The sequence below is a fragment of the Filicampus tigris genome, chromosome 2, assembly GCF_054856515.1.
Source record: "Filicampus tigris isolate MCC_2025a chromosome 2, RoL_Ftig_1.0, whole genome shotgun sequence".
NCBI lineage: Eukaryota > Metazoa > Chordata > Actinopteri > Syngnathiformes > Syngnathidae > Filicampus > Filicampus tigris.
Window position 1 is genome coordinate 31,756,279 of NC_141218.1, and position 144,179 is coordinate 31,900,457.

General features: G+C 43.2%; 2 protein-coding genes across 4 annotated transcripts in view; both read left to right on the forward strand.

Annotated features, from left to right (window-relative positions):
* stag2b (STAG2 cohesin complex component b) overlaps positions 1 to 16,571 on the forward strand; it is a 32,784-nt gene extending 16,213 nt beyond the window's left edge. For both annotated transcript variants that reach the window (XM_086023556.1, XM_086023555.1), the window contains exons 19-34: positions 278 to 481; positions 2,541 to 2,611; positions 2,715 to 2,802; positions 2,919 to 2,999; positions 3,079 to 3,171; positions 3,284 to 3,458; positions 7,255 to 7,394; positions 7,768 to 7,869; positions 7,977 to 8,125; positions 8,368 to 8,496; positions 8,675 to 8,901; positions 9,388 to 9,610; positions 10,342 to 10,449; positions 10,557 to 10,683; positions 13,421 to 13,498; positions 14,728 to 16,571. In XM_086023556.1, coding sequence (XP_085879682.1) covers positions 278 to 481; positions 2,541 to 2,611; positions 2,715 to 2,802; positions 2,919 to 2,999; positions 3,079 to 3,171; positions 3,284 to 3,458; positions 7,255 to 7,394; positions 7,768 to 7,869; positions 7,977 to 8,125; positions 8,368 to 8,496; positions 8,675 to 8,901; positions 9,388 to 9,610; positions 10,342 to 10,449; positions 10,557 to 10,683; positions 13,421 to 13,498; positions 14,728 to 14,751 — 2,019 coding nt within the window. In that variant the 3' untranslated portion in view covers positions 14,752 to 16,571. The remainder of the gene's footprint in view (positions 1 to 277; positions 482 to 2,540; positions 2,612 to 2,714; positions 2,803 to 2,918; positions 3,000 to 3,078; positions 3,172 to 3,283; positions 3,459 to 7,254; positions 7,395 to 7,767; positions 7,870 to 7,976; positions 8,126 to 8,367; positions 8,497 to 8,674; positions 8,902 to 9,387; positions 9,611 to 10,341; positions 10,450 to 10,556; positions 10,684 to 13,420; positions 13,499 to 14,727) is intronic.
* A 21,045-nt stretch (positions 16,572 to 37,616) lies between these two features.
* efnb1 (ephrin-B1) lies at positions 37,617 to 114,187 on the forward strand. 2 transcript variants are annotated; one of them, XM_086023570.1, is made up of 5 exons: positions 37,617 to 38,506; positions 69,590 to 69,867; positions 101,501 to 101,593; positions 107,122 to 107,238; positions 110,722 to 114,187. In XM_086023570.1, exons 1-5 carry the CDS (start codon positions 38,391 to 38,393, stop codon positions 111,114 to 111,116), a joined length of 999 nt encoding a protein of 332 aa, XP_085879696.1. In that variant the 5' UTR covers positions 37,617 to 38,390; the 3' UTR covers positions 111,117 to 114,187. The 2 variants fall into 2 exon arrangements, with proteins under 2 accessions (XP_085879696.1, XP_085879697.1); XM_086023571.1 differs by having other exon boundaries at positions 107,122 to 107,235.
* Positions 114,188 to 144,179: the final 29,992 nt, after the last annotated feature.

Sequence of the window (144,179 nt, forward strand, 5' to 3'; positions counted from 1 at the left end):
TCCCACCCCTGGTCTCCACCTGTCCCTTAAAAAAAATCATCTTATTTGATCAACATTCTCCACCTTTTGCAGTTCTTTTTTTTGTGGGATTCCTACTTGCATTTATTTTTATTATTGTGCTGTAAGATGACCTTGAACATTTGACGAACAAAAAGGTGTCTGCGAATAAAATGTGTGTTGTCGCACAGTGTGGATATTGCCAATTAATCAGTACAAATTTGTCAATCCCACCTGTTGGACTTTGTTGACCACGATATCTGTTTACTGTTAACTGCAGCACCTTGAAGCCCTGCTCCGCCAAATCAAGGAAATTGTGGAAAAGCACACAGACACTGAAGTTTTGGAGACATGCTCCAAGACCTACCATGCACTCTGCAATGAAGAGTTCACAATATTTAACAAGGTGGACATTGCCCGCTCCCAGCTGCTGGATGAGCTGGTGGACAAGTTCAACAGGCTACTGGAGGATTTTCTACAAGAGGTAAGAGTCAAAGTTGCCTTTTTGTAACCCTTCCGCTTGACAACCGTTCTTGATTACGCCCTCTATCTGTCTTTTTTTTTTTTAAAGAAAGGTTGTTTTCTTTTAATCTTGTCACTGTGCATGCTCACCTTGATAATTGAATGGTAATTAATGGGTTAATTGTCTCATGTCACCAAAAGCTACTTCAGTTCATGCAGAATTTGGATGTGCCTATACCACTTTTTTGAGTCTGAATACAAGTAGAAATACTTACATTTGAGTACTAATCAATCCAGCGTACAAATATATGATTCTTTGTAATAGGGCTGCAGCTATCGAAAAATGTAATATTCGTATATCCTACTTAATATTCTTTTGAATAGTTAGGGATTTGGATAAAAAAAAAAAAATCTTGGTTATATAGGGCTCCAGACTGCCCCCAAATGGTCGCAGTTTGCCCCTAAAATATGAGACAGCACAAGTATTTTTTTTCAGCTACTCATTTATTTATTTATTATTTATTTAATTGTTTTATGAAATTATTTTATTTAATTTATGAAATATTTTTGGCGCTGACACACTTCTGCTCCACACTTGGGCTCAAAAGACGTTCATTGCCCAAAAAATGCCGGCATGAACAGCACGTCCACAGACGTGCGCACGTCTTGTGGCAAGGTTCAAATGGCCGTTAACCTCATACTGCTAGCTTTGGCTAACTCATTCGCTGCTCAATTCATACACGCGGCAGCAGGACCACAAAATACAACAAGGCCAGCAATGCAAAGTGATGCTTCGTCGCCAGTTTACAACACAACAGCAATACGTGCTAATGATTACTTTATTCATCATCGATGTTTTAGGACACCACCAATGTGTAGATTAAATTATGCATATTAGAGACGCAAAACAAAACGTTTTGGGTTAAGGTTAAATAAAAAACAGTGTGTTCAGTTTAGTTTTATTTAGCACAGTGCTTTCCCCTAATTTTACTCATTTGATTTTACGCTCCTTTACATAAAAAAAAAGATTTATGCCCAAAAAAGTAAAATATTTACAAGTTTTTTTTGTTGTAATTCTAGGTGGTGATTAGTCGACTAGCAAAATAATAGTTTGCGACAGCCCTACTTGACACGCTTGCGCCATATTGCGTTTGCGAATGGCTTCACCACCACACTAGCGCACAGAGATAAGCATGGTAGCGATTACAAAAAACAAAACAAAAATCGCATCGAAGCGAAAATCGAGAACTGAAAATCGAAATCAAATCGGGGCTTGAGTAAGTCGTTACATTCCTATTAAATATTAAATAAACGGTTCAGATAATGGATAGCTGGGTGGATTACAGTCAATAAATAAACATCTTTTCTATGCAAACCTTTCTGTTTGGCAAAACATACGGTAATAAGATTCTGAATTGCCTGATCCAATGCATGGAAGCTATTAGCCTATTAAAACAATAATATAATTTTATGTATTCTTTATTAATAAAGGCACCATGAGGAAGTTGTAAAATGTCTGTTCACCTGTGTTTATTCTAAACGTATTTGTAAATTATTTTCCATGCCTTGCGCTTCGCATCAGCATCAAATATATTCTTTTACAAATGTGGCCTTCATTTACCATTCAGAAAACAAAATGAATCATTTAAACTATTTTGGTATTTTGAAATGGATTTGAACTCTGATAGATCAAGCCGAAACTGAGAGGAACAGGATGAAACAAGGAAATGAACACGAGTCTTATTTGCTGATGTGAGATCAAAACATGGTGGAATCCTTTTTCTTTCTTTCGGGCTTCCTATCACAGCGGCTTGCAGGGAAGAATTTTGCTTCAAAGGATGCATGATTGTTTTATCAGAGACGCAACCCGTTGACAGATGCGGGCTTCTTGACATCGTTTGGAGCCCCAGTGACGGGTAGTGAAGAGCGATACAGCAGCTGAATCGGCCATGTGACTTTTTCTTAAAACCGTGCACGTACAGACACGAGGCCTCACTCTTAAGAACACGACACGTGCCGGCGCATCGGTTTTGCCGAACCCATGGCAAGTATTGTTAATTGAACAAAATTTCTCTTTCCAGGGTGAAGATACTGATGAAGATGACGCTTATCAGGTTTTGTCAACTCTAAAGCGGATCACAGCTTTTCACAAGTAGGATTTTTTTCTTCTGTTCCGTAATCTGCTCTTTGTCATGTTTGCCGACGATGATGAGATGATGGTCTTCTTTTGACTGTCTTAATTGTGTGTCCTGCAGTGCACACGATCTCTCCGGATGGGACTTGTTCACCAGCAACTTTAAGTTGCTCAACACAGGCATAGAGAACGGAGATATGCCCGAGCAGGTTATTTAAAAAAACACTTTCAGATAAATGGATTGAAAGCATTGATGAGCATGACTTCAGAATGAGTCTCCCTCTGAGCATTTACAAATTGAATGTTCATTTTCTTTTCGGAGCAGATAGTCATCCATTCGCTGCAGTGCACCCACTACGTGGTCCTGTGGCAGCTGGCCAAGTTATCTGAAGGCAGCTCCCGAAAGGTGAGGTTCCGGCTCACCCAACTTCAGCCTACTTCTGTGAAGCCTGGCTGTGCCGCTAATCACCTGTCTGACCTTTCAGGAGGACATGGTTACCTTGAGGAAACAGATGAGGGCCTTCTGTATGATGTGTCAACGGTACCTCACAAATGTCAATACAGCTGTTAAAGAACAGGTCAGATTTTTACTCTACGAATTGACTGATGCGGTGTTGTATTTAACACGGACTCCTCCTGCATTGCTATGTATGAGAGTGTAACTACTTTTTTCTTTACCTTCCACAACAGGCATTCACCATCCTTTGTGACCTCCTGCTCATCTTCAGCCACCAGATGGTGGCTGGAGGCAGGGAACACCTTGAGCCCTTGGTTTATTCCCCAGAGGACTCGCTTCAGTCCGAACTGCTCTCCTTCATCCTAAATCATGTCTTCATAGACCAGGATGACGACACCAATAGCACAGGTACAAGCCAATGTGCACCCACTGCCCCGATCGGCGTGTCGAGACCAATCAGCTTGTATGACTAGCAATGCCTTGTCCACTTTAAGCCGTCAGTCTGCTCGAGGGTGTGCCGACGTGAAAGTGTAGAATGTTTGCAAACCTGGTGTGCCTTAGGATAACATTGAAGCAATATTGATTGGCACCTTTGTTAATCGACTTAAGAGTCCGAGAGCGTCTATTTGAAAACAATGCCGGACACCTTCATAGACATTTTTCACTAATCGCATTTCACACTAATCGGTCCTTAGTTTAGTGGGGGAATTGCTGTATGTCAAAATCACAACAGTATAATAACATATTTTTTCCGACCATGAAGCACACTTAAAAGCCTTTACATTTTCTCCAAAATTGGCAGTGCGCCTTGTAATCCAGAGTGCCTTATGTATAGATGGATGTCGGCTTTTCAGCAATCTTTAATTCCAATTTCTATTATGTTTGCATTTTCATTCTCACCCGCATGTAATCGCTAGCAGGCGTCTGTTTTCGTCGTACCCGAACTAGAACTACGTCCTGCTTTCGTGTTTAAGAATCAACTTTTTTTTTATTTTATTTTTTTTTTTTTTTACGCCAGTGTGTGTGGTTAAAAATAGATTTAATGCAATATAGAAACAATTAAAAACACACACTATAATAAAGAAACAAAACACTTAAAAACATTATTTATTGCTTATTAACTTTACAAGAGGAGGAGAAAAAGGTGAAGAGGACTACAGCACCTAATTTAAGTTTTCTTCCATAAATCTGTTTCTTTTCTAATTCGTTAGTTGATTTTAGCATACCAATTTAGGGAAGCTTGTCATTTAAAAAAAAAAAAAAAATCTTTAAGTGGAATGTCGCATTGTCATTTCAAGGATTGATTGTTTACAAATGTCTTTTGATCCTAGTTATAGTTCTATCACCTGCGATTGCTTTGGCATTTGTCTGTCTAATAGGGATGTAATGATTTATCAAAAATCGATATAAAATCTATATAATTGCTTAAAATATGCATCGATATAATAGAAAATAAGAATCGATTCGCAGCGCCATGTTAACTGTAGCTACTCTCGATATGTCATGCCTGTCTGCAATGCACATGCGCAGTATTGGTAGTCCGTGATGTAAACAGAAGCATTGTGGGTAATGGTGTCATGGCTACCCGTGCGAACGTTAACAACGGAATCCAAAAGTCCGGGCGCATTTCACAAAATTAAGTATGATGTAAAATCTCCCTTTTCTAGCAGAACGGCGGTGATAAACGAGCATCCAAAATAGAAGCACGTTGTGGCTGATGCCTGATTTCATTTATGAAATCGCACGCACGCCCTGTTGTGGCACTCTGTTTTTGTAACGTCTACTACGGACTATGGAGTCAGCAAACTCACGTTTATTAAAAACCTAAACACAGTTTTTGTATACACGCATTCCGGCTGTTGACATCAAACAGTACGAGAGGACTTGCGCTCACAGCGCATCGTTGTGGAATTATCAACCACAACAATACGCCATACCCTTCCATCGACTGTTTGTGTTTGAGGCTTCCCGGATGTCGTACTTACTGCTGTAAAATGCGATTGGATAGTAAACAGCCAATCAGAATTAGCCCTACTGTCCGACTCCTGATTGGTTAAGAATTGTGACACAATTATAACGCCTGCATCGCAAGCGTGAATCAGCGAATTGTAACGCATTGTAGAGAGAAGGAGCAAGCGTAAAAAACAATCTTGTGCGTGCGGGTGGATGCCTTTGTACACGCAAAACACATTTTTGAACGCACAAAACATGCTTTTTTACATGCTACTATGCAGTATTTCACATTATATACACGCAAAACACATTTTTTACGCGGTATTTGACATTACGCTGACCTAATTGTGGCATCAATCTAACGGCATACTTATCCTCACCAAGGTCATTCGTGGAACAACAGACACGTTGACACAGTACAATTATTTTAAAATTTTCCTGACTTTGTTAATGTTGATGGCTGTCAGTAAGTTCTAATAAAAAAAAAAACCACTTTCCACATCCTTTTGGATTGATATTGTTTTTCCTTTAAACACATGCTTAGTTTTCACAGAACCCATAGTAATATCATTATTGTATTGTTATTGAGATATCTGGCAAAATTTGGGCCATATCGCAGTCCTAACAATTACACACTCAGTCACAGCCCTGAATGCAATTGTAGTAATAATTGACTTATATACTCTGGCAACTGTCCCATGGTAATATTGTTGACGTAATTTTGAAAATTCGGAAATTCAGATAAATTGCTCTGGAAATAAATTTCTGTAGGTTGGCAGCTCTGAGTATGGTCCACAAAATACGGTATATGAATTTGTAATATTTGACACAACAAATCATATTACAATGAAAGTACCCCTTTTTTTTTACACTTCCTATGTAGCAGTAAATGTCTATACAATGTTAGGAATTTCTGAATTTTACTCAATAAAAAAAACAACAGAAAATTCTACCTTGGAAACATGTTATACGTAACGTCAAGTTTTTATTTCAGATTTTACAAGGGTTCAAAATGGCCACCACATCAAGTTGATGTGAGAATTCCTTCCCAATGCTCCTCACCGTATTGATTGCAGCTGTTATTTGTCATGGATATTTGCTGGAAGTGGTTGAACATAAAAAAGTCACACACAGTGGGGTGCGGGCACCTGACAGGCCAAGCGCAGAGAGCAAGGTCTGGAGCACCTCTCCTACAAATCACTGCTGAGGCATGTCTCAGATCATCACCCAGATAACATTTTAAGAAGATTTTTCTTTTTCTTTTGGAGGTATGTTAAAGACAAAGTTTATGTTCAACCACATCCAGCACATATCGATGACACAAATGATCGAGTAACAGCTGCCATCAACACAGAAGACCGTCACGCCCTGACGGAGGAATTCTCAACATCTTCCTGTTGTTATTCGTGCTGCCGGTGGCGCCACATTGAGTGGTTGTAAAAAATGAAAGAAATACTTGAAGGGATGTTCAATACATGTCCAAGATAGAGTTTTCTATTGTTTACACTGAATTTTGACTTCATATTATGGTACTATACATGTGTCGGTAAATAGTCGATAGATGTCTATGTTCAGTCTAAGTTGTTGTTTGTTGTCTCTGAATCGGAAACGGCACTTTTGACTTGAACACCGTGTCTCTTACAACCCATTCCCGCATTGAAAATGCTTGCAAAACCTTTGGGCTGTTTTTAGGCCAGTCTTGTCAACAGTTTAAACAGGCCTTTAGCAAAGGTCTTAGCCGTAGTTTTTCCATTCCTTTTCACTCGCGGGCCACAGCCATGGCCAGAGGCATTTTGTTTTCATTTCTGTTTACATCCTATTCTTGTGAAAGTGATATGTACGACTGCCTTCAAGGAATTTCTCCAAAGGATCAGGGGAGACCTGATTAGATTTTGAAAAGACCAAGGTCACTCTGACCTCCCTCACTTTCATCTTTTTGCCATTCATTTCTGGAACGCCTGAAGGAAAGGTCATGACATCTGGAACAAGCGTAAACTCAAAGGAAAATAAATTATTTGGCTGTAACAGAAGAACGAACCGTCCAAATAAATCTACTTATAATTTCAATGAAATTTTTCGTGGTAATGGACATTGTTATGATTTTACTTGACTCTTTGACCTCTATAGATGATCATAATTGACGGAAAGACGGGATTACTTTGCGGCGTGTTAACTAGGTAGGGAGCTTTGCTGAGAAAAAAAAGGGTATCGTGAAGACTAATTTACTGTATGTGTTGATGTCAATCTTTAGATGGCCAACAAGACGACGAGGCAGTGAAAATTGAAGCATTACACAAGAGGAGAAATCTCCTGGCTGGCTATTGTAAACTGATCATCTACTGTGTGGTTGAAATGAAAACCGGAGCGGACATTTTCAAACAGTACATGCGGGTAAGTTTGTTTTTTCTAATGATCATTTCTTTCACCATGATTTTCTCGACCGTGTTCTTTGAAGCAGGAGCACCACACCCAAAAAAGTGCCTCTATTATTTGGCCTTTTAAGCTCCTTTCCCATTGAGAGGCGAACATTTGCAAATGTTGCGCTCTCGTCGGGGTCTGTTCGAGGTCGCCAGACGCTCGCCAGTACCTTTCTTGCTGCGACAAGAACAAACACTAAAACTGTCGTGAAACCTTTGCATCCTTGAATGAACCCTGACATGAACGCGCATTTTGCTACCTTCGCCAACGTCGCAAATGTTTGCCCTTCAGAGCGATAGGGGCTTTATGTATGTAAAGTTGTTCCCCCCCGTATTTGTTTCTACAGTATTACAATGATTACGGTGACATCATCAAGGAAACAATGAGTAAGACCCGGCAAATTGACAAGATTCAATGTGCCAAAACCCTCATCCTCAGCCTTCAGCAGGTCAGTCTTCAGTTTTGCTCACTTTCTTGTAAGCATTCAAGAGCTTCCGGTTTATTTGAGCCATATTGCAATTTTTAATGCAAATGTTTCCTCTGTCTCTCTGTTAGCTTTTCAATGAAATGCTGTCAGAACTGGGCCATGGGTTTGACCGCTCCTCCTCTGCTTTCTGTGGAATCAAAGAGTTGGCCCGTCGATTTTCTCTTACCTTTGGCCTTGACCAAGTCAAAACCAGAGATGCCATTGCCATGCTACACAAGTACGACTTTTTACGAGTTTGTTCCCCTTGCACTTTTCAACTTGCAAACACCACATCCATAGAAGCAGCAAAATGTAAACCTTAATGTAAGATTTCGTGTAATACTGCCACGTGGTTGATGGTTACAGTCAAGTCTTCCTGACCAATGCGTCCATTTGTTGCAACAATGTCCTATTTTAAAGTCAACGTTCGAAACGTTCCTCCTTCCCACCTCATTTTTTTCCCCTTTGCTTGTTTCCTAGGGATGGAATAGAATTTTCTTTTAAGGATCCGAGTCCCCAGGGAGAAGGAGGCCCTCCCCTCAACCTGGCTTTCTTAGACATCCTCAGCGAATTCTCCTCTAAGCTGATGAGACAAGACAAGAGGACTGTGTAAGTTTGATTTCTGTTGGGCTGCGGGGTGGGAGGGTCCGGTCCGGGCAGCAGGTGTTTGAGACAATATTAAAATATAGAATCTCCATACAAAATGCGGCTTTTGGTTTTGGCCTTTATTTTGTGGCAGCGTGTATTTGTTTGTCTAATCCCTCTCACTTTTGCATTTCTTCCACAGCCACATGTACTTGGAGCGTTTCATGACGTTCCAGATGGCACTGCAAAGAGAGGACTGCTGGCTCCCCCTCATTTCATACAGGAATTCCCTACAGGCCGGTGGTGACGACGACACTATGTCCGTGATGAGCGGCTACTCCAGCAGAGGCTCCTCCGTTCGTTCGAAAAAGACCAAGGCCCCTGCCGCTACAACTGGAACTTCTGCAGCAAAGCGGAAGCTGCCCGAAGGTAGCAAGCGTTCGGGAATCGGATTTCCCTGCATTGTTTCACGCTCAGAACAAGTGCCACTTTTCTGTTACTCTACCATCTATAAACAATCCAGTTAGTCATGAGAGTGGCCTGGATTAATACGTGGCTGCGCTAGTACAGTTGAAGCCCAGAAAAGCAAAAATGTCTTCCAACTTTTTCAATGCGTTCCAAGCATCTTGGCTCTCGCTGTCGAGTTGATGGGCAAAGAGATAAAACAGCAGATGGCGGAAGCCTTCTAATTATCACAATTTCCACATCATTTCATCAACACAAAGAAAATGAAATTCAGTACTGGATCACCCAAGGTGCTGACTGTCGTGCAGTTTGGATCAAGTTTCTGTCATCACAGGAATTTTGATTGAATTGTTCACAAAAACCGAAAGCCATCTGTGCAAAGTGAAAATCTGTGCAACGCGGATGGAACGGGTGTTCGCCTTTCATTTGTGTATTTCTCTTCCCTTCCAGAGGAAAGCAGTAGCAGTGAGGTGTGGCAGCAGGGCATTCAAACCCCGGTCATGTTGCCATCCCCCCACCTCACCTCCACTGCCATGCGAGACCCCAAAAGGGGTCGTGATGACAGCTACATGAGTGTCTACGCCCTCCCTCACGACCAGCCGCAGCCCCACCATCACCCACAGCAACACCACCAACAGCCAGCTCAGCACCACCAGACCCCCATGGATTACAAGTATGGATATCTACAGATAGACTTTACCCTCTCATTGAAATTGCAAAAATCATTGACTATTAATTCCGCTCGGATTTAAGTCAGCCTGTCTTTCTTTTTAACTGTTGACGAGCCTATTGCAAAAGCGCAGACTCCTGGCATGTAAGCGCTTGTGATGTGAAGTTAGCCATGTATTTGAATTAATGGAATTCAAGCTTCCCTACATATGTTGACCCTTAGTTTTGTGCTATAATTGACATTTGTCATTTGTAACATCGTATTGCTAATTTGCAGTTTCAACACTTGCATGGTTTTCCTTGAATCCCAATGCTTCCGGTCTCATGACTTGAATCGGCTTGCGAGACTCATTCTTCAATTGTGTGGAGTGCCTGTAGTGTGAGACTGAGTTTATAATTTGAGTGTGAATCTCAACAGCATGCCAAGTGATCTTATTGTGGCAGTCACTGATGTTGATGTTTTTTTGATACCCGGCCAGCAAGAGAGAGACAGCAAAATGGTATTCACGTCAAGTTTATTTATATTGCCCTTAATCACAGAAAAGTCTCAAATGGCTTCACACGCTCGTGAATAAATAAACTAGGAAAACTTTATTTGGGTGGGGGAAAAAAAACATCTGGGTAAAAATGAGAAACCCTGAGAAGGGCCGCAAATGGGAGAATCCCCCTTGCAGGATAACCAGTATTTCTAGCTAGTTGGTGAACAGTCACGGCTAATTAATGCCATCTGTTTAGTTCCCAGGTGACGTGGATGCTGGCCCAGAGACAGCAAGAAGAGGCTCGTCAGCAGCAGGAAAGAGCCATGAACTACGCCAAGCTCAGGACCAATCTGCAGCATGCTATGTAAGATATCCACCCAAGTGGGACGGGGATGTGGAGGTGATATAATGTCTCGGAAATAAAAGGCAAACAAAATGTTTTTAATCGTGCATATTGATTCATTCATGCAGCCGTCGCGGCACCGGCCTCATGGAGGAAGATGAAGAGCCAATTGTGGAAGATGTGATGATGTCGTCTGAGGGTCGTATGGATGACCTCAATGAAGGCATGGACTTTGATACAATGGACATTGACCTGGTGAGAACCATTTACCATTAATAATTTATTCCCAACTCCTTATCGAAGCGCAACAAAGACCATGTACAGCTATAAATGTAGTTTTTACATTCTGCTCTTGTGTGAAGGTTAGCAGTCGAGCCTGATCTACAAGATGATGTAACAAATGTAAATTTTTACGCTTTTATTTAATCGCCTTCAGTCTCATGTAGGCCTCTGGTAATGGCATATACGCAGAGCTACATAACCTCGCATCAGGTTTCTCTACCATAGCAACAACTATCACCGCTATCGGTGTTCTGTTTCATTTGCTCTCAAGACACTTTCACCGATGATGATTAGCAATTTTCTAATAGTGATGTAACGATAACAGCAATATCGCGATATTATAATTGCCCCGATATCGTCGTCATACTACGATATTAATCGCAGCACATCGCCGTCCAAAACATGACTTTTCGCCCGCTGCAGTCGAACACAGCATTGTGAACTACAATGACCATGATACTTTGTGCAACTGAGCCAATAGAAACACCTGACAATTAAAGGACCGGTCAAGCCCACAATACAATATTGTGTTTTTTATTTTGTCCGTTATCATGAGCTTTGTTTTGTTTTTTAACAATATTGGGTGTTTTGATTTGGGGTGTAACGGTACGCTAAATTTCGGTTCGGTTCGCTTTTTGGGAAACTTCGGTTCGGTATATTTTCGGTACAAAAAATGTTTGTTTTTTTTAAAATATGTTTACTTTGAAAAGATGACAAGTAAATGGTACATTTTTTTTAGAAAAAATAAATAAAAGCGAACAATTCGGGTGATGGTCAAAGAAATTACACCAGAATAAAAAATACACTAACAATAAAGATCTCTTAGTTTAGTAAATTATTAAGACACTGAAATCTTTAAATACTCAGCAGCAACAGCCTATGATTATGACACATCTTAATTATTCAAGTTAAAGACAAGTTGTCATTACAGTACATATATACACTTTTTGTGATGGAAAAAATACATACAGTAACAGTTACAATTATTGCTAACTATATTAAAACTCTTTTTACAATGAAAAAAATTTTAAAAGTCTTTATGGAACTGTATAAACTTTTTAGGCATTGAAATCTTTGAATGTTCAACAGCATAGCGAATTGGCTTATCTGTGTTGTGGTCGGATTTGTGTGTTGCTGATTTGTGACGTTTCCGAGGTTCATGAATGCATCGGAATGTAAGCAAGAGGAGCAGCGGAGAAAGAAGAGCGTGAGCAGTTGTACTTGGATTAATAAAAACATGATAATTAAACTACGTCTGACGGCATGTTCCTGGAAGACGCTACTATATGATAAATCTCGCGCTTTGAGTTTGACGTTTTTGCTCCCTCGTCTAAGACACATTCACAGTCGGATGATGCCGTGCATGTTAGACATGCTAGCCGCAACATAGCCGCCCATCTCATGTAGCAATGTCGCCACACAACTTTGGGACTCCTCCACGTAGCTTTCCCCATCGGCGATTTTAACAGGACAGCCAGAATGTTCCCAAACAGGAGGCCGCAGTGTACGCGGGGACCTTCGAGGTCTGGCTCTCACTTGTGCCGCCACTCTCGTCTCCCGCACAAAACAGTCGGCGTCCGCGCGTAAGCTCGCGCTAATAAGTGGACCGACCCGAACGCAAGTGGACCGAACCGAACATGCCATTCCGAAACGTATTAATACACCCGAGTGTACCGTCACACCCCTAGTTTTGATACATCGTGAGCTTCTTTGTATCGCAAACCTCCCCACAATATCGTGATAACGATCGCATCGCGATATCACATCGTAACGTTTGTATACCATTGCACGTCTAATTTTTAATGCTAATTTTGAAAGGAGGTGGTAGGTAGAGAAAGTGATTGAATCAAGTAGTCACTCAAGATTCTCATGGACTTAATTGTTTTTATGTTTATAGTCTGCTGATGTGCAGCGCCATCACAAAAGGCTTGCAACAGGCCTTCGAGGTCACAGCTGTGGTGGTGATTGGGCAATATAAATACCGTTTTTTTCCCCATCATCTGGTTAAATTTATCGTCATGCGCTCTTAAATGTTAATGTCGCTTTTTAACACTCATAAATCTGAGCATCCCAAACAACAACCTACAGTTGCCCATTTTCCTTTGGCAGCCGTTTCCCCAAACATAACCATTCAATTTATTTCATCAGCGCTAGTTCCAACAGACATCTTGCTTTGACCCAGACGACACGAGAGCTTTACTCAAATCCTCAGAGCTCTTGTTGACTTTGAGGATCCAGTCAGTCAGAGAAGACTCATTTGTTGGGCCTGCGACAATTATGACAGAGCATCTTGTGTTGATTTTTCAACGTTGTTTCCAAATGCAGAAAGAAAGGAACTGTAATCATCAAAAGTTGGGTTTTGGCCGCATGTGAAAGGGCCTCTGTGTTTTGTTTAATGAAACATTGTGTTGACAGTGCGTTGCGACATCATGACCAATTTATTTGACAATTTACACCCGCTCCAAAAAAACAGGCATGATGAGTGTAAAACCAGAACTAAATGTAATCCGAAACATATGTCTCGACTGCATTCCAAACGTCAAGTTGATTTCACAAGAAAAGTACCTACAGTAAGTTTAAGTCATTCCGCCTATTTCCCATATTAAGATACTTGAGCGACCTGTCTGTAAAATGTTTGTTTGTTTGTTTATTTGTTTGTTCGTCTTGTTTCTAAAGTCACTTTTCAACACACTATCCTCCTCTCGTCTAGCCCCCATCTAAAAATCGTCGTGAGAGGTCCGAGCTCAAGCCGGACTACTTTGACCCTGCCTCTATCATGGATGAGTCGGTAAGACTTGAGTTTCTGCGTACACGTGTGACATTTTGCATGTTGACAAACAAGCGGCCACCCGCTCGAACGCAAAACGTGGCAGTGGCGGCCGTGGTTCATTGGAGTTGCTGACATCAGGCTTAAGAAATCCCTTTGTACGAGCGCAGTTATCTGAGCTGTGTGCACTGTAGCCAAATTCCTTTAACCTTGGCCTTGAAATTCAGGTCAGACGCTGAGCCCTGAACATTGTTCAGGAGTGCCTTGTGTCAACTCCAAATGATTCATCATTCTCATAAATGTGATTCATTTGATATTTCTTCATCTTAGAAACAGTTTGCCACCCATACCACCACTGTAGCTGTTTTCTGGAAAATGTAATGTTACATTTTGTGCAAAAAGTCGTTTGAGATAGTTTAGCTACTACTGTTTGTGTGTGTGTATATATGTACATACCATATGTATTTGTGCATGTGTGTATAAATATATGTAGATGCTCAAAATAACTCATTTTAAGGTGTAATATTTTTCCCCACGTTAATCCTAGGGACCTGAAGCAAGGTTTTTTTACTAAACAATAAAAACATGACGATATAAGAGGACGGTTGAATGTCGGATATTTTTACTTAATAAATTATATCTCACTTGATAGTGAAAAAACAATTGGTTTTTCCTTTTTGTATAATCAACGGATTTTATTTTTGAATTCCACACTTGACATTGCAGCAAACCGTAGTTTGTGTAGAAACATTTTCAGTGAGGCAATTTCAAACAAATACAAATTTGAATGTATCAAAAACATAAGGCATTAAATACAAAAAGGCTTTAAGAGCCAGTGTGTAATTTCACTTGAGCGGCTAGCATTTTAGCATGCAACATCCCATAATACAGTCGGTTCATGGGTTGGCGTTTATGATCTTAAACCAGCTAACTAGGAATAAGACAGATAATCCGTAGTACAAGTTTTGAAAATAGCGATGCGAAACCGCTTATTTTGAGCCATGTGTGTATTTATACAAATGAATTTTTTTGTCTTTTCGCACTATTATATGAGTGCATACATGTATATTTATCATGCATAAATAAATGAAACATTTGTAAAATATTGGCCAAATCCTCAGTTGAATTGCAGTATATGGTTTGCTTTTAGTGATATTTTCCTCTTCAAATAGTTCAGTGTGTCAGCCTTTCTTCCATTATTGTCGCGTCATCTCAGTGAAGATTTTTTTTTGTTTTCTTTTCTCTTCCAGGTCCTGGGAGTGTCTATGTTTTAAACTAATATCCAAATTACGGTGAAGCTGGGATACGAGAAGAGGAGCTTTGTATTTAAAGAGAATTTTAGATGCGAAAACAAGTGTGTTTTCTGTAAGAAAAAGCAAAAATGAAAAAAAAACAACAAGTTTTGGCTTGTACTCCATGTGGACCAATGATGACCCACACTCAGTGTTGCTTGCTCAGAGAGGACTTCAAATATATACTTTTATAATCTTGGTTAAGATCTTCCTGTTCCCAAATAGTGAAACAGGCCACTTCAAAACCTATTAAAGACGATACATGTCTGAAGAAAAAAATCCATGATAGCGTTTTCCCTCTTTTCTTTTTCTTTTCTTCTCCTTTCATTCATTTTCTTTCCCAGCGGGGATGGATTGGTGTGTTTTAACTTAAGAAACATTCATTTTTTTTTTGTTGTTTTTTTTTTGTTTTGTTGTTTTTTTGTTTTGTTTTGTCTAACCCTTTTTACATTTGTAGTAAGTTACCAGGTGTGATGTAGTAATTTATAAACAGACTGTAGTAGCTTGCCTGTACCGTGTTAGCCAAGTGGATGGAGGTCTTTTCTGTTCTTGTACTTTCTTTGCCCTCCTCTCTCTTAAGTTCATCTTCCCGCTTCGAGGTCCTGATAACCACTGGTGGTTAAGATTGTGAGATGTCATGTAGAATTAGTCTCAATCCTTGTTTATGCTGTGAAGAGTCCCACAGTCCAGTAGTACGTAAGTAAGTCTTGGAGCTTACCCCGAGCTTTGGACCGCCCCTTAACCGCCATCTGCTAATAGAATTGTTCCCTTGAACAACAAGTAGCCCGGTCCAATGAAAATCTTTTTTTTTTTTTTTTTTTTCTTTCATTTTGTTTGTTTTCCCTTCCCCACCCCCTTCTCTCTTTCTCAACCTAGCAGCATCATGTCAAAATGGGTATCTCTACATTTTAAATAAAAATTATATATGAATTGGTGCTGATTTTTATATATGTGCTTTGGTTTTCTTATTTTCAACCTTCAGTCACAAATGACAGAAATGTGTAAGAAACTGAAAAATGGAAAGCATGTAAATCCATGCAGCGAGAGATTTTTAGATTTGTATTTTTTACGTTTTGATTTTGTTTTCTTCCTTTTTGTCTTGATAATGTCTTCTGGTTTTTACCTTCTTTCCTAATGTGTAAATTAGTTTGGATAAAACGAATGAAATTCAGCTTTAAGAGTTTTTCAGCTCGAGTCCTGTCACGAAAATACTTAGACTTCAAATGTTCATAAACGGGAGGTCGTCTTTCAGAAATTACTGAACACAAGTTATTCAGCAGCGATGTGGCAGCTAGACAAAGCTTAGATTTTGACATATATTTGTCACACGTGACTTTTAATGAACTGTTTTGTCTACTGAGTTTGTTTTTTGTAGTCATTCCATGCTAAAGCCTTAAACATGCTTCTTCTCTCACGCTAATCTTCCATGTCAGCAGATTGGTCATGTTTAAAGGGTGGATAATTGGCTTCTTAGAACATGAAACATGAGGTGGTCAAATGTAATGTGATCAAGTAGATGAGCAGTCTATGTGTGTTTCGACTAATTATTTTATGTAAGTAAAAAGAAAATTCTTTTAAGGAAAAAGTACTGTTTATTATTTGTTGCTTACCACTACATTGGTATAAATCCTTATTAGATATCGTGTATATATTCAAATTTTAATTTCTTTTTGGCTATTTTGTGTTCTGCACTCTTTGCCTACACCCTGAGTTGTCTATTCTCCCACCCTCTCTCAGTCACTCTGTTTTCTGATTTGTACTTGTCTGGAGACAGTAACTTTTGAATAAAAATCAACACACAATTTCAAGTGTGATAAATATTTTACTCCATTTACTATCCTTTGCCTCAGGCTCCAAAACACAAATGTCCCAGTTTGGAGTTTAACTGGGTTTGTTTCAGTGGGTATCTTCCAGCTGGGAATGAAACGAAAGATTAAGAATTGATTCATTTGAGTTCCTGGCCAATCGTAACCTAGATTAGAGCATTCTAATCATAGAAGTTTAGACCATGGAATAAACCTGCATTAAAAAATTGTATTGATACTAGTGGCCATGTGACTGGAAACAATTAAGACAAATACTGAATTAGTACACTAACTTGTATGCCTTTCCTATTTTAATGTTTGATTTACAAGATATCCATTCGCCAAATTAAAAAAGGAAACCAAAAGAAGCAGCACAACATCAGAATTTGACCAGAGTGTGAAGTCATTTGGGCTTGGCAGTGCAGAATGCTTGATCCAGCCCTCACCCCGACGCTCCAGTGAGGTTCACTTTACAACCGCAAGGGGGCAATGTAGACTAAATTGTAGTCTAAAATGATGTGAATGAATGCTGTGCTTTTTTTTTTTTTTTTTTTTTTTTTTCTCCCTCTCTCCAAATGATGTCGCTTGGTTTCTTGAATTGTTCTCTTTGTTCCATCTAAGAGACAATGTTGCTCTGTTATGATAGATCGCGTTGTATTTATTTGACGCATACTGTGGTTGTCTTTTGTTGTGTTGTCTGTACCGTACTGAGAAGGGTTATATTTTGGTCGTCTTTTAAGATGAGAATTGAAAACAAAAACACATTAGGATGCTTTTTCGGTTTCAATACTATGACCAGCTGCAACCACAATTATAAAGAAAGAAGACATCAATACTACTAACGAAGTTTGAACAATATGTACATTATATACATATTTATATTTATGCGTGGATGGACAGAGTCGATAGATCATTGTAGCGCACAGTGTTGTTTGTTAAACTTAATTCACCTAAATAACATTAACCGAAGTGCTGCGCAACTGCTGCACTATTGACAATTAGGATGGCCAACAGTGTCTGATTATAACAGCGTCACTCCTCACATTCTACATGCAAAGTGCCTCTTGTCCCTATCTGCTATCAGAATCATGTGCAAAAAAAAAAAAAAAACCCTTATCTTATCACCCCTTTGTGATAAGCATTTTTGTAAAAGTGAAACCTGTTCTGCGTGTAGCTGAAACTGCCAAGCCAGTTTTCTTATAGCCAAAAGTCTACGCTTGTCCACATTGTTGTCGCGGTAAATCAAGTTTCACTTTCTCCTTTTTGATCCTACAACAGTTTATGTGCATGTGCTGGTTTGAGTTGTAACCTGGCTGTGCAGACCTAAATCTGAGTCTGTTGAGTGGCTTCTATTTACTCCAGATAACCTCCAACCCTCCACAGGCCTATCAGCGCAGACCATGTTAAGACCTCAAGAGGGTCAAGGAGGACTGGGATCCATGCTTCACACATATGAGTTCGCAGAGAAAAGTCATCTTATTGAAACAGTACTTTATGAAAATGTAAAATGCACATGGTGTATATGTTAAACACAACCTCTCCTTTCATGTACTGGAGGGCAAATCTCTGGGGCTTCTGAACACACAGGCTGAGACTTCCAAGAGTCTGCATGAAGATAAACTCAGAAAATGTTGAATTCAGTGAATAAATCATTAAATGAGCGCGCCGGTTGTAATCTGCTTGTAAAGGCAGAGCAGCTGATCCTGGAAAATCATTCACCATGCAGGACCTGATCCAGATTACAGCACAGAAACACACACACATGCAACTGATTGCACTTTAAAAGTGTGTCACACTGCAAGAAAGTATTTCTACACTCTATGAACAGGCTTCTATTTTTCCATGTGTCCTGATTGTTTTTACATGTATATTTGCACTGGCAGTTTAGTGGTACACGCAGACAGCGTTCAATTCCTGCCACTGCCAGACCCCAACATGGATAAAAATGGGTTTGGTTGCATCAGGTGTAAAAACTGCCAAAAATTCAAACATGCAAGTGACTCTTGGCAACCCGCTGAAAGTCTCTTTCTTGATTACATGTATTTTGGAGGAATGGCAGTAATTTAGACAGATAAAATCCTGCTATGCATAGAAACAAACGATGGAAACTGGGAACAAACTCCGTTTGCACTCGTGTGCAGTCGGCAGCCATGCTAACTGCCACTCAACCATGCTACCTAGATAGAAACAATGTGTAATCCTTTGTCCGGTGTGTCCTCTGTTTATAATGGTTCTGACACGTGCTATTGTGAGGTTGTGAACAACGTGCAATGAAAGCGTAGCTCAGTGGGGGACCCGCATGCCGACAATCGAGCCAAATTTCGGATGTTTGAAAGATTATCCCGAGGGGTTACCCCGTGGTCTGGGTCTGTGTTGACTTGATGTCTTTTTGCTCCACGATCTGCTAAGAAAACATTCGGGAAAATCGAAAAATGTTAAACCTGTTGATTATTGACAAAAGCAAACCTTGCGTCTGGTCAGTTTGGCCGAGCTATGAACTCCATGATTGTGACGTGGAACAGAGCAATAGGCAGTGAGGACGCGACCTGGAGCCCGACACAAATGAGGGAGCAACCGGTTGACTTGAGTGTTCGCATAGCACAGGGGTCTCCAAGTCCGGTCCTCGTAGAGCCGCTATCCAGCCTGTTTTATGTCCTCCCCTCCTCCAACACAGCTGATTCAAATGATCAGGATTGTTATCGGGCTTGTGCAAAGCTCGCTGATGAGCTGATCATTTGAATCAGGTGTGTTGGAACATTGGATGATATAAAACAGGCTGGATCTTGGCTCTCGAGGACCCGACTTGGAGGCCGCTGGTATAATGTGTCTAACAAGACGTTCGCCACGATAAAAATGACAAGGAGACGAGTTCTGTCGCAATCGGTTAGCTCACCGTTAGCCTAGCCTATTGCATTCCTTCTACTGTAGTACAAAGTTTTCTTCTTTTGGTTTACCAGCAGTCGGGATGCCCTGTGGCAGTCTTGGTATGACAACAGACTTCTGGTTTGGGGGTAGGAGGCACCCAACAGATCTTTGTGTGTGGTGCGCTGTCTCGGTTGGATCTCGCGCACGCCACAGACTATAAGTAAAGTAAGAACACACTCGGCGACATTGTTCTCGTCGTGCGTGGGGTCTCTCGCATTGAAAAAAACAAAACAATCTATCCCCGCTTTTAAGGGCATCTTAACAAGACAACCAGTTTCAATTCAGACAGCTTCAGGCACAGCTACCGTGGGCCCTTGACTGCAGCAATGCTGTAAAATATGTGTTGAGCAAATAAAGAGAAGGAATGTGTTTTGGATCAGGGGGAGGAAGCACTGTTAATGTGACTGTAAAGTGAGTAAAGGTTCATTGCCCTTCAATGACAAGGAGCAGCTTTCATGAGACAGGCCAGAACAGGTTAGAGATAATGAATAAGAGCGCCGTGGGAACTTCCAAACTGTGCCATTGGTTTGCTGTGCACTGACACACAGGCAGGCGTCAACGCAACTCAAGGTGTGATCGAGTGATAGGCCTGTTGACCTCAGAGGACGCGAGCAGTAGGATTAGCGCTGAGGCCCGAGATGGTCCAAGTGTGTGGAGGGAATCTGTCATCAGCAGAGCTGCAGGTGGTCCAAAGGTCCAAGCAGGCCGTTCAGCCCCGCCAGGCGAGAAAACAAGAGCACTTTTCAGCGGGGACTAGATGGATATTTACCCTGGAATCGGATTCTCTTCAGTTTCTCGCCTCGCGTCACATTATTGTTGCCGGGCCTCTTTCCCTGGTCCCACTGGGTCTGAGCTTGAGCGCCGAGGATTATAATGGCTTCTCATGCAGAAAGCAGAACCACTGTAGTCATTTGTGTGTGTGTGTGTGTGTGCGTGCCGCATGAGACCTGCACTTCTACGCTTCCCTCGTCCCTAATCCCACAAAGCTTATTCAAAGGTGACCCGCGGATGACTGAACGCATCGCTGGGCCAAGCTGCTCGGCTAAATCATGAGTCTCACTAAAGTTTGGATGAGTGTCTTATAAGGAGTGATGAGACAGATCCCATAAAGATGACGGAGAGCTCCGAGTGTCACTAAGCCCCCGCCAGGAAACGCCGTGATTAACGAGAGCCGGGACACCTCCACTAATAAGACTCGTCTCTTTAATTGGCTCTATGGTGAATGTGTGTAATGGCCCGGGTGCGGATGTGTGTTAATGCAACGTCTGTCTGTGCTGGCCACGCACGTGCCAGTGATTAGCTTTTCACTTGTGTGTGACTATGAGCCAGCGATGAGGTAGGCTTGCCTCATTAGAACGAGAGCCCTTCAATGGCTGGCCGAGATTTAATACCCCTGGCGCTACCGATTCATTCAATCTATTCTTAACTGTGGCGTGCACTAGTGGACAAGGGTTAGATGATGCAAGAAAGGCTGCTAGAGTACCTAGCTTGACTGTGATATGATGATGATTATAAATCCAAGGGAGGGGACAGATGGTGAGGTACTTGAAAGGTTCGAGCAGGTATAACTACTCTACGGAGGAGGAGGAGGAAGGGGCGGGGTCAAATTAGCCAGAGCCAAAGACAAGACGAGAGAGCGCAGGCACAGTAAAGGGAGAGCTGGTCCTTGTTAGCACACAATTCATCAGTCTTGTGAGGTCAGGGTTCACGCAGGCCCGAGGGGGCAGTGTGTGACCCCTCCCCTTTCACCCGTGACCCCGATCACAGCACCTGGAGCTGAGGTATTTCCTCATAACGTTTACTTGTAACATTTTGCCTCCAAAAGCACATTTGTGACCCAGGGGCATTTTTGGGCCTCATGTTCGCTTTGAACCGGTAAGTAACATTCTACAGTCTCATACTACGACATCATAGCGGGTTCTGGTTTTCGCTCAAGACTGGGTGGCATGGAGAGGAGGGAGGTAAAGGTAAAGCAGCTGGAGGAGTGGGGCCGCGATAAAGAGGTCGCAGTGAAAGATCTCGCTGGAGTGTGAGCGTGAGCAAAACAAACATCCCCCTAAAATAGTTTGGAGACCCGTTCATCCGTCACCTGCGTCGTCGCTGTCACGTGTGAGCAATGTGGCGCTTGATCACCGAGCAGGAAACGGCGAACGTCGACGATCTCGCAAACTGGGTTAACGATGTAGAAAATGTGTCCAGGGGCGCCGGTGGCAGTTAGGTGACACAACATCAAGTGACACAAGTATTTTCCTTTGTGTTATTTGTCTAACACAGCATGGGGGAGCATGGTTTGCACATCTGCCATACAGTTCTGACGTTTGGGGATCGAATCTCAACTCCTCAACGGCCTTCCTGTGTGGCGCTTGCATGTTCTCCTGTTGTCAAAATGATCACCGTTCACATGAACCTCTGAAGAGGGCTGGAAATGCTTTCAACGTGACATATCATGCTGTTTCTTTTTACAAGTTAAAACAGATCCCGGGTGTCTAAGCGTATCTTTGGCACTCTTTCATCAAAATGCCCCAAGGATCGAGAACGAAAGAGTTTAGCATATTTCTTGTCGAGCTTAAATGAGATTTTTTTTATGGGATATGCAGTGAGCCGGCCCTCATTCCGCCCCACATAACTGCTGGGCCAGTGGTGGCTCCTGATTTCATTAGGCTGACAACCACTGGTCTGCATCTCGCTGGTGCTTTCCTACTGGTGAATGGCCGCCTCTTCTTCCACTTTGCTCGGCAGCGAGTGTTACATTGGCCGGCTGCTTTCTTTGAGTGTACTCGCAGAGGCGGAGCCGCTCTCTTCTTTAAAACGTTCAAAATATTTGAACTCGTGGAGCCTGGCTGAAGTTCACTCAAGGACACATTGCCCAACGCAACTCCCCCGCTACCAGTACTTCTCTACCGAGCAATCTTTTTTATCGTTTATCAGAAGATAAAACCTCTTATCTAATGCTAACCTGTGAATCTGATTAGAACTTGCAGCTCTGCTTACCTTGCGTGAAGCTACCATTCACTAATTTAATATTACCCCGCCCTCATAAAGAGAGCTCCCTTCGAGATTTCGCTGCATTGTCATTCGTTGATGCAGCATTTAATCGCCACGCCGTGTGTGGCACATGACACCACCAAACACAATTATGGAAACAACTTGAACGAGCTGAATATTATCGTAACATTATTATTACAAGCTAATGCAGGTAACTCCATCAGGATTCAAAAACAAATCAGATCGCTAGAAAGCAAGACAACAATTTATTAAAAAACACAAGGGGGCACACAATACATTGCAGCGGAATAATGAGGAAACCAAAAACAATGACAGAAGAACATCACGGAGAAAAACCTACCTAAAAAAACTACAACTTGAGTTGGTTGGTCCTGGTGGAAAGGAGATGCCAACAACTAATAAATAAACATAAGAACACAACAGAAACAATCCTAAAACGGAACCAATAAATTCAGTGGGAATAGCAGAGGTACTTACTGGTAGCACATTGCAAGATAACACAATAAATTTGACCGAGATTAGCAGGAATGAGATTCACGTGAACCGAGGGAATGAAAATGTGGCTTTACTGGGAAGAAAGCACAGGAGATTGATAACCATCATGCCATCTTGAACGGTGACAGGGAAGTTGGGATGACCAGGAAGATGGATGCAATTAAGTGACAAACGCAGTGGAGAGCGGCTTCCGGGTCTTGGTAGGCTGCTTCTGTCTTGCCGTTGGTTTGGGGATGATATCCAAAAGACTTCTTGTAGACTTGGAAAATGAACTGGGGTCCCCTGTCAGAGACCAGGTTGGAAGGAATGCCATGAATCAGAAAAAATGTCTTTAAAATTTCCCCCTGGGAGGGCAACTTGGGGAGGGCAATGAAATGAGTTATATTTGAAAAACAATCAACTGCATTACGTATAACAGGATTGCCCCTAGACTGATTAAGTCCAGTGATAAAGTCCAGCATGCGGACGAAGCAGGTAATCCTATGCACAGACGCCTCATGGATTTCTTTCCAAACTCAAGGCCGCCAAAAACCTCTGTGCAATCAGAAGCAGAGTTTTGCGGACTCCTGGATGACAAGCTACCTTTGAAGTGTGCCCCACTGTAACGCCTTCAGAAGAACAAACAGTTTGCTGTCAGGACACCCCTCTGGAATCTGTGCATTTCCCACACCGCTGACCACCGTCTTCTCCATCGCCCAACAACTCGGGCCGCGGGTACAGTATGACTGTCTCTGGGGTTGTCTCATGAGTGGAGTCAGTTTGAGGCAGGGCTTGGTATTCTGAGATTCAGGATGATAATCATGGTAACGATGAAACCAAATTTAGTAAAAACAGTGCGCAACGTTCCTGACGGGATTTCAGCCCCTAGTTGGACCAAATACCGGCGAGGTTTTGGCGATCCATTTATCCCTGAAACGGCCCAGCTGTACCCTCCAGCTAGTGCCCTCATTTTTGTCGTGCCAGTATGATGGCCAAGTATGATGGCTAAGCAAAGGCAATGAGAGAAGAATACACAGGTGTTAAGCTTCTGATCAACTGGGGATCACTGAGAGAGAACGGCTCCCACTCCGGTAGCCGATGTGTCTACCTCTGCAACAAAACAAAGGTCAAAATCATGGGGAGTAAGGACTGGTGATCAAGTGAAGAGAAGACCAATAAAGGCGGCTTCAGCTTGTGTTCCAAAAAGTAGAGTTTAGGTTCTCCTGTAATAATGTAACTGTGGACGAAAGGCCTCCAGAAATTGCAGAAACCCCCCGAAAACTCTGCAACTCTTTCTGTCTGTGATATAGATGTTAGCCAATCGACCACAGCCTGCAACTGGATCTAAGTTGGCCCTTCTCCACGGGTAGGGTCGTATCCTTCTTGTTTATTAAAAATGAAACCAGCACCCACCGGTGAGGTAGAAGCATGATTTAACCCTGAAGCGAGACAGACATGTTCTTGTTCAGCCCTAGAAACCTTATACAATTTGGCATGATGTCACGGAGAATTTTGAATTAGGTCAGCGGCACAATCACAAGAACGATGCGGGGGAACGGACTCAACACAATCCTTACTAAAAAGCAACTGCAAAGCGTCATATTCCACCAGCCAATTAAACAAGGTAATCAACTGGATTTAACCACTGTAACTGCTGATTTAAGACAATGAGAATGACAAAATAAACTCACAACAATGGTTGGTGCATGTTGAAGCAATTTAACCCCAAAACATACAAAGCCGAATCAACCAAATCGTTTTAACGGAAGGGATTCTGTCGCATGGGTCGAGCACATCCTTAGGCTTTGTGAGCTTTATGAATTGGACATAGAAGAGTCCTCAGCACACACGTGACCACAAAACAATCATCGGCCCCAGAATCAAACAAATGAATCCACCAGTTTTCATCCATCTGAGGGTGCTACCATTTTGACATACCTAAAGTTTTCAGAGTGATTTTGTTAGTTTTTATTAGCTCTTGTTTTTCTAAAATGCAGTTTTTATTTAGTTCTGATAAATTGTAGTACTATTTTTTTTAATACGGTTTATTTATTGTGTGCAAGATTAAAAAAGGTAAGGGAATTATTTATAATTATTGTGTAGTAAAAACTCAACAAAACTATTTCAGAAAAGTTAAAAACAACCTTATACAAATCAAATACAGGTACTGTTTAACATTCAGCAAAATTTGAAGTACACTACAGTAAGTGTATACAATAAGTATTCTCTCGTAAGGAATCAATGATCATATTTGCATTATCCAATCTGTCCTTATGACAGAATTTCCTGATGCGGTAAACGACTACGGTACATGTCAGGGGCGGAGCCAGAACGTGGCTAATGGGTGGGCCTCGAAAAATCAGGGCGGGCCTGAATATTTCTCTCACTGAGCACAATCCTCCTGTCTCGACACATCGCACATGCAAATAAAACGATAAACTGAATAATATGAAGTTCAGATATTCCTTTGACAACCACAATTATGCCACTTTTAATATTCAATAAAATAAAAAACACACGGAAACACTAATTCAAAAATAATTCAATAATAATTTACTAACACTTTAAAAGTATTTATTTTTTCATGAATCCCACTGGGTGGGCAGTCTGTCAATCTGGGTGGGCCTGTGCACACCCAGGTCCACCCATGGCTCCGCCCCTGGTACATGTCCTCTATGAACGTGCAAGTAAATTAACAAAATACATGTGTAATAACACAAGCAATATAATGCAAACAAATAATTTTCCTAAATATTTTTACTAAACAAAAACTGCACCATAAAGTACAGTGCAGGTACAGTATATGAACAAAATAGATATACTGTTGAAAAAATATTTTATCGTTGATTTTTTTTTTCCCAGTCTTGGGAGAAAATGCTTCTAAAGTTAGATGCATCACAAGTCTGTCTTGAATAAAACTAGGATGATCTCACTTTCTATCCCTTGTTTGCCAAGTTGCCAACTCCTAAAGTGGATTTGTGGCTTGAATTCCTGTTGAGAAGTATTCCACACATAACACTACAAGCTACTTGGTCGCTTGCTTTTATCTATGACAGTCATAGTCAACTTGGACAGATGGAGAGATGGAGAAATGGATGGATAGATAGACAGATGAAAAATGCCTGTGGTTTATTTAGCTGAAACTCAAACCCAACTGAACTCTGTACTACAAGTAATACAAGTAAGTATTTTTTCATTTATGAACCCAAAAAAGAGAGCACTTGCGACCTAGCGTTTTGTTTTGGGCTGACCTAAAGGGGGGATTCATTCAAACCTTTTTTTTTCCAGAATATGTTCTATGCAGGCCCACTAGTCCAAACACGGCATTCTGATTAATATTGCGTATGTGGAATATGAGAAATCCACCCATTTTTAGCTAGTTGGAGGGCGGCCGTTTTGTCACTTCTGCCGACTGAAGATGACATCGAAGTTGCTCAGGGCTTGAATAACGACCAATCATGGCTCAGATTCAGAAAACAGGTCAGCCGCGGGCCTGTTGCCGAGGTGCAACGTCATCTGGTAATGCCTTTTCATTGACTGCAACCTGATGACATAGCTTCTAGGCAACAAACAGTAAAAGAAGTGCAACTCTCAGAAGACTGTACGACCTTCCTTTCAGTCATTGGCAGAACAGTAATACCGAAATAAATATTTTTAAAATGAACACCAAAAGCTTGCGTATTAAATTAATTGAAAAGATGAAAAAGGGCATTTTTCGCTATAGTTTTAGTTTTGTAAGCGTAAAATGTAATTTCAGTTATCTTTTTTTTCAAGAACATTTATTTTATTTATTTATTTTGTTTCCGTTATTATTTTTATTTTCGTTAAGTATAATAACCTTGCTTTAACGTCAATAACAGTCGACATCAGGGGGTGGCACAGTACAAAATGGATGATTTTCGACTCGCGGGGGCACACAAGATAATGTCTTTTTTTTTTTTTACTTGAGTTCCACTTTAAGGCTTTCACAAAATACTTTGAATTTCAAAATGTAAATGTATGCTCGCGCAGTGGCAAATGGTAATAAATGTACATTTTGTTGTGCAAATGTCATAACGCCAAACACTATGCTATTTTTTGTCTTACTGATCACTTTTCAACATGTGCGTAATTGTCGTTTGTTTTCACATTTGGTGTTTACATGGAAATAAGAACTGTGTTGTTGTCAAAAACCTTTAATCTTAGTCCCCCCCCCCCCCCCCCTTTTAAACATTTTTGGGTTCCAAAGTGCCATTGTTATACAAACAAATGGTCCAAAACAACTTTTTTTTTCATTTTCAGTTTAACACATTCTGTGGTCCTTTCGAAAGCAACTTCCCGGTTGAGTTTACAGATCAGATTCTCTTCCAGACAACTGTTAGCTCAACCCCTCTAATAAATATGACACAGTGGCCTTCACTTGCATGGCCTTCACCCACTAACTGTTCAACTCTGACCTTTTACCCCAACCAAGGTGGTTGACCTTTTCCTTCATACTCATCCTCATTTCCTGTGAAGACTTTATTCACATTTGCTGGCTGAGTCACACATAACAGTTGAGAAAAAAACAGCTATTAAAGTCTTTTTTCTTGCTGATTGACACATTGCAATATAAATGAGTCCAAATGCTCCAGGCTCATAAGACAAGCAGGGACACACCCTTATGCGTCCCTCTGCCTATCTTCTTTTTGTGTGCGCGTGCGTGCGCGCGCGTGTGTGTGTCTGCTCCTTCCGATGCTGCCTTCTCTTCTTTCCGCTGCCCCTCCCTCCTTTATTTATGCCTGCAGAACCACTTTGTTGTGCTTTTAGAGGCTGGGTTTGTAGTTGGAGCAGATGCTCAGGCTGATATTCCCAGATCCTGCAGCCAGCGGAGATAAGAGCAGATTTATGCCAGAGTGAAGGAGCATGGGAGTAATTGCTAATGCTTTGATGGTGAGGCTGAATGTGCTTGTGTACCCTCAGCTGCTTACTAACAAGGACACCTTTAGATTTACAAGTTTAAATGACCTTATTTGTGTCTCTGTCGCTAGATGCCAAAGGTGTGTTCATCGCCAAAATCTTCTACCTCTAAAACAACATACAACACCCCATTTCACTGTTTAAAATACAATCAGCAGATTTGGGAGGAAAAAACAAACACAGGACCGTTTAATCCGTCACCTAGTTGGGTAATTAGGTGATCAAGGGCTGGGCAAGACCCAAGAACTTGTGGATAGTCTGCAGAGAAAAGTGGAAGTTGTTATAGCTGCAATAGAGGGAACATCCACTGTGGTTCCTCTTATGATAAATACTGTCCATTCCAGAACGCTGGTTGTTATTGCTATATGTGTCAAGTGTAAAAATAATTTAACCCCTGTAAAATGTAGTACTTCAAACTGTCATATTTAATGACAAACAACCATAGTCAGGCGATGCATTTGGTATCAGGGCTTTCAGTGAAGACATTTCATTGTATTGATGGCGAAATGGAAGAATATTGTAAAAATATAAATAAAGTAAATGAATAATAATAATAAAATAATAATTTTTAAAAAGTTTGATGAATATCTGATGTTCCCATTTTTGTGTCTAGTCTTGCATTTGCGCCATGTTAGGAACGGGTGTGACATTGTTGCTTGCACCCACCTGTTGCTATCAAAGTGTATGGGACACAATTTTTACAAATTGTAATGTTTTATTAAACAATAAAATACGTATCCATGTCGCAATGAACGGTTTCTTGAATTTATTATCATGGATTCAGCATTACGCTTTGAAAATCTTCCAGCCGGGGCGAAATCGTGAAGAGGGCGGATCTGACATCATCATGCCACATCTCTAACTTGCCGGCTGTGAAGTGTACTCGTTGTGGTTTTCTTCTGATTCATTTCGTTTCTCCTTTACTTAAACAATCTTCACGGAGCGACCAATACTTAGCGAGAGCTTGTCATCGCCATCTTCAGTCTCAAGACAATGACGTTAGACCAGTGACGTCACGCACCCAGTGGGTCAAACGGCCAGTGGACGCACCCGGCTCACAAAAATATCGAGTTTTCTGCATCTTTTTTGAGGCGTTTTCATTCCGTTTTTACCAAAGTAATAATTGGAATGTCATTATTTGGACTCCTTAAAAAAAGTTTTTCGGGTAACTTTATTCATGTTCCATAAACTTTAAGTGATACGCCAGATCGCTTGCCTATGGATGTGAATCTGTCTTGTCTTATTTTTTTTTTCTTGCCGTGAATGTTGCATCCATACGAAAGAGGATTAGGGCCAGTGAAGAAATAAAAAGGTTGGCAAGATTCTCACTGTTATCTCAGAAGTCAGACTTTATTCTCAGAATTCTGACTTGACAGTCAGGCTTTAAATACATTCTCAGTTTAAAGGGAGAATTCTTACTTTAAAGTTGGAATTCTGAATTGTCTCTCTGAGAGTAAGTCAGCATTCTGAGAATAATAGTCAGAATTCTGACTTTAATGTGAAGTGACGTCATGCGGCCGAAAATGCAGCCTTCGCAGCACCCAGCCTGTGAATTTGGAGTCAGCAAAACAGACATACGACAGTGACAATTGACGGGCCTTCCGTCAGTATTGCCCACCTCTAGAAAACGGCGAGACTGACTTAGATTTGTCAGAATCTGACCAAGAAAATGTCTCGTCGAATTGGAGAGACGATCGGGCCAAGACTGCTTTTTCAACGCCGCTACATCACGCTCAGCTTCTTGCAGGCGTTAGCTGCCATGGCATCTCGACAAATAGGTTCCGCCATCTATTAATAACAATAATGCATCAGATTTATATAGCGCTTTTCCGGACACTCAAAGCTGCTTCAGAGTGGGTACATTATTCACGAATGTGCACATTCACACTCTGGTAGTGGGAAACTATTCTGTCGCCACAGCTGCCCTGGGACAGGCGGAAGGAAACGTGGCCGCCAGTGTGCCCGCAGTTTATCAAAAGGTAACGTTGCCGGCTAATTCTTTTGCACTTCTCATGTTGTCTTGCTGCATTGTATTGAGTGAGTTACAACATAATTTGACATCAGACAATTTAATAATTTCAGCTTTTCTTTTCCAGGTGCCACTCAAGCAAATGTGTCCATTTTCTGTGTTTTCCCTCAAGTCTAGCCATTTGCAGCATGCGGGCACCGCCTTCAGGAATGTTTATGGCCATTGTATTTATAGCTGCACTGAAAACACATGACATCACCAGAGTGACGGATAACGTATCTTATGATAAGGTTATCTTGGTGGGGATTTTCTGTGGCTCAAGTACAAGTGTATTTTCCCAGAAGCAGTTAATGGCTTTTGGAAAGTTTTTTTTTTTTTTTTTTTTGTTAAAGCTACAATGATAGCATTTTGAATACAGTATATATATTTACACACAGGCCTCCTATTACAGCAAGGTATTTAATTTATATGATCAAAGCTGCCGTGGGCCCCTACGCTGCACCTGTCAGCGTAAAATAGAACCCTGATAAGGCTACTTTATTCAGTCCTCAGATTAGAGGTGGAGTATAATGGCTCTTGAATTCAGTTAGGCAGTGAAGTGAGATGAATCATGTGCTCCTGAGTCCTGAGTGATGATGTCACCGAGGACGTGTCGCTGACACCAGGCAGCAACAATGACATGTTAATCCCATGAGCTTTGGAGCCTAACCTGACTCTTGACTGGTGCAAGTGGACTCATACTGGACGGACACACACACACACACACACACACACACGCGCACACACTCTCACATTTGCACAAGCGCACGCCACACACAAATCTTATCTTCCCTCCTTTGGCTTGGCCCTCAACCTCGAGTCTTCCTGTTTATTCCCACAGCCACTGGCGGAGTCGAGCGGTAAGAGGAAACATTTTGAAGAGGAGAAGGTGGAGATAAGTGGATGTTCATCAGAAGCCCACGCTAGATGGAATAATTAGATGACTCACACCGCAAGATCTTATAACGCCAGCCAAAATCAGCAAGGCGACTGGGATCGAATTAGATGCTAAATCCCTCGGTGTCATTTAGCAGCAATCGTGACTTCAGCACGTTAGCTCCGTGGGCTCCTTCTTTTTCGTCTAGTCCTGCCAAAGAGAGCCAGCGCTCAGTTCAGTGGGAGGGATGTGAAGAGGGCTGTAGGGGGAGGGAGGGCCAATGAGTCAGATCCTCCACTCCAATTATTTCTGCATCCTGCAATGTGCCCTTAAAAGCATAACAGCCTCATGAGTAAGGAAAATACACATCCACAAAAGACGCACTTTGAAATGCATGTTGTTTTTCCTCAAGAAATGCATGCAGCGGCTCAAAAATAACACGAGAATCGCACGCACGCACGCACACACACGCAACACTTGAACGGGAGCTTGTTGACCATCACACAGCCGAGGGACCATGATGGGGGGCGGGGGGTGGGGGGGAGATCTCGGAGAGCTGGCTTTGAAGTTTCTATTCAGGTCTTTGTCCCATTCAGGCTGCTGGCAGTAGACATCTCTACTCGAGGCCGGCCCCTCCCATCGTCACACCGTCCCTCCACACACACACACACACACGCACACCCCCCCCCCCCGCCCCTCTCACACACTCAAAAAGAATAGCAGACATGTCTGCAGGTCCTGTCCATCACGCAGAGCGTAATTAGGGTGGATTCAAATGCAGCCTTTTGTAGCCTTCTCACTCTCTCGTCTTTCTTTCGCCCCCAACCTCCACTCACTTCACTCTCCTTCACCGGCTCCCACCCTCTCGCTTTCTCTCGTTCCAACCTCACCCTCTTTTCTCACTTTTGTTGCCTTCTTTTCTTGGCAGGGAGCGAGGCACCTCTCCAGACGTTTTCTTCTCGCTGTCCGCAGCCCCCTTCTTTCCCTCTCTCCCGCTTTGGCGCTGAGTGTGACCTAATGTTTGACAGACAAGTAGCCCTGGAGAAAAGATGCATCTATCAGAAGCTTGTAATTCTATTAGAATGGACAGAACATCCCCCGGGCAAGCATTTGGCATCTACTCTCCATCAATTTAGCTCTTCCCTAAGCCCTCCGGGCCGCAGACCTACAAAATGCAGTTTACGCTAGCAAATAATCAGCCAGTTAATAAAACTTGTGCTCGTTTGCCTGTGCGAGTGCATGCCTCAACTGCCTCTCTTCCTTCATCGGATTTGTGATATTCAGCTTCAAAGGCACCATTTCTCTTCTTGAAATCTCATCTGAGCTCCTTAAGAAGCTATAACGGCGGGAGCTGTGGCGAGTTAAGATGAAAGGATCACAGCCATCCACTAATTAGGATTGCTATCAAGAGCCCCCCACCCCGTATGTTTATATGTCGACAAAAATGGTTACACAGAAAACATCTATTGTCTGGGCCTGCTATCAGATGTGATTAGGGATATGACAGAGGAGGGAGAAGAGGAAGCGGGAGTGATGCTTCCATCTCCTGCCGGGATGTTCCAACGAGCATATGTTTATCAGAGATGATGATTTTGTCTGTAATCAGCACTTCGCCGTCAGTCATGAGATGATGGATGGCAAAGATGGAGGAGGAAGTGAGCGACGGAGCGAGGGGGAAGATGTCTGGACGGCAATCAAGCGCTGCGCAAACAGGAAATGGACGTCTGCGGATGGCCCGGCTGTTTTGTTTGGCCTTGCTGCCGTTCCAGTTGAATCAAAGCGGAATGAAACAACTCGTGCGACAGCGCCCAAAATAGCCCGTTTACATTAACAGAGTTTTCCCACTCTTTCAATGGCTGGCTGTTTGGAGAGAATCCATGTTGTTTATGGCCATGTGTATCCGCCACTATAATCGAGAACACTTAACTCTGCAGGAGACAGAAGGCAAATGCTCGTGTGTGTTTTTGAGGATGTGTTGTCTCAGTGGTTAATGGCCGTCCGATATTGATTACAGCCGCAACGTCGGAGTCACATGTTCCTTGTCCTCTCTCAGATAACGAGGGTTAACCACTTGACCCCGTGCATGCCGAGGGGCTCGGCTCATACCTGCGCCCACGCGGCCTGATAAAAGGGGCCGGCTCACGCCGAGGCTGCTGCGGCCCGGCGCGCTCCGAGCCGTGCCCGTCGATCACGGCCGTGTCACGGAGCCACACCGGGGGGAAATGTGCCAGACTTCATTAAGGGCAGATTAAAAGCAAGAGAAGGCTACTTAAACTGTGATTTATTTTCACTTTGAGGTTGCTGGCCTGACTGCCGGCTGCCTTATCCAGGAATGATGTCATGGTTTCTGTGTTTGTTTAGTGCAAATATCAGATTGGACAGGGACTTTGTCCTTTGGTAGCAGGGTTCATCTTGGGGGAAACAAAAGACTCAAAGAATTTTGCTCTGCTTCCATTTGATTTGTGTTATTTTAGTAACGCTATTGGAGTAATGGAAACACATTTTCAACACGTTAACACGCCGTTAAAATCATGAGGAGTTGTTGCGGCAGCTTCTAAGTTCATTTGGGCTATTAATAGATGGCACTAATCACCGGCAAGTATACACATTAACATGATGACCTCATTACAAGGAAATGCCACCATTTCTTAGACGACTCTCTCTTTTGTGTGCGTGTGTGTGCGTGTGTGTGTGTGTGCGCCCGTGTGTGTGGGTGGGCCACGGTGAGGGACCTGAAAGCATCATTCAACACTTCTTTTTCCTTATAAGCACATCATTCTTTGTTAAGCCGTTGTGTTTTTCTGTAGATCTTTCACATTCTTTCCGTAATCCCCAAGAAATAGATACAACCACTTGTTGTTCTTGTTCCAGTGCCACACGTCATGGTAAACGCTGCTGGTTTAACATTCATTTTGATTGCTTCCCACAACAAATCTTGGTGTAATATTGTCCTTGGCAAATCAAGTGCTTCTGATCCCCAAGCTATGGCCTGATCATAGTCGTGCAAGATGTCGACCATTAACGCCTTGGAGTCCTATTCCTATTGCACTGTTAGTGCTGGCTGTGGTAGGCCTCAAGCTCTTCTAGGCAGGCTGTTTTCTGCAAGATCAGATGTCAATCTCAGGCTCTGTGCAGCAGAGGTATCGGGTTAAACCCAAATGTTGAAGTCTTTAGAGCCCGATATAATTAGTTCCTGAGGTATTAGGATAATGTCACTTTATATTTTTACTTCATTCAAAAATAAACAATTTTTTTTTTCTTCCTGCCATTAGAAAATCTTGAATTGCGGTGGCAGTTTGTCTAGGGCCATTATTCATCTATAAGATTATGTAGCATTTGGCTGTATGTAAACAGAGAGTACTTACAGCCCAATGCACCATGCAAATGATCTAGTTACTTCTGTCAGTAGTCAATATACATTAGTGAGGCCGATACATTAGTTGCCATACATGCCCTGCCGCTACCGTGGTGTGGTATGCTCTGGATCGAACACTGCTCCAATCCTGTCCCATTTTGTTCTAGTAAGATGTTAATAGTCAGGCAAAACTGCGTACTAGTTGACATCTGACCACTAGTACTACCAGTGAAGCAGTTTTCAAAAAGTACAAAATTTTCCTTCACTAACATGTAGTTTAGTTATTCTACTTGTGTGCCGTAGTTGTTCTACAAGTGCGCAGAAATCTCATTCGGTACTGGAAGGCAGTAGGAAAACTTCACTGATAAGATATAGTCGTTCTACTAATATGCCTTAGTCATGCTAAGGTGCGCTAAATTACCAGTTGCTCCTCTATTTGTGTCCTGCAACAGCCCAAGCTTCAGGTCATGTCCTAATTAGCTGTCATTCCGTTTCATGTCACAGTCACGAAGTCCGTTCCTCGGTGGAGCCTGGTGTTGAGCACACATTGATCAGAAATATTGGACATGTACAACATTAACGATTACCCGCCCAGACTGTTTTCCCAACAGCTCAGGGAGGAAAAATGTGGACAATAAATCACGATAACCTTTTAGCGACATCTCATAATCAGGCCTTTGCTGGCTTTAATCTGAGAAATTGGATTTTAAAAAAGCTGGCAATATCTTTCTGTATTTACAAAATATGTAATGGGTGCTTAGTTGTTCCACGGAAAACAGTGGACAACTGTAGTCTTGTTTTATCCTGCTTTATCCAAAAAAAAAAAAAAAGACGAAAACACAATCTCATTGATGGAGGTAGAAAAAAATGCTGAAAGCTCAAAGTGTGGATACTTGGGTGAGCTTAACATTGACACTTATATAATAGGTTTGCATGTAAAAATGACATCAGTACTAAAGTGACCCCCCCCAAAGACTCGCGATTTAAGGACTTTTTTTGTAGATTTAGATTTACGACATATTGCCCCGCCCCCTTTCGGGGCGTGGCTTATGTTATGTTTTCGGTCTCAGTTGTTCACATCAGGGAGCCAAGCGTGGTAATATTGCTCGCTTTGTCAGTTCTGTTGTCTAAAACGGCAACCGGTTGCCACCAAAATGCAAATGCACATTACTACTCTTGTCCACTTTAACCTGTGAAAGTATAAAAGTGTTCTGCACCATAGTTTGGATTTATTGACATAAAACGCGATCTCATCATGATCACCTCCACAAAATTAAAAATACAGTGGCGATTGCTCCTCCACTTTCACAAGCTGGAGCGGACAAGAGCATGAATGCGCACACGAACCCCGACTGCTTATATTTTGGACATTTAGCGACGCTAAATCCGTGTCAACTCTCGGGAGGCAGACGGCGACTGGCAGTAAGCAAGCAATCAGGCAAGCATGGATGTTTATTTCCCCACCCCCCCTTCTCTCCCCGGCTAACAGTAGAATAACGGTACAGGTAATAGCAACAACTACCTTCAGGCCGTTAAAACAAAAGGCATTAGCACAACAACATTAGCTCCTTACTGTCCTCGCAGCGTGTCGGGGTGATCATGAGACTGCGTCTTCATGTCGTGGGGTTGCCTCCCAAGCAGTCGCGTGCGTTGTCCGAGACCGCTTGCAGCCGCAAGAGTGAGGTGGCATCAGAGTGATATAAGATCTCATCGAACACCTTGAAAGTGCGCATCTGACCCCACAACCGAGTGTGGCCGCATTGGAACGCGCCATTTCGGCTGTTACGTTCCATTGGACGGCGTGTTGTCGGTCGAAAAACTGTGGCCATTCCTCATACAAATAAATGTGCAAGTCCACTCATTCCCACTTCAGTCTCTGTAAATATCTTGACCGGTGTTAAATGCCTCGCCCGTCCTAACTGTGATCAGCAAAGAGGCAGCAGTGTTTTTTGTTGTTGTTTTTTTTTAGCAAAGAAGCAGTGTTCCAGCATAAATCTATATAGCTCTGCTCGATTCCACATTTCCGCATTCTCATACTAATCAGCCACGGAGAGGTTAATCCTTTTGATATGTTGAAGTGGGTATTAGCAGGGATGTCCACACAAATTTTAGTGCCAATTGATCACCTATTTGGACGTTATAAGCAATGAAAGTACAATGATTTCCAATGGAGAGTTTGTAATCGGTTCCTCCAGTGATTCCGACCAAACAAGCATAGAACGGCAGGGGGCGCGGCCATTCTCTTCATTAACAAGAGCCGTTATTCATGGAGTCACTTATTTCCTAATTTCTCCCAAATGTATTGATAAAAAAAAAGATGACAACTCTTTTCATTTTCCTGATCAAAAAATATATAAAATGAACTTGAATGAAACCATGGCCATCCCGGCCCCACCGGTCCTTTAATTATTCACAATGTATCGTTGTTCTACACCAGCGAGAGTGACCAGCAGAACAATTCAAAGCTCTTCCATTAGATGTCAAAAGTACTTAAGTCACTTGTGTATCCACTTTTGTGCCATTTTTGTTTGGTGGTGTTCCGTGAGACTTATTGAATGTAAAATATGTGCCTTGGCTCAATCAAGTTTGGGAAGTGCCGCTCAACAGCTGCATGCTCGACTCACATTCTTCCCTACCATCATAGCCGTTAGGGGGCAGTATTGCTTGACCAAACCTGGTCAAAACGGAGCAGAACTCTCTCCTCGCGCCTACCAAACTAAACACACACACGGCACACTCACAAAGGGGGCACAGACATGGACATGATCAATTATGTGTCAAGCATTTCTTCCTCAGTGAATGAATGGCCTGCAGTGACTATAGGCTACCGGCCCGCTATTGTCTTTAAACACTGGAGGATAAGTTCTCATGCAGTTCATTATACCGAAAGGGGACAACTCGAAAGAGATCCAAAGAGGCCATTAATCACCATTCCCTTCAAAGAGGAGAAAGACAGGACAAGAATAACTGCCACTGTAATCCTATACAGTCACTTCGAAACATTTGAAACACTCCAAGTGATACAGATTTAGACGTTTTGTTTACATAGAAATGATAGTCAGTCAGTCAGATTTATTTCTGCGTCAACACAGGAGATATGTTTATGGGCGAGTGTTAAAGGGCTATTCCGGCAAGTTTGAATTTATAGCGGCCGGAGTTTAAAGTCCACCACAGCAGTCTGTCATACAATTCGCTGAGGTTTCGCTATGACGAAAAGTCATAGCAAAGTCCATTTGAATTTAGGTCGAGGAGCTGGCGATGGTGGCGTGGGTACGGGGGTGTGGAGCTGAGCCCAATAAACACTGGTTCGCCCCACCTCGCCTTTTGCCCCTCCCCTGCATAAATGCCATCGCTTCCTGCTTGCGAGTTGGGACGGGGCGATTTGATTGGTTGATACGTTTGCGATGGGCGGTCCCAACAGCCCAGCTCGCTTCAGCTCGGGTTACAGTCAGACTGGAGCTGCCGGGGAGATTGCGATTTGGACACGGCGAAAGAAAGACGCCGGCATGCAAGGAAGCGGCTGGATTGGGAGTCATTGAGCGGGCTGACTTCACCTCGCTGTTTTGTTTTGTCCACCCGCACAGGCGCATAACACGCGTTTTTGTTTGTTTGTTTTTCTGTTTGTTTGTTTTTTTGGGGGGAGGACAAGGAGCGTGTCCGAGTCGCACATACCCGGCGGGAACGCACGCGGAGCAGCCCCTGGAGACCGGACGGATATTTACAATAGAAACTCGCTTCATTCCCCTTAAGAATAGCGGACATTGAAAGAGCACCCTGGAATGTCTTGGAGTTTTTGGACCCCCAACCGGACTTGTGACTGATGGATGGATGTGGAGGCAGCGACAGGTACCAGTAGACAGACGGAGAGAGAGATTTGACGAAGCTGCCTGACTGTGCGCCTCCATCCTTTATAAGATTTCTTCTCGTGAGGTTTTATTGACCAGAAGGTCGCCGCTTGTGCTTCAGCCACAGGCCATCCAGGACACTTGTCATCCACCGAAAGCGAGGGTTCAGTCAAGGACACTGGGCCCAGACTAGAGCTCACGAAGTTGGCCACAAGGACATGAATGTGATAGCGAGCTCACATGCTCCCGACTGACCGACGCTCACCTTCCCACCGGTCCGCACTCTCATAAAGGCTGTCCGACTCCGCGCTGCCGTGCAGGGCTTTCTGTCGCCACCTTCTCGACTCCCAATCTGTGTGTGTGTGTGTGTGTGTGTACATTTATCAGCATGGCAGTACTAGCTTGTTGGAAGTATTACCTCTGGATCTTTATCTTGACGTGCAGAACGGTGCTACTTTCAGCCAAATCTCTGGAGACCATCATTTGGAGCTCACAAAATCCCAAGTAAGTCTCTTGTTTCATGTATTTTTTGACTCGTTGCGTGCGTGCGTAATGGAGGAAACATTAGAACATGTGTCAGCTGTAGTCTTGGTTTAAATGTTCTGTGAAATGTGGCAATTATTCACAGCTGAACTAAAATATCGTTTATTATTATTATTTTTAGTGCTGATTAATTTCAACCGCCAGCTACACGCTTACAAACTATAAACAATACCTAACTACAGGCGCCATGATAAATGGTTCATTATAACAAATTGTAACATGCACCTTCATACGCCACATTAACAAGAACATTTTTGCTCTAATCAAGACTATATGGGGGATCTGAGAATTTTCCACTCATTTGCTGCCATTTTTCCTAATTGTTGTAATCAACAGGATCGAGATTAGTAATGTACCAAACGAACAAGTCGAAAAGTGTGTTCCAGCTAATTCACTCGAGTTTGGTCCAGGTGTTTTGAACACTGGCTCTTGGGAGGCCAGCTTTGCACCCTTCCAACACTGACCCACAGAAATGTGTGCAGCCGTGGTTTCAGATAGCAGGGCAAAAAGTGTTTTAATTGGTTGGGAGCTGAATTGTACTTGGATCCAGGTTGATGTTCTGCTCATGAAATCAGGGAAATCAGGGGTTAGGATCTCAAATACAAGCTGCTGGGAAAAGATCCTATTATTCTCATCAAAACACAGCAGTGTGAGCCCAAACTGCTTATAATAAAATACATTCTGGTAGCAATTATCACCCACTCCGACTCAACTCCCGCGTTTGCGCGGTGTTGAATCGCACGCGCCTTGTGGGGAAATTTAGTAAAAAGGAACAAAAACAAAAATAGCCTCTGTGTGCTTGGAGCTAGAGAGCTGACCTTCAGCAGCAAGTGAGGCCAGAATTGATTTATCCCCCAAATGTCACATGTCATAGGAGCTTGCTGTGCAGCCATGGGTAGGAATATTAGTTGTGTTCATTGGTGTATTTATATTTGTACAGAATGTATACAGAATGTGCGTGAGGTCAGAGTCAGACCCTAAAGGCCGACGAGCCGCCAGCTTTGATTTGCCCATGCCTTCCGAAGCAATAATCGGCGTCAGATACTGAAGCTAAACTCATTAAGTCACCCTCAGCAGGTTCTAGACAAATAAAAATCAATGTGACATTTATTACATGTATTGATTTATTGTTGATGTCACCTGAAGGGAATTTCTTCAAAAGTTGCCACGGTGCTTTAGGGAGTCGAAGATTATTCCTCCATCTGTTTCTCCACTCTGCTCCGCGTCAATTCCCCATGCTGACCGAATATTTCATAAAGTTCACAGTGGAACAATAAGGCGCTCGGCAAAGTGTTCTCCCCCAATCTAATTATCCTGCCGCCGTGTGCTTTGAAAACAATAGACAATTATCTTGCCGTTTGCAGGCTCGGCAATAACAACAGACAAACCTGTTTTTCTCCTGAAACATATCCGTCAGCAGCGCTGTCTGACGGCCAATAAAAAAGGAATACTTGTACAGCAATCGGCATTGTTTTTTGGGGTTTGTTTTTTTAAATAAATCCGTCTGAGTCAGGGCCTGCGCTCTGATAACACAGCAATGTACAGTACAGTACACTATCAGGTGACTTATCTCGATTTATGATGTCTTACTTTCTGTTCTTAGTTTGGGGAGAACTGCTGTCTCGGCTAATAAATTAACGCAGCCTTCTGCTTGCACGCTGTACCACACATACACACCAAATATAACAATACCGGCACCTCCCCGCAGGCCATGAGTTATGAGCCTAAGTATAGGAAAGCAGGAGGGCTGGCCCTGTTATTTTTATTTAGGTGTGTGTCTGCGTTTATGTTCACGTCGCTGCTGGTGCTCCATTAGTTATAGATTTTAATGTGTTAGAACTCTGGCGCCTGTCTTATCAATAACTGCAAGTCTACTTAATTGATTTCTTTCCAGAGTGTTTGAACAGCAAAGATACATCATGACAAAAATGCATTGTGGGAAAGAGTCAAGCAAACTTTTACTTCAGTGTAGAGACGGTAATCCATTAACTGGTCATTAAAAATTCTGTTGATTCTATGGGAATTGTTTTTGAATTAATCACCAGAGCTGGGCATCCCGCCTATTGGGTGGGTGGGGGTCTGCGGGGGTGTTGTGCTAGTGAAAGTTTAAACGGAATCACAGACTGACGCCCGTTTAAAATTAGAGGCGGACCGGCTTATGGTTGTTACTATTTTTTTGGTCCTAACCAGCAGGGGCGCTGTTGTCACAGCGTCAACTAGACTGTAGTCTAAAGAAGAGCAACCTGACATCAGCTCTGAAAAGTTGAACCTGACGCACGCTATGGCACGAATCCTGAGCAGCGTTATTTTGCTCAACACCGGCATTGAAACAGGAGTTCACAACATTCATGCCGAATTCCTCCTATCCCATCAAAAACAACAAACTGCATCGAAAAAAACAAAACATTTATTGGTTAATTGACAATGTATTTCCCGTATAGTTAATGGGATATATACATTTTGTAAAATGGCTTTCCCTACTTCACGATGAATAGGTGATTTTTAATTTGGGCCGAAGTGGAGTTGAGGCCGTGCAGAAGGAGGTTGGATGCTTCAACACCTTGGCTGGTTAAAAAAAAAAAAAAGTAACATTTGATCAGACCAAATCGGATTAGCTCTCATTTCGCTGAGTGGGATTACTCCAGAAAATGTCACTTTGTTATGACTGATCACGTCCTGTATGTATGGCGGAAATGTGTACAGCAATACACATGCATGCATATGCACGCGCACGCACGCACACACACACACACACACACACACACACACTCACACTCACCCAGGAATGCTGCTGTGATGCCAATTTAATGATAATCCGACAAGGTTGCTCCAAGTGGCTCCTGCACGTCCTCTAGTCCAACCCTCCCTAGCTAATATTTACCTCATGACCCGCAGTCATGGCGGCCTGTTTGCCGCAGCTCAGGAGGCAAACAGAACGCCGGGAGAGGGTGGGAAACATTTTTGCACACCTCTGAAATAATAAAGCAAGACAACGGCTACAGGCTGGCTGGCCAATAGTCTGGTGCACTGATGTTGAACTCACATTTTGCTGAGGCTTGGAAACACATTTTTTTGGCCTCTGACTTGCATTCGAAGGCCACAAAATAAAAAAGCATAAGAGGGGTTTTTGTGTTTGAGAAAGGACAACACTAGACTTTCTTGCTATGTTTCCCTTCTTTTGTAATGTTGCTGTCTGTTGACCTTAGCTGGCTGACTCACTTTAACAGTTGACTGCTTTGGTTTGTCGCATGCTTAATGCTTCACTAAATTTCATGACTAATGTAGATTTGATTAGCACTCGTCTTTAGCATCTTATTAACGGAGAGAGGAGCGTTTTGATAGCAGTTGAAAGTAAAAAAAAAGGGCGTTAAATACGCTTTCTTTTTAGATAAGAATTCTATTTAATGTTCAAGTTTTTCTTCCCTAATTAGCTAGACATGGTAACGAGGGAAATGTTTTTACAATCAGCAATTAGTCTTAAAGGACCTCTCTGTCTTCTCTCTCTCTTTTTTTATTTTTTTAAATCAACAACTTTATTAAGCAAAGCAAAATGTTTCAAGTCACACTGGGAAATGTTTGACTTGAGCTCATCAATATTCAAACGCTGCTGTGTGCTGGCGTTCAAAATCCAACTTCAGGAGGAGGTTTTAAAAAAAAAATAATAATTGGTTGCTAAAGCCGAAACTGCCACAACCTGTTGATCCAGAAGCAGAATGAGCGCAAGCCCAGCAACAGAATTTGGTTGGTTGCATGGCGCGCTCCCCTCTGCTGCTGGCTGCCGTGTGGGTCACTGCTGAGAGGGTCAGAGGCCTGCCTGCCCCCTTTATCCCTGCGATATGCACCTTCGTGCCCCCTTCACTCTTTAGACTCTGATTGTGTTTCCCTCTGATAGAGATCTTATTACACGCGGAGAGGACATAGAGCCTGAGCCCCATTCCGAGAGCCGGAGAGCGGCTCCGACCGAGAAGAAATACTTTAGCAAAGCAACTGGCGCACACTGCTGTAAAGGCACCCTGTGTCTCAGTACGACGACAGCTGCATTTGCTTTTATGTGCGTGCACTTCTGTGTGGACATGTCTGTTGTTTCAGGGCGGCGTAACGACACACACACACACACACCTGGGCCCAGAAAAGGAGTAGCGGCTCCTTGGGATATTTCGGGAAAAAAAATGTTTTCTTTTCCCTCATGGTTTCAATCCAGATGGAGTCACTATATCCGCTGGCGGTTTGGCTGCTGCTTCACTGAAAGCTGATCATACTGATTTTCTGTGCTATTGATGAATCATTCGTGTTTATTCGAGCAGTTGCACATTCCCAGCTCAGCTCTGTTCTGTGAAATGAGTTGCATTTGCAACTTTCTTTTTTTCCCCTCTTATCCACTGTGCATGCTCCATGTGTTCCCGCCCCGGCCGACGTGACATGAGCTACAGTTGGTTTTCTTTGAAGACATATTAAAGGACTGATTCGCAACTGGAACAACAGCTGAATGTAATAAATGACTCGGAAAGACAGGCCTCTGCTGGCATGGTTCATCGCATGATAATTATTTGATGGACAAAACATTAATTGAAATGATCAGGGTCCAATACTGAAGTCATTCATGATTTTGAGACTTTTTTTTTTTCCGCTCAAACAGAAAAAAATGGTTATACAGTAGGTTACAAACCAGACTGGCTTGCGTTGTTTGTCTTTTAGCTTATTCCCCACCCCCGGTTCATACGCCGCTTGCAGGCTGCAACAATCCGGTTTTATACAAATCTATCATAAGAAAGATTATAGAGTAGCCATGTTAAAAAAAACATTATGTATTTTAACATTGATACAGATACAACTGGAATTAGCATTAGTCCAAAAAGGTGAGTTTCCATATTTTAGGAAAATATTCTTCAACTTTTAACACAACAATTTTTTTAATTTTGACATCAGATAATTAAAAAAAAGATTAAAAGAACAACATAAATGAACAAATAGTTATAGTTCCTTTTTAAGTTTGTACACTAACGTGTTAGGTAACCATGCCACAAGACATTTGATGGTTTATTAAATAGAATTCTTATTCTCATTATTATTGAGTTTGGTGATAGTGGTGATTTTCAGTGTGGTTAAATTTAAATCAACAGATTTTTAAAAAAAACCTTAGGAACATCCTAATAACACTAAAAACATAATGGCAATTTAGAATCTTCCAAATGACCATTAGAGAAACTACAAGTGCTTATACTGGAGCACTTCTCAGTTGACTGTTGAATTTCGCACATAAAACGACACCTCAACTCTTGACAATCCAGCACATTATTGAGAAGGTATAATTACCATAAAAAACTGCCAATTTGATTTTACTGCACCGTGAGGACCACTTGGAACGCGGAAAGTCAGTACAATTTCTGCTACTGTGCAAGGTCGCACTCTCGCTAAAAACATGAAGGCTGCATGTGAAAGGGGCAAGTGTAAGCTTATGGCAGGCAGCGAGCGAGTGCTTGAAAATGTCGCCGTGCTATTGTTCTTTGTTCAGCCACAGTGGAACATTAAGGAAGTGTGAGGAGTGTGCCAGTGCGCCCCTGTGAAAGTGTTGAGGAAGAGTGTGGAGTGGCTCAACAGAGGCTGCCTTACAGGCTGTTAGCAAGCGCAAGCGGCCTTCATTAGACAGAAGCCTGGCTGGCAGCGAGTGGGAGGAAGTTCCCATCAGCCTCGGCTGTGCCAAGCGCCGGCGCGGCCCCGGGAAAATCTTCCTTGAGCATTTCTACTTGTCTCCTCCTCTGCGCTTGGGCTGAATTAATTGAAAATGTCGGTATGCAGAGTTACAGGAAGTAGGGAGAAAGTTGAATGCGCAGAGTCGGCCTTTGTTTGCCATTTTACTTCTTTTACATAAGAGCAGATGAAAATGAAGGGGATTAAGCAGCAGAGGAAAGGAAGCTAATATAGAGCGTCGAAACACAGCCCTAGGCTCAACCACACATCCTTTCAGACCAGCGCACAGCTCCCAGATTACTTCCATGTGTCAGCGCGAGGTGGAAGGCGAGGGAATAAAGAAGCAGGGGGACACGGGGAGAGAAGTTGAGCGATTGAAAAGCGAGCGGCTTTGGATTGCTGGAGATCAGCGCCGGTGTTGGACAGTGGAACGGATCTGTGTGACAGCCATCTCTAAAACCATTACCCTTGCGGCTCCCGCTGGAGAACTCGTAACCTCCTCATTCGGACTGACTTCATCGCCTCTCTCAGGGAGCCCCGCTGTGCAACCGAGGCCGACCTCATCAGAAGCGGGCCGGCCGGCCGGCAACCTTCGCAGGCGGCCGCACTGCACATCCTTGAAGACGTCATCATGACTTGTCATTGGCATGCAGGCGGGGACGGACGGATGTGTTTTCCTCTTGTTTGTGGCACCAGAAAGACTTTTGTGGGGACGCTGGCATTCACTGTGCTTGGACTTGGGGGAAGGGGAACTACAGCATCCAGCAGGGAAGCATTGGAAGGACAATTTGTTTTCCAAAATGTTAACTTGCACGGCTCTTTTCAGAAAAGTATCACTGCCACGGGAATGTGCTTTTCTAAACTTTGGAAACATTGTAGTTATTTTCCAGTTTAGACTGTATATGTTGAAATGGATGCTACATGCCTAACTTGAAGGCCTTTGAGGTAGATTCCTCCCAGACACATAGCAAAATAGAAACTAATGAAGAAGTTGCCATGAAAAACATATACATTATTATGCTGGTAAGCCATTCCAGTGAATTACGCGTTTGGAAAAAGTTAGTCAAGTGCAGTTAAAATGATATCAAACTTTTATAAATCAATTATGTGACCACATTGGTACAATCAAGATATTGTTGCAATAATAATAATTTAAAAAAAAATCAAAGATACACCACCAGAAGCATTGCAACAACTTTTCTTATGAATAACTATTAAAAAAAGTAGGCCTAATTTTATTTTAAAGGTACACGGGATTACTGATTTAATAATTTAGGTTTAATCGATTTTAAACTGAAAACAGCACCAACCAAAATGAATTTCCATGCATGTAAGACCTCAGAAAGTGTACTCAAAATGACCACAGTGATTAACCATAATTTCCGGGCTGCACAACGCACCTGATTTAAAACAGCTAAATGTAGCCATAGAAACTCATCCGCAGCTACATTGGCTGCTTCGTATTTATAGTTGCAGGTCTCCACACTATAACGGGATATTTGCCATGAAAGACGTCTAACTGATTTTTCCCAAAAAATCTTTTTACATTAATTACCGGTAGCTACCTTTTTTCCCCAAACAATGCCGAATGCAGCTAGTCATACACAGTGTCCTCCCAGAAACTTTCTCAGTCACACTTATTACAAGAGGCAAATATATTGACGAGTTGCATCAGGCAGCAGTGCAAATAAGTGCTTGGAATTGAAGCCTTTGTAAAGCTGTTTGTCATTTGTTTGGGAGTCACAGGGGATGTCACTCCATGGCCAGAAACGCTATCTTACATGGCTAGCCGTTAGTGCCTTTCAACAGTTGCCAGTTGATGGTGGGAGTCAGTCATCAAACAAACAACAGAGAGACTGGGGTCGCACTGCAAAGATGGCTGTATTTATGGCACTTGCTCCCTATGCTCATTAAACTCAACTCAAGATGCTTATTTTCTCTATATTCGCACCTACACAGCCGCTACTCACACAGACTTTACATTGCAGGCAGTCCATATGCGCACCCCAACAGCAAATATCTGATGAATAGCCAGTACGTGGGCGTACACTGGACTGTTTCATTGGTTAACTGTGGCGGGTTCGGTAATTTAATGTGACGAGGCTATGAGTTAAATCTATTGACCGCTTGAAGCTTGTCAGCAAAAATTCATAAACCGTGTCACATAAAAAGCCTCATGGGTCAAAGCGTGGGAAAAAAGTAGCGATTTATCTTCTGGAAAATATGGTATTTAACTAAAGCATGGTACGCGTAAAGACAATTTTCTATGTTTTAGCACAATTCCTCCCTTTTTAACCAAGGTCAGCAAAGGCACAATTGCTGGGTGGCAGTAAAGATAATCTCGATGATTATCTTGTGGTGTGGGTGTGTTGAGTTTTTTTTTTCTTTTCTCAGTCTCTCTCTCTCGCTCTCTCTGTTGCTGATCTGTAACAAAAACAGGTGTGACCGATAATGGTAAATGCTCAATGTTTGTGATTTAAAAAAAAAAATCATGAAGGGTGTGCGTGTGTGGTCAACACTGAGGATGGCCAAGGCACAGACTCTGTGATTGCGGTGTGAAATGGAATGCCAATCAGGAAGTGACTTGAAGCTTGCGCTGTTGCCAGACTTCGGAAATGAATGTTCACATGGTTTATTGTTTTTTTTTAAATTTATCCCCCCTCTCATCCCCCCCTAGTAAAGAAATGACACAGAGAAGCGCACACATTACTGTGGTCGTTGCAAATAAGCAAACAGCTAGCCTACCTTATTTCTACTTGTTCTACTACTCCATCCCTTCTTTATATTTTAGGACAGACTGGATGTCCTGTGGCGCCATGCTGTCTGTCACAGGTCATTCCAGTACTACGCTAGACTTCTGGTTTTAAGGAAGAGACTCGTAATTCGACAGCGCGGTGATTTAGCGGTTAGTATCTCTACCTCACTATCAGGTGTCCCGTGTTTGAATCGCTTTTGGAACCTCTCTGTGTAGAGTTTGCATGCTCATTGCATGATTGCTTTGGGTTTTCTCCAAACATGCTTCTTAGGTTAATTGAAAGGCCTAGATAAACCGATCCGACGTCGGGTGTCTGATTGATGTAGCGAACACTGTCGTAACATCGGACCACGTCAGGAAGCGTCTGGTGGGCATTTCAGCATGTTGAATCGGCGTCGTGAGTCGTGACGTTTGGCCTCTCTGATTGGCTGTTAGCTACGGCGAATCAGCTCACGTGGCAATAAGAGGAAGTGACAAATAGGGATGAACAGTGAGCAGGCCTTTGCTGCCTTAATCTTCTTACAAATACAAGAGCGAGGGTTGACGACGTATGTATTTCACAATACTGTGTCAAGAGCGTGAGGGTTTACTTCGCATCGGAGTTCATTGTGACCGAAAAATATAGCTGAATATAGCTGAAATACGTTTTTGTAGTCTGCCAGTAGCTTTCCGGTTGGCTTTTTCTAACCATGAGGAATAGTGACTACCACCGCCCATGGTATGGAAGGGTATTACATCTCACGCATGCACAGAAGGTACTTTAATGGTCACCGTTGTTGTATGTCGTCGCGGTGTATTTTTCCAGCGCGACGTGCCGACGTCAGAGGGGGTAAGCGTCGGTCCTTGTTGGCTAACGTCGGATTGGTCAATATAGGCCTGAAGATGTTACATTAACCATATGTGTGAATGTGAATACATTAGTTTCTGCAATTATACCTATATCTAGTTTTGCCCTGTGATTGAGTGGTGGCCAGTGGCCAGTCCTGAACCTTGCCTCTTGCATGAAATCAGCTGGGTTAGGCTCCAATTAGGTGCAATCCAACTGAGGACTAGCAAAACATGGAAGGAATCAAAATGGACTCTTGATTGTCGATTGAGATATTGTGATGTGCTGTTTTGGTCATCCCAAGAACACCACACCATAGTAGGAACACACATGCTGATTTTTTTTTCTTATCATGTCACGTGTGGGGTTGCTCACATTAATATAAATGGTTGGGGTGCTAAAAGGTTTTGCCTTGATGTACACTTTTACACTCTAAACAAATCCTTTATAATATAAGTATAGTAATACTTTTGGGGAGTTATTTGAATCAATTTCCTTTGCATTATCAGTTTGTTACATCACATATTACAATGATACTCATTATTTTATTGATTTATGTTTTATTCTTGAAATTTAATTTTATGCCTCCGTATTTATATATATCATTTAACTGAATACAGATATAGCATTTTTTTGCCTCTTGCAGTGCGTGCGCGTGAACGTGGTGAGTTCGTAGTGTGTCCATATATCTGCCCTCTCTGAAGCACAAAATGAAATTAAAAAATGAACACGATATTATATATTTATGCTATTCAATACAAAATAACAGTATTCACTCACCAACATTTAGATAAGTAAAGAAAATGCATGCATCCAGCACGTACTGAATATGTTGCAGTTTGGTTTCAAACCACTGCAAACTAAAACCACACTAATCAATATATGGTTAAATGACAACAACACTGACCATTAGTATCTTTGTAAAGACAGAATATTTGAAACAGCTGTTGTATCGATGTCATTCAATTGCGCAAGTGATCATTATGTAATAAAAATACAATGTAAAGTAATCTATTGAACTCTTCTCAGTAGTTGTGCACTGTTAAAAAGAAAGAGAAAGTAATTAGCACTAAAGTAGTCCGACTTCAGATATGACTGTAAGTACTGGAAGACTGAATGAATCATGGCCGCACCAAACGAGCGCTGAACATCTCATCAATGATCATCATGGAGCTCTTTGTTCACTGTTATGAGTGCACTAATGGAGTGACAGTGTAATTGAATGGAGTGCTAAGATAATAGAATGATAGAATGATAAAGTAATGGAATAGCATGGTATAGGAGCCCGCTTTTCCCGAGGGAGCCCCCAGTAAAGTGTGTCAGCATGGCAAATGGGTGGTCTCCGATAGTCCGCCTCTCTCTCCCAACACACACAGCCATGTTAATTAGAAAGCATCATAATCCATCTACGGCATACAGAGGCAGAACATGGAGACTATTAGGGGGAGCATGGAAATGGCACAGTGTATAATCCTCAAGACTTAGGCACCATTAGGCTCTCTGGGCCCCTAGCAAAAAAAAAAAAAAAAAAAAAAAAAAAAACATAATTCCTTCAGTAATTTAGTTGGTGCCCCTCAACCACCACCCCTCTAAGCTCCCGCTCTCTCATGTGTGTGTGGCTGGAAATATTTCTTTCCCAAATTTATAGAAAAAGTTGATATTTGTCCTTTTCCTTCACCGCGCCCTCCTCTGGCAACAGCCCCGAAAGCCTTTGAGTTAGTGGAGTTAGTGCGTGTGTGCGTGTATGTATGCATGCGTCCGTTAACCCATTCTGCCAAGTCTTGGGCTCAGCCTTTTCTATAAGCAAACTCCCAGCATGAAGCCGCTCCCCCTTGTGTTGGTGAGGAGCGTGAAGAAAAGGCCTCTGGGACTCCTGCCGCTCCCAGGCCCGGGCCCGGGCCCGGCCCCTCTTCCCGCGTGGGCCGGTCCTGGGATTTGCTGCGTGCCGGGGCCCTGCGTGGCAGCTGTGAGTGACGCTTCAATCGGCGCTCCCCGGGACACCGCAGCGCAAGGCCGCATTCCCTTTCACACCTCGGAAACGGCAGAGAAAGACAATTACACACATATTCAGCCATCTCCTCTTCTCAGTCTCCCCGCGAGCGCACATCACAGATGTGCGCCCATTTAGCAGATCTCTGAGAAACATCTCTCAAGGTCCCTATGTTTTGCAAATAAGAACTTGCAAATTAGTTTAGCTGTCCAGGCTGCCTGTCTGCAATTTCATTAAAGTTGTTTTTGTTTCCTTTTACCCCTTGAATTGTTCCCTCCCTAAGTAAACAGCGTCATTCAGCTCTTTCCTTTGAATGTCCCGGGATATTTAGAAAATGTAAGTAATGGAAAAACATTTGAGCCCTAAAGTGGAGTTAATGCTATCATGTATGGATTGTCAGTAAATTGAGTTTGTCTCTGGCCTGTTGGAGCAGGGACTCGCAAGCCAGCAGGATTTAAGTCTCTTAATTGAATTATTTTGATTGCCGACTTGATTGATGGAGTCAGATGGGAAACGTTTTCCGTGAGTTTTGTCCCACTAATTCGTCTTCCAATACAGCCGTACCAGACAGATACAATAGGAACCTGCTATCAATCACGACGACAACCCGGAGCGTTTTGTTTATAGAGAAATGGGCCTGCCGTGAGGTCTGAGTTCCGCGAGCCTTCCAGACAACGTAAAACCAACAATGACATCAGATAGCTGAGCACTCGAAAGTCTAATCTTCACATAATGCCATGCTAAATCCCACAGAGACCTACGGCGGGGAAAACGTTTTTTGGTTTTGTGTTATGCCCCTGTGCTGTGCTTCCACTCATGGCCCTTTAGCACTGTGTGTGTGCGTGCGTGCGCGTGTGTGTGTGTGTCCTCGCATGTTGAGAGGCGCGACGAAGAATTCAAGAGTGAATGGAGATGTCACTGTCAGACACTGGCCTCCTCGTGAATCCCCTCCAGAATGACCATATTGGCAGCTGTGCGTGTTGAGTGAGAGAGCATGTCGGGGGTCTGATGCGCCCCCAACCCCATACCACCCTCCACCCACGCCAAGTTCGTACGGCGGTGATTGCCGCGCAGTGGGGCACACGTCTATATTTCATCCTTTTCATACGAGGGGAGGCTGCTTCATCTCTCGCGCATGTGCTTCCCATTAGATGGGTGTTTATTCTCCCCCATGATGTGCGCGGCCATGCAAGCCTCTCATGGCTCCTATATTGGAAATAGCCGAGCAGGCCCGCTAAAACAAACACAATCTCTCCAATCTTTGCATCCACCAGATGAAATATACACAGGATTTTTACATCCAGAGTTGATGCTTGGACTTGGACTGACTCAACTGCGATAGTAATGCACACTTTGATAGCAAATAGGTTTCCTATTACGTGGCGCTCTGCCTGCAGCCTCATCTTGGAAACTTGAAAACTTGGGCTACTTTTAACCGTTGTGCTCATCTGTCTCCCACTGTGAAACATGACAGGCCGCAGCGCCACATCACTCCTCTGCTCTCCTCCTCTTGTCTCCGAGATGAAAGCGTTTCTCTGCAGATGGCCCCTTCATGCACGCTGGGCCTGGCCCACGTTGCTGCTTTTTCTAACTCCCTTTGCCACTTTTTCTCACTTATTTATGTATGGCCGACTGTTGCACCTCGCGCGCGTCAAGACTTTGTGTGCGCACGAAGATCTTTTTGGGAATCTTCAAGACTTGCGCAGGGAGGGGCCCTGGTGCTGCCGGCAGACTCTCAAAGCCTGCCGTGGCGTGATTCTTCGCGTGGCCGCCAAATAGAGCTGACTGGTGCGACCTTTGCACAATGAAATGGCAGCAGGAAGGGAAATGATTTCTCTTCTACTGGAGGGACCGCAGCAGTCGCTTCAAAGCGACGTATCTGGCTGAGGCTTTGAGCGGCCTTCCCTCCGCATTAGACTTGCGTCCCGTGATGAGCCTTTGAAGGGAGTGAGCATTCCTGGCGGTGAGATTGCGCCGAACGGGTGTCGGCGTTCGACCCCTTCAGGATTGTACCCTCGGCTCCGCCGAGAGGAAGCGTGTTGACCCGAAAGCTGCAATGTGACAGCTGTTCAGCTGCCGTGTCACATTCGGGTGTGCGCGCGTAGCCGTCGCGCGGCGGAAGGTGGCGTGGATGCGAGCGCTGCCTCAGGAGTCAGCTGTGGTTGGCTTGCAGAGATTAACATTTGAGTGCGCGCTACAGATGGCGGTAATAACGATCAGATAGCCCTTGTAATGGAGACGGCCCAGTTTGTAATGGCTTCCTAAAACAACACATGGAGCGTCTTTACGAGGCCACGATCCGCCCGACTATCGTAGCGCAAACGAATGGTGTGAATGTGAATAGCGCCTTGTCGAACAAGCTATTTATTCACACATAGACACATTTCAATTCAATACTGACAGCCTGCATCTTGCCCGCTGAGTGTTATCAGACTGCAGCAGTCAGGCCACCCGCCCCCTTTTGCATTCACTGTTAATGAGCCTAATGATGTGTGTCTGTGTGATTGCATCAGTCAATATGGTGTTCAATAAGGCCTCGAGAAAGCTACTGACAACTTATGTATGTCTGCCGGGATAAGATCTGCCATCTGAGGGAGGCAAGAAAGATCAACTCGAATTTGTTTGGCGTTGGCTAGGACACGTGTAACTGTCTTTTACAATCACGAGTTGAGCGTAAACAGAAAATAGACCTGTCACTCAAATTGTCTGATAAGAGGCTTCTTTTAAGACACACAAGGCAGCTGTGTATTAAAACAGCGTCCCGGTTTGAAAGAACACAGCCCGGCTATCGCTCTTATGCAGATTTGGCGGTTTGTTTCATGTAGTTTGTGGAATTCATTCCTATTGATTTCAAATTAGGCCTTTGCTTTTAATCATGTCACAGAGGTAGCTTGAAAGTATGCATGTTTAGTTCTCTCTTGTGTTTTATTAGCCTCTCATTTAAAGGTTTGAACACATGCTTCCTTTATTTGTATAGTTGTCTCGCTACCAAAATAGGTCCCTTACCACAGTAAAAAATAGCCAGCAAATACCCCTGTGAGTGTGATAAAAGCCACTTCTATTATAAAGCGCACAGCATTTGATTGATCTGTCCCACGGTCTTGATCCCTGGGCTCGGCTGATTAAACCTATCCATCAGCTTCTCTTATCAGCGTACTCACAGATCGACCGCAGGACACTGAACTAAACCCCTCGTATTGTTGTTGCACAGAACGAGTCAAAGGCTAAGGACGGGGAAGGGAGAGGTTTACCAGAACTCTTCTCTCCAAGGCCAGAACACAGCAAAACAATAAAAAAAAATATAAAATAAATAATTAAAGCCATGACATTGTTTTCAAGAAATGGCCTCTGTTAAAAGGGGTTTTAGATGAGTATCTGTCATGGTTGGCACACTACTCACCTGCGCACTTAGCTGCTGCACGTATTGGAATAACCTTTCAGAAGAGGTTGAACAGCAGCACTGCACATTGTGACAAGAGTGTTTCCCCTCTAGAGGGAAATCAGAAAGTAATGTTTCCTGTCCACAGTGTCAGCTCGCCACGAGTGATGTGACCCTGCACCTGCTCGGCGCTCACGCACACACATCACACAGATAATAACGTCTCTTTTACTGACAGGCTGTCATTCGCGCGCCTGCGCGCGCGCACGCAGGCGCGCACGCACTCGTGCGCGCGCAGGTATTTGCTAGAAAATGAGGGCAGACACTCGGTGTAATGAATCATCCCAATGATTTGCAAGTCAAATCGCCAGTTTCATAAGACGTGCCAGTTATTTTCCAAAATACATTTGAATTTCCCATCTTCTGAGTGACTGTTAAGGCAAATACATCCAGGCTACAAAAACTGGGTCTGATTGCATGTCACTTTGCTCTCATTTACGTGCGAACATCTATTCCCATCATGTTGTCAAGTAAATGAAAACATTGCTGTAAAAGCCTGCAGATGGGCTTTTATGACTTTTAAGGGCTGTTTTGCAAAAGGTAAAACCACTTGCGTTGAATCTGAATCTGAAAATCAAACAATTTCACGAGGATCAAGCCAGCCTTTCGTGGCAGACGACGATCCTATCGCAGCCTGCATCGTCACATTCAAATCAGATAGTAGTGTCACAAGTTGACAGCTCGCTTCCTCACAATCTAAACACTTAGTTGGAATCTGATGTTGACAGGAAATGGTTTATTGAAATCAAGCCGCGGCACGCCTCGCGGGGGGCAGGTGGGGACCTGCCTGCCTGCCGGTGAATGTGTGCGAAGGGGGCCAGTGTGTGAACTTTCCCCAAACGCCCGCCCAGAGAACTCGCCCGCATGGCACATTCATTAACCCGGGAGCCTAGCTAATCTCTTAGCCTCTCTCATTTAGTCCTCAGAGAACTCCTGTGTATTAATATCCTCTCTGTGTGGCAGCTCATGGGATGCAAAAGGAGCGTAGCCATGGCGATGATTGTGTCATTATTTTGCAGTCAGATGAGTGATATCCCAGAGGGCTGAAGCTGGGTTGTCCAGGCTGGTTGAGAGGGACTGATTAGAATTGCAAATGTCCGCCAAGTGTTGTGTTTATTGTGTGTCTCAATATTGGAGACAATCAGGCGAATCAAAGCCCTCAGCTGGAGAGATGGGACCGAGGCACAGTGGGCCTCTCTGGTTGGCACCGTGTCCTCACTGCTCCCCCCCACCCTCCCTCCCCTCCCCTCCCCTCCCCTCCCCTCCCCTCCCCTCCACTCCTCTCCTCACTGCTCCATCAACCGGGGTGTGTGTGACGGGTCTGAAGTACGCGGACACAGCTGGAGAAAGAAGAGGAGACGCGGAAAGAGCCACTAAATCTTGCGTGCTCAATCACTCGTGGCGTGGCCGCCCTCTCACACGGCTCGGAAATATTAAACGCGTTTTATGATAATGAAAGCGCCAGCAATAGACATAAATATCCCCGGCAAAGTGCTAAAGGAATTTAATGTCTTGTACATTTGCTCAGAACACACAAATTTGTCATTGATTTCATCACTTTCCGAATCATTACAGGCATAATTATCAGCTTTTCATCAGCGGAATTTCTTTTCCACCCCTCATAGGCTCGCTTGCATGAAGGAAAATGGAGTGAGTACACACACAGACGGTCTTAAGGGCTCAGGACACCCGCATGCAGTTGTGGAAGCGGATCCTATTGGCAGGGGGCCCCTTGTTATGCTGGGTGACAGGCGGTGGTGCAAAGTGCCCCAAGCAAATCACTTGCGAACCGTTCTTCCTCAACGATCGGCCATTACCTCATTATTGACTCAGTGTTTGTACAAGATTCGACCAGATCCATCTGAAAGCCATCCGGTGGTGCTGTGTGAGTCAGGAAGCCGCTTTTCGGCTCCGGCTCTAATTGCCTCTGTCAGTTGCACTTTTCGAGGCCCATGGATCGCAAAAGAGTGTTGCGGGTACGCACTGTGAAGCCACTGCTCGTGCAAGAACATGTGTGAGGGGATACGTGCGTATGCGTGACTCTGGCCGTGCACAGTGCTCAGGTCATGCACGTGACCGGCCCCGACAGGCACGTAGAGGCCCAGGTACGGGCATGCATAGTGAGCAGGTTTGATTACAGGGAAGTGACTGTTCAAAAGATGTTTCTTTGCACTTGTTCTGCTTGAGGCAAAGGGAAAGTTAAGGCCAATACAGTATGTTTGGATTGCAAAGAAATGGCTCACATTCACAGTGACTTGGGAGGCCATCGTGCGGCATTCGTGTTTGATGTGATATGATCAAGACTCAGCGGCCATGAAAAACAACAGGAACTGTAGCTTTTGTAGCTTGTGGCCTGTTTTGTGCCTTTGAGTTTGACAAGCAGTCAGAGAGCCGCTCTTAGAATTTCCTCGGTGTGTGTGTGAGTGTGTGTCGGTGTGTGCGAGGAGAAAAAAGAGAATGAGAGGGAGAATTGTGTCGGAACGCAGACGTGGCGTGTTTGCAAGTGTGTGAAACCGAGGAGAGAGTTCATGAGGTGACATCTCGTCAGCTGTTTGACTTTTCCCAGTTTCCCATGGAAGCGCTTTTAAGAACAATGCTGACAAGGAAAAACCCAACAACAAGCGACAATTCACATGCCACAAAACGTCACTGTTTTGTCATTCGCCTGAATTACAGGCGGCGCTTAAGATTACAGGCAGGGGAAATGCATGAGCGACTAGCCTGTGTAGCAGTTGCATATCCCCAAGCAGACTCATCCAGCTATCCATCTCCGAGTGCTCCTCACAATAGCCGGAATACATTAAAATTGTGTGTGTCTGAAGAAAAGGGCATACAAGATAAATATTGTAGGTTCCTCCCTCTTTCTGCTGTCCCTCACACTGACAGAAGAACAATGAAAGTTTTTTGAACTTTCCTCTCTGCTATTTTACAATCATACAATACAATGAAACTATTTTGAGTCTGTGCACTTTGTCTTCACTTTATTATTCAAAGTAAACTTGTTTTTCTCTTTTGTATTCCAGACTTTTTGTTATACGTTTAGCACATTGACGTTTTGATTGTAAATCAAAGTCACATCCCACCGTACCATTAACTTGAACAGTGAACCGTTTGGCCAGAATTCCAGAAGGTAAGCTTTGTGCAATCACAATCACATTGCGACCCATCCCCAAAAGAACACCATACCTATAGCAGGGGCGGAGCCATGGGCGGGCCCGGGTGTGCACAGGCCCACTCAGATTGACAGACTGCCCACCCAGTGAGATTCATGAAAAAATATATACGTTTGAAATTTTTAATAAATTATCATTAAATTATTTTTAAATTTGTGTTTCGTTGTGTTTTTATTTTATTTCATTGAATATTAAGAATGGCATAATTGTAGTTGTCTAAGGAAGTTCTGAACATCATATTCAGTTTGTCATTTTATTTGAATATACGATGTGTTGGGACAGGAGGGTTGTGCTCAGTGAGATAAATAGTCAGGCCCACCCTGATTTTTCCAGGCCCACCCATTAGAGTGGGTAAAGTGGTGGCATAGTGGTGGCAGCATCGTGCGTTGGGACTATTTTTTATCACTTGGAACTGAGTCTTTAGACAACAAGCTGAAGGAAATTGTGAACAGTTCAAAAGAGCAGTCTGTGTTAGCACAAAATCTTCAGGCCTCTGCTAGAGGACCCCCCTCCTTAGAAAAAAAATGGCTGGAAAAGAATGCAGAATAACTGAAATTTGTTTGGTGTTAATCGGTGGCACATTAAAGTCAGAATCAACCCGCCCCCCCAAATTCTTTGCTATATGTTCTTTGCGCCTTTACTAGTCTAAACACGTCATTCTGATTACTATTGCATTTGTGGTGTTGTTAGCTCATTTTGTGGTTCTGTTTTGTGGGTGAATTGAGGTTGCCATCGTTTACTAAAGAATATAGACAAAGAAAAATGGTGTTTCTGGAATACAAGTTAAGCAGCAAAATGCACCCGTTTTTAGCCATCTCAGGGGGCGGCCACTTTGTCACTTTGTGTCGACTGAAAATGGCATCACAGTTGCTCAGGGCTCAGGTAACCTGGCCTGGCCTTCTGCTTTGCTTCTGAATGTTGTTAGTTGTTGTTTTTATAAAGGCTTGTTGGTGTTGTGTCTTTGTTTGTGTGAAGCACATTGAGTTGCTTTTTTATGAAATGTGCTATATAAATAAAACTGCCTTGCCCTTGCCTTGCCTTGCCTACAGCATGTACTCTGAAAAATGCACATTTGACGAGCTTTTATTAGCTGAAATTTTCATGTTTGGCCAGACACAGATGACAGCTCATTATTAAAATGTTATTATTCCTACACTTCAATGTAAACATTGGCTTAACCCCAAACATTGGCTTAATGTGAGGCGAGGGGTATTCTTCTTGAAACTAAGTCACATGCTGGTGTATCCTTCAATTCTTTAACCATTCTTCACGGAAATGAGTCACTTGGATAAGGCTGCTTAGACTGTGTGTGGTTATGTGGCTGCTTGGCTCTGTTTGATTGGTGAAATTACATCTAACGTCACTAGCGATTACATTTGATTGGTGAACAGCGCCTGAGCAGGAAGTCTCGCAGGCGCCCACCAAAAAAGAGAAAAAAAATGATTGGTGAAGCAATTAATTAATAGATAAGAATACAAGTAGCGAACGGAATGCAGCTCAATGTAATGGAGTAAAAGTACTGTTTCTTCTTAAAGTGGAAGTCAACCCCCAAATTTTCTTTACAATAATGTGTTCTATGCACCCCCACTCGTCTAAACACGGCATTCTGCTGAATATCACGTTTATGGAATATGAGTTAAATCCACCCGTTTTTATCAATCTCATGGGGAGGCCATTCTGTCTCTTGCTGTCCACTGAAAATGACATCACAGTTGCTCAACCAATCACGGCTCACCTGGTTTCTGAAGCTGAGCCCTACTTGGTTGTTATCTGAGCCCTGAGCAACTGTGATGTCATTTTCAGAAGACAGCAAGTGACAAAATGGCCACCAAATGGAATCCTCCTCTCCACCCGTCCAACCCCCCTCCCCAATATTTTTAAGATGATAATAATTATAATTAGTTGAATTAGTTCGATGCAGAGGGACTGCCCCATGCTGGTGTCATATTTATAAATCAAACATGATGACATCCACCACACACATCCGCGAAGGGCCGAATCCGTCGGCCTGCGCCTCGATCAAATACACCAAAATTACACTGCGCCACCATTTAGACCTGCTTTAGGTAGTCTAAAATATTGTCTACTTTTTCTCGCCGAATTGGCAGGAGAGCTGGGGGACTGCACGCCTAGTGACGTGCAGCGCGGTCTACTAAATACACAAACGTGCTAAACTAGACTTGCCCTTGCACAAAAATGAAGATGCACCTGTTTTTACTCTGAGCGTCTACTTTCTGTGACCAAATTGTCAGGTAGGTCAGAGGAGCGGCAGCTCCATGCACCAGAATGCCTAGTGAGGCGCATCGCGGTCACAAACATGGTAGACTAGACCTGCCTGCCCCAGCACCAAATGAAGTGGCGCCCATTTTTACCCCAAGAGCATGGATGCCTATATGTATAAAAATAGAGCCCATATACTCAATTAATAGAAAAAAAGTATGTTGCATAAAACTACTCCGGCAACTTAGTACAATTTATCCCAAAGGTTACCGGTACTTGAGTATATGTAATGGAGTAGATGCAAGCGCTTAACTACCCACCTCTGATGTACATACATACTGTTTGTTAACTGATAAAATGTACAGTATCACACGCCAATCTGTGGCAGAGAACTGACACACTCCAGGCAAATTAGGGAACATGAACTTCAAAATGCACATTTTCTCTCGATCGTCCTGAACGTTGCCTCATTATTCAGTCTAAAACCGTGATCCCATGTGTTTAAATGAACCATGCTGAGATAGCAGGGCAATTGTCAAAAATGGAATTTAACCGTGACTGGCTCTATTGAAGGCAAAAACAATTACAATTGCTAGCGCAAAGATGTGTGTGCGGCAGTGTGCGTCTGTACATGAGCGTGTGTGCTTTTATTAGTACAGTGATGTGCTGATTAGGTTGCATCATTAAATGGCTGGTTGCTGAGAGATGGTTTGCTTACAATGGTGATACGGAGAAGAAAATGGCTGCTGGTTAACAGCCTATGCTGTCTGCTTGGCTTTGATAATGGTTCTGATTCTACCCCCCGCCCCAGTTTCTTCCCTCAAGTGCGAGTGAAATTCATTCTTTTTGGAGAGTGCGATGCCATTGTTGGTCTGGGAGGTCTTCTTGCTCGCTTCCCTCGTGCTCTGCTCAGTGCTGATTACATCCTCACATGCACGTCCAGCTCTTGACTTGGGCTCTGCAGCTCTTGGTCCTTGGGGGTCCGTCTCTGTGTAAAAGCTTCTCCAAAAGATCTCTCTTTCTCCCTCCCTCTCGCCCCCTCTCTCTCTCTCTCTCTCTCTCTCTCTCTCTCTCTCTCTCTCTCTCTCTCTCTCTCTCTCTCTCTCACACCAGCTCTCCCACATCCCACACGGGTGTTGGGCAGGCTAGCACAGAGCTGCTCAGACATGTCCGGGCACACATATATCTACAAACACAGTCACACATTCAGTGGGTTCTAGCCAGGCGGGTTTTGGCAGCCACTGTAGACTGGGCCTGTGGAGAGATCTTTACGGAGCAAGCAGAGCCCATCTGTGGCTGCTCCTCAGGGATGGAAGGCAGCTGGCTCTATGTGTGTGTGTGTGACAGAAAATGTGTGATGACCAAGCTTATGTGTGTGCGGGTCAAACAGGAAGACTAGAATGAGGCTAAACTTAAGGAGAGGAGGCTTTTGCGTTGAAAGAAAAAGAGTAGAGTGCCTTTTATCACGATGGACATGTTCCTGAGTCTGACACACCCGCAAAAGGTTGAAAGTCTGCGTTCGAAAATTGATGTAATCCAATGACACTTTTTATACAAATTTGACTCCTATTAAAACAATCTTACAGTGAATGAAACCCTTAAGACAAGATATTCCTTAACACCTGTTCTCACGCTGTGCAATGTCATGGTCAGGTCATCAGTCTGTTGCAGGGCTGGGCAATAATTCAGTATCAATATATATCACCATAGCCACCTGATCAATATCAAAAGAAATTGCACTTTTGAAAGTTTGGCGGCGTCTGCACACTGTCTACAACACGCAGGGTTTGCAAATTTTTTTCTATCGAACATTTTATCTAAGGCATTTTCGGCTTACATCGATCACATGTCTATTGCGATACATATTGAAAGTGAATTATCGCCCGGCGCTACTGTTAAGGTTGCATCCCAAATATTTGTTCCTCTTGATAGTTCGAATCCAGGCTCCGGACTTCCTGTGTGGAATTTGCAACTTTGCATGTTCTCCCCGTGCCTCCGATTACCTCACACATTCCCAAAACATGCTTGGTAGGTTAATTGAACACTCTAGATTGTGCCTAGGTGTGATTGTGATTGTGTTCGTCTTTGTGTGCCTGCAATTGGCTGGCAACCAGTTCAAGGTGCACTCTGCCTACTGTCCAAAGACAGCTGGGATGGGCTCCCGCACGCCTGTGACCCTCGTATGGATAAGCAGCTCGGATAATTGAAGGATGAATAGATTCATTTAATTGTTTTTCCTCATTCTACATCCTCCGAGGGGTCACGACACCTGCCTGTGTATATTCTGAATTTCTGACGCATTTCATTGGCTAAAAGACTTGGAAAAAAGAATTGGATTTAAAAAAAGAAAATGACGCAAACGCTCCCCCGGCTTTAAGGGTAGAAAGACCCAACAGCGCTCCCGGCTTTAGTGGTAGAAACAAGGTTATGTGCTCCCGGCCTTAATGGGTTAAATTAAAATGACCTAAATTCAGCCCTTTTCCTACATGTCCTTATTTTGAATAGTGATTAAAGAAAATAACAAAAATCAATAATTATCGATATTCAATATTGATCAATATGAAATACTGATATACTTTTCAGGCATATTGCCCAGCCCTTGCCTGTCAACCTGTTTTTCGGTTGAGTTATGTGACATTCAGCACAAGGCCCATTGAAGCACCAAAATGTTCAATCAAACATATAAATGTATCTAGCAAAAGTTTGCTAGCTTATTCCTAACATATAATGCAGCACACAGGCATATACACTCACTGCCCTATGCTAACAATGACAATTACCGGAGTTCACTTTAGGACCTTCTCTCCCTCGTCTTTATATTCATTTTGCGTATCTGCTTATTCTCCCTTCAGTGCTGCAGCAGCATGTTATGGTACTGCAATAAAGATGTCCAACTCTAAATTCGGACTTGCCTGTACAATGTAAAATTTCTTAAAAAAAGGTAGCTCACAAATCTGTGAGGGGCAAGAACAATCAACTGCCGTATAATAGTTAAATTTGTACATGTATTTATGTATCCAACATTTATGTCGACTTTCTGGGTGCAGTTGTGATTTTTTTTGTTTAAATTAAAAAAGAATAATTGACAACGTCAAATTGTTGTCTAAAGATGGTATCTCACTGAGCAGTGAATGCCTGCGAGTGCGCACGTAGCCATTATTTTTTTGTCAGGGGTCATTCAAGACTGCAAAAGGTTGCAAAGACGTTCACCAGATGTTCACTAACAGTTTTAATGGTTGCAAACATTTTTTCTTGTCGCAAAGACATTTTGAACATGTTTTCGAGGCCCGAACATGTTCAAAATGTGAATGTGGCAGGAAAAACTATTTGTGACCATCAACTGTGTCGGTGAATGTATTTGCAACCTTTTGCCGCCTTCAACCAACGCTGATGAAAAACCAACATTCGCTCTGTGCGCATACTCTCGCAAGCCTTCGCCGCTCAGTGAGATATGGGCTTTAAGTGTGAATTACAGGCGATGTTGTCACAAGGCACAAGCAGGCATGCTCAGTTATATGTTATGCACGGTTGCTTAATGTCTTTCATGCAGATCTTGAGTTTAATTCTGACTTTATGACTTCATTAGCGCAGTTTTAGTGATGAGCTACGGACTACTCACTGTACATAGCCCATACGAATGAAACTGTCGTAAAACGAGGACCCCCTGTGATGTCCTTCAATCCTTTTTCTATACAGCTAATCCTTATTAGGGTCGCAGGTTTGCTGGAGCCTATCCCAGCTGACTTTGGGCGATGGGCGGGGTGCTCCCTGGACTGGCACCAGCCAATCGCAGGGCATGTAAAGAAAGCATTCACTCATAAGGGCCATTCTTCAGTCTTCAACATGCAAGTTACTTTGAGAAAACACGCACAACTGTGAGGTGGATGAGCTAACCACTCTTCCAGTATGCTGCCACACTCTAATGTATTCAATTTAAATATCATACGTTAGTCATCCCCTTTCAAATAAGAAATATAAATCAAACCCCTTTATCTTTTGGGGAGAAACAGAATATGATCTTCCTGTTATTAATTTTTGGTGGTCCTTAAATGCACCAATGCACAGTGCGGACAGACTGTAGCTGCTTAATCATAAACCTGATAGTACAAGCCAAAATAAGCATCTGGCTTGCAAGAAAAAATAAATCTGCTAGCCTATCTATTTACTATAAATTCAGAAATTGGTAAGAACATGTTTGAAAATGTGTGGTTTTATACAACGCAATGCCAAATGTTCAAGCTTCTCTTTCCAATGGACTGAGGAAGTTTGATGTCCCGTAAAACTTGAATCTTGAGTTTTTGATTGTAATGAAGACAGGTTGAAAATGAGCTACACGTTGTATTTGCATGACTGCACCACGGTTTCTTCATAAATGGAAGTATTTGGGGTCAAAGGTCTCCTCTGCTCATCGGCCTGATGGATGCTAAGTGGAGACACAGCGAGCGAGCGTCTGGGCCTCTTCTTGCTGTCACTGATACTGACGATGACGTTCAATCATGACCGCACGCAGCCCGTGTTTAACTGGCCTGCTCTTAAAGAGGGATGGGCTCGGCTGCTAGCAAAACCGCAGAGGCCATGAGAAGAAACAGATTATGCTCCTTGGACTCTGTAATGAGTCCTGACACTCGTCTCGCTCAGCAGTCTTCTACAGCCTGTTGGTGTACAACCCGGTCCACTTGTTTCCTCCTCGTGGCAAGGCCATCTGGGTGTCATCTTGTTAGCTCATTACGCCGCCATGTTAGCCCCCCGTGTGACAGTGATCGAGAGCGAGCATGTACTCAGCTTGTTTGGTGAACATGGGAGGTGTGCGTGTGTGCACGTTAAAGCTTGTCTGTGTGCAACTGTTATGAGTCACACAGAATGTGAATTGCTCTGCATGCCAGCCTGTTGACTAACTCAAGAGAGTGTAGTGTGTCTATGTGTGTGCGTGTGTGTGTTTGTGTGACAGAGAGAAAGAGGGAGGGCGTCTGCCCTCACACGTACAAAAGCATTTCTCTGCAGGGTGAGTCGGCTTCTTCTTCCAACTCATTTCTGCTCTTCAATCTATGCGGTCACATCTTAGCCATAATGCAGTTTTGTGTAGCTCACAGGTGATCCAGTCCCGCTGCCGAGTTGCTTCGACAATAGCGAATCAATCCTTCCTGCTATGCAATTGCGGAGCCATATTGGGTTTTGTTTTTCTTGAACTTGAGGATGCTTGTCCGTGCGGCCTCCTTGTGCACTCCCGTGGAGGTGACTTGTTTACTGTGTTTAACGTGAGGAAATCTGTGTATGTGCGCTGCAGGCTGCGTGTTTATATATGCGTCTGTGTGTGTTTGTATTCCATGAGAACATCTGCCCCTGTGCCAGTCTGTCACAATCCACTTCCAGTATGTATACAAGCTCTTCGCTGGACTTTGTGGTCACAACCTTGATGAGCAGCATGCTTTCTTCAGGCCGTAAATGCGAGAGGGAGCCACCTTTGAGACTGGCGGCTCTCAGGACTCTGGAGCATCCACTCAAACAGTGACAGCTTTACGGTGCATCTTTCTCCATAATATGAAATGATCGTAGCAGTCAACAACTCTCGGTGGATCTTAACCACACATGACGAGAGACAGTTCACACACGACTGCTTGAATGTTTCTATTGTGTGAGCGTCTTTCTCGAGTTCACATTTTGAGACTGAAACAGCCTAGCCGACCGGCAGATAATTATTTCACATTGATTGCGAAGGAGGATGAAGAAAACCCCTGGCCGTTACAGCCTGGCTTCATCTGGCCTTCTGCGTATACATAATCCGCAACACTCAAGATCTTCAGTGCAATACACAACAGGGGTCGATGTGCTCCATAGATGACTATAACATTTCATGATCTGCTATAAAGGAAATCCGTACTCTGAATCCGTGGGATATCGATCGAAAAGACAGTAACATAGTTGCCCTATGTGAGGTGTCTTCAGTGATAATGTGGAGGGACGGTCAGAAGCCGCACTGATTTTGTGTTTCATATGAAAGAGTAGGGGTGTAACGGTACGCTAAATCACATTTCTGTTCGGTTCGTTTTTTTTTGGAAACTTCGGTTCGGTGTATTTTCGGTACAAAAACCAGATTTTTTTTTAAAATATGTTTATTTTGAAAAGATGACACATTTACATTTTTTTGAAAAAAATAAATAAAAGCGAACCATTTGGGTGATATTCTAAAGAATTACACCAAAATAAAAAATACACTAACAATAAAAATCTCCTAATTTTGTAAATTATTAAATCACTGAAATCTTTAAACACTCAGCAGCAACAGCCTATGACACATCTAAGTATTCAAGTTAAAGACAAGTTGTCATTATAGTACATATATACACTATTTGTGATTAAAAAAAAAAGACATACAATAACAGCTACAATTATTGCTAACTAGATTAAAACTTTTTATAATGAAAAAAAATACAGTAACTTTAAAAAGTCTTTATCAAATTATATACACTTTTTAGGCATTGAAATCTTTGAATGTTGAACAGCATATTGTAACAAATTGGGTTATCTGTGTTGTGGTCGGATTTGTGTGTTGCTGAATTATATTTCCGAGGTTCATGAATGCAGGCAAGCGAGTGGAGCAGCGGAGAAAGAAGAGCGCCAGCAGCTGTACTTGGATGAATAAAAACGTGATATCCAAACTACGTCTGACGGCGTGTTCCTGGAAGACGCTACAATATGATAAATCTCGCTATTTAAGTTTGACGTTTTTGCTCCCTCGTCTAAGAAACATTCACAGTCGGATGATGCAGTGCATGTTAGACGTGCTATCTGCAACAATAGCCGCCCATCTCATGTAGCAATGTCGGCACACAACCTTGGGACTCCTCCACGTACCTTTCCCCATCTGCGATTTTAACAGGACAGCCAGAATTTTCCCAAACAGGAGGCCGCAGTGTACGGGGGGACCTTCGAGCTCCGGCTCTTTTCTGGCTCTCTCTTTAGTGCCGCCACTCTCGTCTCCCGCACGCAACAGTCAGCGTCCGCGCGTAAGCTCGCGCTAATAAGTGGACCGAACGGAACGCAAGTGGACCGAACGGAACGCGCCATACCGAAACGTATTAATACACCCACGTGTACCGTTATACCCCTATGAAAGAGAAATGCTAATTGGGTAGGGAAGACTTTTCCTGGTGCGATAATTACCACACTGATAGGGAGGAGATTGGAGTACCTGGTGTGGCGTTGATTGCATTTGTGTATGGGGCTTTGTTTTCACACTCATTCATTTTGTTCATTTTAAAGGTCATGCAGCAATCCTGAAGCCATGTTGCAGCGAGAGAGAGGCTTCTTTTTCTTTGCATCTGAGCTGTTGGCTGTGTTGTTGTGGATAATGGATTTTTTTATCGATATGTGTGACATATTCATGCCGCTGCTCAGCAGGAACAAATCAATTAGATGCTGTTATGTTGATACGGAATGTCTGTGGCTCTTCCTCTCGCAGTTCCTGTGTTTTCGGGCGCATCCATTGAGGCAGCGGAGGCTGCCTGCCAGCGTGGCACTCGGGGCACAGGCCTGAGTTGACTGGACGGGGGCGGGGTAAGGGGGGTTGAGGGCCGCTTTGAGGCTCCGCGAGGGGTTCTGAGTGGGCCTTGGTGTAGGCGGTGTTTTATACGAAAGTCGGCGAGGGCAGGGCGAATGAATAGGGGTGGCTGGGAAGGTCCAGGATGCACCCCACAGTGCTTTTATACGCTCTCCCACCCAAGTGTGTGTGTATGGGAAAGTGGGAGGGCAAAGCATATGTGAGATCATGTGCTCATATTCACCAGTGGAATGTAAAAAAAACAATATGTGTTTTTTGGGGGGTTTTGGAGGCGGGGGTCGGCTCTTTTCCTCTGCTTGGTTGTTTTCTGTTCTCTGTTCTGTGCTGTTTGTATAAGCTCTTTACAGGATTGAGCTCACATTGGAGCCATCCAGATGAAACAAAACCAACCTCTTTGGGTTGTTATGAAAATAATTCATTCTATTTTGTTTGGTCCAGGAAGATCCACCTAATTTGACTTTAGGGGAAAAGGCCTGTCCCACATGGAGGGATTTGACCCCCCCCAACATGAACCGGAGTTTGTCTGCACTACGGCTGTTCCTCTCTGCACTACAAGTCCTTTCATCAACATCGCTTACAAAGTCTCTCGACATCGTGAATGAAAGATGCAATTCAACCTCCCTCCACTCTCCTTTTTGACCTCTTCAAAAGTACAATAATCTTCAGTCCCACATCCCCTCCTCTCCATTGCGTGGCTGTTTGCAGCAATGGATTGCTGCTGATTAAGCCAGCTGAGAGACAAACGGGAGACAAAGTCGCAGCCCCACCAGTTTAGTTTCACATCCTGGACGCGAGTTGGCATGCGGCTTGCCAAGTGGAGGGCTTTTAAACTGGGCTAAACACTAATTGCTGCCCTATTTCTTTTATGCTGCTTCTTTCCCATCTGCGATGGTGCTTCCAGACCTCCACAGCAGCCAGAGCCTCATTACAGCAGACAGTTGACAGAGGCTGGGAAACAGAAGCAGGATAGCAATCTAACCGCCAACTAGAAGACATGCTCAGAAAATTGAATCAATGACAGGGGACGGCTTGTGATTAAATCCTTGCGGGATATTAAGACATCGGGATTTTGGAAATCTTAATTATTCATCTAAATGGTTGTGGCTATCTTTGATACTGGAACAAATGGCATGTAAAACGGAGAATTGGGCTGTATTTGAGAGCTCTGATTGGTGGCCTTTTGAACAGAACGCTTACAAAAGCAATAGCAGCACAAAGGATTACAAAGGGCCTACTTGTTGAGTGAGACAATTCAAGGTCTAATTGTGATAGTCTTTCTTTTCTCCCCTCTGGTTTCACACTAGTTTCTCTGGTATGTTTTTTTAGTGTGTGTGCGTGTGTGCGCGCGTGCGCGCGCGTGTGTGTATGTGTGTACAGAAAGGGCAAGTGGAGGGGACACAGCCAGAGAAATGTGGAGAAGGTGAATGGTGAAAGGATAAAGCAAGAGAGGATGGGATTTGTGGACAGAAATAAAGAAGAGAGAGCGTGAGCGATAGAGGGAAGGCGGGGAGAAGATGGGATGGTCAGCAACAAAGCCCAATGTTGCCATGGAAACATGTTTATGCCTCACTGATGCATCTTGTCGATCCAATTAGAGACTGATTGTGGCCAAGTCTTCATAGACTCACGCACGTGAACCTGGGTATGGTGTGTGTGTATACACACACACATACACACCCCGTCGCACGCACACACGCGCACACACACACACACGCACTTGATGGCTGGGTGTTGCTGCTGAAATGCAGAAAATTGTTAAAAGACATTGGACAAAGGATTCCCTGCGTTCTCACTCTTATAGGCCCTTGAATTAGCACAAGCCCTCCCCTCACCCTCACGAGCGACGGACAATAGCGCCTCACCCACTTCCAAGTTTGTGCTCTCATATTAACAGCAAAACAGAACACAGATCAGATCGATGCACTTGTGTTGGATCATTTTGTCAATTCCATTTTGCATTCAGCCTTTTATGTGATTGAAGGCATTTATTCAGTAATGTGTCTCTAAGAAGGATGCCCATGAATGTGAAAGGCCTTAATCCGATCATGTTTATTTTCATGGGGAGTTATTCTGCGGAAATGTGACTTTTGAAATGATTGCTTTGTACCATGGTTGACCTTCTGCCAGTGTTAAACACAAGCGGAGGCATTTCCCATCATATATTACTCACACACTCCTCTGTTTTACTCATATCAAAGAGTACTCTGCCCAGCCCATCTGAAGTGTCAGTTATTTAGTGGACCATAATGCAATACGGCATGCAGATAGGTTGAGATTATGCTCTCAGAGAGAGACGCTGCCCCGGCCCCTGATGTCTTGTTAAAATGGGAGGGATCAGAAATAACAACAAATGCATTGCGCACAGCTAAATCCTGCTTAAATCCGCTGGCATGGGCAGATCTTACAGATAGGCTCGCTGCTGTGCTCACTGTCTGCGACCATTACACACAGATACATACACGGACACACACACACACACACACACACACGCACGCACGCACGCACACACCCATGGTCAGTCCGGCTGTCTGGGTTAATGCTTGGCTAACTGGGACAGCAGAGCTGAACCATGTTGACATTTTAAGCCTCAAACAAGTCCAGAACAATGATTCAGCCCAGTCTGACCCCCAACCGCCGCCCCCCCTATCAGACCGCAACCTCAGCCCATTTTGCTGAAAAAATATCACACGCACACACACACACACACACGCGCACCCCCACATACGCTGACCTGTATAAACACACACACGACTGCCCAAACACACTACAATTCCTCGGTGTAGCCCTGCCCCCCACTTGTCACACACATACTCGTCTCCTGCTCACAACCTTTTGTGAATCAAAGAGAATAGAAGCTGATCTGATTGAGTTGGCAGAAGCAAGCGAGGTGGAGTGGTACAGTAAGGCCAAATGGATTATCTTAATCCCCTAGCAGATGATCAGCCAGTGGGAAGATGAACCAGGACGCCTGACCCAGCACACTGTTTGACTCCTCACACTCGGACTTCTGTTGTCAAATAGATCTCATGTTCAAACCGGCCTTATATGTAAAGGGATATGTGTTGACAATATATTCTGTGCCACGCTTCCTCTAATCCTTTTTTGTGGCTGCCATTTTGTGTGTGGCTGGCCAGGTTGTTTCCTTCCTTTGGTGTACTGTATTTCCATCCTGAGGATTTGTGTGCTTCAACATGGTCAAGCTGTGACTTGTCATGTGTTTGTGGGCCCAAATTAACGGCTTTGTCTAAAAGCCAGTGCTTGAGGACTTAAAAACATGAAAGCCCCAAAGTATTAGTACTGTATAAACTGTTTGGGAATTATGTGGCTGCTTTTCCAGACTTCCTTCATGACGTGTTACTTACAGTCTGTCTTTTTTTTTTTTTTTTGCCTGACAGATTTCTTGCTGGCAAAGGCCTGGTTATCTACCCAGACATCGGCGACAAGCTGGATATCATCTGTCCCCGAGCGGACCAAGGCCGAGAGTATGAGTTCTACAAGCTGTACTTGGTGAAGAGGGAGCAGGCGGAGAGCTGCAGCACAGTCCTTGATCCAAACGTCCTGGTCAATTGCAACAAGCCGGAGAAGGACATCAAGTTTACCATCAAATTCCAGGAGTTCAGCCCCAACTACATGGGCCTGGAATTCAAGAGGAACGTCAACTACTACATCACGTGTAAGTTTCCAATGAAAGATGATGTATTGTTGTCGCGGTTTAATATTCATTTAACCAGAGAAGCTTGACGGAACAAGTAATACACTCTGCTTCACACTCTGGTGAATGCCGACATGTGTGGCCGGGGGCTCCTTAGTTCAACTGTCCTTTAATGGTGACTGCGGCATCACCGTGGCAACGGCCCAAAGTGATGTACTTGCCAAGTGCTTTAAGGTCAATGTGGAAGAAGACTCTCAGTTAGTTTTCCCGACATATTTATATTATTTGAATGGCAAAATTAGAAGAAAGTCTCTTTCATTATGCTTATACTGAAATATGTTGAGGTACTTGGAGTGTTTAGGGCTTTGGAGGAGGAAATATTGCACTCTTTTTACAGCACATAAAGAAAACATGCATTCCACCGCAGCCAGCGCCAGCATTTTATGACTGTTTACATTACAACCCACCCGTAAGAAAAGCAATGAAATCTTACACAGCGCTTTACTGAAAACGTCGTGAAACTCTTGGCTTATCGGCATTTAAGGTTCAAGAAATCTTTAATGACGTCTCATAAATAAGGTTGTTGGAGAGATGCTACTGGACTTGTCCATTGTCGACGTGCCTTTGAGCAATGCATTGCATCCCCGCCCCCGCAACGTAAGTGCAGCACTTTTTGCGTGCGCTTAAACTCTGATAGCTTTCCTTGCATGCCTGCGTGTGTGTGATCTGATTCGCTGTGTTGAGTGCAACACTAATATAAAGTGGTGTGTGAGGTGAATTTCCCCATGAGGAATTATTATCAGTAAAATGAATTTTAAAAAATGTAATTAAAGTTAATAACAGGCCTGAAAAGTAGATAGAAACAATTGTTGATTGGTGGAACATTGTGCAATTCTATCACACTGAGAGAAACCCACGGGGGCCTCTGATTTATAGTCTCATCTCAAATGAATACCTCTCGCTCTGCCAATCAAAATGAAGCATTATTATCTTTACACAGTACAGGCAGAACCATTATACAGCTTTTCTTTTAGATTGTGCTGGTGGTCATGTGGTCAGCCAGTATATAGTCCCCTCCAAAAGTATTGGAACGGCAATTGTCAATTCCTTTGTTTTTGTTGTATCCTGGAGACATTTGGGTTTCCGATCAAAAGATGAATATCACACAGAAGTTCAGAAGTCCAGCTTTAATTTAATGGTATTAAACAACTCATGACAGAGCACCTCTAGTTTGAAACCACCCACTTTTCAAGTGAGCAAAAGTATTGGAACAGACATTATTAAATTAACTGAATTAACTTCATATTTGGCTTACTTGCCGTAGCTACATCAAGCCTGCGACCCATTGACTTCACCACACTGTTGCGTTCTTCCTTTGAAATGCTTTCCCAGGCCTTTACTGTAGCCTCTTTCAGTTCTTCTTTGTTTCAGGGGGTTTCTCTCTTCAGTGTCCGCTTTGGGAGGTGTAATGCATGCTCTATTGGGTTAAGGTCCACTGACTGACTTGGCTAGTCTTAAGACATTCCAATTTTTTTCTCCCTGATGAAATCCTTTGTTGTGCTGGCAGTGTGTTTGGGGTCACTGTCTTTGCATCTGTTGCATAGTGAAGCTTCTCCTGATTAGTTTGGATGCATTTTTCTGTAAATTACCCGACAAAATGCTTTTGTAGACTTCAAAATTCATGCTCCTGAGACCATCAACAGTCACATCTTACCACCGCATAGTTTCATATTTTTGCTTATTTGGCCACTAGAAGTTTGTGTTTATTTTTATTCATCTTTTTTTCATGTTCTTGTATGGTCCGCAGTATATAAAATATGTGTTTAATAAACAGAGAAAAAATCCCCCCAAATTACCATGAATGTCATGTAATTTTAAGGAAAAATTCTATGTCAGGATATTTATTGTTATCTAGATAAACATTTTTGTCCATATCGCACACCTCTAACCTGCAATATCATAGAGAAATAGAGGTACCATTAATTCTTTAAAACACACAGATTTAAATGGGAAATCAATCTAATCATATTTTCTTCAAGAATATGCTCTATGAAGGCCCACTACCTGAAACAAGGCATTCTGATATCGCATTTGCAGAATATGGGTTAAGCAGCAAAATCCACCCATTTTTAGCCATCTCAGAGGGCGGCCATTTTGTAACTTCTGTCGACTGATGCTAAAAACGGGTGGATTTTGCTGCTTCACTCATATTCCACAAACACAATATTAATCAGAATGAACTTGAAGTAGTGGGCTAATCAGAATGCCGTGTTTCAATTAGTGGGCCTGCAGGGAACATATTCTTGGAAAAAATATGTTTGGGTTGGCGTCCTCTTTAAACAATTGGTTTATATGTGGATGTTCTCTGTCGGACCTGCAGATATCAGGAGAAAAGCATCTAGTAATACAAATGTACAGCATAAACTGGGTTGTACAGCAAAGCGTGTGTGTAGAGTACTGTTTTCACACACATGCGCCATGCATCCATTTTCTACCCTGCTTGTCCTCACTGAGGTCGCGGGTGAGCTGGATCCCATCCCAGACGACCTTGGCAAAGGGACGGGGATATCAGACAGACCATATAAAAACTATTTCCAAGATGTGCCGAGAATATAAAACCATTCTGCTATTTTGTTGAAAATAAATAACTCTTACAGTATGTCAGCAACCTCTGAAGTAAAAATTCACATCCATGTTAATTTAAACAGCATGCTTTTTTTGTTCTGAGGCAGTTCTACATGATACATGTGTTTGTCTTCTATAAAGGCAGAGCCTAAATGAGGCATGATGATGTTTTTAAAGGCTACAGGCCAGGTATTATGTGGTCTTGAGAAAAAAGATGCTTTCATTTTATTTTTATAATACCCAAATGTCTTTAGGGAACCGTTTCGGTATTAATGTCTCTGCTCCTACCGTTTGTTGCTGTTTTCTGCTAGGTTTACTTTATGATCCCAGCGGCCACCTTTCAGGCCGCCGTGGACAAAACTGGATGGGCGTGAGACAATGCTGGGTTACAGGATGGGGAAAGTTGACAGGCCGTAATCCCCGTTGATGCCTAGCCGGTTGTTTAAACCGTCAAAATTGGTGCGGAAGAGAAGCCCAGTCAGCCGTAGTAAAACGGGGTGAACAAAGCATAACATGACAAACATAATAGGATGTAACAAGACATGGAGGTAGTAGGACAGTGCCGTTTGAGTTTTATGCTAACTGAATTAATAATATCAATAATAAGTTTGAAACAAACACTATATGCCCTGCAATAATAGTTGATGAAACAGAGATTTGTATATTGCATATCGTAATACAATGTTCCTGATTTCCCCACGCTTTTGCTCAAGTAACACTATAATGATGGACATTGTACTCCACATGGGAGTAATAGCGCTTTCAGACAGGTGAAGGATTTGAAGATTTTACTCCACATGGGAGTAGTAGCGCTTTCAGACAGGTGAAGGATTTGAAGAAACAATTTGTGTTTGTAGACGTGAATTGACAACAATAACTTTATTGGAAATCTCTAATGCCTCTGCTGTGTAAGTGTATTGATGGTAGCAACTGGGAGTACTTGCCTGCAGTCTTTGAGCAGACATGCAGGCTCCATCCAAGTGATGGCGCATCGTTATTAGCCTCATATACTGTAAGTCTCCCGTGTCAGCAACAATCAGACGTTGTATTTGTCTTTGTTGTATGTTAAGGCTGTTGTCCTTTGCAACAGGATGAGCTCACTTTATTTATTACACTGCGGCCTGTGCATACACTGTGGCTCACTTCATCTATCATGTATTCTGTACAGTATAATGGCCATGGCCAGCCACATGTACAGTATGCATTTAAAGCACATGTTTGCGGCTTTTCCTGTACAGTAGAGTTCACTGTATGTTTGGGTATGAAGGCGTGCCTTGTGAATGTTTCCTCATTGCCTTAGCTAGGAATGTGGTCCACCCTCTCAGCAATAGGATGTAAATCCAAATCTAAAGAGCAAGCTTATCTGGCCTGACTTATTGTCAAGCATTGAAGAAAGATGCAATTGTGAGAGCTCATTCCAAAAGTGCAGCTGTACTTTGACCCTTATGCGTTTTCCTTGATCAACTCCACTCGACCCTCCACTTTATGACAGAGGCTGAACAAGCAACAAAAGGTGTGGGGTAAAGTAAGCAACAAATGGTGCCTGTTTATGCGGCTCTTCGCTGCCCTTGTGTCACTGCAGGGGATGTCCGCCACTTGATTCCGTGCATCCCAGGCGAGCTCTGACAGGCATGTGTGTGTGTGCGCGCGACTGTGTGCATGTGTGTATGTGCGTGTGTAGGGAGTAGGGGATGGTGGCAGGGCTAAAAGTCGGAACCCACGGACAAAGGGTCACAGAGACACAGCAGGGGTCAGTAATGATAACCCCGCTCTGATCTAAACTCCAGACCAGCTCCAGCCTGTGCCATCCATCAGTACACATACGCGCAAACACACACGCACGCACACGCACACGCGCACGGGCGCGCACACACACCCATGCACACACACACACACACGCACACCCACACACACACACACACACACGCATAACCAAACAAACTGGCTGCATTTCATCGTGTTGTCTAAACATGGGATTTGGAATGAGATGTTTGTGTGGAAAATAGCTGTGCTGGGTCTTGAGGCTCGAGAGCTCAGAGAGGAGTGACTTAATACTGCAGGCTTTTAAACTAAATAAATTAGGGCAGGGAAGATGGGAGGATGTATATGCATATATTAGAGCTTGACGATTATGCAAAACATAATAATCATGATTATTTTTGATTGACCTTGAAAGCACGGATATTAAACCATTTTTCATTGATTTCAATCATTTGTATTTATTTAACTACTAAAACTCAACTACTCAAAACGTTTATCATAGCTTCGTGCCTATTCATCTCTGCACGGTGAAGACTTGAATCTTGAACACTGTATTCTCCTTATAAATGTCATGTGAAATTCAAGCGTCTTACATTCTCCTTCTTAAGCATTACCTTTATCTTCTTTATCACATCTATTTTTTCTTATGTTATTTTCACAAGTAATACAAAAAAATAAAAATAAACGTCCTTGGATCTTTGTATCCTTGAATTTTGAAGAAGGGAAAATTCCTTAAAAACTCAACTTTATTTAACCAGAACCTGAAAAGACAATGTGGAAATGAATTAGTAGGAAGGTAAAACAAGAATACACTAAAATAATAGCATTTGAAAAAACTATAGAGTGGTACCTCTACTTACGAACGTCCCTTCATACGAAATTTTCAAGTTACGAAACGCCTCAACAGTAAAATATTGCCTCTTGTTACGAAAGAAATTTCAAGATACAAAAGGTAAAAATACAGTATGGGCTGCGACTCGCAGCTCCGGAGTTTCCTGAACGCAACATACTCATAGCTGCTCTGCTATTGGCTAGCCTAGCATCTTCCTGGCATCCCATTGGCTAAGAGGGACCTCTACCGTATGTGTCTATGTCTGCAGATAGACAGGTAGATAGATATATATTCGATAGCTATGTCTATGCAGGGTCCTCGTCATTCGCCCCTCGGGCCATGAGGTGTTCCGATGAGGTGTTTTACGTGAATTAGAAACGAGGAAAAGAAAAAAATGGGGAAATCGTTTTTTTTGTCCATACAAACAAAGCAAGAGATAATAGAAATGAAAGGGGGATGCGTTTGGTTGATCTCGCCAAAGAATATGACCGTAATGTATCGACAGGCGCCATGTTATTAAATCAGTTCTTTACAAAACGCCAGGCAAAAAGCACTTCTGAGAGAGAACATGAACCAAAGAGAGCAAAAAGCGATGAGGACAGCAATTAAAAGGTAAACGACCATCATTTTTCTTCTTTACTCTATTCTTTGTTTTAAACAAATACCTGCTGTTCCTGTGGGTTTTGGCTTCTTGGGGCCAGTGTAGTGCCGTGCATGGATGGAGTACACAGTAACAATGAGAACAGAAGAAAGTTGCGATTGAATTCTATTCATGTAACTCATGCTTCAAAGATTGGGAAGAAATTGGGCCTTTCAGTAGTGTTGTCTTACCTGGGTGTATGTGTTTCCACAGCGTTTGTGTGTGAATATTCGTTATTTGAAGGAATATCACTCCCAAAGTCGATGTTAATTTGCCAATAGCATTTCAATGAGGTATTATATTGACTTCAGCATTAGCGGCAAGGCTCAAAATAAGCGGTTTACATCGCACTTTGCGGGTCAAAATTTGTATTTTGCGCCTCATAAATACACACCGAATCACAAAACTGAGAATCAAAAGCCGACCGGCAAAAGTAGTGATGTGTATTGGGCACCGTTCTCATTGTTCACTTGAAAGAGCCTGCACATGATTGTCAATTACAAAGCAATAGCTGTCAAAGACTAATTGTCAATTAGTCACTGACTGCACGGAGCCGAAGTGGCGGCAGTAAGAGCACACAGAGAGATAACGCTAGGAAGAAATCGTTAAGAAAATGAGGGTCAGCAGGAAAAGGATTTTATACCTGCACACATTTAAACTTTATTGACAATTCAAGGGTGGAATGTAGCGTCTGCAAGGTCAAACAAACAAGGAAAATATTCAATGATTATTAATGAAAGTGTCAGTGCCTATAGTACAACTTTTGTTGCCTTATGCTGGATGGAGACTATGCATTGCAGCAATGTCAGTCCCTCCTGGGAGAGCCTTCTCCAAAACAGGGCAGATCCTTCCTCATAGAAGAAACCAAATCAGCTGCTCAAAGCAGAGGCACATATGGCCTTCTCAGACACACAACTTTTTTGTCGTTCACGATGGTCGCACTGTCAGACTAGCAGATAATATCGTTCTGTGTCTTGGATCGGGCGAGATGTCACACTACAAGTACGTCACCGACTGGACTCCGCCCAATCTTAGCGTACTTCTGTCAAGATTCTGTCCATCGGTGCCGGGAGGCTGTGTTGTCATGTCGATGAAGCCATTATATGCATGTACGTTTGTTATCTGCTCTGAAAAGGCAAAAGAAATGTAACTATGGATCTGTTCCTGGATGGTGGGGAGAAGGCAGTATGGACTCTCTGTTCTCCAAAAAGAACTTAAGGTCACAAATTTGTTTAATGACACACACCGCGTTTGCTAATCTGCAGTTAGCAACCGTAGCATGAGTTGAAATGCTATGTATACTTTCCAGTATTTCCCCCCTACTGTCCCTTCCTTTTTTCGTCGTTTTGATTGTTCCTATGTGCGCGCTATGTCCAGTTTCTTGTCATAAGTAGAAAGGCACTGTCCAATCAAAGGACGATGTAGGACATGTCACACTATGTGGCGAACAAAATTTCTGACATGCCAGCACGTGAACAAAAAATTCAGTTCCTACAACCCAATCAAATCTGTTGGAGTTGCACTGTTACTGTTGCACTGGAAAGGAGCGTCGAAAAAAAATAATCCACAGTGTATGCACAGCAACTAACGACAAAATTGTAAATTGGTAGTACTCATGTTGTTTCTGAATAATGAATGAATGAATGAATGTCAGCATTTCTGGCAAATGTGGGTGAACCCAGAAGTTGAAGTTCAATATATAATTTTATAATGTATCATCTCAAAATGAATGTGAATTACATTTTTATTGGAAAAATACTACTTGACAGGAATTTTCTTGTTACATTATGACTTTTCCTCAGAAGGCTACTCTAAAACCAAGAGGGTCAAATACTCTTTTGCAGTTTAAGCTTGATGTCATTAGGTTATATACATCCAGCAAGGATCAAAAGAAGGTTTGGCATTGTAGTTTGCAAGGAATTTTTTTAAATTTTCTGCCTTCTTAAAACACACTGGATAGCAAAAATGAGAATCAACCGCTGAGACATCCAAAAAAGCTTTGCTGGGGTTCTGGTGCTCACGTCACCCACCACGGGGAGTCGGAGGCTGAGACACAGATTGGTGCTACGACGAGCTTCAATTGGTTACTGCTGCAGCTAAACACGTTGAGAAGTCTTTCCGAAGTCAATGATAATCGCCTCTGTGGCAGCGAATAAGCTACATTTCTGACAAGTATCGATCTGCCAAAGGGAGAAGCCATGCTAATTGCTAAGCTAACCTAAGATTGTCAGGGCTAGCTCGTTTAGCACCGGAATTAAAGTGCTTGGCTGATCGAGTCCACTTTTCACAGAGTGAATAAGTGAATAAGTGTAATAAGTGAATAAGTGACTGGACTCTGGAGAGAAAACTCCTAGTTAAAGGGAACCAGAACCAGAAATGAAATACGGTATGCTATGCTGTACGTCAAAGAGGAGGAATGGCCTATAAGGTTAACAATATATTATTCCTAAATTCATGTTATGAAATATTCATAATATCAGTCATTTGTTTGTTTTCATAATAGTTTTCATTTTGACTTTTGAGGGCTGCAAAACAAATGTTCTGAAAATTACATTACCATGGATCATATCTTTTCTGTTTTCTGTTTTTTTAAATCAATTTAGCTGTGCGACTATACAAGAAAATACAGTTTACAATTTATTTCCGGCCTTGATATGGGGTCATTTTTTTCATTTGCTCTTTCCTTGAGTTCTCTTGTAGAAATAAGGGCACCTGAGTGCTGGCTGTGACTGCGTGTTCTAACCAAGGCTGAGGCCGCGAGGCAACAAACAGAAGCAGCCCGTCCTCATACACCCCCTCTAGTCCCCTCACTTGATTCCTTGTGTAGCCGGCAGGGTAAGCCTGATCCTTCCTGACAGCTGCCACTCTCCATCTCAGTGTGCGGTCATGGACTCAGACTTCCACACCAGAAAACTGCCGCAGCGGGGCACATGCTCCCTCACCTTCAGAAGACTCCCGCCCTCGTAATGACTTGCAGCAAACAGCAGAGGTGTTTGTGCTCTTGTCACTTAGTGGGTTTGACGCTAACTCCTGGGAAACTATCTCAACTACGAGCAGCAAGAGACAGGCAATTTGTGTCCAAGGATCAAGCAGTTATTTAGAATTTCCTTTTTTTCTTTCTATAACCTACGCGTGGTCGCTCAAGCCATCTTTAGACGCAAGAAGACATTTGACAGCTATATTTGACACTGTGGGATGATCTCAGCAGTGCTCACACCTGACAGGATTAAGGTTAGAAGTCACCCGTGGTTATTTTCTTTAGCGTGTTTTATTTTTTTCCCCCTACATTTACTTATGATTAGCAACCTACACGTACACTCGTGTCGTTCTTTCCCTCCCCCCTGCCATTGGCTTGTGTACACACTTTACAATCTTATTTTCCAAACCGGCTTGTCTTTGGGTACAAGTTGAAGGTCAAGTATGAAATCCCTGGCCAGGTTTACATCAAATGAGCAGATCCCCCTTTACCCTGCATTTGCCAGGACGTAAACGCACCAACTCTGCGCACATGCATGCGCGCCCCCACACTTACACGTGACGCTCACGCACATTCAGTTTCATTCAAACAACGTCAGGCTTAGACTCAGATTCTACAATAAAAGTAATCTGTTTCTAAGAAAAAAAAAATGTTCGATGTCATCACAGTCATCTTTTAGAGTTAACATGAAATTACCATAATCAAATCACAGCCCCCTATTCAAATGACATGCATTTGTCAGCTGCGCTCTCGAAAAGACAAAGGCATTTTGAGTGTCAGATTATAGAGATGCAAATGACTCACACATTTTCCAACTTGCAATTAAATGGGTTTTTAACATCTGGTAACCTCCCTCAGCAAAATCACGCAGATTTGAATTACAGGAAAGAGACTCTGCTCCAGATTTTCTTTTTGTCTAAATGGTTGAGCCTCATGCATGCTTTTTATCAATGTAGAACAAAGGACAGACTGTCTTATTGCACATTTATCAGACGGTAGACATTGAAAATCAGTTACAGAACCAGCAGCATGATCAGATGTTCTTACTTTTGTCACAAAAGCATCGCAAAGGGATGAAAAATGTTATGCTACACCTCCTATAAATGTGTTTAAATAAATGCTTAATTAGCCTTGAATGCAAACATCACCTGAAGACAATCCAAGTTGCTCATCGACTTGGTCTAACTGTCATTGATGTTACCGATTAGAGTTTTAAGTCGCTAATCAGTAATACTTAACGGATTTCCTTTTCAAAGTAAACCACAGCTCAGGTTAGCCCCGGTGGAGCTGCACGGCCCGGGATAAGGAGATTTAACCCCCCCTGTCTGAGTGTTTATGGAGCAGCAGTGTAATATGTGACTTTCTGCTTGCTTTGCAAATCTATCCAGGCTGCCTCTGCTACTTCTCCTTTGGATATTTCATTCTGAGGGGGTTAGCAGGCACAGCGTTATTGCCTTTCGTTTATTACAGAGGAGTTTGTTTAGAGTGAGGTCTGGTGCGGACTGGGGGGGGGGGGGGGGGGGGGGGTTAGGGAGGGGGGGTGCATTCATGAGGACTTTGTTGCAAAGGCAAGCAGGCCTGCTTACGTGTCCAGACAAGTGAATGGTTGTCATTGGTTACGACTGAAGCCTTCGATGATATATTCATGTATTCATCTCAATTAGTTGGCTTCGCTCGTCTCCTAACACAGACACTCAGCCGAGCTCCACGCTTACCTTATTAGAATACTTTACCCCCCGCCTCGCTGCCTCCCCCTTCCTCTAATCATCCCAACCGTCATTATTCAGCCTTTAAGATCTCGAAATGTGTTTGTGTGCCTTGCTAAGATTGTGTTCAAGTCACTCTCTTGAAATGATAGCTTGGATCCGCTCTCAGCACAAAGACACAACAGACAGCAACGCTGGTATTCATTTTTTGTTTTGTTTTTGTAGTTCTTCTCAACCTCATTTGCCAACCTCTCGCACCATGTTCCTTTTCTCCGTGAGCACTTCTCAAAAGTTGAAAGTAAGCTTCCTTGTTTCATTTATTTCCATCTGCAATGTCAAATCCATCTCGGTGCTTTTAAAACCTCAAAATAGCTCCAGGCAAAAGGAAGAGGAGACATTTCAAGACTGCTGGAAAGATTAATGTTTGGGGAAGTGATTGCGAAGAGTAAATGCGAGATGAGCATCGTTGGCCTTATGGTGAAACATTGCGGTGTGTTCCTGGATGAGAACGTAGACGCATGATGAAACAATGGCAGCTTTTGAACACATGCAAATAGATGTTCCCTCTTGCAGTTCAGATGTCTGAGGTTGTTTGAGCTGCGCTTTGCCAATAAATAGCACATATTCTTTCTTCGCGGGCCAATGGCTAAGCTGAAATCACAGCCCTCTGTCGGATGGGCCTCGCTTCCCCCCCTCCGAGCCGCCATAGAACAGCGGTTTCTGTTTTCCAAGGCGCGTTCTGAAATGACTTTGTTTTCCAACGGCCGCTCCGTTGCACCCTCCGACGGCTCCTGCCAACAAGTCCTCCTCCTCGAGCTGGAACCTGAGCTTGTTTGCTCAGTCTCATCGGAGAAATATGGATTTATAATTACGGAGGTTATTAGTTTTAATGTCTTATCCTTTCTGAGGAAAACCGCTGCGTGCTCGGCGTGGCCGCAAATGAGCGGTGGTGTGAACATTACTGCAGAAAGCCAATTTTGGGCTGGGGGCTGGTGGCAGGCGGGGGTAAGAGAAAAGAGTCTCAGTGATGAAATTGAATCTGCTCTGAGCAAAGCAAACAAACATGAATCACAAGGCGGTGATAGAGATTGCTGTGGTTCTCCGGCGGATAAATAGGGAATATAAATACTGTTGTGCAGGCCAGGGCCGAGCCTGTTTCTCTGAATTCAGCTCAGTGGCAAAATGTCCGTGTTCCATTCCAGCCTTACCGCAGGCACACAAATGCAGCAACAGGAGCGGACACACGTGCGCGCGCAAACGCAGGAATAAATATCCTCAAAGCCACGTAAGCAAATTCAAATCTACATCCACTCATAACCTCACACTTGCCTGCAAATAGAGACCCGGAAAAGAAAACAGCAAACAGCACGCACGTGTGCTCCTGCCGACCTTCGCGAACGACTGCTGCGCGCATCATGTGTTGATGCGCATTCAAATCAAATGTGGCTAAGACAAGATATTTTCAGTCTGATTTTGGGTGTGAATGACGGTGACCGCAGTTTGTTCATGTTGACGGATGGATACTGAAAATAAAGTGTCATCAAATAAGTATGTGCTGTATGATTCGGCATCTCACATGATGATTTGATTAAAATCCAAAACCACGCGTCCAATTTCGTTCCATCATTCTCTTCCTTTTTTTCTTTTTTTTTTTTTCCTGCAACATAATCCTGCTCGACTCTCTCCAGCCGCTCCACTCTTCAGATCGTCCCCACCTCTCCCCTTCTGCTGCGCACTGACAGATCCTTCAGGAAATTGTTTCGAATCTGCCAGACATTTTTGTGTTGTAGCTGTTTATTTGTATTGGGCGAGCTCGGAGCCACGGTCGCTCCCTCCTGTATTGGAAGCGAGGTTAAGCTCCCAAACTCTTTAACCGGCCTGTGCCAAAAAACGCTGATCCTCGATCGGCGTGGCTTTACCGTGTAACCGATACCGGGGATAAGGAGAGAGGAGCACCAGGGAGAACGTAATCAGTGTGTGTTTGTGCACCAGCTACTGGCTTTGTGTGTATTACGATGTAATCAGCAGCATTTTCTCTCTGGTCTACTGCACCCTCTGATTGGGCTTTTGTCAAATACCAAGCGAAGGGAAGAAAAATCGTTGTTTTTCTGTCCCCGCCGTGTCACCGAATGGCCTTAGAGCATCACTGAAGTTTGTCAGCTGTGGTCACAACGACATCACAGTCTACGTCACTGCATTTGGAAATTTACAAAGTACGCGCATTAGAGCCCCTCTGATTTAGGTTCACTTTGTGTGTGTTAGCTGGTAGCTGTACATGAGCATCCCCTTGGGTGTAGGTACTACAATTGCATGCGCATGCTGGCGTATAGGGACAATTGCACTCCCCCCACGCACACCTGTGTTACTCTGTCTTTGTTTGATTGGGCTCATATTTTCTCGTTCTTACAATACACAGCATCGTTCCATCGCTGTCACTTCTAGCTGGCCGGATTTTATTCTTAAAGCGCCAAGTCACAATAGCAATTATCTCTTGTCATACAGGGCAGGATTAGGTGCGCCTTATATAATTAAAGGGAACCCTTGAGTGAGCATTTGGTGACAATGGTGAGCGAGCAATTCTTCCCAAACACAAAGAAAGCTAATAGAACAAGATTTGGTCAGGCAATTATTTACTTATAATTTCAGACTCCCATATGTTAGCTTTTGCTTTTTTGTTTTTTGTAAATGACGTGCCCCGCGTTTGGAAATACATTAAAGACAGAAAACAACCAAGCATTGATATTGATTTTTGAGTCCTTCCCTATCCGTGCCACTCATACTCACAGGTACCCATCGACGCTGCATTAGCTTAGAACACACTCCTTGGGGCACATCTCTTAATCAGTCAATGAATAAATCAATCAAGCATTTGACTACTTTCTTGATCGTAGTTCTCCCTGACTCTGAATTCTCCATCTTACGAGACATTTTCAACAATTGTATGCTTCCAAAATTTTCAGACGCACTCCAAAATCTTGGAGAAAGGAAAGTTGCTGCACAGGGGAGAAAAAGGTTCGATTTTTGTTGCTATTAATCGATTACGCATGAGTTGATGTAGGGCTGTTTGATTTTGGCTAATAAGAAAATCCCGATTATTTTCCCTCAAACCCCGATTTTACGATTATGATTTCTTTGTAAAATAAAAAATAATTAAAAATGAAGTATTTTGACTGTCTTTTATTTAAACTTAATTTTTCTTTCTTTGAACTCAAAATGCCAGTCAATTTAACTTAATACACACAGAACAATCCATTGGGATTAACAACATTTTACTTACACAATAGATTTCTGATCTGTTCTTAATTAAACCAATAATGGAAGAAGAAAGTGCATATACCATCTCAAACGAAATCATCAACATGAGAGAACGTAGCCTGTCAGCAAGTCATTTTGCCAACCAGCTAGTGACTAGCCTTTCACCTTTCTCAATGGTCTTACTTAAACATAAATCAATGATTAGTGCAAAACTGTCACTCAATGATAAAATGCACTGTCAAGATTAAGGGACGACTTTCAGACGTTGAATTACTTGCTCACGGGTTGTATTGTACATGCGGGGCACACACTGCACTACAGATCTATTTTTGCCCGATTTATTAACTAAACGCTCACTTGCCTGAGCAAATAGAATCGCCGGTAGCCATGGATGTTGTTGTTGTTGCTATTGGACTGCCCGCTCGTGGGAGGAAGCGGAAATGCAGAGGAAACTACGGTGGCTTCGATACACCAAAAATAACAAAATCGAACGTGTCGACTTGAACGTTTTTAACATCGTTTTATCCAGAAAATTCTGTTACGGTTCAAAATTGCTTAATCGCGCAGCCCTCAGTTGATGTGTCGCAATGCATCTAAAAAAGAATTATTTCTTCCACTCCTATTTTCTTCCATTTTCACTTCTTGTTTGTGGCCATGTAGCTCAATATTTTGCTACCTCCCTGGGCCCGTTTTGCATCCACTACTTGAGATGGCCTCAGTGTGTGTTGTTGTTTACTTGTTAGTTTGTATGCCGCGCTTGAGTCATTGTGTTATTGCGGGGAGGATGGCCCGACTCGGTTGTCATAATTCAGCCTGAAAAGGTCAGTGACGATGAAGCACCCTTCTCCTCGGTGCATGAACAGACACACTCTTGGAGCAGAGCACACAGATGAGTCATAGGCACACACATACACCGACATCCAAGCACATTTGCATAAATGCACACACAAGTGCATTTTTTTTTACACGCATAAGCACTTGTGGCGAGTGTGGATATTTTGTCTTTGTCTCTTCGTTAATGTGTTCCAGCTCCTCTGCTCCTTTTTTTTTTTTTCCATTCAGGGCGTGGGGGGTGTTGTGGGGGTCTTACTGCTGGAGTATTGCTCACAGATGAGCCCTTTAGCACGCTACATTTTTGAAGCCTTGTGGCCTTTGACATGCCACTACTATCTCCCATCACATTCCAATCCATCCCACTGCTCCTTTTATCAGCACGATTGCTTGATTTGTGGCTCGTGGATCTTTCGATTGGAGGAGGGTGACTTCATTTTGGAGTCCAGAGTCCTAAACCACCTTTTATTTGGATGACAAGAAAGGCCAGACTAAAGATGAAGAGGATCAGTTTTATCATCTGGTGGGATTTACTGAGTGAACCAGTGGTCACCTCATGTGATTATCAGTGCAAATGAGGCCCAAAGAGCAAAACTTCAGTTAGCCTCCTGCTGGGGACAAGCTCACCGGGAGACCCTTTGTCTGCATGTTTCTGGCGATTACATAACCAGACAATAGAACACGGCTCCCAAATGTGAAGTTTTGTTCTTTCAGAAAGCAACAATTAGAGCTTTTCAAAGGAGGTTAATAAAATAATCTCCGGGCAAATCAATCGGATAGCCTTAAAAAATATTGTGCACGCAGATAGAGATAGATAGATAGATAGATAGATAGATAGATAGATACACACATGCATACATACATACACACAATTTTTATTCTTATTTTATTAAAAATAAGATAAAAATTCAAAATATCATATTTTTAACCCAACTGTTCTTAGAGTGTGGTCTAAAAACCATACAAACAAGGAAAATATGTGTAATATGTACAACAAGAATGGCGGCACGGTGGTCGGTCACATTTCATAGGTCGTGGGTTCGATCCCGGCTCCGGCCTCCCTGTGTGGAGTTTGCATGTTCTCCACGTGCCTGCGTGGGTTTTCTCCGGGTGCTCCGGTTTCCTCCCACATTCCAAAAACATGCATGGGAAGTATGTTGGACTCTCTAAATTGCCCCTAGGTGTGATTGCGAGTGCAAATGTTTGTCTCTGTGTGCTCTGCGATTGGCTGGCAACCAATTCAGGGTGTCCCCCGCCTACTGCCCGAAGACAGCTGGGATAGGCTCCAGCACTCCCTTGTGAGGATAAGCGGTATAGATAATGGATGGATGGATGTACAACAAGACATTCAAAGGAAATCTGTTAAAAAGAGGGGTTTAAAAACAGGCAGGCGACAAGCTCTTTAATTACATCAACATCTCCAGCCCTAAAAGTTTTTCATACATCACATGCCACAACTGCGCGCAGCAGAGGTAAATCGTAAGTGATCTTTCTCTTGTATAGCACTTTTCCACCTGCAAAGCGCTTGACTGACGAATGACTTCTCATTCAACTACTGATGACGCAGCATCAGGAGCAACTGGGGGGGGGGGGTGAGTACCTTGCCCGAGGACACTTTGACACAGTCGCAAGGGCCGGGGATCCAACCCAGCAAGCCTCTAGGCGGGGAAAGGAACACTGTAGCGCTGAGCCATGCCACCCGAGGTGTCAGCCTCCTGCCATAAGCGCCTGAAATGAAAGGTTGTCATAAGGAAAATAAGGGTTTTCCATTGGACAGGAAGGCATCGTAAAAGATGAAGGCCTGGATTTATTCACGATGCAATAAGAACCTGTCGCCCGCAGCTTGTCATCTCATCCTCCTCTCACTGATCTGCGCGCTAAAAAAGACGATAAACATCTGTATCACCATATAAATCAGCCATTGCAGTCTCCAAAGACTTGGTCTGAAGCATCTCCGGTGTCTGAAAGAGAATGTTTAAAATCGAAGACACCTTTTCCCCTCCTCTTTTATTCTTCTTCAAACCCGAGCTTGCATACTTTTGTCTCCTTCAAGTGGAATAATTGAAGGAGGAAAAATCATTCGTCAGTGAAACTGCAAACTCATAATACGTGGCAAAGGGTCACTTTGGATTTATTTTACAAGGTGTGCTAATATCACCGTGTAAAAAGGAGCACTTCACTTCACTCTAGTAGCTTCTTAATCGGAGGAGTGCATATGCTCACAATGAAAAGCAGCGCTTGATGACCAAAATGTTCCTTGGACATAAAAAAAAAAAGGTGCTCAAACTAAAGAGTGTGACATGGAAGTGTCAAGAGACTGCATTGTCTTCATCTTTTATAAAACCCTTGATGAATTCGCTGGATCAAAGCTTTCTGGTTTGATTGTTTGGAAATATTTACTGCAGCCGCTCCGAGTTATTTCATTTCATTACAAGACTCTCAGTTTTCCCTCAGTGATACTTTCCTTTAGCCATCAATTTTCTCCCCACAAGTGTGTTTTTATGCTTGATAGATAATTAAAATATAATTAGATGCTCAATTTAACCGTGGTTGCCATTTTGTTTGAAGCAGGATGGGGAGGACTTTGGAGCTTATGGAATGTCCAGTCATGGTGCCAACGGTGTGGTGATGTCACGTCAGATGGACTGTCGAGAGAATGACTTTCCCCTTGCTGCTTTCTGTTGTAAAGCAACACTGGACACACAATTAGATTATCGGGACATCTAACGAACCCCCTGCCACTTCCTTTCTTGAGAAAGGATAAAAGTGTGTCTTTACTATTTGCCACACACACACACACACACGAGTTGGGACCGAGATAATCTGTAACCAGCAAAACCCACATGAACAATATTAGCCTTTTGCTCTTGAGTGTGGGGGTGGTGGGTGTTGGGGGGTGGGGGGGTGGCGGGGGTTCATTGCGCCTCAACATGCCTCCAACCAATTGGAAGGTAAAATGACATTTTTTTTTTTTTTTTTATCCTCTGTGACCCACTTTTCCCTCTGCTTATTTCTCTGAACACGCAACATTTCTACTGCCATTAGTTAAACCGTGTCACCGACTGAGAGGCGAGTTGACAGGCAAGTGTGTGCACTGGCTGTATTTTTGTCTTTAAGTGCTTGTATGTGTCATGTGCCGCACTCAGGGTGCGTTTGTTCACATGTTGTTTTTGTGTATTCAAGGGTACTAATGTGCATGTTCCCACCAGGGCTGTGCCACTTAAAGAACAACCAATTGATGGCAATTTTAATAGCAAATATTAAAAAAAAAAAAAAAAAAAAAAAAAGAATCACAATCAGAGGTTACTGAGGCCTTTTATTTGGAGGGGGTCCCGAGCTTCGGGGGGCAGCCTGATTCCGATTTGATATTAACAACTATGGCAAAGACATGAACTTTTGATGATGGTTCTCATTCCTGACATCGCTCACTAATGTATCATTCAACAACCTTTGTGGCTGGCAGAGCAAATTATTGTCAGACATTTGCGTAACATGGCTGCATGAGCCAGCTGGCATAACCTCTGCACAACTAGCTTAAATGTTTGTTTTTTTTCCCTGACAAGACACTTTAGCTGCAAATTTATAATGAAATGGTCTCATTTCAGCTGCTCCATTACTTGACAATGTCTGCAAAAACCTTCTCGTGTTTGTGCTTTTTATAACCCTTCTCCAGTAAGGTGTGCATTTGCGACACTGCTCGTGCGCCTAGCCGAAATGCGTAGTTTGTACACTTTACATCCAACTTTCTAAACGTTCTTGTCCTCTGACAAAGGTTTTGTTAAGATGGTCAAGCAGTTTTCAGTGCATTTTGCCAGCTGCTTTACTGGCCCGTCAGTCAAATTCGCAGGTCCAGACCTTTTTATGCATTAACCTGGCTGGCTAACGCATTAAAAAAAAAAAAAAAAAATCTTTTTATGAGGCCGTTGTCCACATTGTAAATGTACCCTTAAACTGCAAAACACATAAGCGTGTATGAATCAAACTATTAGTGCAAGGCTCAAACCTCTGTTCTGGGCTCCACATGATGTGGATAAAACTGCTGAGGTTTTCTGCAGCTGGAGCTCAGCAGTAGTGAAAAGTGCCATTTGAGACAATTAGCTACTCTGTCATTAGGGAGGCTTGCGTAGGCTACTGCCAATAGATTCTATTATTGCTGAAATAGCTAGTAAAGGTGAATTGTGAAATGTTCCGTGCAACACGACACATGATGGGCTTACATTTCACATTCGGGGTGATGATGATATTTTTGTGAATATTTAAGCAGCTGTTGCTCTCTTACATGAATATTATGCACAAGCATGAAAGAATCTACACAGCCTCCTGCAGGCTTTTCGATTTTATTGTGCCAATCGACCATAATCAAAATCCCACATTCTTCACTCCCCGTGGTGCATTCCTGTCAGATTATGTGGGTATCCGCTCAGAGGCATGCACGCACATTTTGAGCAGGTCTCATTCTGTCTGTGTGTGTGTGCGCGTGTGTATGTGTGTGTAGAGGGGGCAGAGGCACAGGGGAAGGCTTGAGGATGTGATGTGCTCGAAGATGAGTGTGTCCACATCTGTCACATCGGAGTGGGCTCAGTCTGCTCCTGTTTGAGACAGATGACTTATTCTGCTCCCTGTGGTCCTCTTGTTATTCTGCATCCTTTATCCCCGACTGATCTGAAAGGCAACCTGCGCCGCGCGCACATATTGTATTTCCTCACGGCCGTGCGTGTGGAAACTTCCTGTGCGATATTTCCTGCGCGCCGTGCTCCCGAATGCGTGACAACGCTGTCTTGAGGTGTTTGTGTCGCGGGTGCTTTGTGCGATGAATGAGAGCGAGGGGGCTTTGCGGCATGCTGGGTTGGGAAATGGAGAGTGGAGAGTGCAATGGCGTTAAAGCTCTTCCCCGCTGGATTCAGCACAAGGTGACACAAAGACACCTGCAGCTAAATGATGCAGAGTCTCTTTCTGCCGGCTGATTCCTGTATTCACACGCGCGCACACACGCACACACTCGGGGCACGCTGGGAAGTGCTGACAGGTCCTCTGCAGAGGTTAAAAAGCTTTTATAGGCAGTTTTGAAGCACCGACCGGGTTGGACTGGTCTTGGAAGTCAGACTCCTTACCTACAAGACCAAACCATTACTAAAAAATATATATATATATAGAATATGCGCATACACACAAGAGGGCCTGTCCACGCCTGCACACACACCCTAACATAGTAACGCATAACGTAATCACTATAGACTATGGTAACATGCAAAAGCTCACAACCCAGAGTGGAGAGAGTAAGAAAATTGGTTAGTGTGAGAGAATCAAGTTGGCAGGCACTTGTTTTGCAGACGTACATGCACGCACACGCGCGTATGCTCCCTCTGCCTCACAGACAGAGATCACCTCCCACTTGGTTGTGGTTCCAAACTAAGCTCGCCTCCTCTCACCTCCTCACTTCATCACCTCCTTTCAAATTTCCCTCACCGCCATATGCACGCACGCACACGAGCAGCCCTCCTCCGCCTGGTGCACACGCACACACACAGTCGCACAAGCACACTTCAGACAGATCAAGTCTCACTCCTCCCTGACTTGCATGCTCTCCCGTGCTGAAAAAAAAAAAAAAAAAGGAATCGCCAGCTTCCTCTCCTCTGCTGACGATTCTCACCCAGCTCTCCTCTTTCAATTCATCTCCTCTCCTAACACCCCCGTCACCCAGCACACAGTCGGCCCTCCCTCCCACTCCCCCAGCACCCCCCCCCGCCCCATGCTAGCCCATAGTGCTCTCTGCTGGGAGGATTTAGAGGTACCCTGTAATTTCGGTGCCGGAGGAGCCCTTAAGTCCCTCCTGATCTCCTGGCTACACAAGCAGCCAGCCTGTGGTGTTTGTCCGGGTGTGTGGATTTCTCTGTGTGCATGCATGTATGGGTACATTATACTCGCTTTTTATGTCTGCTGCACATTTTTGCTCGATATTTTAAGTTCGGGTTTGTCTGTGTGAATGTGTGCAAGTTTATGCACTTGAATTTGTGTGTTCATGACCTCAGAAAAAGTGTGCCCCCCTTTGGCTGTATATTGAAGCAGTTTACAAGCAACAGTTGCATACTTGTTGTGTTGGGAAAGTACTTTTGTGAGGATGTTTTTTTTTTTTCCCCCCCACCAAGACACTGCCAGGATTCATTATGGACAAGAAACACTATAATGAACTACAAGTCCGGCTGCGATTTTCCTTTTTCATCCGAGCCGATATGAAAAGTTGAATATATTTTCCTTTCGGCTGCAGTCCAACCTGTCGAGAAGGCGAAGGTAGAAGAGACGGCGAGCAAGAGGCTGTAGAGGTTGATTGCATACCTCCATTTCTATTTCTAGGACAAAGAAATGAAGGCCTGATAGGCTGGGACATCTATTTAGCTCCATTTCATTCGGGCATAATCAGGCTTTGGCCCTGCCCTAATACTCAGGATTAGAAAAGGTTCAAAGTACAAACAGCCATATCCTTCATAATATTCCAGTCTGCCTCTTCCACTCTTAGCATGTCATGCCGTGTGCGTGTGTCTGTGTCTGTGTGTGTGTGTGTGTGTGTGTGTGTGTGTACATGCTTGTATGCATGTCAGGGCTGCAGAGGGGAGGGTTATCTCTGGAATCATGCCCATAAACCTAATCTAACCCTCTCTGTGCTCATTCATGAGTGAAATATTTGTGCAAATAGCCTCTACTTCCCCCCCCCCCCCTCTCCTCTTCTGCTGTGTGAGCGTAAATAAAAATGAGATGGAAATATCGCAGGTATGAGAAGTGGCCATTTGTGTTGTGATGCCGTGGTTAATGCACAATCCACACTCTTGAGTGCCGCCTGCTTTGCCTGAAATGGCCAATGTTTTGCTTTTATGCTAAGTGCGGGTGATCAGATTGTGTTTTTTTCCTATCCCCTTGGCAAAATATCGACATTATGACGGCTGGTTGCTGTGACGATGGCGTGCCTGCTTGGCTCGTCTAAGTGCAAGACTGAATGCTGTGCGAAGCAGTAGTGGTGTTGATGGCGGGGAAAAGGGGAGTACTGTGTGAAAGGTAGCCAATGAATGTCAGCTCTCATCCACTTTCTCATTAAACAACCTGTTCTATGTCTGTCACCTGGGCTGTCTCTATCCTCTCATTCTGTGCTTTCGGGCACATGCCGCACACACAAGCTCACAAGAGTCGATGTGCACACAAGTAGCCACACAGACACAGCCTACTGCGCTGTATGGAAGCGAGCCCCTTGGGCTGGACAGGAATAATAAGCAGCAGATGATTCATGATGGAGATAGGGAATGTATTCAGCAGGACCACCTGAGTGACCTCATTTAGCAGACCTGAGAATAAATATAGAGCAGCGCCTCGCACTCGGGCCTTAGCTGGTGTCGTTTGGGTCGGTCGGCGCAGCGTCTCACTCTTCTGCTTTGATGGCCCCAGGGAGCGGTCACCCCACCTTCCCCACCCTAAATATCGAGGTGGATTCTCTGCATTCGTGCATATATGTAACTGTGATTCATATACACTACTGTGCCATAAGAAGGACTGGGCGAAAAGTGGATCATGATGTACCGTAAGTAATTCATATCGGACGATATCAGTATAAAGGGATTTTATTTTTTCACCTAGTCAAAATAAGAAAAAGTATTAAATGGGTTACAGATAATCTACGGTATAACACAATTATCTAGAGGAAAAATCCCATTCAAAAATATTTCTTAACTTTCAAGAAACGTGCAATGTTTTTTGTGAAAATTGTAACGCAATGTGATCCGCAATGTTGTCTAAATCCATTGCTCCTGGTTCAATGTCGCCGTAAATGCTCATTTGTGGAAGACACTATAACCCATACAGTGACTTTAGCCTTCATTCGTTGTTCACACAGTGTATGTGTAGCGAACTAATACTCTCTTGTAGTGCACGCATTAGAGTTGACCAATCATTTGAGTTCTACTTTAACCTGTTAGCGGGCTCATTATTGCTATAGGACATATTATTGTTTTGCCTGATTGTGACTTCATGGCGATGCCGAGCGTCGGAGCTGGCTAACATCCAAGCTAGCACGTTATGGACAGGCAACTCCTTGACTTCTACACCACGTATCCATCCAGAGGTGTTAGTATGCGCAGTCTAATCTTATTGCAAGAGTTGCACTGAGTCGACTGGTCATTTATTTGAACGAAGTTAAGCCATTCTTTCGTCCGATGTGCACATGTCACACGCACACTTCTTTGTTGGTTCAACCGACTTATTCTTCATGTGGGCAACAAGCACTCTGTGAGTCAGCAGCGCTCAAAACACGCTTTTGTGCTCAAAATGTCCTCTTACGTGCTTGTATTTGTGGCACAAAGCCACAGCACGCAGAATGTTGGAGTTGGGACTTTCTTCCTTATTTTTTTCTAGCCAACATTTTATTCAATGCATTTTCTATTGATATTGCAGTACAGTTGATATTGAATTATCGTCCAGCCCTAGCCAGAAGCCATCATCAGATTTGGCAATGGCAAAAGAAAAATTACAAACTTGAACAAAATTCAACAAGTAATTGCACTACACTGTAAAGTTGTAAGAAAGCTTGCAGTGAACTCAATTTAATAAAACTGTACGCTCTGCTTTACTATAATGTCAAAATTACAGCTGTGAAAACGGTCATAAGCAAGTGGTGAGTTTTACACAGTTGAGTGGAACCTTTAAAGCTAGAGTTTGGTTTTCAAACAGCTAGCAAGATTTGAATGTAGCCTCACTTCATTCCTTGCCCCCACACCCTAAAAAACTTAACCAGCTCACTAAGCGCGGCACAGCAGCTACATTGCTAGCAACTTGTTCATGAAGGAGTATTGCCAAACATGAAATGTTACTGGTTTAATGTTGTATTTTTTTGGGAATGTACAATCAATTCAAAATATAATAGGCCATCAGCTTACCGGACGACCCTGTGAGAACAGTGACATCGGCTCCGGTGGTTGCATCCATCTGTAGTCATCCACATCTCAGGCTTCAGCGTTGTGTATGTTTACCTTTGATTTGAAGTAGAGAAACTGTCAAAGTCTCCTTGGCGAGAGTCTGTGTGTATGACTCATAAGGCTCTGTCGGCGTCACGTTGCTTGAGCAAATGATTGATAGTTTTCCTCAGTCACGCCTTCGGTTTCTACTGTAAAGTCTTCAATTGACCAAGTGTGTGACCTTGTGAGTTTTTGACAAGTTTTAAAATAATAATTAAAATTACATTAGAGACATAAAATGGGGCCAGAGAGGGATGCTTTTTCAAAATATCATTTTAATAATATTCTACTCAGGGGCTGAGCGTAGGTATCAGCACAGAGGGGGCGGCGCATTCTTGATGGGCCCTTATGAAAGTCACTTTACCACGGTACCAGGCTGTTAGAAATAATCAGCTCTATGATTAAGTGTAAAAAATGTGTCAATCTTTGTTCATTTTAAGTAAAATGTACCATAATCAAATACTTCTTCTTGACTGTAATGACACATGGTAAGCCTGGATGGAGTCTTACTACTTGGAATGGCGTTCCGGAATGTTATATATACCTTATGACATATAGTCTTCTTTTTGTTCTTCCTCTTGGCCCTCAATGTGAAAAGGTTGTTTTTTTGGAATATGCAAAAGCCACAAAATTAATCAAATCCAAAACAGGCGCAAAGGTAATCCTTTGATTCTCGCTGATCTGAGATCTTGCTCGATATGCTGACACATTCCGAACGTACGACCTTAGGGGCGTTTGACTTTAGAAGTTCCGCTGTACTTTATAGTCATGTCGTGTCGACACAAAGTAATGTGTGTATGTGTAGCATTGGAAGAGAACGCTTTGTTCAAAGCCAGCTTTTCCCCCCGTTAAGCTGTCTCTTGGCTCCAACATATGACTTTAGATATTTCCCATCATCGACATTTGGCACCTGGTTTCTCTTATGACTTCAGCAGCTGTAGATCTTTTGTTCTCCCACCAGTCACTCTGCGGCCAAGCATCCACACCCACAAAGAAAGCCTTAAATCATACTCGCATAAACAGCTTTGGAACTGACTGCTTTATTTTTAAAAGCAACATTTCTTCATGCGATGACCACTTCTTTCACTATTCCGGGCTGTTGATGTTAATCCGTTTTTCCCCGCCCTTAAATCATTAGCAGAAGGCTTGGTCTTTCTTTGTTCTTCTCTTTATCCTCCTGTGTTTTTATCTCAGTGGAGCCTCAGGAAGACCCAATTCCCCACTTTCCTCTTTCCAAAACACGACATGACCGACCAACTGTTAATATCTGGAAATCCTGAATTGGAATTAACGTCAGTGTGCAGGGATGAAATGAAAGAGCGGGAGAGTGTTAGACGGGGAGAAAAAAATTGAGTGAGAGGAAGAGGAGATGGAGCGACTGAGAGGCTTTCAGATTAAATGAAAAGCTGACAGCGTGTCCTTGTTGTGTAGTCGGGTTGTGGTGTTTGTGAGCTGTGGCTGGCAATCATTTTGCCCTGGGTGAACTCTTGACATGATCGATGTAAATACTCTGATATCTGAAAAGTTATAATGACAAACGCAGTATTTAACAGTGAGCGAGTTGTTTTTTTGTGTAAGCGTGTGATGTGCGAGCATGTTCCTTATGTGCTCAACAGTTGTTTCTTTTGCCTTCTACTAGGGGTGGCCGATATGACAATATTAGATCGTTAAGCGGTTTAACGTGTTCACGATCTCATAAAGCCGAAAGATCGTTTGATCGTCTACATGGCACGTTCTAATCAGTTTCGCTCTATGGCGGCGCAAAGCCGCTGACGCATATACCCAACCAACCAATCACAGCACGCACAGTGCACGGAACGTGATACTCCCCGCCTCCCTGTTTGTATGTATTGCGGGAAGCTTTAGCGGAACGTCACCACGAATTAGAGTTGGTCCCGAAAAGAAACTCCACATCCACAGTGTCGATTTGGTTTGGCTTTTCCTCGGAGGAGAAAGCGCAAACCAGTTATTTGCAAAGTTTGCAGAGACTCGGTTCGGACGTCAGCGCCGACAGCCAAAGCAAACGGAGATCACGGAGACACATGGTAGCCAGAGGCAGCCGCTAGCTCCAAGCTAACGCAACTCACGGTAACACAGTCATTTAACAAGAGCACTCCATATGAAAAAACAAGCAAGCAGTGTAAAGTAACTGAGGCAGTGACTTATTACGAGCTGTGTTTTTATGTTTATATTATGTTACCTTTTATGTTTACATTCACTGCACATTTTGATGAAAATTGTCACGATTCAAATTAAAACCTGTTCATAAAGCTTAGCTGATTTAAAGCAGAAGTCAACCCAACCCAACCCAACCCAACGACTGACCTGTTTTCTGAATCTGAGCCGTGATTGGTCGTTGCGAGCAGTTGTGATGTCATTTTCAGTCGACAGAAGGCAAAATAGCCGCCGCCCATGGATGTCTAAAAACGAGTGGATTAACACTTATTCCACAAATGCAATATTCATAAGAATGCCCTCTTTCAACTAGTGGGCTTGCATAGAACACATTTTTGAAAAAAATATGTTTGCGTTGACTTCCGCTTTAAAATATAATTTTTTTTCTTTTAGAGTTTTATACACATTTTTGGTATGTTTTATATGTTTAACATGAGGAAAATGGTCAGAAATGTGCAAATTAGTCTTAAAAAAACAATGTAAAAAAAGAATCATGATAAAATCACGATCACGATTTTATTTTCAAAAAATGATGATATGATATTTTTGTCATATCGCCCACCCCTTCCTTCTACTATCTTGTATAATGCTCAAAAAGGGGGGCTTCACATGGAATAACACACAAGGAAATGTGGTTAAATTTGGACACAGTTAATCAGATTATTATTTCCACCGGCACGACTAAGGCCTGGAATTATTTGACGTCTGAAATGGCCCGAACACAAACAACATATAAAGTGATCATCTCTTCATAAATCCGGCCTGCCTCCAGCTGTTAGCCCAAACAGACGCCTCAAAGGGCAAAGCTATCATCATGCCACATCAGTAAAGCTGGAACCTGTTCAGCCAGCCTGAAGGAATAGTTAATTTAGATGACAGATGCAAGTTAACACTGGGAAGATTTGCTCTCCCTGAGTGGATATAAAATTCAGAGCATGACGCTCAACTCTTAGTGTGATTATTCAAGTGCCTTTGAGCTCATTCTTCAAAGAGCAATTTTTTTTTTGTTAACTTGGCTCCAGAAACGTAAAAACTCTAAAGATGCAAAATTGGTTGGAAAGTGGATTACTAAGGTGAAGAATGTCCAAGACATTAAGATGTTGTAGCGACTCCACTGTCTTTAACAGTTGTCCTGACATGCTCTTGGCATGGCCTTGAAACTAATCATAAAAATTCCCGTCCCAAAAAAACTTTAAGTGAATAATGACTGGGGAAGTAACCTTGACTTTTTTTTGGAGCTAGGAAACATACCTGTACCTTTTATGGCCAGAGAAAAGGTATAAACAGTTACATTGAATCACATTTTAGCAAGAAGTGCAGCTCTGGTTTGTTTTAGCACCGTAGAGGTTGGATTTGTAAATCCCAATTACTTGCACTAGCACTAACTCTATCTTACTTCGATTTGGTTTGGTTCAATTTGCGTTCACAAGGGCATTTTTTATCGCCGCACCAAAAGCTGCGGCCAATGTGACCGATTGGTCTGTGTTTGTGACAAAACTTGAATTTATGTTTAAGTTTAGATGTCAAGAAGCATTTCTAAAGTGTATCCTGACCCAACTTAATAGCTTGTTTCTATTTTCTTAATTGGTCCCCACCAGGACTCGGATAATAGAAAAATAACAGTTCTGGCAAACAAATGAACAAAACCTAAGTGTGACGTTATTGCATTCATTTGCACAAATTACCACATACTGTGGCCAGGCTAATAACTGAATGTTGCGGCTCTCTTCATAAATTAGAGCCCGACTTAATATTTGATAATGCAACACAATATTACTGCAATCTATTATTTTATTGTCCTCTATTTCGCCAGAATCCAAAGCTGAAACTCATTGGGGCAACAAAAAGTCAACATTAATTATATTTAGGCCTGACAAGGCACAAATCTACTAGATAGAGTTTTCGAGAGCAGCAGAGGCCTATTTTAACCCAATTTGATACAGCACAAGTTAAACTGCTTGGAGATGCAATGATTCAAGTGAGAGCTCAGTGTGTGGACCCAGCATAGCTAGCAGCTAGCTACCCAGCTACTCTGCAGTTTAGGCTACATTTAAGATATGTTCTTGGTGGCCACGGCATCCCTGTTTGCCTGCAATGGAGTGGATGTTTGGCCAGTTTTCTCCCCATTCATGCCCTGCTACGTTTTTTTTCAGTGTCACTATTTGTGACATGGGTAGGACGGGGCTGCTCAATTCCAGAGGCTCGAAGGCGCTGTGGTTCAGCTTGCAGTCTACTACGGATGCCAGTACGATCCCTCTTGGCCCGTCACATTCTGATGGGGTCCCTCACGTCTCTCATGTTCTGTCAAGGCTTTCTATGGATGAATCATAGATGCCAGGCACCGTTGATGCACGTTTGCGGCCAGGACTGTCATATAAAGCGCAACTGCCGGGCCTGACTCCAGAGTCAACATCAATGTGGGAGGACACATATTGCTGCTCAGTAAATGTTTGATACCACCTCCAAGTTGTGTACTGTCAGGTTTAGTTGCTTGCACCCCATTCTTCTACTGTGTTTTCTGGGTTTCTACTCCAATCACTGCTTGTCACATGGTGTGTCACACAGGGTGTGGAGGTGAGATGGCAAATGCTGTGTGAATAGTGTGATATACCAGCATGACACAGTGTATCCAATGCATTCAGTTAATAGAAAATTAACATGGGAAAAAAAAGTTACAACAGTGGAGGAAATCCAGCATTTTGGGTTCCATCTAAATTACGAATTCAGTGGCGACTCTGCATTTACTTTAAGTCTGTAAACAGTGGTGCTCTTAGTAATTTCTTATTCGTATTTTATATTCAATACAGATCAGTGATTCATATATGAAATGATTCTGTCCCATACCAATAAACTTGTCTCATAATCCTTTTAGTGTTGTTTTTGGTGCAATCCCCTTAGTTTGTGTCCGTTTAATTTCCTGTTCCTGTCTGCCTTCTGTCCAGAGGCAGGGCACAATCATCCCCTAGTTTCAGCCCCGTGAACTCTGTCAAGCAACAGTTGGCCACACAAACATGTGACGCAACCACAAAAAATGATTTAAGATGCATTTTCTAGGTTTTCTAGGTTCTAAGATTTTCATTTTAGTTGTGATTTTATAATGTATGTCAGTTTTTGTCATATGATTTTTAAAATGCAGTTGGGTGAGAAATAAAAAAAATATTGAATTCGTTTATTTTTAAAACAGGGGCAGTGCACATTAATCAACATCTCTGTAAATGTGCCAGTTTCAGCTAAAAATATAGTCTCCAACTGTAGTCCCTGAGCAAGAGGGCAAACGCAGCTGCTGAAAAATAAAATAACATTATCAGTTAATATAAAAACGCATAATAGTATCCAGAAAGACACATTACCGGTACATTATAACACAACACTACCACAAAACAAGCAATGTTACAATAGCAGCAGGCAGGAAGCACAAAACAGACCAAGTAAAAAGTTCAGTCACTGGTCACTACGTATGCAAATTTGTTTCTCAAATGTTTTTAACAAAGTTTTAAAACACATAAGAGGGTCTACATTATGTATATGGGGAGGAATGGTGTTCCAAAAATGAGCTGCTCTTACTGAAAAGGCTGATTTGCTGAAAGAACTTTTCCTCAGAGGGACTAACAAATTATTGGAGGAGACAGATCTAGTCTGCCTCCTGCTCAAGTTTAAGAAGTTGGAGAGCTGAGGTGGGGCCATAGCATGTAAAATTTTAAACACAAGAATAGCATCTTGGAAGTTGACAAAATTCAGCAGCTTGTATTTGTCCAGTATGCTCCAATGGTGATGCCGAAAATGTTTCATGTCAAGGCCTGCTTATAAACTGAATGGATTGGTCTTAATGTTGTCTTGCAGCCCTGCGACTTGCTGCTCACGCAATATGAGAGATGCAGCAGGATCATCGCATGAAAAAATAATTTAGCAGCTTCAGTGTTTAAATACTGTCTGATACACCTGCAATTTGCCAAATTTAATTGAACTCTTTGGTTAACTTTTTTTTACATGCTTTATGAATGTGAACTGGGAATCTAAAATGTATCCCAGATATGTATATTCTGTTACCGCATTAATCTTTTGCCATGCACTATACAATCAGGATCTGGGAGGTCTGACGGTCTCTTCGTAAAAAACATACACTCTTGTTTTTTGAGCACTTAAATGTAGACATGAATTATACAGCCATTTAGAAACAAGCTCTATATTTTTTGAAAGTTTGTCAGCCACTTCCTCCTTATCCTTCCCATGTACATAAGTCACAGTGTCATCAGCATACATTTGTATCTCACATCCAGAGCATACTGACAGCAAGTCATTGATGTACAGACTAAATAGAACCGGACCCACGATTGAACCCCGAGGCACACCCCAATTGTGATCTACAAAAGAAGACAGCTCGTTTTTTTACCCTAACTGCTTGTGTTCTATGTGCCAGATGAAATTGTACCCATTTTCTGGCCTCAGGTGAGAAGTTAAACCATGACAGTTTTGAAATCGGAACCTGTTGGCTAATTTTATCAAAAGCCTTTTAAAAGCAACTCAGACTGTAGGAGAGCGTACTTGTTTTTTTGTGGTGTGTAGTCTTCTAATCGGGTTGTACCTCTTTCTTTTTTTCCTCATAAAAAAACCACGACTGCTTATATGTATTAGACATGCTTTAGGTACTCTGTATAACAATAGTTAACTTTTGAATCCAACAGAAGGGTGTGCAAATTTTTCCTGTCAATTTGACAAAATTGTCTACTGAACTGTACCAAACTGCATAGCTGAATGGCAACAGGCTTCATGCCATCATCAAATGAACACCCTCTCCTCGTAATGAGGCGTCCATCTTAAGTTGGAAGTCCCTCAGGGAGATGTCAGTGAGGGAAGGAAATTAAATAAATAAATGAAAAATCAGTAAATGGAGTTGACAAAAGGAAAGAAGAAAAAGTCAAGACAGGTTAAGGCCAAAAAGGAAGAGAAACCATTTCAAGGGAAGGGAGTATGTTTAAACAGCAGACTAAACGGAGATGGAGATCATGGGAAATTCCAGACGGAGAGCTTCCATGGCACATCACACACACACGTACACACACACACACACGCGCGCACTCGCGCATAGACTATGCCTTGCCCATAGCCACTCAGCGTTAAGGTCAGTGCTACACTCCGTCTCCCCGGGTCATTATCATGCACCCTAAAATAGACAGCCAATTGTGTCACGGTGTGTGAAGTGAGCGTGACATTGAATAAACAGCCCTCGACCCTGAGACCCTCACTCATGTCAGACCAGAACACATACTTGAAAAACAAACGGAGGAGCTGACATTCACAATCTGCACGACTGGACACACATGTCCACAGACAAATATTATTGTTGCATTTAGGCATCTGCGCTACCAGCCGGCCATGACTCATGTGGCCCCGGACGGGGAAGCTGGAGGTGCCGGAACTCTGGCTAGTGTGTCTCACGGCTACAAATAGCCAATTCCCCCCCATCACCACCACTCCACACATCCACACACACACACACACGCACACACACACACACGCACACACACGCACACCCACCCACCCACGCACCCCCACACACCCACACACACACACACCAGCCTGACCTCCTCTTCCACCTCCCCATTCAGTGTCTAATGTTGTTCCATTCATTTGACTTCATTTTAGTGTGTTAATGAGAGATACGATATAGAGGAGCTGCCACTTGTTTGGGGATGAGAATGGCTAATCGCTGGAACAGCTAATCAGTGCTTGTCGTAAATATTGATCAGTCCTGCTCATTAACCATTGTGTCATCTTCTCTCCCATTCCTCTGTCTTCTTTAACCCCCTCCGCCTGCCTCCCTGTCCTTGCCCTTCTCCTCATCTCTTTCTCCCCCATCAGCAACCTCCAATGGCACAGTGGAGGGCCTCGAGAACCGCGAGGGAGGCGTTTGCAAGAGCCGAGCCATGAAAGTCATCATGAAAGTCGGACAAGGTAAATATGGCCCCACCTCCAATGTAAAACACAAAGCAGCGCTGATGCCTAACAGCCATGTTTCACTTTGCTGTGACATTTTCATTTATCGCCATGTGTGTGTCGAGCGTGACTCTGCCTGCCGCTGGCCTCCAACAAGGCTTCTCCTATTTTATTATTTTTATTTATATGTCAGTGTGCACACACCAGTCCTGTTCGGACATACACTCAATAATTGAGCTTTCAGGCACAACCAGGTAAAGCTAATAAAATATGATAGGACAGCCCTGAAATAAATCCAATCCTCCATGTGTAAATAAATATCTATGTTTAACATTTAGAATCAAATTTATAGTGTCACTATTTTATATATAAGACATATGTAATATATTACACAAACAACATCTATATATATATATATATATATATATATATATATATATATATATATATATATATATATATATATATATATATATATATATATATATATATATATATATATATATATATATATATACACACACACACACACACGTTATTCGTGGAATTCATTGAATAGTGAAACTATGAATCAAATGCAGAGACAACTGTCAAGAGAAAGTCACAGTCGCAGTTGAAAAAGAATCCACCAAAAAAGCTTCGCTGGACTCACGTCAGAGATTGAGGGAAGCTCTTATGCAGAATCAGCGAGCTAGCAAAAACTCGGCTGGCTTCTAGTGCACCTAACCATGTTGCAGAGTCGCCTCTAAGTCAGTAATCATTGCCTGCAAGGTGGCGAATAAACTAGATTTATGACAAGTGTCATACTCACAAAGGGATCATGAAAAACACAGAGAAGCCATGCTCATTGCTAGAATAACCAAAAATTGACACAGCTAGTGCATTTAACACCTTAGACAAGATAATTAAGTTGACTGTGTGAATAATGTGAATTTAAGAAATAAAAACTGTGGATTTTTGTGTGTGTTTTGTGTATATATATATATATATATATATATATATATATATATATATATATATATATATATATATATATATATATATATATATATATATATATATATATATATATTGTTCATTCATTATGTTGTCATATTTTTATTGTTTAATAAAACACTTGCTTCAGTTGAAAAAATAGTAAAGAAAGTTATTAAGTTGCTCCTCAAATTAAGTGATTGATTCACAAAACTGCTCTGCAAAGAAAAGAAAAAAAAAATCAAGCCTTGTATATTTACATATATATAGGTATATATATGAATATAAGAAATTTCTTCATGTCCATTCATGCAAGCTGAACTTGATTTTTATAAAGTGTTCTCCAAACTAAGATGTGGTTGTGTGTACGTGGTCAGTGGGAGCCAAGTAATAATACTGGATGTAAATAATGGAGTTTTGTTTGGATATGTTTGGATGTAACATTTGCTTTGCACCATAGTTTACTTACCAAGCAGATTCGCATATCTTGAATTTGACAAGAGTGCTGCACACAGATGTGTAAACATGCACTGTCTTTAGAACACGCACGCATGCACACTAATGTTTATCTCAGGGCAAGATCTTCCAGCAAAGATGATTTGCCTTCAAAGAAGTGGAACTTGCATTTAAAACTGTAGAATTTTATGTGTGTTAGTGTGTGTTTGTAAATTGTTATTTCAATGCTGGATAGCAGGATGAGAGCAGCATATCCTGGCAGTCGATTGGAAAATAGAATCTAATGAGCTGCTGATGTTAGCAAGGTCGGAGTCGGAGCAAATTCAGCCGATACTGAGAAAAAATGCTCACAATCATTTCACAAACAAGCAGGCGTTGCATTATTCTTCCATGTAGGTCACTTCAAGCATCCAGCAGGCTGAGATCTCACCACCAAAAGACAACACAGCTGCATGAGTGCAGGCAAGCGGCGACTTTAAGGCTTTAGCAAGGGGAAAACAAATTTGGGAACTGAATGGAAGTCAAAAGCAAACATCTGACTCAAGGAAAGTTGTAGGAAACTTCTTCTGAGTTCATTTGTGTTCTTGTTGCTCCCGGCTGTTCCCATCTTCAGTAGAGTATGCGCTCATTCCACAAAAGGGTTTGGAGCGGCCCGTCACTCACAATCACTGTGCCCTGAAAACCTGGTTTAAAAACTTGCAGTCAGATTTCTTTTTTTATTTTCATACAGTAGATAACGTGCCAAGCCAACCCAGAAACAATTTGGCAATGGCCTGTGAGTAATTTTGGCCCTATTACTTGATTTGGATGTAACTTTCAGGAAACCAATATGTGAAAAGTAAGTAGAAAATTACTCTACTATACATTTGTTCATTCCCTACCACCACTTTAAATACACAAAAGATGTTTATAATATACTTATGTGTATATTGCGAAGTAAAATAATGATCAGTCAGATAAAAGTATGATGAAATCTAATTACGGTAACTAACTACTAACTAACTGACTGACCGACTAGTGAATAAATGTCCTAATAGGGTATGATTAAAAAATAAAATAATTATTGCTAATAATTAGCTTTTATGGTAAGTACAAAACAAAACAACCAAAAAAAAAAAACGGCGTGAAGATGCATTAGTTAGTGCTTAAATTTAGTGGGCACTACTTTCTTCCATATGTGTGCCAATCAATATTTTTAATTTGAAACATTTCTAGTAATATTTGGAAAATCCAACTTTAGTTCATTTCATCCTTTTAATTTGAAGGGGGAAAAAAAAATCAAACACATGCATACTCTATGAAGGGTAACAGTTCACCCGAGTTAGTGTTTTGCTGCAATGGTAATGACTCTGTTCCATATGTAAGAAAAAAGAAAAAAATTAAAATAAAGCCTCCCCACTGAATCATTTCTTCAGTTCCGTAATGTTTAATTGTCAGACATACAAGGAAAGTTAGGCAGGCAGCTCCTCCCCATTGCTTCAATAAACTTGGTTGCCCTGCAGCCAATTCCTGCTGTGTGGTCTGACGTGCTCATTAAACACCGAGATAATATACTTTCAGTCTGGGTCGTCTTCACTGGAGATGTCAGACTGTAAAATCTAACCCACTTCCTCAGCCGCGCACCGAGATGGTGTGACATTGAGCATTCACAATTACAGATAGTTCTGTACATAAAAGCAATTGCACAATTTGGAATAAGTCATTCGTCATTCATTGAGCGCATTGAAGAAAAACAAAGTGTAGTCGACATGTCGTTGCATTATGTCCAAACCATGATTGAGCAGCAAAATTCTATATATGCCACAATTAATGAGGAAGTTTATTCCATTTTTCTGGTGTATGCAAAATAACAACGAATATGATGTCAAAGACAGCAAGACTTTAGTGGTAAATCATGCACATTTCTTTTCCTGTGCAATGGCATCTTGGAAAAAAAGAGACTTCTACTCCACACACCACATGGCTTTTTCACAGATTTTTAAAAAAGTTGTTATAGGTCAGTGCAAAGGTATATTATTTCCTTAACATTCCTTAATAAAAAAAAAAAGAGGAACCCGAACTGAAGGCATTTTCGTCTAATTACAAAGCGTTACGTTGAGTAGAAAATCCTACTTAATTCTGGCAAGATCAGGCTCCACCAAATCATAACAAGAGCTATCTCAGTGCACGTTTGATTTGGGCCATGGTTTGAACCACACTTCTATTTTTAAAGAAAGCCAAATGAAAGTAAAAAAAAAATCATTTTTAAAAGGGATGAAGAGCAGATGGACTCGGGGTGGGGCAGTCATCTGCCTCCGCCGGTTTGTGGATAATTTATGAGCCTGGTGTCGTCTGTATTTTGTATTTTGTTATAAAATTGACTCCAAGTCCAACTCCAAAATGGTGGGCCGCGCTTGGCTCTGACCCCAGATGTCATTGTGTTTAATCCACATTCCCTCTGTCGCTGCAGCCGAATGCCAACACTTCCTGTTGCCAAATCTCCCATATGTCCACTCCTCCTCCTTTTGCACTTTGCTCTCTGGGTTGCAGTTTGGTGACCCATCACAGTGTGCAATATGTGCAATGTTTTAATCGTGGGCCATGTGACGCTGAATCATCCATGATGAAATGATTCACCCTCTCAAGTCATTTTACCTCCAAGCGCTTTGTATTCCGTCCTTTCGAAGAGGATCTGTCCAAAATACGGCACCTCCCTTGTTGTTCAGGACTCTTTTGTCTGCCACCATCATGCCGCCGCACTCGTTGGAAATATGTTGACTCACCTCCTTGCGTGCAACTGGCTTCCTCCCTCCTTCCTTGCCACTGCAGCTTTATCATTGTGTCCCTCCTCAACCCCGCGCTCCCCTCCCCGCCGCCTCCCTCCTTCTGGCATCTTGGCACTTCTGAGGTAGTTGCTGTCTTAATAGCTAAAGGAAATGTCAGCGGTACACATCGGAAAAATGGGTCAGAACATGCACCGAAGCGGGCTGCACATGCTCATTGGCTAACAAACAGCATCGGGGCAAGTGAATCAGATCGGTGTGCCCCCTCATGTCGACCGCGATGTGCGAATGTTCCACCTCGTACTGCTGTCTTTTCTCATCAATTATTGACACTCCTCCACGGCTCACTAGTGCGGCGCTCGTGCAAAAGTGGTGGCCTGAGCATTAGGAAGACAAATGTGTTCATAGCGTATGCAAACAAAACGTATGCAGCTGCAAGCGAACGCTACCATTTTTCCTATTCATTCCAGGTCACGCCAGGCTGGGCGCAGAAAATCCGCACACCATTGCTGCGCGCATGCAAAACCTGCCTGGAGGGAGTTGCCCGCCCGCAAACGCTCGTCCTCACACGTATGCCCAGAGCGGGCCCGCGGCGCACGCAGATAAAAGGCCAGATAAATGAGAAGCATCGGATATTGTAGCGCGCAACCGACCTCGCTAATAGTTTATAAGCGTCTGCCGCCCGTGCCCTCGTAAAAACGCCACGCGGCCGACCCAGCGGTGCTCGCCGCACAAAGACTTCAAAGTGCGTGTGTTGAAATCACTACAGACAGACTGATAAACTATCGGTTTCCCTCACGTTCCCCTCGGAGCGACCCCTCCTCTTCCTCGCCTCCCTCTCCTCTTCCTGCCCTCCTCCTCCTCAAAAGTGTGCCTCTTTTCAGGCAGAGTTAAAGCCAATGCAATAAATAAGACATATTATGGCCTTTTAACGTGATGAATAATGTAAAGCAATAAAAAGTTAATATATAACTACTTCACCCTCATTCTGCCATGCCTAAGTGTATTGTAAGTAGAGTCTAGCTTTGTGCTTTGGTGTGTTTACCCGTGCGCCAGGGGTGTGTGTCTCATGAATGTCTCAGTGTTAGAAACGTCTGCCGATGTAGATGTGAGCTCATTTTTTACGACAGGACAGGGATTCTGTTGTTTCGCAGCCGCTCGCTAACTCGTCCTTCCTCTTTTTGTTCTTTCATCGTGACTTCGAAGACGCTCTCGGCACGTGCAAACACAACCTTGTCTGTACATGAAAGATATGTCAAAAAAGAAAACGCCTGATTCCTTTCGGTAGCAGAGGAAAATGTCATTGTAACGCCGCATATGTGCGCTGACTTTTTTTTTTCTTATTTCCGACAGTTCCAAATGCAGTCAACCCCGCAGTAGCAGAGGATCCGCAAGATAACGCCATTCCGGAGCCCAGTCCAAATCCACCAGACCAGGATGGATTGGGACCTGAGATGCCTGGAAACCGTGGTAAACACTCATTATGTGCTTTCCATAATGCACCAATGCAAATATATGATTTTAATAGAGATATTTAAAGAATACGCATTTTGCTTGGAAAGTCAATGTAAAAAAAAAAAGACAAATTTTTAAAAATGGCTGGACTAAGCATGGCCGGAAGTTGATTTTAGTCCGGCCCACTAATCGGCCCTCATGCGTTTGACGTGGTCGCGAGGCAGCCAAATTTCATCTCAGCCTACTCAGTGAAATGCTTTTTTTTAGGCTTCTGTCTACTCCCGCTTCGGCGCGAGCGACAACTGCCGCATTGATTCACGTGACCGACGCATTGTGCTTTTGGCGACAGGTCTCTAGTCATCTCGATAATTTTTATAAATAAGGGCGGGGGGTCGCGGCCGGAAGGGTACCCAGGTCAAGGGTGGAGGGTCGCCGCCGGACCCTCATAAAAATGGTCAAGTGCCCAGCTCTGCAAACACTAGAATAGTCATTCAAATGTAGCTTGCAATTTTCAAAAAATTAAAAACGGGTGTGCAACATCCAACAAGACTGATGTATACAAATGTAGATGTTCTTCATCGTCCACATTAAGAACATGCGTGCCATCTAATGACATCTAACACAAGATTTTTTTTTTTTATCAACATTCCCCCTTCACAGAACTAACAAAGCTGAGTTATAAGTGCACCGAGTTTTTGCTTGTGTTGTGTAGAACTGCACTGCATTACGCTATGGGCCTGATTTTCCTAAGTGTGCTTTACTACTACGAGGTACTAAATTTGGATGTTCACTCACTAACAATGCTGTTGGCAACAGGCAGAGGTGGGCATTCCGTCAGACTGACAGACGCCCCTTTTGCTGACGATTGATGAAGAATGGCTGTCGAAAATGACCGAAGAGGGGTTTTATCCGTCAGCGTAATGGTCACTAACCGCGTCCGGCAGCGACGCCCGTCACTGGCTAAATGCATCTTTAATTTGTTGAAAAATGTATTTGCGGCCCCTTGGGATTTGTATTTTTTGCTGAGTAGACACGATTTCACCATCATTTTTGTTGGCATTTCAAAAACGTTTACACAAGTTGAAAAGTTGTGCCTGCCCCCTGTCATTTTCCATGTGCTCCGCTGGCACTGCTTTGCAACTGCCTTTTAGAGGCACAATCTAAAGACACAAAATTAGCCAGCATAATTTGCCTTTGTTTTGATGAATCACATTTCATGAGGGAAATTATTCAATTTGCATTTTACTGCTACCACAATGCGCAACATGACTTGAGTGGCAATTTAGCGGTGGTTGGCAGATGCAATCCGGGTTGTGCCCAGTTAGTAGATCAGCTTCGACATCTGTTTGCACTCGTTTTGCACAATCAAAGAGTTGTTCCAAAATTCAACTTATTCAATCTACATGAGTCAGGCAAAAAATAAAAGAGACAGAGAGTAACACCCCATTACCTTTTACATGTATTGGAGCTCATTAGCTTGTGCAGGTGTGTCCATGTGTCGGGTGAGTGTATATGATATTAAATTAATGAGACCTGCAATTAAGATTACATTCAGGCATGGCTTGAAGAAGTCGGCGGAGCTTCCCTGGGTGCTCCGAGAACCCCCTTTTTTGCCTTTTCCACTTTTCCAGCACCTCTCATCAGACGCACTCCTTTCAAGATCACTTCACTTTTGGACTTACTTCACATACAGCATTCAGTTGGGGAAAGACATACATGCATATATAGATGTTCCAAGCACAGACTTTTCAGACTTTTCCTTGTGACCCAATGTGATAATCCACCCCCCATTCAATAATTGCTTATTTGACATTAGCTGCTCTATAAAAAGATGTCCTAATATCCCCTTTCCGTATACTCGGGCTTTTAGCTGTCTACCTCTGTTAGATCCGTGATTATGTCAAGTGAACAGGTGAAAGGTGGAATGAAGCAAGTGTCACCGCGGCTTGAAGAGCTGATATTTCTGGAATGAAATTTCCGACAACGGCCTCGCTCCGACATTGCCGTGTGCAGAATGTATGAAATTCCTCGTGCCTCCGATTGCACCGATAAGGCGAGGCACGGGTAGCTTTCGGTCGTGTCATTTACTTGTCATTAGCCCGAAGGCGCAACGTTTGGCTTCTCTGCCGACGGTTAAGTGCGCAGTGGTCAGTCGAGTGTGCAGACATAGTCATTATGTAGGATGGCAATCTGCGCGCTTATCTCAGCAGAGGCTCGTCAACATGTTGCTGGAGCGCGGGTTCGTGGACAGTGAGGAGCTGGTGCTGCCGGTAATGGGCCGGCGGCTTTGGCAGCAGCTGCGCGCATGCATGGAAAAGAGATTTGGTTCTCAGATTTCAGTCACCGGAGCAGCCAATCATTCTTTCTCATGTCCAATAGCAACCCCCCCCAAAACCACCCGGTTCCCCTCCTATTGGAGCTTTCTTCCGCCCCGCACCACAAACGCCACTTTTAAAATAAATACGGATGTCCTGATATTCCCTCGGCAATTTGTCAAAATTGTTGCTGACCACTGACAACTGCATGTATCTTCAAATTCTGCGGCAACAATCATTGTTTTGGTTGGCTCGTTTGCATGCGGGGTTAAACGGAGGTACACAATAACTTTTGGTGAAAATCAGCCCCCCAACTTTGCAAAAAAAAAACCAACTGTTACCTGTATTGTTAGTAATTAGTTTTTCTCCCAAAATTATTTATTTTCTTTTAATTAAAAAAATTATTTCGACAATCTAAAGCTCTATTGTCACGGGTTGGGAATTATTCTAAAATATCTGACCCAATGTACATATATACCTATTGAAGTACACCAAACAAAGAAAAAATGGTGTGTTGAATTTACTCAATTTGATTTCATCAAGCGGTTGCACAAAATCAAATCATCTGGATCCAGATACATTTTTTAATTCGATGTAGAGTCTACTTCAGAAAATGCGTAGTCTGCCTAAAAATAGGCATAATTAAGGGCGAACCGATCATAATCCTAATTTTTGCCAATGTCAAGCCAAACTGCCAGTAACCAGGGCTGGACTGGCCGTCTGGCGGAGAGGTCTGACGCCTGGTGGGCAGGTGTGTTTTGGGGCCGATGTGGTCCTATTCAAGTACTGTTTTCACTCTATTTTTCCATAAGAGACTGGCTCACAAGTTAGAGGGAGCAGCCCATTCACCCATACTGTACCGTACAATATAGACAGCAAACCGAACCAATCAGCAGCAGATAAAATGGCCTTATCTTGTAAATTAAGCTCAGCAAAATGTTGCTTTTTATTTAGACTTGATGTGCTTGTATTATGAGTGTGATGAGCAAGGTTCTGAAAATGTTTGTTGAAACCCTGACTGAGGATGCTGTAACAAACATCGACTTCTCAGTTACAGAGAGGGAGGGGGGGTGACCAAATTGCCGGGGCCGATATTTTTCATTTTTTGCGGCAGTCCAATAACTGCTTTTTTTGTGAATGTTTTGGCACTTGTCAACCTCTCTGTCTTTCCTTCTCTCCCCAGACACCATGAACCAGGACCAATCTGGTTCCTCCGCAAACTCGGACGGCATCCTGGGCTCCAAAGTGGCGGTGTTCTTGGCCATCGGAGCCGGATGCATCATCTTCCTGTTGCTCATCCTCCTCCTGGTCATTCTGCTCATCAAGATGCGCAAACGGGCCAGGAAAAACACGCACTCGCAGCCCCGCCCCTCGGCACTGTCACTCAGCACCTTGTCCAATCCCAAGATGCCCGGGGGCACTGCTGGCACGGAGCCCAGTGACATCATCATCCCGCTGCGGACAGAGAACAACTACTGCCCTCACTATGAGAAGGTGAGCGGCGACTACGGGCACCCGGTCTACATCGTTCAGGAGATGCCCCCTCAGAGCCCCGCCAACATCTACTACAAAGTCTGACACTCAGCAGCGGAAGCAGCCCAGAGGACATTTGGATTTCACCGCTTTGTGTTTTGGGGACTCGAGAGTTACTTCGAGCCCGTGTTATTTCTACCACCTGCTGCACAAATCTGGAGAGATGCGCACGGACCAGTTTCCGGTCATCAGACTGATGAGAGAGAGAGAGAGAGATTTATCCTGTGGGTTGTTATTCTTTGGCTTGTTTGGAAATCCCCACCCTTCCTTCCTCCTCCCTTCACCTCCCACCTCCCACGTTCTCCCCGCTGCGCTCCGCTGAGGGGCGTCGGGGGCGAGGGTGGCTCGAGCCAATCAAAAGACGCAACTTTCTGGTTTGCTGTCCCCCTTTAATGGACCGGATGTAACCCTAACTGGCTCCCTGATGCTACAACACACAAAGCTTGCACACTAGCCAGGAACAGGCAGTTTGTGTTCCTGTGTGTCAGAGGGGGCTCTCCAGAAACTCTCCAGATAGCTCAGGTATCAGACACAGTGTGTGACATATTGTGTTCCTGTCCCTTCGCACCTCGGATATTTGCCTTACTATTTTTGATGGAGGACTTCCCTGAGTCAGTTCACAAAGCAGTTGTATTTTGTTAGACTTTTCCTACAAGTGCACAATGTATAGAGTCAAATAGATGATCGTTATTATTACTCATCGCACCGCTCATGTCATCCATTACAGTAGAAACCTGCGCTGTTGGTATCGAGCCGTCTGTGTTTCTTCCCATAGCACTCCCCTAATACGATCTTTGCCATCACTCTGGTATTTATGACCTACTTTGGTGTATTTTAGGGCGTGTATGTGTGTGCGTGCGTTTGGGCAAGTCCAGACCTTGCATCTAGAACGACCTACTTGCTTGGGGAGTTTGAACAGTGAGTTCCTGTATTGGAAGCTTCAAAAAAAAAAAAAAAAAAAAAAAAAAAAAACACCAAATTCCTCCGGCATTCCTCTTGGATCTATTTGAAGATGTCATTTTTCTGGTCAGCGTGGGGGATTTTTTTCTTTTTTTTTTTTCTTTTCATTTTAAGGCAACAGACATGTTGCGATGTGTTCGCCGTATTTTGTGGTGCAACGGTGCAAGTAAGCAGTTTGAGCGAAGGGGAGGTTTGGCCTACATTACCCGATTTAAGTTGAATGGCGAACCGCAGATGGGTACACTATCGCCCGATGCCAATTGGCTGCCATCTGTAGATGAGTCAGTGGAGTTCACACCAATATGTGCCATCTCCGTGCCCACGTTCACCAGCCGGGGAGGAGAAAATGTCCTCGCGAGTTGGCTTTAATGTGGCAAGCCGAAGTCGTTTTTCTTTCTCGCTGGGCTTTGCGCATAAAATTCCACCGTTAAGGTGTTGAGCCTGCGAGGTTACCGCAGCTCACTTAGCAGCAGCGTCGGGAGCTTGCATTTGTGCGCGCTGCAGCTGTGGCGCACGTGTCTTGCGAGAGCTAATTGCTTATATTTGCGGTTTGTGCGCGCGCGAATGCTTTTGTGGTCCCGCGGACCTGCTTCGGGACAGGAAGTAGGCGCTCCCGCACAGCGTGGCCGCCAAGGTAAGGAGCGGCGTCACGGAATGATGTGCGAGCGGAGCGGACAGCCATTCCTCAGCGCGCGAGCTGACACACACGTGCGCACACAGACACGGTGAGACTGACGGGTCCAGGTTGATCTCCAGGTCAGACGGCCGCTTGGTGTTTACTCACCGTCAGAGGCGGCTATCATCCACGGCCTCGTCCGCGGACGTTAGCCGCCGAGTTAAAAGGCAGCTCCGCTCGGGAAAGACTCTTGCGTGTCGTTAACCTCGGAGTTAACAACCTAAACAGCTGGCCGGGCTTTTGCGGTGCTGCGTTTTAACTCAGCATGCAGGCCTCAAGCGTTCCTCTGCGAAAAACATCCGCGGCAAGTATTTTGCTTCGGGATCAGCGTGCCCCCACCTTCACCAGCCAAGGGAGTCGTTACCACATGGCCACAAACCATATTTCATTTTCATCCATTCTTTTGTGACCGCTTAATGTTATTCAAATTGGGGGAGAAGCGTTAAAAGACAAATGTAAATACATGCATAGGGCCCAATTTAGGATGTAATTTCACCTGAACACTGCTTATGAGTAAAACATACAAATAAAATTTGAATTTTTGTAATGGAGGGTGTTTGTAAATAGCTGTCTTTCTAAAGTGTGTTTTGTAAGACTCCTTCTTGTCTCAGTTTGCAATGTCGCGTTTCATTTCTTTCAAAGTCAAACATATTATTGCAACAGAGCCGTCTCCTTCTGCAGTGTCCGGTATCGTCTTTGTTACCGCAAGTGTTGCCAAAACTGGGGTTCCGACTTTTGACGTGGCCATTCAACACGCTTCTTGTTGTCTGCGACACCGAGCGTCTTTGGAACGGAGAGTTCGTTCCACCCGCGAATGACAACATCCTCCTCCCTATGTTGCAAACGGCACTTAACCCTGAAAATGACTACGTTCATCAAATCCAATGTTTATGACTTGCCTCCACGTCCGCCTCCGATATGGCGTACAAGAAAAGAATGAAAGCCGCAACTCTTGTCGGTTTGAAGAAGTGCACGCAGACACGCGCATGCAGGTGCGAAGAGGCGGGGGGAGGAGAGGAAAAAGAAAAAGGGGGCCATGTATGACAGTGTGGCCGCTCTCCAATAAATCATCCGCTTTCCACCACTCATTATCTCCCAGTCTGTCCTTTGTTTTACTTTTTCTTCGCCGCCACCTCCCTCAGCTCCCTGTCATCCTTCTAATTTAGCACATGGATGTTGCTCGCTATGAGCCTCACTGTAGGGTGATTTCAGCCATTGTTCAAAGCCACAGTATTATTTTTCAGTGTGCATATATAAGCAAAAGCTGTTCAAATTGTTTCCCTATGTTTGAATCATTACTGTCACATTTTATTATTTGATTTCAGTTGTTATTTTGCCTCCTTTTATTTTTTTCGTTTTTTTTTTTCTTCTCGCCGCTTCTCAGCGTAACCTATCGGCACCAGCTACAATGGAACGACAACGTTCCGCAAGTTTGGAAAATACTGCATATTGATAAATAAATTTTTCCCATGGAACTTGGCCTTTCTTTGTTCTGTCTTTGTTTTTCCAGCAAGCTTTCAAAACACAAGATTCTTTTCTCATCTTGCTGACCACTTTATGGCGGAGGCAGGAACTAGCACGCCCACTCTCGCAGTGCTTCCCGCTCAACCAACACCACCTCCGCCACAACCCCCCCCCCCCCCCCCCAGCTCACCTCAGGGGTCAGCAAGACACAGATGGGTTTGTTCTGATACATTAGTCAGATTGAAATCACAAACCGGCTTCATAAATTCATATTCGGCGGGTGTGGTCACGCTTTTTAGCAGAGTAACTAATATCCGTATCAAGCCACTCTGCCGTGTTGTCCTCCGAAATTACATTTCTTCATACATGATTACATCTGATTGGCTGCACTTTGCCTTTCCATCGAGTTTGTCTGGAATTACAGTCTGTGTTTATCTGACTGAAGAGCAAATTCTCCGTCCTTGGTGAAAGCAGAGATGGCGTGAAACATTATTAAAGCGATGGGGCATTTTCTCTGACAAACACATTAGTGTCGGAGGGTATAGTACTTTAGGGGGGTGTCTGATGTGGACGCGAGTGGGCGTAGATGAAGAAATTGATGGCCGGAGAGCAAAAGGGTCCAGGGAGAAGAGATATGACATGCCTGTGGCTCCAGTGCCCCCCAACACACACACACACACACGCACACACACACGCACACCCTCTTTGCTTTCATGGTGCCGCAGGCCCGCTGCGTTCATCTGCTTTCCTGGCTCAGTCCTAAGACGCCCCAATAGATCCACATTACTGTGTGTTTATTAAAACCTTCCCCCCACTGAGCTACTGTGTTGCACTGTGTGTGTGTGTGTGTGCGCGCGCGCGCTCGCATACATTTGCTACAGGCTACTTCTGTTGTTCCACTCATCGTCACATAAAGTAGGAATCTTTACTGCAACGAATACTCTGGAGTCTATTTTTTTCTGCATTTTTTTGAGAACGGAACACATGAGATCATTTTGGAATTAACTTACTCCACATTGACTTGTCCGGTATGTTTAAACTGTCGGAGAATTTGACTCTATTTATATTTATCTAGTATTGCATCAATCAAATATTTTAATGGCTAACTAAATGTTGTCACTTCTCGATTTTTAGCACTTCCATATGGCAAAACGTACATATTTAATAACATGTTTTTGACACCCTTCTCACTTGATGTGAGCATGTGCTATTCCCCAAGCAATTTTTTGTCTTTGTCACGTAACATGTAGGTTCACGCGTCTTTATAGATGGAACAAGTCACCTGGGAGAGCAACAGCTGCCAGCAGTTTGAAGTGGCTTGGGAACAATTTCTTCCTATTTCCTCCCATACATGTCTTTGAATACAAATCTTACTTTGCATTTGTAATGTGGTGTGGAAAAAAAAAAAATCAAGAACACTGACGTAGATTAGATTTCAAAGCAAAATTGCACATTTTATTGTAAAATGATAGTCTAAATATGGGTGTTGTGAATATCAATTCAATGGGATGGAAAATTATTTTGTGCGTGGTCAAAATGTGTGTGTATCTCTCTCTCTCTCCCTCCCTCTCTCTCTCTCTCTCTCTCTCTCTCTCTCTCTCTATATATATATATATATATATATGTATATATATATATATATATGTATATATATATGTATATATATATATATATATATATGTATATATATATATATGTATATATATATATATATATACACACACACACACATATATATATTAATGTATTAATATATAACGATACATATATACTTACACATATACATATATACTTAAATATACATATATCTCATATATATATATATATATATATATATAGGATAGGCTCCGATTCACCCATGAGGATATGTGGTATTAAAAAGAGGAAATAAGGGGTCTAATCCGACTCCTGATTGATTAATTTACTGATGAAGAAGTGTGTCAGAATCCTTTTTTGTCTTCATCAGTGCCTGCGGGGCAAGTTGTTTTCACAACTTGTGAGGTGCTGCCAATGGAGCCTGTAGGGAAGCCACAAATGGAAAATAAACTTGTCAGTTGAGAGTGTAACATGATAGCAAACCAGAGGAGGGAAAGAATTCAATAAATGGTAGAATTCCTTTGACGGTGTTCGTTGGCTCAATCTTTGAGTTTCAACTTTGTCTTGATGTTATTTTACACAGTCGGCTTCCCGCGCAAAGTCTACTTCACGCGCTCATGCTTCCCTTGATCTGTTACCGCTGGCCAGTTCAAACCGGTCAACTCCTCCGCAGTGGCCGCACACCCGGGGTGGGGGGGGGGAGAGGGCGTCAATAGCTCTTAAGCCTGTCGGTGTGCCATCTCCAAATGTTCTTTCATATGGATCGTGCGGGAGACCTGTAACTTACACTGGAATCAATGTGACATGCCATGGGAATTGTTCTTTGCCATGTAATGCACATATCAATATTTGATGAGTTAATGCATCACTCACCGGTCGTAAATAATGCACACATGCTAATGCCTTTCATCAAATGTTGCTCATCAAATATCAAGCAGATTTTAAGTCGGCTCTTCAGCGTCACAGGAAATAAGAGATGACACAATGGAGATGAAGCCACGAAAGGAGACTTGATTAGTCAAAAGCTATTCTCGCTCAAGACACAAAAGCCATTGTGTGAATGCTGAGAATTCTTTATTTTACTCATAATGATGCACATTGTCACCATTCTACTCACATTTACCCATCAATTTAAACTATTCCAACTTCAAAATATTCACCACATTGAGGGCATTGTGAGATCGGTTTTCAACATTTCCCATGAAAATGCTTCCCCCTTGAAATTCATGTGGACATTTTCCAAATTTAACGCATGCTTTCGTATTTCAAAGCTTATGAAAGCAACTCGAATCATTTAGACTTCTAACTGTTCAGCACATTCAGGACATTTTGAAAAGTCACACTACCCAAATCCCCCAAATCTTCATTACACCACATTTTCCACGACGACATTCGCAAACCAAAACATATTTTACACATTTACAATCTTTAACATTTCTCGACCGATTCAAACCATTACAACTACAAATTGCTCAAAGTCAATCAGACTTCCTGGAAACTCCTTATCACATTCCCCAAATGTTCACAGTGAATTTCCCAAATTATATGGATGGCTTCAGATAACAGACCAATTCAAGCTATTGCAAATCCAAGTCTGACATTTCAACAATTCAATTAAATCCACTGCCTTTGAGCATTCACACACAATTCATCCAGAGATTGCATTCTCTGCACTGATTTATTTTTATTTTTTTTTAATACTTTGGATTGCACAAAATTCAAATGTGGTAAGCCCATGTAATATTTCCGTGTTTTCTTCAAGAATAAACAAATGTTATTTTGCTTTTGTTTTTCATTCAACGATGGTGCTCTTTGTTTGTGAAATGTTCACTTTTATATAAAGATGTCTTTCCCCCCCCCCCCCTCACTCTATATGAGTAGCCCGGTGCCTGTTAAATAGATCACCAGTGATGGGACATTGTGATTCCCTAGGAATGTTGCGGAAGGGGTCTTTTGAAAATCTATGCAGAGATTTATGGAAATAAAGTGTTGCATATTTGATTTCAGACCTTTTTAATTCATTGGTATTATTGTGAGAAATCAGTGATATGGTCAGTGCCATAGATGAATTTCATGAATTATTAATAAAAACATATAATTAAAAGTAATTTGTGCAAATGTGTTATCTCAGAGACGTGTGTCAAACTGGCAGCCCTGCGCATTCATCAGTAGCCAAGAATAGATCTTAAGTTTCAAAAAGGTTAGTGAGCCCCTGTTCTACAAAGTAGTTACTGTATTGTGATTCAAACTCCAGGAAAATGAAGGGAAGAAAATCTAAAAATGCTCATCTTGGATTAAAGCACAAAAAGATGGCCTTTTTACGTTTTATTTCCTACGCATACGCACACACACACACACGCACAAACGCCAGCCGTAAATTGATGCCACTGTTATGACCACAACGTGACGAATTGGGATGATAATGTACGGGCCCTGTTCTCAGATTCATCAATCATACATAGAGTGACACAACTTTGAGAGACCTACACACCAAACCACACACACACACACACCCATACACGCACACACAGTTGCATTACAGGTGTGGAAGCCACGGATGAAAGTGGGAATAATTCCATCTCTTTCTTCCGCTCCACCCCTTTCAAAAGGAACAGCTTGCTCTCAGACTTCCTCGGTCCCTCACATCCCATTTCCATCCACTCCCCCCCCCCCCCCCCCATCCGCACATCTTTCACCCCCACCTCCAACATCACCACCTCTCTCCTTCTCCATCTCCTACTCTCAATTAGGCCTTGCCTGCAATCGTAGACATTATCTCTGCTGGCCATTTATATAATATGACTCCAACATGCATTTGCACAATTTTCCAATTACAGAATTATGCCTTGAAGCTTTGCTTCCTTGTGACTTTCTCATTTCCCCCTTTCACTCAAACTACTCTTCATCTTTGACATCAGCTAAGAGTCACCTTGCCAATACACAGTGGAATGGCAGTTTTCCTTTTTCGCATTGTTGTTGTTAAGATCACAAAGAGTTTGTCCTGATAAATGGCAGCTAGGTGAAGGACATAGCATCGGAGATAGCATTGATATCTGGTCCACATTTGTGATGAAAATGTTGATTAGTTTACAGTAGCAGTTTTCTTCAATAGACAAACTGGAGGACTTTGTAAATTATAGTAACGTGTAATTGTGATTTTTTTTTTTAATTCCATTTTTTTTAAAGCCTTATAAATCACACGGGCCAAAAAAGAACGGCCAATCATGACTCAGAAAAGAGGTGAGCTGTGATTGGTTGTTACCTGAGCCCTGTGTAACTGTCATGTAATTTTCAGTCGACAGAAGTGACAAAATGGCCGCCCCCAGACATGGCTAAAAACAGCTGGATTAGCTCTTATTTCACAAATGCAATATTTATCAGAATGCCGTGTTCCAACTAGTGGGTCTACATAGAAGATATTCTTGAAAAAAAATATGTTTGTGTTGACTTCCTCTTGTGTTAATAGAGCCACTAGCTGCACGAGTCACCTCACATTGGCCCTCAGGTCATTCTCTTCTCTGGAGGACAATGATGGGCAGTTTGTGTGGTTTGGTTTTATTTATGTGTGTATGTATTTATTTGATTATTTTTAACCGTGTGGGGTCCATAGCCCTGTGACCGAACCTCCTTCTCCCCCCGTCATAGGGATCCCTGGTTTGACCAGCGTAGCGAAGTTGCACGAGTCACCCCTGCTAACATAAATAGGCTACGGCTTTTTCTCTACAGTTGCAACTTTCATCACTACATTACATTTCCCCTGCAATGTAAAACGAATGAGCTTTGCATTAATATCGGAAGGTTGACGCCGTCTGTTTGGATAATAAAGAATTGTGCTCCGGGGTGGCCCGAGAGCTGAGTGGGTTATTGAATCAATTCCTGGAAGTCCAAGCCAACGCACAAGCATCGCTGACCACCCATCTGCAAAATAACTGACCTAAATACCGACTCACATCTGTGAGGGCGGAAGTGGCCGATGTGTGAATGTGAGCCTGCACGCTTGTCCGTTTGACTGTGACGGCATCAGAATAATCACATATTGCGGATGCTAACGGATCTTTGAAATGTTTGAGGCTCTCTGTCGGGCTGAAAAAAGTCACAACAAAAGAAGTTGAAGCTGAGAAGCGCAGTCAGGGGCAGCAGTAAAGACACTTGTCAGGTTGCATTAGACAACGCCTGACTTGGGTGACTGACCTAAACCTGGGACCCCAGGGCTGCCCTAGTTTAAAGGGTGCAACATAAGATTGGCTCTGCGCGCGTGTGTGTGTGTGTGTGTGTGTTACTATGCCTAGAGTCGCCACTTGTCCATTGGGAATCAAATATTGCACATTTTTGCAACGGTAACAACAGCTTTGGGGGAGTGTTGCTACCAAGGCGACCACTTTTTCCGCACGCAAGATGCTGACATCAGTCGAACTTGGCGACGGGAGGGAGGGGGTTGGGGGCGGTAGGGTGGGTTAAGTGAATATTCATGAAGGGCAGGGACTCATTTCAGCCCAATAATCACACGCAGTTACACGCGCACCCGTGCACGCACACACACGTACGCAAACACACAAACTCAAAAGAAGCACACAAGAAGTACAAGGACTTTCTCCATTCCAGCAGGCACATATTCATCTCACGCCTCACTGCACTCATTCATATCAAAAGTGTGCGCTCCTAACATACAACGGCAGCGCACACACTCAAAGACACACATTCACGCACAGCATCTAACTTAAGTTCCCTCGTAAAGATTACGTCTGATAATCATGTGAATAACGTCATGGTGACAGTTGTTTCTGCATCCGTAAGCTCAATTAGTGCCTCTCTTGTTTCGATGTGAAATAAAAATGTCTCCGGGCTAAAACCGCCATATGCAAAAAGAAGCAATGGCAAGAAGCAACTCCGCTTTGAGCAGATGGTTCCTAGATGCACCGACAGCTGGATGCGTGTTCACACCGACATTGTTACACACTACAATTATTAAGCGGAGCCATCGCAGGCATTTCCCTCCTCTGCTTTCTTCCGGTACTGTGGAGGCTGACGTGGTTGGTTGCAAAGTGGGAGGAGTGGACTTCGTGATGGGAAGATGAACTTGAGGGCAGCCAGTCAGTCTGGACGTTTGGCAACCAGACAGCAGATTCCATTTCCATGCCAATCTGCCTTGTCTCTGGCGAAATCGGACTTGACCTTCACAGGCTGATGACTCCAGAGGCCCGGGCCTGGGCTTTCTACCTCAAAGCAGACATGTTGCAGCAGCGGCGGCGGCAGCGGCGGCCGCCGCAGCGGCACACAAAGCATGCACAATGGGAAAAACATTGGTGCATTCTGCAAGATTGAACGCACGCACACTCCAAAAAGTCCCGTATAATTTAGTGTAAAGGAGTGATACAAAGGATTGAAGAGACCAGATTGTCTTTAGAGAGCCAACCCTCGGCGCAGATGGCTCTGTTTTTCATCTTTGCTCTCATGAGATCTCATTTTCCGAGCTCTGTTCTGCAATTTCACTGTTTTTCACCGTTTGAGTTTGTTTCTATAAAACACCAGCCCAATCCAGTTTTACAAAACAAATAACAAACAAAAGTAATTACTCTCCGAGGCTGTTTTTTGGTCTTATTCTCTTAGTTTGTTCGAAAGCGCCCCCCCAACCCCCCTCCGTCTTATGCGCGGAACAGAACTTCAGCCACTCAAGCTTTCGGTCTACCCAGCCCCCGTCCTGTCGATTCCCCCTCGGTGTGTTTAAAGGCTGACTGAAATAGACCTTTACCAGTCATTTAACGAAAGTGACTCTGGGCCCTCTGGTTAATTGACCACCTTTAATGAGTGTCAAACTGTGCCGGTCATTAGATTGGGGGTCGCTAACGGTCACCGCCGGGGTGAGTCGAAAAGAAAGCAAAGACGAAAAAAAAAAAAAAAAAAAAATGGCTGTAAAAACAGCAAAAAGCATTCGTGTTGTCGTGAGCTCTGCCGAGCTGTATATTTGTGTTTGCGTGCCTGCAGCGTGACGGATGGGGTGGCGAGATTTGTTCATGTGCTCTGCCTTAGGGCAGCACCTGTCCTGCTAAGTATCCCTGACATAACAGTCGGGGATATTCTTTCATATCCACCACATCCAGATTTGTCCTACTTCATCATTCCACCGGCTTCATTAGTTTTTCTGCCTCTGCAGCAGCTGGCCGCTTCTTGACAAAATAAATCAAATAAACAAGTCAGGGGAAATAGAAAAAGCTCCAGTAGTTTGCAGGACCCTGCTGGGCCTTCTGTCATTTCCATCTCACCCAACCCCCCCCCCCCCCCCTTCAGTCCCACCATTTTCAAAGCAGAGGCCGTAAATGACCAGCATCATTGAGTCCGTCATCCCTGATGAGATTTTGACTTTGCGATGATCACGGCTCCCTCGTGAGAGGCGAGCATTTACGGCCTCATTTCCAAAGCATATTGCAAACAAACACAATGTCCTTGTCCCTGGATTTGCTGTTCCGTACCAAAGCTCCTCAAGGGTACGTATGCACACGGGCAGGCACGTGCGCGCACCTCAAGCCGCTGTGTTATTGGATTGAAATGGAGCCCACCATTCATTTCCTTGGAGTATTGATTTCATCAACAGCGTATCATGTTGGGGCCCGTATCATTTGATGAAACACATATTGAAGGCGGCCAAAAGAAGCGATCCATCACCATTTAGTCGGACAGGCCTATGTAGTCTAAACACGGAACCATTACGCATGGTTTAACATGGACACTTTGACCTCTGGGGGGTGACAAGGTCAATGATATCATTAGACAGGAGTCAGTCTGTGTGCTGGAGTGAGACTAATTGCTATCAGACCTCATTCGCAGCTAATAACTTCTCGGATTTGCTTCAATACTCATCGTAGATGCCTCAAAATGATCCAACTTTGAATGTCCAGACAGATTTGTCGTCACTTCCGAGGCAACACACGGGAAGCCGGCGTGCATTTTGGTGCTATACGCTAGCTCGGCGGATGCCTTTATCCTAAGGCCCTGTTAATCTATTCAAAGGTGGCTAAGCTTACAAAATAGCTCCGGGGTGATTTCCCACACACAGATAAAGCCCACACTTGAAAAATCACTTTCAAAGCAGGCGCTCCTCTGGAGATACTTTGAAGCCCAGAAGAAGAGCTGGAAAAAAGCGGCACATGGGAAACAGACATCTCTTGGGTTAGACAGAAATATTAAGACTTGGTTAGCTCCCTTTGGCTCCTGATTCGGAGCTTCCATCTCTTAACGCAGTCTAGTGACACCAACCTCGGCTCGACCCGGGGGCGCCGCACGCTTGGGCGCACACACGCACGAGCGCACATACAGCCATTGGCCATCACGGCTTTGTCAGCGACCTCAGCGGACCATGAACACAGGCAGAGCGCTCCGGAATGTCAGCGGGGTCAGTATTGACTCGGCGCTCGGATGGACGTGGACGAGCGCGCGCACGCACGCACACACACGTGAGCGGAGGAAACCTGATCCAATGACACAAGAGCTGGCCCAGCGTGCAGCTAACCGCCTTATCTCCCTCTGGCCGCGCTCGTCTTTCCTCTCCACATTCTTTCAGGTATTTGGCCCAGACCTTTTCTTTTTGTGTGCCCTTTTCAAAGACCTGCTTTATGTCGGGAGTCCTCCAGCCGGCGTCCTCGCTGCCCCTCTCGCCTTCCTTCTCTCCGTATCGCTTTCTCTCGGCACCGACTTGTTTGCTCGCCATCACCCCCTCCACACGCCCACACACGCAAACACACACACACACTCTAATTTCCTCCCACTTTCCCATCCCAGGACCGAAGAGCATTGCCACCTGCGTTGCTTCCAAGCGGGTTTTGCGTGTGTCCAAGAAAGGAGCGTAACGGGCCTACGCTCGACCGCAGCGAGAGGTTACAATGATGGGATCTGTGATTGGCTCTTTGTAATGGAGCGAGAACATCTTAGTTTAAAGAGACAGGTGGAGTGTTCCTGGATACATATGTGGGCGGATCGCAATCAGCGTGCATCTGTGGAGGGTTGCCCAGCAGCCTCAAAAAGCGCCGCAGTAATCTGTCATGGGATAACGGTGACTATAGTGATCACACTTCAGAAAGCAATTGCACCCTGCTACCTACACATATGCTCTTTGCTGAGATGATCTGTGGCTTTTTTCCCATGCTCTCCGACGCAAAAAAACAATCATCACAATACCTGTGCAGCTTTTGCAGAGCTTTTGGACTAATCAGCTCTGACAGGTGGAACAAAACCATTTAATACAGGGCTGATTTCACATCTGAGCGGCTCGTCATTTACATAAGCCTTGACAGTCTGCTCACTGAGCTGCGACAGGCATGTGGTGCGCCCAGAGAGACCGCAAGGCTGTTCCAAATATTCTACCCCTGACCTCATCAAGGAGAAGGCTATGCATGCTCCAGTACACGCACAGACTCATTAGGGTACACGTGTGCATGTCTCAGCACATGCTCAGCCTGCTTCCATCAAACGCAAACTGCATAAGCAGCACCGTGTCGACGTCTTCAGCCACCAGTAGATTTCTCGTGGCCCTTTATAAAGCAACGAATCGGAGAACACGCCACACTAAGAGGTCATAGAAACACATGAATAGCAAAGAAAAACAATAATAATAATGAACAAGTTGTAATTGAACGGATACCATCTTGCTATATTCTTACCATAAATACGATGGAAACTACTTTTTCAAAGAGGTCCTTTTTGGCATATCGTGGGAAAGATATGTCGCAACTATTACAAGGCTTTTAGGTTCCAAAGATCACCTCTTCATTGTTGTGTAGTTTGATGTTCTTCTCGTTCAGAGGTCGGCAACCTTTTACACTCAAAGAGCCATTTTCCGGTTTCCACGGAAAAGAAAACACTGAGAGCCGCAAACACTTTTTGACATGTAAAATGAATATATGTATATCTATATATCTATATATCTATCTATATATCTATATATCTATATATATATATATATATATATATATATATATATATATATCTATATATATATATATATATCTATATATATATATCTATATATATCTATATATAGATAGATAGATATATATATATAGATATATATCTTTGCACTTGTAAAGTAGTGTGTTGCTTATGAAATCCATGCAGTACATCCATGTTCCAGAAAATAACATTTTATTTATTTATTTATTAAATGAACACATTTTGAACTCTTACCCCCCCAAAAAAGTTGAAGTTCTCTTTCAAATCAATTAAGATGAACTTAAATCACCCACCTAGCAAAAAAATGTCTACATTTAAAATACAGAGGAAAAAAGAACACTATTTCACTGAACAATGAAAATAAATATTTGGAAAATAACTGCCTGAATATTCATTTGACCCGGTAAATGGGACTTGTGCTCCTGAACCTTTGCGCACATGCAGCGTCTGCAAATCAGGGCTGGGAAGTCATTTTCATCTTTACGCAGGACTGTAAGCTGCCGTCTTTTTAAGAAAAATCTATTTTCTGTGTAAGCGTTCATATGACATTATAAATGCAACCTCGGTCTCTTTTCTTGTGTGAACATAATTGCTCCCCTAAAGTGACCCGCATGCGCAGAAGGAGAGACGGCGCCACACACGACGTGTTTCGGGAAGTAAATGTGGTGCAGCGTGTCGGGGCATTTCCACAGTGGAGCGATTTGGTCGGAGGTAGAAATACAGTATTTGGGGAAAATTATGAGGCGAGGCTTTTTCGATCTCATTTCATGGCGACATCACTAAAGTTGACGTCACGTCTCAACCGTGTGTAAAAAATGAGCCGATCGAGCCGTTGGCTGAATTACTATTATCACCATAAATGACCACTTTATGCTTCATGTTTCAAGTGGAATTAAATTGAAGTCAAATATAAAGTATATTTATATTTGAAAACAATAAAATAAAAAATATAATGTAATATAATAACAAAAAAATACTCAAAACAACTGCAGAGTTGCTGTCAGCACTGATCCCTCTGCTCGCACGGAGCACATTTTGGGCTGCTCAGAGTCAGTGTCGGATGGATGCGACCTGGCGGTTCAGACTGCGGTCGCATTGCAAAAAAATCCCATATGTATCTAATGTAGGACCGCATATGAAAGTGACCAAAAACTTTGACTTACTAAGATCACATGATGCACATTTTTGAGACAAATAACATGCATTTCATCGGCCACAAAATAAGGACGAAAGAGCCGTATACGGCTCCAGAGCCACGGGTTGTCACATTTTCCACATAGAAAATATAGTAATGGAAATTGATGGTCTCCAGAGCTGGGCATACTGCTTATGTGACAGACCAGTCCGCCTATCCGCCAATGACAGGTGATTTAGTAGGCGATAAATGAGAAACGGGAAACTTGTTGGAGTAAGTAGGGTCAGAAGCCAATTTTTCCATCTCCATAATCGACTATTTTCGCAGTGAGGATTCAATGGCCGCGGCGAGGTTTCTACAACAATAGTATTGTTGGATTGAGTTGTCATTGGTTGGGGGACAGATTTGAGTGAGGAAACAGGCGAGAGGAAGTGACGTTGTCCATATGTTACAAGACTGAGACTGCCGGACTAAATGCGTCTCCTTTAAATGCGGCGAGGCTTCAGAAGACCTAAGGTACATAATGTCATGGTTGCGTAGTACATGACCCAAATGCAGGGAGGCAGGAGAAGCAGGGTGCACGGAACAAAATTGTTATTCACAAAAAACAGCATAAACAAGGTCTTGAAAAATCCCAAACGCAAAGTAACAACGAAACACCAGGAGACAAAACACACCACTAGGAGAAAGAAAACAACATGACTTACAACGATCCAACAAAGACGAAAAGAAACCACAGAACTAAATACAAGCCAACTAACAAGACAACGACAAAAACCTGGACAAGACACGAGAGGAGGAACTGATTGGAAGACACGACAGACCAAGTTGACAAGCACAGGTGGAAACAAAAAGGACTAACGAGCAGGGCAGGACAAGAAAAACACCCATAAACAGAAACAAACTTAAATATTATGTAGAGAAACACAAAGCAAAACACATAAAGCTCCAAAAAGATCCCGGAAGGTGCTAAAAAGAGACGCATTGAGTCAGGCCACGGTGAGGCTTCCATGCTGCAGTGAGTCAGTCTTTCGTTTCAAATATCGCCCAGCGGGAGGGGGCGGTTGAGTTGCGAATGGTAGTTTGTTGAAGTTGGTAGTCGGAACCCCTAACAGAAGCCCTTCCGTTATTATAGGCGGACTAGCTTGTAGGTGATTACTATTTTTTTCCGGCCGGACAAAAAGGCGCATAGACAGATGGCGGAACGTTAGGCGGTAGGCGATAAACGGACTGCAGGTTTTTAGTAAAATGACCAGCTCTGCTAAATTGTGTATCAGATCTTTTATGTAAGTACTGTACCTGGAAAAATAGCCTAACTGTCAATCTCGTTACATTTTCATCTACAGCAAAAATAAAAAGAAAATTTACCTCACTCTCTTGTACTTTTGGAGAGAGGCCTATGTAACAAAAGTGTCCCGTCAGGGGAGGTTACTTTCTGCCACTGTTTTTTTTTTTTTTTTTTTTTTTATAAATCGGATTCTAATAAAGACATTGAGAAACAATTATATGTGCTCATTATAGCATTGCTAAACCAGCTGATCTAATGATGGCCTTTTGCTCAGTACACACACGCGCGCGCGCACGCAAACGCACACACATTCTAGTGTCCTGTGGTTAGCAGTGAGAGGAAGCAGCGGTGCGTCTCTCTGCTGACTTAATGTCTTTTAACAGTTTGGCTCCAGGACCAGGGCTTGGTCAGAGCTGAGCTGAAGCCAAAACTGGGCCTGATCATCTGTGACGGCAAAAAAAAAGCCTGGGGCGGAAACAGCGAGTGCGTGAGTATGTGTGTGTGTGTGTGTGTGTGTGTGAGATGTCCTTTATCTCACTCTACTTCCCTCATTTTCTCTATTTCAGTCTCTGTGTAGCCGCATGTGTGTGCATGAAGTGTGTGCAGATGTGTGTGGGAGCGCCTACTAGCTGGCAGAAGCCAGAGGGGACAGAAACACCAGCGGACTGAATTTCACCAGCCAAAGCCATTGACGGAGGCATTAAAGTGACAATGGAATATTTACGGCACACACTGCTGATCCACTGTAATCTGTAGCACATCAATATCACACAATAGCACACCGCTAGCACACTGCAGTGCGTGGTTGAGGAAATTAGCCCGGCGCAAAGCCGTGCTGCTGACACACATTTGCACGCACACGTCGTAGAAAGTAGTGACTCGAAGGCAAACATGGAAGGATTGGGAGCGGAGCAGAGGACAAGCAAGAGTGGGGAAATAACTGCTGCTATGCTCGAGTAAGTTCCTCTCAGTTTGGAAAAGAATGGATTGCAGGCTTCCCCTGGTGGAGCGCCACCTCTCAGGTGGCCCGAGAGCATGGCTGAGTTACCTTGTCTTTTACATTTCACATGAGGTGCGACTTATAAGTGCTGGGGATTAGAGGTATGATTTTGTTCTTCTGTGTGTACGTGTGTATATATTTGGAAATCATTTCAAGTTCATAGCCTCAAGGCTCAGGGTGACTCGCCCCATCAAAGGGTCGCAGAGAAATCTGCATCCGATCACACAAACACGCCTTTGGGTTCGCTAACTTTCCCTTCCAAACCGCCATCCCCGGCTTTCACAGCCAGTTAGATCATTGCTCACATGCAAGACAGACCTCTTTCGTCCTGTCTCGCTTTCACAGTGCAGAGCTGCCAAAATGGCCAACATATGTTTGGAAAATGAACGTGCTCCAAAGAGGTCAAACAGCTATGCCGTACACAGCTTTGGGTTCGTTCGGGTAAGTACAGACCACCTCGTGTTCACCCTGATTATGGGCTTCTTGCTGTAGCTCCGCGCTGCTTTTTAAATATTTCATATCATTCATAATTCACCAGCTCTGGAAAGTTAAGAGCACTTACAAAGGTTGTAATTTGAGAGACGAAACAAGTGGAAGTGGGGCCCTGCGTGGCGACAGTGATAGATTTAAGCAGTGCTGATTAGAAATCTACAAACGAAAGTTACATGCATTCGAGACGAAATGGAGACAGACATATTACGTGTAGCTCTGCAATCCAGTTCACCAGAGGGTTGGAATACATTGATGTGTAATTAATTAAGGAGTGTGGCCTCTATCAAATGGCTCACATTCTTTCTATTTGGCACACTATGTTAAGATCTCAGGAAAAAAGCACGCAGTCTTTCTGCAGCTGTGAATTGAAGTACGTCCTATGGACAGAGAGCTCGACAGACGGACATTATTGACACCATGTGGGAAATTGTTGAGGTTAGAAATGATGAATGGAGCAGAGATTCATTCTTGCACAAACAAGCGAAAGACACAAAACTCAGCAAATAAAACCGCAACAACTTTACAGCATTACTGACAGACAAAAGATACAGCGTGTAAAAGGCAGATTCTTTTTTTTCGGAATTTAGATTCCCGTTTGTTGAAAACAAAATAATAAAAAGTGAAAAACTTTTACTGAAGTGTGGTAAATAAAACATGGAAGGCGTCAATCCTAGGATGCAACGTAGAGCTACAAAATGTTTCAAAATATGTTGGAATTTCTATCAATATGCATATGATTTTGTAATGTATGCAAAGAACTATATCCGGCAAACATCTATCCAAATAGGTGCTTTGCACAGCAGAAGCCTGTCATTTCATCCTTGAAATAGAGCAAAGAAAGGGAACGATCATGTGAAAAATTCATAGGACAACGAAAATGAAACAAAATGCTGTTGTACTGCTCTATCTTTATTATAAAAATCGATTTATTATAAAATACATACATAATTGAACATTTTGAGTTAAAAACGTGATTATAATGTTGCCAAAATCTAAATATGTAAATATTATTTTGCACGTATTTGAATAAGATCACTTTAATGAATAGTCAGCAGTCATAGTAGTGCTGTTTTTTTTCTCCACGATCATATAAGATGCAGTAGCGTTGGGAACTCAAGATGAGACGTGCCTTCAGTTGACGTGTTTCCTTGTAAAATAGCCGCTGCAAGCTAACGCAAATTTGCACAGAATTATTCGTCTATAATCACTGGTGCACATAAGTGGTGCTCAGATGTGCATGAATATTGGAATTTGAAAGTTTATGCCATGTGAGAAAATGAAACTGTTGTCAAGGGTCGGTCACGGATTTGAGCGATGGATCGGATCGTTTTTTTTGGATCAGCAAAAAAATATTTTAAAAAAAAGAAGCTATCTGCAAATAGAACTTTGTCTTCATGTATTTTATAAAACGCTTTTGCCCCTTAAAAAAAAAAAATCAACTCTATAATATAGATGTCTAATATGACCATTTAGGATTTAAGAACACAATTTAACGCAATTGAAGGCAGAATACAGTCTTATTTTATAACGGGTATAGTGTATACATTTCAAGATATCCTGCCAGATATCTTGCGCTCAATGTTTTCTTAGAATTATTGAACAAAAGTGTTTTTATAAAATGAATGAAGACAAAGTTTTATTTATTTATTTTTTTTCATAATGAAAAAGACCTTGAAGTGCAGTTTAAGGCACCTTTCTTTAAACATGGACATCGCAGGTGACCAAGGTCCACAATATTGAAAAAGTTAAAAAAAAGAAAAGAAAAAGTAAGCTAAGGAAACAGCTGTTGAACTACCAGCTAATGATAACAGCTGCTAGCGACTAACACCGGAGACTTGTGCCGTATCATGCAATGACAACGTAATTAACCAGTGTTTTTTTTTTCGCGTCCTAAATTAGCGACTGAATATGATTTCGGGGACTGCGTTGTGCTGGTGTTGGTCGCAAGCGTTAAAACTGCCGTAACGTCGAAAATGGAAGTCAAGTTCGCCGTTACGCCACCACGCGGGCCAACTTCACAGTCAAAGTCCACTAAGGCTAGTTAGCCTTTGAGGAGGCGGTGTGTTCATTGAGTATGTTTGCAAAACACTCTCGTACATGCAATTTATATGACCTTGAAGGTATTCATCTTCGGGCCCTACTTTGCCCAGTTAGGAAGTCTTTACGTTCAGCCATGAAGTTGGTGGGTTGGTGAAAAAATGAGCACCAAACACCACACCATTTTGTATGTGCACCCACCACTGGCTGTATTGGTGTTTTACTCCTAAAGTATATCGATCTAAGGAAAAACGACATTCTAAACAACAATGCCTCTCCTTCAAGTAGAACAGACAAAGAGGGTAGAATTAGTGAGGGTAGACATTGATGATGCATGGTGTAATGCATTCAGTCTGCATGGGACTGAAACAAAGTGAGGAATAATACCGATCCAGCTGTGAAATGTTGGAAACTTAAATAGAGTGGGCACAGTGGAGGCGTAGATATTGACCAACAACGCATGACACATGAAAGAGTCCAGCCTGCTGTCTGCTGTCCTTCATTAGAACTTGTCCGGGATGCAGATGGCTATACTTACCTTAAATAGAGCTGATAATTAGCTCCGCCATTCGACATTCTCCTGATGTAAACACACTGCCACTCACACACACACATATCCACCACGCGCACACACGCATCCACTCACTCACCCACCCACCCACACACAGACATCACATATTTCTTTTTGTACATGGAAGGGAATCATTATCAGGGATAATTTGAACACAATTTTGAGGCTCACCTATTACCTCTGTTTTGGTTCCTCCTGGTCATTAGCAGAGCTGTCAGGAAGATTGAATATTACACATTTAGAGGGGGGTCCCTGACTCCAGGTGTCAGGAAAGGTTAGGTCGAGCAAACGCAATGACAGACTATCACACATTGCAGCAACTGGCTGTCCCCTCAAGTGCAACCACATTTACGTTCCTGGTTGAGAAATGAGTTTGGTTAGTCATTTTGCAAGTTTGTCTATTTATCAACAGGGGCTTTATGGTTCTGCTTGAGATAATTCGTAGTTCAGTGAGCTAAAGGAGGCAGTTCAGCACGTCTCGCCAGTTCTTTTTTTTCCACCCGTGGAAGATTAATCACTGTTTCAGGTGCTGCACTGAGAATATCAATAACGGGACCAATTATGAATTTGAGAGTCAACCATTGTCTGTGCAAGAATTCCACTTTACAGGATTAATTATGCAGCTTCCTCTTACCTGCTGATTTCATTAAAGCTTTCATGTCCCAACTTCTATCTGTTCTATCGGTATTAATATGCAGATCAAAAAAGTGTTTTTCTATGGCAAACAGCGAGGTCATGCTTCAAATTAGCATATGAGTAATCTGCATAAAATGGCGCCAAAGACGCACTGCCGTCTCGTTAGAGTCCACTTGGCAGTGACAAGGTTGAGTGGGCTTGTTGTTATGAATGTAGCACTATTAATTTGACACCGGTACATTTCATCTTTATGACTCCCTATATTTTGCCTAAAAGGTAATGTGTTCACGGCTTTGGATTTACAGCTCTCATTGGGTATCAGTCTTTTTCTTTTTTTTTTTTTTAACGTCTGTCACTCAGGCTGGCTATTAAGGTGAATTTGAAAGGCACAGAGAGGCATCTCTGCCAATGTCTGAGGGCTCATAGTGATGGAAAAGACAAGGCCAGACCAATGAACAATCTGACAATCGACTGTTGTTGATATTTACAAGCTGAATGCGAATGGCATTGTTTCGATAGATCATCTTCGGTCCCGCTGCGCCTGCTGCTTGGGTCTGTTCTGTATTCTCTGAGCACATTAAGGGTACAGCAGAGAAAATTAAATCATGAAATCGTTACGGAGAAAGGTCAGAACATTAATATTTCATAATCTGATATTTTCTAGATAAGATTGAGTTGATGCTTTGTGATGTTAAGGCTGTGTGAATAGAGATACATATCAGGCTACTGTGTTTTTATCGCCGCTGGGAGCAGTCACACTGCTGATGTTGTACATCCACTTATACAAATGTTTGGCTCCTGGTGGCTGTACTACACTTCAGTCCAGCTGTCTTGAATTTATTCATACTTTTTAACGCGCCACGCAGATCAATGGGACCGTGTATACCTTTGCGTAAAACGGTCTGGTAACCCAAGTGTCTGCAGCGTGTCCTGCGCTGCTTGTGCATTCTGGTTCTCCACACCCTTCCCTCTCTTAATGATCAGGATTAGAGAGGATGGGGCCTCTACTGTAGGAGGAAGCAGCTGCTTCCATGCTCATTATAACCTCACAACTCCATAGAGTAGGAACAGCTGGAGTACACATTTCAGAGTGAGAGAGTTGAATTCGACCAAGTTCTCATGTGGGAATAAACATTCCACTGTGAGCTGCAGCAGATGACAAGCGGAATTTGGGTAAACTGATTTATGCATTGCTAGAATCATTTCTTTGATTTTAGTTTTTAAACCCCCGCAAGCATCAAAGCATGTGGGAATGAGGTACACTTCTGGGGCCTTACGTCATTCCCCATGCACCAGAAAAAAAGCCCGTTAACTTACAAACGCACAAACAAAAAATGGCACACTCCATCTTTGAGGTACAATGCAAGTGCTGAGAACAGCAGCACCAGAGTTAAGAGAAGCATTGTCCATTGGGCAAGTCATATTTGCGCTCCTTTAACCCATGCACCCGCACCTCTTCTATCAGTGCAGTACTGATCTATTTCTAAACTTGAAGAACCTTGTACCACAGGTGAGGGACTCGAGTCATATGACTCGGACTTGAGTCGACTCGCGTCGCGGATTTTATGACTTGCGACTTGCTTAGCAAAAACTTGGCATTCATGAAACTCGACTTGGCTTTGAGTCTCAAAGGGCTTCACATGCCCACAGTTGACGTATATTAATGATCAGCTTGAGAAAACTGGTCAGCCGTGATTGGTCGTTACCTGAGCCCTGAGCAGTTGTGATGTCATCTTCAGTCAACAGAAGTGACAAAATGGCCGCCCCCAGAGATGGCTAAAAACGGTGGATTAACTCTTATTGCACAAACGCCATATTTATCAGAATGCCTTGTTTCAACTAGTGGGCTTGCATAAAACATATTTTTGAAAAAAAGGTGGTCAAATATTAACTAAACTTCATTTCAGTTATGCATTTAACCGAGAAGACAATAAAGTGATAAATCAGACCTCATGGAAAGTGTAATCTTCAAATTATACCATCAAAAAAGCAATCGTGATTCAAGCATAGACATGTATACATAGACTACTCTTTGAGTTGCTTTTCTGTTCGTGAGCATCTCTGCCATATTTGATGTGGCAGGTCCCCTTGAACTCAACCACATTAATTTGACTTAAGTGCACAAAGGTAATGCCTCTGACTCACCCGTATACAAACAACTAGATTTCCAAACACATTGGCAACAAATATAACGTATGTAGTTTTTAAATGATTATTACGGTACACATGTTGACTCCTGTATACTGTATAACATGTCAACATTTATCATCACAGTAACACTTTTAGATACATTGGTAGTTGTAAACGCTTACGCAAATGTTAGTTAAAAAAAAAACATGCATTCTCCTAAAAAATATACTGTAACTGTATGGCGTTTAATGTCATGGTTCTCTTAAGTTGTTCATTTATTTTTTGTGTGTCATTACTCTTTTTTATGTTTCATTGGACCATAAAACATGTGTTTGGGAGGTTCCAAGTGTGTTTGTGCATAACTTTGAATCCAAGGTTGAATTTTTTGGCCATAAATCCAGAATGTATGTTTGGCACATACACAAGACTGCTCATCACCCAAAAGAGCACATACCTACAGTGGAGCATGTTGGTGGCAGCATTATGCTTTGTAAATGTTTATATTTAGTTGGAGCTGTGACCTTCGTCATGGATGAAGGAATTATGAACAGTTCCAAATACTAGTCATCGTTAGCACAAAACCTTCAAGCTGCCATGAAAAAAGACATTTGAACAACCAACAAGAACACCTGAAATTTATTTGTGGTTTATCAGAGGCAATTTAAATGGTGACAGGTGGGTGCTGACTACCATTCAACACAGATTTGAATGTGAGTAGTTTGTTCTCCCTGAACACAGCCACATCCCCAGTTACGTGAGGGTTCGGACACTTCAGCAACACAATTATCAGTTGCAGAGCTGGGCATTCCATCTGACCGAAGGACAGGTCCGTCTATCCGTCTATGACAGACGCCTGTTTTTCTGACGCTAGACGATAGATGGGAAACTTATATAAAAAATAAAAAAAATAAAAAAAAGATGGACCAAGCACAGTGGAAGAGGATTTTCGTCTGTGTGTGTAATCCTCACTAACCTGGTCAAGTCTGAACAGATCTCACAGCCCATCATTGATGGATGCCTGTTTTGCTGACGAGAGACGGAAACGCGACCCAGACTGCATTGACTGTATATGTACAGCAGGTGGCGGTATGCGCCAAAGAGGGAATCACGAGTTATTCAGGCTGGCTAAGAGGTAATAAAATAGCTTTGAATACAGAGACCGTTTTGCAGAGAAGTTCTTGAGAGTTAAGTTTTACATTTATATTTTTATTTTTGGAAAGAAAAGGCTTAGGAGGTTGTGAAACGGTATTTTGCTGCCCCCCACACTCCATTTCAGAAGGTAGCAGTAACGCACCATAAACTTGGTTGCCAACCACTAAAACACAGAAGAAGTAGAAGAAGAAGACGAAGAAGATGAAGAAGAAGAAGAAGACGAATTGGAAGAAAAATACATTCTTTTATTGTACTGTGTACTTTATTTCAGTTTGCAAACGGACTAGGAAGCAATTTAATCCACCAGGATTGTACCTTTGGCAACATTGTTAGACGGGATTCTGGTTAAGGAAAGGAAAACTTTCATGTAAAACTTAAAAGAGTCAAAGCAGCAGCAGGCTCCCACTCACAGTTCAATAGATTGGCAAATAAGTGTCGGCTATGTGAAATGTCAAATGTGAGTGTAGAGCTCTTTTGAGCAGCAAGCACACACATTATGATGTACATAGTCCAATCCATTTACCATTTTAATCAAATCGGTTCAGATAATGGGTGGATGGATGAATAAATGGGTTTTTCATCTGTTGGACCTTTTTTTTCCAGATTGCCGGTTGACGGACTGGAGGGCTTTTGATGTTTACTGATGGAAGCGCGGTAAAAATAACATGACCGACAGACGATTACAGTTTGGTTCTGCTGGAAAAATAAACGGAGTGACGGATGACGGACCGGAAAACTTTAGTAAAATACCCACGTCTGATAAGTTGTTTATTCTTATTGCACCTCTTAAAATATTTCTTTTTATTGAGTTGTACATGTGATAGTTCGTAATAACGGTGGAGAAAGTTTTAAAATGATTTATCTTGGTCTCGTTTTAACATCACAAAAACCCGGCTGGCATTTGAGCAGGAGTGTGTAGGGTCTACACTGTAGACTGTGTCTACTGTTTGGCTTTACTGCTTTGTTCATGTTAGAGCACTTTGTGTCGACAAACACAACCAAGGCTCTCCAGATTATGTTAGCATGTTCAACCTTGATGGAGGTCTGCACTCTACTTGGTGCGATTCTAGTTATTGCTATTTGCATCAGATTGCTTGTCATAAATTCTGCTGTACTTTTGATTACTTGCACGCTGACCCATAATCAAGCAAATTCTCTGAGGAAGGCTAGGATGATTCATGGCCAAACAACATCGGCGGGTCAACTAATAGGACACTTTAATCAAGTGCTTGTGGCGTAGCTATGTGACAGTTACTGTACCTCTATCATGCCTCTATCGGCTGCTGATGATCCTAACAAGATGAAGTGGTGAGAAAGTGGCATTGGAGGAGGGCAATGTGCTGATAAAGCTGCCAAGCCAGAGCTCCAGACTCCAGAATTTCTCTAATGACTTTGCTCGTCCTTTGAATTCTAAACGTATTTACAGGCTTGATGAAAGGTTGGGTGTATGACGGTGGCAGGCCATTTTCAAACAGAGAGCTCACCTGCATGCCCGCTGCAGTGACAGAGGCAGAGGCAGACATTTGGTTTGAACTCAATAGCGTTTTAAAATGTAATAGCCAGAGCTGTCTCGGTGGACATTCTTTAAATATATGTAGAAATTGAGTTTGCACCCATTTAAGTGCTTTGAAAGCTGTCCGCCTGCAGGCGGCATCGCAGGCCTTCTCCCCTGCTGTGAGAATGCGAATGTCCCCGCCGCTGAGCGAGGCCAAGGCTGAGGCGAGACGGACTCCGTAAATTACCCAACACCTCGCCTTCCATAATTCTCCACTAATTGTCTGGAAGGCTCTGCATTCAGGCGTGGAATAATACTGACCGGGTGGCGTATTGAAATTCCATTGCTCTGCTCCCCCGGGGTCACACTTACAATATCCAGCTCCACGGGGCTTTGAATCCTGACTTCAGACTTCTGCATGAGGTAATGAAGGGCTGTATGCATTCAGCAGAGCTCCTCCTCCACTCTGATGAGCTAGTGGCACCTTTGGGCCCATTATCGCGGCACCGCTATGACAGCTACAGACGCTCCACACCAAGCCACCCTGAACTTTCATTCCGGAGAACCTTTGAGGAGGCGCCAGAATCGTAACAAGCACTTTTATGCTCCTCCGTCCTTCCCATCAGGCATGGGGTACGGCTCCAGCGATGGTTGCGAGTAGAAAGAAAAGAAATCAAAGGGAAGTCAAAGAAATGATGGCGTAAATGACTTAAGTGCGGATGAGGGGAAATCAGCAAAATAGAGAGTGAGAACAGGAAAGAAGAGGAGATTTTGCATGATAAAATAGCACTTAACAAAAGCTCCACAGCAGGCCTAAAGCAACTTCATTGGAGTCCACTCTCCTTTGTAACCCTCCTATTGAATGGATGGGCACCATGTGGACATGCATATTTCCTGTACCACAACCCGCCCTTTAGTGACTAATGAAGTTGACACAGAGCTTTCAGCTATTCATGACTTGGGGCCTGAATTATTTGTTGGCTTGATGGGACCAGGCAAATAGTATTTTAGGCCATCAAGCCCTGAAAAAAATAATAAAGGAGAAGAAGAAGCCGCTTTCCTCTGTGGGAATCCTATGACTAGGCAGGACTTTGATTCCGCAAATGTCTGTTTCTTGCATCAAGCCGAAGACGTTTAGAGCAGCTCCTTAGGAGGAACGCTTCTTACAGCTGTGGGCATGAGGGAGAGGGATGGTGAAACAGAGAAGAAGAAGCAAAGCTAAAGCTCATTATGCCTCTTGCTTACAGGCGCTGTGTGGATATTCTATTAGCCATATCTGAAGAGTAATTGTACCATTGGGGGGGTGGCATTGTCGGGGTGCCAAGCTTTCTTTCGGCGACTAGCGAAGTGTGGTAATCTCACACACCATCTCATTACAGTTTAAACCCCCAGCAGCTGCTCGCATTAGACTTTTATTACATGCTGCTGCTCACAGCTGTGCCTGGCGTAGACCTGGACAGGAGGGCCAGGGATGGCAACACAGACAGACAGACAGACAGACAGACAGACAGACTCTGGGATTCCAGCACAGCTTTTGGCTCCCTCTAGACAACGTGGAAATATTGAAGCAGAGGCTTCTAATGACCATAACAGCCTCTCAGTGTGATAACGCCGCAGTCCGATTTAGCCCCGAGCTGGAAGCGAGGCCAAGGACAGTCGCGCAGATGGACCGAGTCAGACCCTCTCAGACTGGAGTTCAATCAAACCTGCTTGCCCCGTGGTCCCGCCATGCCTCATGCAGAGACGCCTTCCACAAGCATTTGTTTCATTCTCAGCACTGCATGGGGCAAATGTTGGCTATCACATCTGTGTTATGCGACTATGCGTGACTATGCATTCGGAGAGACAATGAACCAATTCAAGTTGAAATAAACCCTCTCACTCCTCCATTAGGTACAAAGTTAAAATGCAGTACATTTGCAGGACACTGTAATGAGTTCTGCATGCATATAGCTATGCTGTATTTTTTTAAACATGTTCAGAGACAGCGCTACCACTTTAATACAGAGGTCGATACAGATGAAGTGTTGTCCTACATCTGCACATTTCCACCAATATGACTAATATACACTCAGTAGCTAATAAACTTCCCTGCAGAAAATACTCAGATTGTATTTCTAAACATAAATATGCCTTTACAAAGATGTGTCTGTAATATTTTGCCCCTCCCATGTAGGTACATTGCGGAACCACAACATGAGAAAAGGGTCTCAGTATGATGATGCAATAAAGTTGCACGCCACTGTAAACAGCAACTACAATAGTATTATACGGTGTTGAATTATTACCCCTGCAACGGTATTGATCAAAACTGAGCATTATAGTCTCAACAAAGGCACAATGTTTATTACAGCTCCGGTATTGTATATCATTTGATTGAGAAGGAACATACTGCAGAAAACCCGATGTATTCAAGTTTGGGGGGGGAGCTTAGCTAGTAGCGGCGTAGGATGGCCGCCGGTGGCTTCACTTCACCCGACGGTGAATAAGCGGCATTGTTATTCCATTCATATATAAGTCCGCGGCCCTCTTACGGTGGGAGGCGCTAGCATGTAAACAGCGGAGTGAGGGAATTGTAAAAAGAGAATTGAGATGAGGACCATGTTTACTTCCGGAAATACTGCATCATGGAATGCCGGGTTTTGTGCCAATGTGTGTCACTTCACGGACACATTCCGTTCACGTAAGAAGTCTCATTTATTTTTGTAATGTGAACGACTACGTAAAAAGATCAGATTAAACAAAACATCTGAATCGGGCATACAGTCTGTGACTACTCCAATATTTTAAATGTAAACATGAGTGCCTTGGTTCAGTAAAGCTTGCAAAATACAGCAGTACGTAACGAGAATGATACTCGGTAGAGTGCAGACCTCCACCAAGGTTCCTTGAGGATGATGAACATAAAGTGAGGCATTCAAATGGTGAAAATAAATTCCTCTATGTTGTTGGTTGTTCCTGGGACCATATGGCACTCTGAAAAGTCCCTTGAAAATCACTTTTGGATACATTTCATCTATGACATTACAAAATATTTACATGAATGGCGATTGGCCGCCAATCGGTCTAGTGCAGGGGTGGGCAATTCCGGTCTCGAAGGTCAGTATCCTCGATGTTTTCTATTTTTCCCTGCTCCAACACACCGGATTCAAATGATCAGCTCTTGAGCAAGCTCTGCAGAAGCTCCACCAAGAAGCACACCTGCAACCTGAATGAGGCTAAGTAGTGTAGAAAATGGTTGAACTTGTTCTTGTATTATAACATCCGGTCCGGCTGACTTGAAGAGGACTGGTTGCCAGCCAATCATGGAGGACATACAGACAAACATTGACAATTTCAATGGACATTTGATTCATCAATTCACCTGGCAAGAGTGTTTTGGTGGTGTGGAGGAAACCACAGTCTCCAGAGAAAACTCACTGAAGAAGAATGTGCTAACAACACATAGATTCGAACCCTCAACCTCGGAACTGTGAGGTGCTAACTATAAGGCCACGTTAGGGTAAGATAAAGCAAAAGGAAGTAAAGGAAAATGACGCAACAGCATGACACAACAAGACCCCAACATTCACAGACACCCTCATACTGTGAATTGAATTAAGGGCTCTTTGAGAATCACAGCTGTGTATCACAAGTACAATAATGTTAATCGGTGGTGAAGGATAACTGAATTAAGTTTTGTACATCTGGTCATGTTATTGTGTCTGCCCATATTAATTTGCCCATGAATATACTGTGTGGAAGCTTGTCACTTTTTGTGTGTGTGTGTGTGTGTGTGTCTCACCTTGACTTGAGTGCAACTGCGGCACGCTGGCAGAGGACACTGGGACACCGAGCCCAGCTGGGGAGGGATGAAGCACAGCTGGGGATAATTAAAGCCAGCACCGTCTCTGTGAAGGAACTGGACAGGCAGGACAGGCTGAACCCGTCCAATGCGGCCCAGACGGAGCAGCTTGGATGTGCTGCTCCCCCCACCCCTTTTCTCCTCCCCACCGCGTTCCCAGATCACAGGGAAGCCATGAGTCCGACAGCAACTCAGCAGCGGGACTAATTCTGGATACCAACCCAGAGAAACAGGCAGACTTTGTTGTGCATCCCGAAAAGAACAAGACTTTCTGGTGGCCTTTAGACCCTCGCATGTGTGCATTGCAATGACACCCAATGCGTTCATGGAGGTATCTGAGAAGCAATTTGGCCAAGGGAGGTTAACCTGTAACAGACCCGGCCAATTTCAGCCAGAATTTTCCTTGGCTCCGTATGAGACGTGGACGGCGGCCATATCACAGCCAGGGCTCGCCTGCATCATGCTGGGGCTGGGGTTTGTACAATTTGAGGAGTGCTGTTTCCTGTTTCTCCTCCAAAAGGCTGATTAATTTACAATGGCACTGCTCTCACTCCCTCCCACCCTCTCTCGCTCTCTCTGCCTCACCGGTTCTGTATCATTTGAAATGAAAAGGTTTACTTTGGATGCTGCTAACAGTCACGGTAAAGTGAGCCTTTCTCCCCATTGCCCAAATATCTTTTTAAAAAGCTCAGCAGCCTGCCAACTCAAACAACTTTTGACTGGAGGAATTGACCTGTCCTATAAAGACTGCACTTGCTGGGATGATAAAACGCCACTTTCCGAGAATCATCAAACTCCATGCTGTTGCCAGATCTGCTGGGGTGAATGACCTAGAACGAAAGAAATTGCAGCGTGATTAGCTACCCAGGAAAAGCCCTGAGGGAAGTGCATGCTGCTGGATGTCTACCTAGGCAGTAAACACCATTTTTACTCCCCACCGTTAGTTAGGACACAGATGAACACCAAAATTTGATTACAGGAACTGCGTCAGGTCAGCAATGATGCTTTTAATGGCATCTTTCATCATGGCGGAATCAAGACGTTGCTGCATCGACGCAGTCAAGACAGCGGCCATTTCACTGCCTTTATTAGGTTACACTTTAGTGGTCTGTAAACTTTGACTGCAGGCATTTTATTTGTCATTTCTTGACAGCTGTGTTTGAAATATGGCCTGCTTGGATCGTCCAGGGATGTCCGTCTTGCTCTTCACTGTAAGCTCATCTTCCCCTCTGGCTGGTAAATAATGCAGGTGTCCCATCTCTTTATCTAATGTGTGGAAACCTCAAATACCCCTGAGGTCACACAAGTTGGAGCTCGACAGAAATCTGAAAACTAAAGACAGTCTCTTAAACCGCACCAAACTGGCATCATGCGCCATGTTTGATTGTCTTGTAAGACTTGAGGTCAGTGCGCATGTACAGTAAATCAATTTTCAAAACGAAATTTTAAAAACGTAACATATTAAGGGTGAGTACATCACTTATTGAGTCTTAACTTTAATTAATAATTATACATCGGTTGACTGGTGTCTACACTGGTATAATGGTCAAGTGAAGCAAAAATGTTACTGAAATCGTGTATTGTACGTTTCATGAAAGATCCTGCAAAGAAAAAGAATGTCTTTTAAATTTGACACACCATAGAGAAGACCCTCACTAATTTGAATGGCTAAAACAATTGCCGAGCATAGAAAATGAGGCTTAAAAATCATGAAATATCAAGCCGCTGTCTCCACTCTCCACCACAGTGGGCGTGTTTGCTGCATACAGTGAAACCACTCAGCTGTAAAGTTCAATCAAATGCCACTTCTGTAGATATAAAGTGTATACATGTCCCCGAGTTACGAACATCCAACTTACGAACATTCGTAGATATGAACAAACACTGACTGATGTCCATAAATGTAGTTGTAAATATGTTTGCTAAATGCTGTATCTTATCTGCGTGTCACATTATACTTTAGTTGCCCTTTCTGTTGAAACTCATGTCGAGAACTGTTCCATACCCGCACTTCCAACGCTCATATATGATGAGAAGAGGACGACCACTTCGTCAGCTTGCCAGTCGCTGTTAAACGCCACAGAGAAGAAGAAGAAGAAGAAGAAGAAGAAGACTGAAGACAACTCAGGTCACCAAATGCTCTGCAATGCCTTCGTCAGCACCTGCTTCCCCAACAATGCCACCTCAGCAGCCTCATCTGAACTCGGCACTCTTAGAGGAGTCCACCGGAGGAAAGAAATCTCCCCCAACGAGCTCGCCTCCTCCGTGTACGTATGCACATCGAATTTGCTCTGAGTGTACAAGTTACAGTACGCTTGTACTACGTACTGCGGTCATGATATACGGTACGCACATGACTGTGGTGCTTGTTGACATAATTCCCTCATGGAGTTGGGTTGAGGGTTGTGTTCGGGACTGAGTGGTTTGTGTGTCTGGTTGACTTCCTGTTTTCAGCAAGTGAAAAGTAGTAAAATATTTTACGACACACCTCCTGCGTCTGCTTTTCTTCTGCACCATTATAGATTGAAATTTCATGCATCACAACCTAGGAACAATTCAGCTTAAGAACAGCCTCTCGGAACCCATTGTGTTCACATCTTGGGGACCTCTTGTGCTATGAAAACGATAGTAGTTTTTACAATTTAAAAACACGTGATGAGGTTCACCATCCAAATAAATACTTACTGTGGACTATAACCCCGACTATAACTGAGGAGGGAGCCAGCTGGCTCTGACCCACCCACAATTAACAACTTATCCATGAAATCCTGTTGTCTATGGTTAACTATCATGTCTCCTCTGTATGGGTATAAAGTAAAACAAAAAACCATAATAGTAGCTTTCTTTTGAAGTCTTACTTAAATATGACAAAGTTCTAAATATTAGCGCTTCTGTAGCATATCCAGCTTTCACTAAATATTTCTTACTATTGTTTCACTGTAATAATGTAAATAATAAATCAGTGGTCTCACAAGGTTATTGATTTAACAAAGAAAAAAAGTCAATTCTTGTTTGACCAATTCACTTAATTTGGCAAAAAAAAAAAAAAACCTCCAGAGTTTGCCTGTGAGTGCCTTCAATCGTGTTTCTTTGGCAATAAAATGAGCAAACAGGGCCAATGGGACACAATTATCTATAGTAAGCTCTGTCATTTTTCTTATATGCTACATCAGCTCCTCGTTGTCTAGTCTATGACTGTGCAATACATCTTCATTACTAAAATCATTACAATGTAAGTATTAGAGAGGATTTTGAGTCAATCCCAAGGTGCAACCTTAAATGAAAAGAGGATCATTAGCCTTGATCGTACTATTTACTGCCTGTGCCTTCACGTGAAACCCTGTTTTATCAGTTCAAAGCGTCTTTCTCTCTCAACGTACATTTCCATTACGGGCGTGGATTTTGCATTAAGCTGTCAGCTGTAGTGATGCTGCTAGAAACACGCAGATAAAGACACACGCACTAAGACACGTGCACAGGCCATAATCAGCCAGGCACGCATTTGCAAAATAGACTGTGGGTGCATTACAGAGGGGATTAGGAGCAAAACTGATAACGCGTGTTAGTAGAGCAGCACACTGTTTGTTCATTTGGCCTTTCCCGTTTGCTCAAGTCAACGTGAGTCACACAAAAAGCAGCAATGGCACTCATTTCATATCAGGTAACTATACAGATTATAGTTCTGCCAATGC

Coding starts and splice junctions, on each gene's coding strand:
- efnb1 (XM_086023570.1), top strand. CDS start 38,391: ATGGCAGTACTAGCTTGTTGGAAGTATTACCTCTGGATCTTTATCTTG. Junction 38,507..69,589: donor TGGAGCTCACAAAATCCCAA/GTAAGTCTCTTG, acceptor TTTGCCTGACAG/ATTTCTTGCTGGCAAAGGCC. Junction 69,868..101,500: donor CGTCAACTACTACATCACGT/GTAAGTTTCCAA, acceptor CTCCCCCATCAG/CAACCTCCAATGGCACAGTG.